The 110,018-nt window shown below is 43.5% G+C and overlaps 3 protein-coding genes and 2 pseudogenes across 9 annotated transcripts; 3 read left to right on the top strand and 2 right to left on the bottom strand.

The window, feature by feature from the left end:
* Window positions 1–2,679: 2,679 nt before the first annotated feature.
* On the top strand, window positions 2,680–29,983 carry LOC308260662 (ester hydrolase C11orf54; the record flags this gene model as incomplete). Of its 4 annotated transcripts, XM_080692112.1 has the most annotated exons (8): window positions 2,680–2,734; window positions 8,530–8,628; window positions 15,286–15,359; window positions 15,523–15,624; window positions 21,613–21,789; window positions 23,590–23,739; window positions 27,057–27,173; window positions 29,810–29,983. In XM_080692112.1, the coding sequence occupies 8 exons, from the start codon at window positions 2,680–2,682 to the stop codon at window positions 29,981–29,983; spliced, it is 948 nt and encodes a 315-aa protein (XP_080548238.1). The 4 variants fall into 4 exon arrangements, with proteins under 4 accessions (XP_080548238.1, XP_080548239.1, XP_080548241.1 ...); XM_080692113.1 differs by lacking the exon at window positions 8,530–8,628; XM_080692115.1 differs by lacking the exon at window positions 21,613–21,789.
* Window positions 25,802–26,136, top strand: LOC308263137 (succinate dehydrogenase [ubiquinone] cytochrome b small subunit, mitochondrial-like; annotated as a pseudogene). The gene has a single exon. The product of its transcript is annotated as a succinate dehydrogenase [ubiquinone] cytochrome b small subunit, mitochondrial-like (transcript).
* A 7,434-nt stretch (window positions 29,984–37,417) lies between the features above and the next one.
* Window positions 37,418–65,934, top strand: MED17 (mediator complex subunit 17; the record flags this gene model as incomplete). 2 transcript variants are annotated; one of them, XM_080712294.1, is made up of 12 exons in its annotated part: window positions 37,418–37,667; window positions 41,321–41,487; window positions 43,117–43,336; window positions 45,859–45,995; window positions 46,554–46,638; window positions 46,981–47,133; window positions 49,277–49,407; window positions 50,339–50,523; window positions 55,082–55,219; window positions 60,861–60,978; window positions 62,718–62,877; window positions 65,723–65,934. In XM_080712294.1, the coding sequence occupies 12 exons, from the start codon at window positions 37,418–37,420 to the stop codon at window positions 65,932–65,934; spliced, it is 1,956 nt and encodes a 651-aa protein (XP_080568420.1). The 2 variants fall into 2 exon arrangements, with proteins under 2 accessions (XP_080568420.1, XP_080568421.1); XM_080712295.1 differs by lacking the exon at window positions 55,082–55,219.
* Window positions 65,935–71,729: 5,795 nt separating this feature from the next.
* Window positions 71,730–92,182, bottom strand: VSTM5 (V-set and transmembrane domain containing 5; the record flags this gene model as incomplete). The annotated part of the gene is made up of 4 exons (XM_080693306.1): window positions 71,730–71,770; window positions 71,901–72,041; window positions 72,126–72,452; window positions 92,089–92,182. The coding sequence occupies 4 exons, from the start codon at window positions 92,180–92,182 to the stop codon at window positions 71,730–71,732; spliced, it is 603 nt and encodes a 200-aa protein (XP_080549432.1).
* A 5,350-nt stretch (window positions 92,183–97,532) lies between these two features.
* On the bottom strand, window positions 97,533–103,844 carry LOC308258456 (protein BANP-like; annotated as a pseudogene). Its single transcript has 2 exons — window positions 102,445–103,844; window positions 97,533–97,616 (listed from the first exon to the last, which is right to left on the bottom strand). The product of its transcript is annotated as a protein BANP-like (transcript).
* Between the last annotated feature and the right edge of the window lie 6,174 nt (window positions 103,845–110,018).

Below are 110,018 nucleotides of genomic sequence, written 5' to 3'. Positions count from 1 at the left end.
AGAGTCGCACTAAGTTGCTGAGATCCTCACTAAGTATCTGAGGCTGGCTTCGAACCTGTGCGATCCTCCTGTCTCAACCTCCCAAGCTCGGGGATTAAAAGCATGCGCCACCACGCCTGGCTTTATTTTTTATTTTGAAACAGGATCTCATTAAGTTGCTGAGGAACTTACTATATTGCTGAGGCTGCCTCCCCAGTACTAGAATTACAGGTATGCTCCACCACACCCAGCTTTTAGCAATTTTTTTTTTTTTTTATGATTCTGGGAATTTGAAGCAGGGGCATTCTACCACTGAACTACATCCTCAGCACTTTCTTTTTATTTTTTTATATTGTCTCAATAAAAAAAAATCAGGGTCTCACTAAGTTGCCCAGGCAGGTCTTAAACTTGCAATCCAACTGCTTCAGCCTCCCAAGAAGGTGGGATTATAGGTGTGTGCCACAGCACCTGGCTCTATTAACAATTTTAATAAAAATTGAAACAGAATGGGGCCAATTTGTAGTAACAGGAGCAAAGGAGGAGACAAACAGCATTAGCGAGAGAATGTATTCCGTTCTTAATTTTAGAGTCTTGTAAACATGCCTTACGTTTGTCCTGTCACTGTCCATAAAGAGCATTCTAGAAAGAAAAAAGAAAGAACTCCGGAGTGCTCTTAGAAACAGAAATACACCTTCAGAGTTTTTTTTCTGCATGCCCTGTGGTGATTGGCCTGGATTGGGATTCCCCACCCTCTTTTTTTTTTTTTTTCTCCTACCTTCATTTAATTTCTTTTCCTCTGCTTACACACCTCATTACTTGGAACATTAGAGGTAAGCTACTAATATCTGTATACATATGTCTTTATTATAAATTCTACTTAGCATATATTTTGCAAATGTAAAATTATAATTGGTTAGATTTCAGAATAATTGAACATGAAAGCTGCTTACCAGCCGGGCATGATGACACACACCTGTAATCCCAGTATTTGAGAGGCTGAGACAAAAGGATCACAGGTCCGCAGCCAGCCTCAGCAATTTAGCAACTTAGGTAGACCCTATTTCAAAAAAAAATGTTTTTTAAATGGAGCTAGGGGTGTAGCTCAGAGGTAGAATACTCCTAGGTTTAATCCCCAACACCACCAAAATATTTATTAAAAAAAAGAATAAAATAAGGCTGCAGGGTGTTGCTTGGAGGTTAAATACCCTGGTATTAAATCCTCAGTAGCACACCACACAAAAAGAAAAATAAGGTAAAATTTTTAATTTAATGTATCTATTTATTTTGGTACTGGGGATTGGAACTCAGAGGCTTTCTACCTCTGAGCCACACCTCCAGCCTTAGTTTTTATTTTGAAACAGGGTCTCACCAAGTTGCTGGGGTGGGGGGGGGTCTTGCTAAATTGCAAAGACTGTGATCTCAAACCTATGATACTCCTGTCTCAGCCTCTGAAGTATAGGGATTACAGGTGTGCACAAACAAAAATTCAAACAAAAGTTTGAATTTTAGACACTAATTTCATAGGTTTCCACTTATTTTAGTACTTAGAATTTTTCTTTTGTAAAAATGATAATCAAAAAAACTTAATTTTTAGCTTAAATGTCAAATATAAAATAGAAAATGTCAATTGTTGTTAAAATGCTTGTATGCTTGTATAGTATCCTATGCTACCCACATATCATATACATGTTTTATGTATATTATACAGATTTTTATACTGATACCTACAGTCATTTAGACACTTATTCATAATCCTTAATAAGTACCTTTTGTTTCCAGATCTATATTCTATAGAGCAACCATTAGAAAACTTTCAAACCAAATTAGGGGACCAAGAAAATTAATCATACATGTTCTCTTGGTTTGGTATTCCCCCTATTAGTCTATTTTTATTAACTTTTTTTTTTTTTTTTTTGGTGGTACTGGGGGTGGAACCCAGGGGCTTTCTACCTCCGGGCTATACTCCTAGACCTATTTTACATTTTATTTTGACACAGGGTCTCACTAAGTTGCTGAGAGCCTCACTAAGTAGCTGAGGCTGGCTTTGAACCTGTGTGATCCTCCTGTCTCAGCCTCCCAAGCACAGGGATTACAAGCGTGTGCCACCACACCGGGCTTTTTATTAACATTTTTATTTTTATTTTATTTGGGAGGATACCGGGAATTGAACCCAGGGGTGTTCTACCTCTGAGCTACACCCCAGCCCTAATTTTTTTTTTTTTTTTTGAAACAAGGTCTCATTAAGTTGCTGGACCTGGCCTCAACCTACGGTCCTCCTGTTTCAGCCTCCCAAGTACTGGTATTACAGGCGTGTGCCACCATGTCCAGCTTGTTAAGTCTATTTTAAATGTCACCTACTTAAAATAAGAATATCGGTCTGGAGGTATATATATCCTCAGCTAGAATGCTTGCCTCCTATGCAGTTCAATCCCCAGCACGACAAAATAAATAAAATTACAGTATTAAAAGAGGTCACTTGCTATTACTCAATCTGCATACCAGTTGCTAAAAGTTGTAGTTACCTTTTTGTGAGGATAGACAAATCTAAGTGTCCTTTGTCCTTTTTATATAACAACTCTTTTGTTCATTTACAGAACAGCAGCTGCTCACGCTTGGTGTACTGTGAACTCTTGTGATTATTAGCCAGCAGTGGCTTTATTTGTGCAGCCTAACACCTAACACTGCAGAGAAGAAGAAGAAATGGCTCCTGCTGAGTTTTCTTTTCATGTGCCAAGTCTAGAGGAGCTTGCTAGAGGTAAAAACAATATTCACCTTAGATTCTTTTTTTTTTGGGGGGTGGGGGAGGTAGTACAGGGAGTGGAACCCAGGGGATTTCTACCTCTGGACTATACTCTCCCAGACTTATTTTATACTTTTATTTGGAAACAGGGTCTCACTAAGTTGCTGAAAGCCTCACTAAGTAGCTGAGGCTGGCTTCGAACCTGTGCGATCCTCCTGTCTCAGCCTCCCAAGCACGGGGATTACAAGTGTGCGCCACCATGCCCGGCTCACTTTAGATTCTTAAAAAGTATTCCCAAGTGGAAAAAGACTGTAAAAATATATGTACCAGCCGGACGTGTTGGCACACGCTTGTAACCCCAGTCCTTGTGAGGCTGAGACAGGAGGATCCGGGTTCGCAGATAGCCTCAGCTACTTAATGAGGCCCTTTGCAACTCAGTGAGACCCTGTTTCAAAATAAAGAATAAAAAGAAAGTTGGGCTGGGGGTATAGCTCAGAGGTAGAATGCCCCTGGGTTCCATCCCCAGTACCACAAAAAACAAACAAAACAAAACAAAAAACATAGGGCTGGGTGTGTAGCTCGAAGGTAGAATAAAAAATAGAGCTGGGAGTGTAGCTCAGAGGTAGAACGCCCCTGGGTTCCATCCCTGGTACCGCAAAAAAAAAAAAAAAAAAAAAGTACTACTTATTTATGTCAATATCTTACTTATTGAAATAGTACTTTTGAGCCAGGAATGGCGGGTCATGCTTGTAATCCCAGTACTTGGGAGGCTAAGACAGAAGGATTGCAGGTTTGTGGATAGCCTCAGCTACTTAGTGAGGCCCTCCACAATTTAGTGAGACCCTGTTTCAAAATAAAGAATAAAAAATAGAGCCTGGCATGGTGATGCACGCTTGTAAACCCTATACTTGGAAGGCTGAGACAGAAGGATTACAGGTTTGTGGACAGCCTCAGGTATTTAATGAGGCCCTCTGCAACTTAATGAAACCCTGTTTCAAAAAAATAGGATTGGGAATGTAGCTTGGAGGTAGAATGCCTCTGGGTTCAATTCCCAATTCTGAAAAAGAGAAAAAAGAAATAGTACTCTTGATATAGAATTTGCCATCTTAATATCTATTCTGTACTGTTTTTTACAAGCAAGTCCCAAATTCTTTACCTCCAAGAAAACTAAACTATTTGTAGATTCTTGATGATACCAGCTATATACAGTGGAAATGACTATAGTTATTTTGTGATACTCAAAGAATACACAGCTTTGCTTTATTAACTTTTTACCAGTTACAATATTCTTTAAAAATATAATCTACTATTGTATATTAATTATGTTCCTAAATATGCTACTTTTTCCTGCCTTCTGATTTGACAAACTGCCAATAAATTTGTTTAGATTTCTGGGTGTGTGTTTTAATGTATATCACCTTGTTCAAATAAAAGCATGAGGCAGCTTCTTAAGATAGATTAGGAGGAAAGATAGAAAAGGAAAGGGGGGGGACAGGAAGTGAAGCCGGGAGCAGTCCTAAATCTAAACTGTAAAGTGTCAAATGCTACCTTTGACAGCCTTTAGGCTCTATTCTGGTGGTGATCACTATATAGGAGCTTTCCTATTTCTCAGTGTTGTGTTTTCCTGGCAGTTTACTTCTGACATAATTAAAGTCAAGAACCAGGCATGGTGGCGCATGCTTGTAATCCCAGCATTTGAGAGGCTGAGACAGGAGGATCTGGGTTCACAAACAGCCTCAGCTACTTAGTGAGGCCCTTTGCAACTCAGTGAGACCCTGTTTCAAAATAAAGAATAAAAAATAGGGATGGAGTGTAGCTTGGAGGTAGAATGCCCCTGGGTTCCATCCCCAGTACTGCAAAAATAAATAAATAAATAAATAAATAAATAAATAAATAAATAAATAAATAAAGTCAAGAAGTATATGCATTTTTAGCTTTGTTTTGGCTTTCCTCTTGTAACCTTCCTGGGTTTTTTTTTTTCCTAAGATAGTAAACAATCTGTACTGCTTGTATTCTTTGGGCTGTATTTCTTTTCTGTTAGTCTTTTTGTTTTCCCATTTGACAGTATAGCTAGAAATCTTTGAGTTCCTTTCTAGGTCAGTATTCTTTTGTGTTTTTTTTTTTCTGTTTGTTTGTTTGTTTTGTTTTGTTTTGTTTTGGTGGTCCGGGGGTTCCTGGAAGCCCTTCTCCTCCGGTCTATACTCCCAGACCTATTTTTATACTTTTTAAATTTGGAAACAGGGTCTCTTAAGCCAGTGCACGCGGCTGGCTTTGAACCAGCGTGATCCTTCCGTCTCCGCCTCCCAAACACGGGGATTACAAGCATGTGCCACCACGCCAAGCATGCGCCACCACGCCCAGCTTTTGTGTTTTTATGTTTCTGTTTTCCTAATATATGTACATGGTATACATAGTACAAAATAGGAATGTAATTTAAGTTTTTTGGCTTAAAACTCAGAAAATAGCAAAAACTTGGTGCATTTTTTATTGGTAAAAAGTAGACTTTGCTGTATTTTCAAATACTGGATTTTAGCAGGGCATGGTGGCGCATGCTTGTAATCCTAGCATTTGGGAGGCTTAGACAGGAGAATTCGGGTTTGCATACAGCCTCAGCTACATAGTGAGGCCCTTTGCAATTCAGTGAGACCCTGTTTCAAAATAAAGAATAAAAGCTGGGTGTGGTGGCGCATGCTTGTAATCCTAGCACTTGGGAGGCTGAGACAGGAGGATTGTGTAGGTTCAAAGCCAGCCTCAGCTACTTAGTGAGGCTTTCAGCAACTTAGCTAATGAGACCCTGTTTCCAAATAAAATATAAAATAGGTTCAAAAATGTTGCTCGGAGGTACAAGGTCCCTGGGTTTCATCCCCAGTACCACAAAATGAAAGACAGACAGACAGACAGAAAGAAAGAAAGAAAAAATAGGGCTGGGGGTGTAGCTCAGAGGTAGAATGCCATGAGTAGGGCATAATGGCACATGACTGTAATCTTAATATGTGGGAAGCTAAAACAGGAGGATCACAGGTTTGAGGACAGCATTAGCAAGTAATAAATTAGCAAGTAGTAAGACTCTCATAAACCTAGTGAGACCCTGTTTCTAAATAAAAGTAAAATAGGGCTGGCGTTATAGCTCAGAGGTAAAATGCCCCTGGGGTCAATCACCAGTAAAGCACACACACACACACACACACACACACACACACACACACACACACATATATTTTGGTGTGGAACATCTATATGGCATTTAGGATGATTCCATGTTTTCAGAATCTGATTATAAAAGACGAAACTAATGGCTAACACTAACCAGAGTCCTAGACCAGAGACCTGTCTGGGGCATCAGGCTTGTGCCACCATGCCCAGCCCAGTGAATCAAATCTAGCCACTTGCTCTAGAAACCAAATGGAAAAAGTAATGGTGAAAAGGAGGAGAGGAATTCATTCAATATACCTATATCAGCAAAACAAGGGAGACCCAGCATCCTCAGCCCTGTCTATGGGTACTGACATGAGCTTCAGGTTTAAAGAGAGGAAGAAGCCGGGCGTGGTGGCGCATGCTTGTAATCCCTGCGCTTGGGAGGCTGAGACAGGAGGATCGCGCTTGTTCGAAGCCAGCTTCAGCTGGTTTAAGAGACCCTGTTTGCAAATAAAATATAAAATAGGTCTGGGAGTGTAGCCCGGAGGTAGAAGGTCCCTGGGTTCCATTCCCAGTACCACAAAAATAAATAAATAAATAAATAAATAAATAAATAAATAAATAAAAATAAAGAGAGGAAGAAGTGAGGCAAGAGGTGTGCGTAATTAAGCAGTCTTGGTTAAACAGTCTTGGTTTACCATCATCTCAGTTCTGGTCCTGCAGGGCTCTTGGGGAAGTCTTATTCCTTGAGGGGACTGCTCGATTCCAATGATTGATCCTGCTTAGAGGGGCAGCCTTACCATGGGGTGATATTTCTGCAAGGCTCTGATGTTCATGCAGGTTGGAAAAAGACTAGAGACCTCTAGGTGTGCTGTTCCACAGATCTGAAACAGGAAGTTGTGAAAACTGACAGGTGCCAACCTGTTGGTTATGATGTCCCTGCAAATCGTGAAAATACCTTACTTTATCTTATCTTGGTATCTTCAGCCTTGAAGGAGTAGGGATACCAGCTGTAGATGAACATTTTTTTTTTTCTTGGTACTAGGGATTGAACCTAGTAGCATGTTCTACCTTCAAGCTATACCCTCAGCCTTTAAAAAATAAATAAATAAAAACAAAGTCTCACTAAATTGCTGTGGCTAATCTAAAACCTATGACTCAGCCTCCCAAATACTGGGATTACAGCCATGTGCCACTGTGCTGGGTGGGATGGATACTCTCTAATGATTAACATGCCTACTTGCAGAGTTGAGCAAGAGTTTGCCCCAGTTTAATAAAGGAGACATATTAAATGAAGACATAGATACCAAGCTTTTCACTTACCTCTATTTATTTGTTTACTTTTAATTTTATTCTTTTGCTTTTTCTGTATTAGGTTTTCTGGCTTTTCCCATGCTTTTTATACTGCTTTTAGTTTTCCATTAGACATCTGGGGCTTCAAGTAAAGATAGAGTGCCTTCATAAGTATTATAATACTTCTGTCAGAAACTATGCTGAAACTTTTTGTTTGTTTGTTTGTTTTTGTTTTTGTTTGCAGGTCTGGGGGGGTGGAACCCAGGGGCATTTTATCTCCGAGCTACACCCCCTATCCTATTTTTTATTCTTTATTTTGAAACAGGGTCTCACTGAGTTGCAGAGGGCCTCACTAAGTAGCTGAGGCTGTCCTCGAACCGTTATCTTCCTTTCTCAGCCTCCTGAATGCTGGGATTACAGGCATGAGCCACCATGCCTGTTTTACATTGTTCTTTAGATTTGTAACTATAAGACACTTTGCTTTTTTACATTTGTATTATAGTGTAACACATCTATAATAAAGTATACTAATCTAAAATGTATAACTTGCTGAGTGTTAACATATGTTTATAACCATGTAACTATCATTCAGATCAAATTCTAAATTTTTTTCATTATCCAAGAAGGCTCCTTCATGGACCTTACCAGTTTGTGTCTCTATCCTAAGGGGTAACCACTGTTCCAATTTTCATTACCTTAAATCAGTTACCTTGAAATACATGAATTGAGCCAGGCATGGTGGTGCATGCTTGTAATCCCAGCATTTGGGAGGCCAAGTCAGGATGAGGGAGGCCCTTTGCAACTCAGTGAGACCCTGTTTCAAAAATAAGGGATAAAAATAGGGCTGGGAGTGTGATTTTGAGGTAGAATGCCCCAGGGTTCCATCCCCAGTACTGAAAAAAAAAAAAAAGGCAATCACATGCAATAGCTTCAGTGAAGATTACGCCTGGCGATGACCTACTTTTTAAACAGTTTAAATATTTTTTTTAGTAGTGTTTTAAATACCCTTCAAAGTAAAGCAGTTCTCACATGAGTGCAGTGTTTTTTCTCTTCAGTGGTTTGCAGTCACTGTGGATTAGGTGTTTAGTGTCTTAAGTCTATAGTGTAACTTCTGATTATGTCAAAATCTAATTATATTCACTAATAAGACCATTTCTTAGCTAGAGGTTTAGTTCAGTAGTAAAGTCTATGCTTAGTATGCCTAAGGCTCTGGATTCAATCCCCAGCACCAAAATAAATATATAAATAAAAATTAAAATAATTTCTCCCTTCTTTTTTTCACAAGTTTGTTCTGAGAGTGTGACACAGAAATTGAGGGAAAATTTTATATGTTGTGGCTAAATTTTTACCTAACATTAAATATTTTTCCTTGTCTTTATTAGTTATGCAGAAGGGGCTGAAAGATAACTTTGCTGATGTCCAGGTCTCTGTAGTTGATTGCCCTGATTTGACCAAGGAACCATTTTCCTTTCCTGTAAAAGGTAAGCAGTTTTTTCAATATGCTTTTGGTTTTTGCATTCTAGGGTTTTTTTTTTTCCTGAAACTAGAATTATTTTTATCTACAAATAAAGGACATTGTCACAACTTTCATGCTAACTTATGTTTAATTTTTTTGTTCTTGTTAGCCAAATTTTATTTTGCAACCTTGTGGAAAAAGATTGTGTTTTATACTCTTTTGCAACCTTCACCAGCTATATAATGGATACTCAGCAGGTTAGAATCTTAATATAAAATGAGAATTTTTTTTTTTTTTTTTTTTTTTGCAGGTCTGGGGATGGAGCCCAGGGACATTCAACCTCTGAGCTACACCCCTACCCTTTTTTATTCTTTTTAATTTGAAACAGGGTCTCACTAAGTTGTGGAGGGCCTCACTAAGTAGCTAAGGCTGATCCTCCAGTCTCAGCCTCCTGAATTCTGGAATTACAAGCGTGTGCTACCACGCCTGGCAGAGAATTTTGTTCTTAGTTGCTCAATTAATTGTTATGGAAACTAATTTGTTTCATTTGTTAATTCAAGATCAGAAAGGATCTTGAAAGGCATGTATTTGACTTATCTATTAAATACTTTGAACTCTTTAACAAATTTGCCAAGTGATCATCTACTATTTGAAGTAATAAGAGAAGGAAATTAATATTGGTTGACTAAAATAACTTGTCAGAAGCCAGGCGTGGTGGCGCACACTTGTAATCCCAGCATTTGGGAGGCTGACAGGAGGATTGTGGTTTGGGGACAGCCTCAGCTACTATTTTGGGGGGTACTGGGGATGGAACCCAGGGGCATTCTACCTCTGTGCCACACCCCCAGCCCTATTTTTTATTCTTTATTTTGAAATGGTCTCACTGAGTTGCAAGGAGCCTCAGTAAGTAGTCACTGAGGCTGTCCATGAACTGTGATCCTCCTGTCTCAACCTCCCAAATGCTGGGATTACAAGCGTGCGCCACCACGCCCAGCTGGAGATCTTAATTTTTATAACAGAGCCAGCCATGATGGTGCACACCTGTAATCCCAGTATATTTGGGAGGCTGAGACAGGAGGACTGTAGGTTCTAGGTTCTAGGATAGCCTCAGCAATGTAGTGAGACTCAGCAACCTAATGAGACCCTGGTTCAAAATAAAAAATACAAAGGGCCTGAGGTGTAGCTCAGAGGTAAAATGCCCCTGGGTTTAATCCCCAGTGCCAAAAAGACTTTTTTTTTTTTTTTTTTTACAGTAACTCGCAAGGTAAGTACTAGCTCCAGATTGTGGATGAGTAAACAAGCTGAGCACCGCTAAGTAAACTCATTGTAGAACATAATCACTATTTGAGTGCAGATCTGTGTGTTTTAGAGTCTCACTGTATCCCATTATGCCCTCCTGTGATAAGGAATTGGAGGTAAATGCAGTGTTCTTTTATTATATAGTTGACAACTTTGTTAAAAAGTAGTTTGCCAGCCAGGTATGGTGGCAGATGCCTGTAATCCCAGTACTTGGGAGGCTGAAGAATGGAAGATTGAAGGTTTGAGGCCAGCACATGGTAACAGTGAGACTCTGTCTCAAAATGAAAATAACATAGGGCTGGGGGGTTAGCTCGGTGGTAGAATGCCCCTGGACTTAGCCCCTGTAAAATACACACACACACACACACACACACACACACACACACACACACTTTACCAGAGAATTTCTGGACTCTTGTTCTATCTCTGCTGACACATACAAATTTTACGACTCTGAGTAAGCTACTTAATATAGTTCAGCCTCAGACATATTAAAATAAAAGGATTTTAATTGAATTTACTTTTGGGGTCTATCTTAAGCAGTCTTTGATTATATGTACACCTATAGATTATAGAAGAGTTGTATACCAGATAGTATTTCTCTCTTAGCATTATGAAATCATTTACAACAATATGTTTGTTTCTTAATGTTCAATATGTTCTTAATGTTTGTTTCAAATATGAGAATAATATGTTCTTCTTGGTGATTAAAAGCAGAATCAGAAAATATAGGAGTACAAGGAAGAAGAAAAATGGTTTATCTTAATTCTGTCATCCAGAAGGTTATACTTTAGCTGAATAGAGTGGCACACGCTTGTAATCCCAGTACTTAGGAGGCTGAGACAGAAGGATCAAGGTTCGTAGACAGCCTCAGCTATTTAATGAGGCCTTCTACAACTTAGTGAGACCTTGTTTCAAAATAAAGAATAAAAAATAAGAGCCAGGCATGTTGGCGCACTTGGGAGGCTGAGACAGGAGGATCACACGGGTTTGAAGCCAGCCTCAGCTACTTAGTGAGGTTCTCAGCAACTTAGTGAGACCCTGTTTCCAAATAAAGTATAAAATAGGTCTGGGAGTATAGCCTGGAGGTAGAAAGCCTCTGGGTTCCACCCCAGTACCACAAAAAAAATACATAAATAAAAATAAAAAATAAAAAATAAGGATGGAGGTATAGCTCAGAGGTAGAATGCCCCTGAGTTTCATCCCCAGGACTGCAAATAAGATAAATAAAATAAAATAAAATAAAATAAAATAAAATAAAAGGTAATGCTGTGTGTGTGTGTGTGTGTGTGTGTGTGTGTGTGTGTGTGGTACTGGAAATGGAACCCAAAGGCATTCTACCTCTGAGATACACCCACAGCCCTTTTTTTATTTTATTTTTCAAATAGAGTCTCACTAAGTTGATGAGGGCCTCACTAACTTGCTGAGGCTGGCTCCTCTCAAGTACTAGAATTACAAGTGTGTGCCACCACACCTGGCTCAAAATTTTCTGGTTAATAATTTGTGGGTCTGGAAATTATAGTACTAGAAGCTAGATACATATGTTTCTGTATAATCTTTCATAAACAGTCACTTTCTACATGAACTGACCTTGTTAGCAAAGTCACTAATGATCTTGGTGTGTTTACTAGTGTTTGTTCATCCCTCTGCATGTTTCCCACTCTCGGCCATTGCTGCCTGACATTTCCCCCTGGTGCTCTCTCTTTTATCTTTGCTTCTTTTGCATCTTTTTCTTTGGTTCCTATTTCCTCTCTTTCTTTTTCTTTTTTCTTTTTTTCTTGCAGCACTGGGAATTGAGCCCAGGGACATTCTACCTCTGAGCTACACCCCCAGCTCTATTTTTTATTCTTTATTTTGAAACAAGGTCTCACTAAGTGCCCCCACTAAGTGTCTGAGGCTGGCCCTGCAATCCTCCTGTCTCAGCCTCCCAAGTGCTGGGATTACAAGCGTGGCCACCATGTGCGGCCCTATTTCCTTCCTTTCTCATTTTTCCTGGCTCTGTTTTCTTTCCTGGCGTGACATTAAATATTGATATTTCCCAGAATTCTTTCCTCAGCTTCTTCTTGTTTGTATAACTTCTCTGGGTTTTTGTCTACTCTTGTGATTTCCATTACTACCTGAATTCAATGACTTTGAAATCTGTCTCATCTAGATAGACTTTTAGGTATTTCCTTCAATGTTTCCTTCAGTCTGTAGGACATCTCCACCTGTATGTGCTAAGGACAACTTGAAGTCAACATATGTAAAACTTAACCCATTATTTCAATATTTCCTTTCTGTTCTTTTTAATTTTCAACTACTTTATCTCTACAGTCACCATTATTAGGTATTATTGTTTTTTCCCTAACTACTAAAATACTAAAAGTCTTCTAATTCTTTTTCTAGATGTTAGCATCACTATCACTTATTAGAAGAGTCTTGTCTATGAGTAAATTCTGCTTATTCATGGAACATTACCCAAATCCCCAATCACAAAAGGGACCTATAAAATTTTTTACATCTACTTTCTGTATAGCTAAAGAAATAGAGCAATTTTATTTTATTTTTGTGGTACTGGGGTTCCTGAAAGCCCTTCTACCTCCAGGCTACACTCCCAGACCTATTTTTTATACTTTTTTATTTGGAAACAGGGTTTCTTAAGCCAGCGCGGCTGGCTTCGAACCAGCGCGATCCTCCTGTCTCCGCCTCCCAAGCGCAGGGATTACAAGTGTGCGCCACCACGCCCGGCATGAAATAGAGCAATTATATCTTCTGTGTAATATGGTAGCATGAAATTGGCAAACTATGTGTGTGTGTGGGTACTGGGGATTGAAACCAGAAGCATTCTACCTCTGAGCTATACCTCCAGCCTTATTTTATTCTTTATTTTGAAGTAGGGTCTCACTCGGTTGTGGAATACCTCACTAAGTACTTGAATCTGGCCATGAACCTGCAACCCTCCTGTCCCAGCCCCCCAAGTCTGGAATTACAAACATGCGCCACCATGCCCGGCTTCAAAACTACTTTTTCTCAAACAAAAGATAATGGATTTTCTACACTAATATTAAAAAAAAAGGCCTTCTCAGCCAGGCATGGTGGCACATAACTGTAATTCCAGTGATTAGGAGGCTAAGACAGTAGGATCGCAGGTTCTCAGTGAGCCTCAGCAACTTAGCGAGACCCTGTTTCCAAATAAAAAATAAAGTAGGGCTGGGGTATAGCCTGGAGGTAGAATGCTCATGGGTTCTTCTTCAAGTCACACACACACACACACACACACACACACACACACACACACACACATGCTTCCCAGATTGTGTCTATCTGTGCTCTGATAATAGTTAAAAATATAAGCCAGGTGGGCTGGGCATGGTGGTGCACGCTTGTAATCCCCGCGCTTGGAAGGCAGAGACAGGAGGATCGCGCAGGTTCGAAGCCAGCTGCGCTGGCTTAGGAGACACTGTTTCCAAAAATAAAATAGGTCTCGGAGTGTAGCCCGGAGATAGACGGCTTCCAAGAACCCCAGTACCACAAAATATATATATATATATTTATATATATATATTATATATATTTATATATATATATTATATATATTTATTTATATATATATTTTATATATATATTTATATATATATATAAATATATATATATATAAAAGCTGGGTGTGATGGCTCACACTTGTAATCTCATTACTTGAGAGGCTGAGACAGGAAGATCATGCAGGTTCAAAGCCAGCCTTAGCTACTTAGTAAGGCTCTCAGCAACTTAATATGACTTTTTTTCCAAATAAAATTTAAATAAGTCTGGGAGTGTAGCCCAGAGGTAGAAAGCCCCTGAGTTCCATCCCCAGTAACACACACACACACACACACACACACACACACACACACACACACACAATATATATATGTAGAGAAATGAGGTATAGTACAGTAGGCTTGAGGCCCTGGGTTCAATTCCCAGCACCAAAAAAAAAAGGCCAAAAAAATGTAAGTAGGAACTTTCTTGTAACATCTAAAGTTATCTTTAGCCGGATGTGGTGGTGCATGCTTGTAATCCCTGGGCTTGGAAGGTGGAGACAGAAGGATCGCGCAGGTTTGAACCTAGCCTCACTGGTTTAAGAGACCCTGTTTCCAAATAAAAATATAAAAATATGTCTGGGAGTGTAGCCTGGAGGTAGAAGGGTTTCCAGGAACCCCAATACCACCAAAAATAAATAAATAAATAAAATAAAAATAAAGTTATCTTTAAGTACTTGTTATTTTGTATAAACAATCTTGGGAATAAACAACTTACAAGAGGACTTTGTAATAAGTGTCTGAAGAACATATATTCTACCAGAGCAAAATATTTTAAGTTAAGGAAACAATTTTAGTGTGAGAAAGAGAAAAAGCAAGAAAGAAAAGCAAGTAAGCATGTAGGCATGCAGAGTATACTAGAACATACATGTAATACGAGCAACTTAGGAGGATCAAAAGTTTGATGCCAGCCAAGGCAACTTAGTGAGACTCAGTTGCAAAATAAAAACTGTTTTAAAAGGAGCTGGGCATGGTGGCAAACACTTGTAATCCCAGTACTTGGGAGGCTGAGACAGGAGGATCATGCAGGTTGAAACCAGCTTCAGCAATTTAGTGAGACCCTGTTTCAAAAAATATATAAAATAGAGCCAGGTGTGGTGGCACACGCTTGTAATCCCTGTGCTTGGGAGGCTGAGACAGGAGGATTGCACAGGTTCAAAGCCAGCCTCAGCTACTTAGTGAGGCTCTCAGCAACTTAGTGAGACCCTGTTTCCAAATGAAGTATAAAGTAGGTCTGGGGGAATAGCCCGGAAGTAAAAAGCCTGTGGGTTCCACCCCCAGTATCACCAAAAAAAGAAAAAAGATTGTGTGTGTGTGTGTGTGTGTGTGTGTGTGTGTGTGTGTGTGTATATATATATATATATATATATATATATATATATATATATATATCTGGGAGAATAGCCTGGAGGTAGAAGGCCCTGGGTTACATCCTAGTACCATAAAAAATTAAAAATAAAAATAATAAAAGAGCCTGTGATATAGCTCAGTGGTAAAGCACACCTGGGTTTGATAGCTCTAGTACTGCCAACACCCACACAAACACACCCCTTAGCCAAGCCAAACCTACGTCCCAATTCTAGCCCTTGCCCTGTCATCAGTTTTCAATTGCCTTTAAGCTGCCAAGTATTTCAAACCTGATACTGGAGATATGCATAGTTAAAATAGGACAGGAGTGCTACCTGCTTAAATCTTCTCACCCCCGCATTTCATAGAACCGTGTGATCATGGAAAAGTTATATACCCGTGATAAATTAATGTCTTCTGGCATTTTATATATACATCATATATTTGCCTATTTTAAGATGGCTTGTGTTTTTTAGGCATCTGTGGGAAAACTAGAATTGCAGAAGTAGGAGGTGTGCCTTACTTAATGCCTGTTGTAAACAAAAAAAAAGTAAGTGTACTTTTATTCTTCACATTCACATGAGGATTGTAGAAGTTGGAATGATTCCTGTCTATGATTAGAAGATCCATTGATCAAGAAAATGGACTCAGTAATACCAAGTAAGTCAGGAAATTTGCCTAAGTTATGATTTAAATATTTTTCTTCTTTGCAGATATATGATGTGAATAAGATTGCAAAAGAAATCAAGCTGCCTGGAGCTTTTATTCTTGGAGCCGGAGCAGGCCCATTTCAGACTCTTGGGTTCAATAGTGAGGTCAGTATGAATATATTTTACTGACTTAACATTTGGTTTGTTCCCCTCCCCCCCGTGTATGTGTGTGTATGTGGGGGGGTGTACATGAACCCAGGGCATTCTACTTCTGAGTTACACCCCCAGCCCTATTTTATTCTTTATTTGAAAACAGGGTCTTACTAAGTTGTGGAAGGCCTCACTAAGTAGCTTAGACTGGCCAAGAACCTCCCAAGCACTGGGATTACAAGCATGTGCCACCACGCCTGGTTTTCTTTTTCTTTTTTTTTTTTCTTTTTTTTTCTTTTTTTTATCCAGTCAAAAATCCTACTTTCTGAGTGAATTGGTAAGTGGTTGATTTCATCTCTCTCTACAGATTTGCTACTGTTTGACTTAGATTTGGACTATATAGCACAAGCTCCACTTGGACCAACTTTAATTTCAGATTGTTTTAGGTAATACGTTCAAACTTAAATAAATCCAAGACCTTAGGATATTCTGCTAAAGGCCTTCGAGTATAAAATATTTTTATTCATTGGGCATGGTGGTGCACATTTGTAATCCCAGGCTTCAGGAGGCTGAGACAGGAGGATCGCAGTTCGCAGCCAGCCTCAGCTACTCAGTGAGGCCCTCCACAACTTAGTGCAACCCTGTTTCAAAATAAAGAACAAAAAATAGGGCAGGGGGTATATCTCGGAGGTTGAATGCTCCTGGGTTCCATCCCCAGACCCCCCCCACATATACATATATTCATATATATTCATATATATATATATATATATATATATATATATATTAGGATTTCTTGCTACTCTGTATATCCATGTTTTTGATATGAAGACAGCTTTGGGCTAGAAGATGAACATTTAATAAGATAGCCAACTCCTGGCTGGGTGTGGTGGCACACGCTTGTAATCCCTCCGCTTGGGAGGTGGAGACAGGAGGATCATGTTGGTTCGAAGCCAGCCTTGCTGGCCTAAGAGACTCTGTTTCTAAATAAAAATATAAAATAGATCTGGGAGTGTAGCCCGGAGGTAGAAGGGTTTCCAGGAACCCCAGTACCCCCCCACACATATATACAAATATATGTGTGTGTGTGTGTGTGTGTGTGTGTGTATTCAACTCCTTTCTAAACAAAGAGGAAACTTGTATGATAGTTATTTATAAAAGTTAATAGCTGCTGAGTGTGTTGGCACACCCTTGTAATCCCAGTACTAAGGAGGCTGAGACAAGACGATCACAGGTTGGAGGATAGCCTCAGCTACTTAGTGAGGCCCTCCACAACTTAGTAAGACCCTGTTTAAAAATAAAGAATAAAAAATTGGAGCTGGGCAAGGTGGCCCATGCTTATAATCCCAGCATTTTGGAGGCTGAGACAGGAGGATTGCAGTTCACAGACAGCCTCAACTGCTTAGTGAGGCCCTTTGCAATTCAGTGAGACCCTGTTTCAAAATAAAGAATTAAAAATAGGGCTGGGGGTATAGCTTAGAGGTAGAATGCCCCTGAGTTTCACCCCCAGTACTGCAAAAGCAAAAAAATTAAAAAAAAAAAAGATTGTGCTGGGGGTTTAGCTCTGAGGTAGAATGCCCCTGGGTTCAATCCCCAGTATCACAAAAAAAGTTCATAGCTATTATCAGTATGTCATGTATGATAAATATCATTGATTATTATTACTAGTAATATCATTAATTCTATAATCTACTAGTATACTGCATAGAAATACTAAGGTTGGAGCTGAATATAGTGGTGCATGCTTATAATCCCAGTACTTGGAAGGCTAAGAAAGGAGGATCGCAGGTTTGCAGGCAGCCTCAGCTACTTAGTGAGGCCCTCCATAACTTAGTGAGATCTTGTTTCAAAATAAAGAATAAAAAATAGGGCTCGGGGTATAACTTGGAGGTAGAATGCCCCTGGGTTCAATCTTTGGTACCACGAAAGAAAGTGATAAGTAAAATAAAAAATTAAATGCGAGTAAAATAAAAATAATGTGCATACGGCGGAGTGTGAAAAACACGAGAGAGGTCCGGTACACATGGCATGTAAAGTTTTAATGGCACGGCTCTCCCGGGGATCAGAGCGAGGCACTGTGGGGCCCGCGCGCCTGTCCGAAGCTAGAGGACGCGGGCTCTCCTTTTAAAGGCATGCATCTCGCGAGATGGGGGTTTTACTCGTGGGAACGCCCAATTCTCGCGGGGGGTTTCAGCCCCTCCCTTGCCCTGCAGAGGTCATGTGACACAAAGTCACATGAGTGCAGGACCCAACTTAACATTCCGGCCTTTTGATGGTAGGGATAATGGATGACGATTGGACCCTCTAGCTTCTTCCTGCTGTCAAGGGGCGTCGTCAGGGGCCCCAGGCCGGGAGGAGTCGGGAGTTCAGTCCCCCAGAAGGGGGTGCAGGTGGGTGCATAGCTGCAGTGCGAATTGGAGGTTACCCTGGACAGCTTAGTGATGTGCGCTTGAGGAGGCTTGAACAGGCAAGGGCTATTAAAGAAAAAAACAAATCATGAGATTGAGCAGGCGACCAAAAAGGAGACTGGTTTACTCAGTACCTGGAGAGCTACCCTGAGCTGGCAAAGAGGATGGAGGTTGAGGGATCCAGGAGCCGTCAGTCTTCAGCCAGGCTGAGTAGGGCCAGCGGCGGGGCCTGGTCTGGAAAGGTGCTCCCCCTGTGTTGAGGCACCTGGGGCTCACCCTTTTCCAAGGGCACTGTTCCAGTGGCCCTCCTGGCCACACGCCGAGCAGTCTGATTGGTAGGCGTGGCTTTGCCCCACTTGAGGCAGGCTCCTGGAGGTAGTTGTTGTTGCAGTCCTCCACACCTAGGTGGCGCTCCAGGGGGCTGAGCCGCCACCGCCAGCCAAAGGGCAGCTACCAGGGATCTGCTTTTTGGCAAAGTCAAGAGTGTACGCTCCATCTCCGCCTGTTTCTCTCTGGAATTAAAACTTAGATGCTATGTTAAGGTTCTGTCAGCTGTGACGGACCTATACTCACAAAGAGCGCGTCCCGGGGCTGGTGTCCGGCAAGAATGGCAACGCAGACTCCCCACGGGCAGAGGGTGTCGCCCCAGCCCCGGCGTTTCCCACAGCACCTAGGGCGCACCCACGCGGGCCGCCCAGCAAAATTGCAGTCTGGCGCGGGCCAAGATGGCGACTGTGACATCACCAGGCAGTGACTACGCGCCATCACAAAATGGCAGCTGGCGGGAAAATAAATGGAAGCTGATGGGGGAGAGCATTTGGAAGGATACCAGACCGCTTATAAAAGTTCCTAACTATTCCTGGGCCACCGCAACCTATTTCCCAACTCGTATCAAGGCAGACAGGCTCTCAGGGCATCTGCTAGTATAAAGGTTCGACTCCCCATAATTGGTTCGCGGGCGGAAACGAAGAGCAGGAAATGGGCGTCCCCGATTTCCCTGCTCAATCGTTCGGAAACAGAGGTTAAGAGATAGGGAAGAACGTCTTCATTCCTTCTCAAAACCGGAGGATGACCTGGTCATCCACAGCGTGGTCCCAGTGGACCGGGGGACAATGGGTCACCAAGCGCTTGGATTTTTAGGTCCCAGTGGACCGGAAGACCCAAGTCCGGAACCCGCTAACCAAGGGAAGGAGGCAGTTTACCGGAGTATAGTGTTGTCGGCCAGCGCTGGCTGTGACAGAAGCGCTGAGAAGCTGCTGGGGGCGCGGTGGAGCCAGGGCGCGCGGATGCCGGTGGCTGGTGTGGACGGCACTGGCGGCTGGTGGGATCAGTGGGGGCGCGCAGGCGGCGTGGCTTGCCGGGCCCGCGGCGTGGAGACAAAATGGCTTCCAGGCACGCGCCAGACGCTGAGGCTGGGCCCCAAGGAGCACCGCCAGTGAGCCTGGCTCGGGGCGGGTGGGGCAAACCGGCCAGAGGTCCCGGCGGTGACCGGAGAACCAAGCTGGAACGGTGCTTTAGGAGGTCCAAGCGGCAGGCAGAGGTCCTGGCCCGCGCAGGCAGTTGGCAGGCAGAGCAAGTGCCAAGCTGCCTGGCTCGGGCCGGAAAGATGGCCGCCAACTCCTAGGATTGCTTAGGAGTGGAAAGTGGGAGGGATTAAAGATTGTGAGGCCTCCAGTGAGGCCATGAGGTGGGAGGGGTTAAAGATGGCGAGGCCTCCAGTGAAGCCATGAGGTGGGAGGGGTTAAGGATGGCGAGGCCTCCAGTGAGGCCATGAGGTGGGAGGGGTTAAGGATGGCGAGGCCTCCAGTGAGGCCATGAGGTGGGAGGGGTTAAGGATGGTGAGGCCTCCAGTGAGGCCATGAGGTGGGAGGGGTTAAGGATGGCGAGGCCTCCAGTGAGGCCATGAGGTGGGAGGGGTTAAGGATGGGGGCCTCCAGTGAGGCCATGAGGTGGGAGGGGTTAAGGATGGCGAGGCCTCCAGTGAGGCCATGAGGTGGGAGGGGTTAACGATGGTGGGGCCAAGATGGCGGCCCCCCAGTGATTCCACGTGTCCAAGATGGCGGGCCAAAGCTGGCGACACCCCCCCTCCAGTAATTCCATGTGGCTGCTTACCGGAATGGCCAGGCCCAGGCAGCAGGGGTGGGCAGGCACAGGGTGAAGGGCGCCAGGGCACGAGTCCGAGTGGAGGAACCAGCTGGAGCGCGGGCTGGACTTGGCGGGCTGGGGGCTGTTTAGCAGAGTGGCGGCCGCCTAGATGGAGGAGGCAGGCGGCCTCGGCAGGCGGGTCTAAGCAACGCCAGGTGCGGAGAAGACATAGGCGCGCAGTGTGGCGCAGTCCGCGGGCGGCATGGTCCCATTCCAGCGGCGGGCGGCGTGGGCAGGCGGGAACGGCGGTTTTAGGAGGTCCAAGCAGCAGGCAGAGGTCCTGGCCCGTGCAGGAGGTCAGCAAGTAGAACAGGTGCCAGCATCACCCAAGGAGCCTGGCTCCGGGCGGGTGGAACTAGCAGCCTGGCGGCCGGTGGAGCCTGCACGCCCCGGCGGTGGTGGCCGCGGAAGATGGCTGCCGGCGCTCCGGAAGAGAGCACATGGGCGGGAAAAGATGGCCACCGGCTCTCAGCAGAGCGCGGGGCTGAAAAGATGGCTGCGGGCTCTCAGCAGAGCTCAGGGCTGGAAAGATGGCCACCGGCTCTCAGCAGAGCTTGGGGCCGAAAAGATGGCCGTGAGCTCTCAGCAGAGCTCGTGGCTGGAAAGATGGCCGCGAGCTCTCAGCAGAGCCCGGGGCGGGAAGAAGGCCGCCGGCTCTCCCGGAGAGCGCGGGGCCGGAAAGACGGCCTTGAGCTCTCAGCAGAGCGCGGGGCCGAAAAAATGGCCGTGAGCTCTCAGCAGAGCTCGGGGCTGGAAGAAGGCCGCCGGCTCTCCCGGAGAGCGCGGGGCTGAAAAGATGGCTTACGGTCCGGGCAGGCACGGGGCAGCAGCGGCGGCAGTGGTGGGAGCAACGCCTGCAAGCGGAGCGCTGGTGTGGGACCTCACAGTCGAGCTGCTGGCGGGTCGGAGAGTCCAGGGCTCAAAAAGAGAGTAAAAATAAAAAGAGAAAACAGAAAAAAAAAAAAAAAAAAAGGAAAAAAAAATGCGGAGGGACCCAAGAGTTCTCCCGGTTTGGCACCAAATGATAAGTAAAATAAAAAATTAAATGCGAGTAAAATAAAAATAATGTGCATACGGCGGAGTGTGAAAAACACGAGAGAGGTCCGGTACACATGGCATGTAAAGTTTTAATGGCACGGCTCTCCCGGGGATCAGGGCGAGGCACTGTGGGGCCCGCGCGCCTGTCCGAAGCTAGAGGACGCGGGCTCTCCTTTTAAAGGCATGCATCTCGCGAGATGGGGGTTTTACTCGTGGGAACGCCCAATTCTCGCGGGGGGTTTCAGCCCCTCCCTTGCCCTGCAGAGGTCATGTGACACAAAGTCACATGAGTGCAGGACCCAACTTAACAGAAAGAAAGAAAGAAAGAAAGAAAGAAAGAAAGAAAGAAAGAAAGAAAGAAAGAAAGAAAGAAAACTATTAAGGTTGACTAATTATCTTATTTTCTTTTCAGTTTATGCCAATTATTCAAACAGAAAGTGAACACAACCCTCCTGTGAATGGAAGTTACTTTTCCCATATTAACCCTGCAGATGGAGGATGCCTACTGGAAAAATACAGTCAGAAACATCGGGATTTTGGATGTGCATTACTGGCTAATCTTTTTGCCAGTGAGGGCCAACCTGGCAAGGTGAATTTGCCCATAAAAGCAGAATATTCTTTAAATGTTCTCAGAGAGCTAAAAATTGGAATTTCTACTTCCCCAATTGTAGTTTTTCTAAGAAAACCAGTTACCAGCCGGGCGTGGTGGCACACACTTGTAATCCCAGCATTTGGGAGGCTGAGACAGGAGGATTGTGCATGTTCGAAGTCAGCCTCAGCTATTTATTGTGGCCCTTTGCAACTCAGTGAGACCCTGTTTCAAAATAAAGAATTAAAAAATAGGGCTGGAGGTGTTGCTCAGAGGTGGAATGCCCCTAGGTTCCATCCCCAGTACCGCAAAGATGAAAGAAAGAAAGAAAGAGAGAAAGAAAGAAAAGAAAGAAAACCAGTTACCATTCGAGAGTCTAAGCTCTTTATATAATCTAGTTATGGAAGCTTCAGAATAATATAGGCAGAATAAAAGTCTGTCTAAAACTGAAGTTAAGCAGGGCATGATGGCGCATGCTTGTAATCCTAGTACTTGGGAGGCTGAGACAGGGGATCACAGGTTCAAGGACAGACTCAGCAATTTAGTGAGGCCTTCAGCAACCTAGTGAGAACCTGTTTCCAAATAAATTAGTCTGGGAGTTTAGCTTGGAGGTAAAATGTCTCTGGGTTCAATTCTCAGTACCACAAAAAAAAAAATGAAGTTAAACATAATACTTAATAAGCAGTACCTTTTCCTGAGTAAGTAAAAGGTAACAGGATATTAAATTGGGGAATGAGTTAGTCACTTACATGAATCATAAGGCTAAAATAAGTAGATAGTGTCGACTTATAGGTAGTAAATAGGTAATTTGCTTATTCCTGATTGATCATACATTATGCTAGAGAAATGGTGGTAACAAAAACTTGTAAAAGAAAAATAAATAAATAAATAAATAAAGCCTTACTTCATATTTTCTTCCTGTAGTACACAAAGGATGATTTCAGTGTTAGCATATGTAAAGACTCTCAGAATTTGTAAGTAAATATAGTCACCTCAGCTACTTCCAGAAATGAGGTAGAAAAGTGAAATACCTAACAAAGATAACATAATCCAGAATTTTATAGAAAGTAAGAAAAGGTAACCATTTTTCCCTCACCCACCTCATTTACCAGAGGTTGATCCCTTTAAGCCAGGGAATTCTCAACTTTTACAAAAACACTTTTACATATATGTTAAGAGTTGCTAGAGTTTGCTGCAGGACTCAGTTCAACAAAACATGAATAAGGTTTATTAAAGTTTTTTTTGAAGATTTAAAGAAGTTTATTAGAAAGATAGAAATACAGAAAATAGAAATACAGCCTCATGCCAAAATGGCATGAGGGAGTGACTCGAAATGAATACACTTAAAGTTATTTTTTATTTATTTATTTTTTTGTGGTACAGGGATGGAACCCAGAGACTTTCTACCTCCAGGCTATACCCCCAGACCTATTTTATACTTTATTTGGAAACAGGGTCCCACTAAGTTGCTGAGAGCCTCACTAAGTAGCTGAGGCTAGCTTCGAACCTGCGAACCTCCTGCCTCAGCCTCCCAAGCAATGGGATTACAAACATGGGCCGCCATGCCTGCCTTTAAAGTTAAATAACTGGTGTGTGTGTGTGTGTGTGGGGGTGGGTGTGTGTGTGTGGGGGTGGGTGTGTGATTGATCAAGATTTAAACAGAATTGAAACATCACAGCTCCCTTCTGGGTGCACTAAGCAAATAAGAGAATATTTGCTGTGACATTAAGTCATATAATGTTATAAAATTATATTAAATTTTTCAGCTTTACCAATAGTGTGCATATTTGTCCTCCATAGGTCATTGAGGTGAAAGCCAAAAGAAGAACTGGACAACTTAACTTTGTGACTTGTATCAGACAAACGCTGGAAAAACAATATGGAGAGAAGCCTGTAGGGATGGGAGGAACTTTCATAGTTCAGAAGGGAAAAGTAAAGGCTCATATTATGGTAAGGGCCCATTTTGTATGTTTGCATGTATGGGTATGTATAATACACACTTCCTTAAGATCTTAGGGTTTCTATTTTTATTTTTTGGTACTGGGGATTGAACCCAGAGGCATTCTACCTCCAAGCTATACCCCCAGCCCAAACTTATATTCTATTTGAATATAGGTCTCAGTAGGTTGCTGAAAACCTTGCTAAATTTCTGGGGCTAGCCTTGATCCTGCAATCCACCTCCCAAACACTGGGATTACAAGCATGTGCCACCACACCCAGCTAGAATTTGTAAATATTTTGGGGATTCTACCTTACAACATACCCTGAATAGATCCTTTTTCTATGAGTGTATTATTTTCTTTTTCAAGATAAATTTAAGTAAAGCTGGGCGTGGTGACACACTCTTGTAATCCCAACATTTGGGAGGCTGAGACAGGAGGATCATGGTTCGTGGACAGCCTTAGCTACTTAGGCCCTTGGCAACTCAGTGAGAACCTGTTTCAAAATAAAGAATAAAAAATAGAGCTGGGGATGTAGCTCAGAGGTAGAAAGCCCCTGGGTTCCATCCCCAGTACCGCAAAAAAAAAAAAAAAAGATAAATTCAAGTATAAACTTTAAATATTTCTTAGTATTTGTCCTCTTGGGGCTGGATTATTTCACATAATATAGTATCATCAAAGTTTGTCCACATTATAGCATGTATTAGAATTTCCTAGCCTGGCATGGTGGTGCACACTTGCAATTCTAGCATTCGGGATACTAAGATAGGAGGATCGTGATTCATGGACAGCCTCAGCTACTTAGTGAGGCCCTTCCTTCACAACTCACTGAGACCCTGTTTCAAAAAAAAAAAAAAAAACTAGCCAGGTTTGGTGGCACATGCTTGTAATCCCAGCATTTTGGGGGGGGGGCACTGAAAAACAGGAGGATCACGGTTTGCAGAGAGCCTCATCTACCTACCTAGTGAAGCCCTTTGCAACTCAGTGAGACTCTGTTTCAAAATAAAGAACAAAAAAACTAGGGCTGGAGGTATAGCTGGGAGGTAGAATGCCCCTGGATCCCATACCCAGCACCACAATAAATTAATGAATAAATAAATAAATAAATAAATAAATAAATAAATAATATTTTTCTACCTTTTTAACCCAGGGGCATTTTACCTCCAAGCTACATCCTCACCCCTTTTTATTTTTTAATTTTGAAACAGGGTCTCACTAGCTTGCAGAAAGTCTGCTACATTTCTGAGGCTGTCCTAAAACCTGCACTGTCTCAGCCTCCCAAGTACTGGGATTAGAGACATGCACCACCATGCCTGGCTAGAAACCCCTACCTTTTTAAGGCTGAGTAATATTCTGTTGTATGTATATACCACATTGTTTATCCATATATACTCATCAATGGACCTGAGAGTTTCTTCAGCCTTTCAGCTACTGTGAATAATGCTGTTAGAAACATAGGTGTACAAGCCAGGTGTGGTGGCGCACACTTGTAATCCCCACGCTTGGGAGGCTGAGACAGGAGGATCATGCAGGTTCGAAGCCAGCCTCAGATACTTAGTGAGGCTCTCAGCAACTTAGTGAGACCCTGTTTCCAAGTAAAATAAAAAATAGGTCTGGGAGTATAGCCCAGAGGTAGAAAGCCTCTGGGTTCCACCCCTAGTACCACCAAAAAAAAAAAAAAAAAGAAAGAAACATAGGTGTACAAATATGTCTTTGAGGACTGAGGATACAGCACAGTGGTAGGGCACTTGCCTAACACACCTGAAGCCCTGGTTTTGATTCCCAGCATGGCAAGAAAAAGAAAAAGATGGGGCTATATATACAGGAAAACTGAGAGACTATGAAAAATAAAAACTGGGGGCTGAAGGTATACCTCAGTGGAGGAACACTTGCTTTGCATGTAAAAGACCCAGGGTTTGACCCCTGACCCTGGGGGGGGGCAGTAGTTACCTCAGTTCTTTATTTGCGCATTCCTAAGTTTTAGTTTGTGCAATCTGGTTATCCTTTTGAAAACCATTATTTAATTGATTCCAAAAATAGTGGGTGGATGACCTTGAGCTCTCAAAAGCGAGATGGCGGTTCTGTTGAGGCTGAGTGTCCTCTGCGGCGCCCAAGGAGGCCGAGCTCTGCTCTTCCGACCCCCACTGGTCAGACCTGCCTGCGTCTCAGCATTTCTCCAGGACCGCCCTACCCCAGGATGGTGTGGAACACAGCACATTCACCTGTCACCGAGCCGCCACGGGGCCTTGGACAAATTGTTACTGACTATGTTCACGGGGACATGTTGGAGAAAGCTGCCAAGGCAGGCCTTTTGGCACTCTCAGCTTTAACCTTTGCTGGGCTTTGCTATTTCAACTATCACGATGTGGGCATCTGCAGAGCTGTTGCCATGCTGTGGAAGCTCTGACCTTTTTGACTTAATACCTTAAGAATGGATTGTATGCCTCTGCCTCTGCTCTGTCATGCCATTCAGCTTACAAGGAGGAGGAAACAGCAGATAAGTCCACGAGTGGACAAACCTTTTCTTAACCACTTGGTTATCTTAAGAATTTAATTGTTGAGGAAAAGGTTAGAGAAGAAATTTATCCAAGCAGTTATGAAACTGAATTTTGTATTCTGATGAGTTAATGGGGTTGTCTCCCAGCTCACAGTATAGCCAAACTTTACATATGAGCTTTTGCCTTCTAATTTATCAATCTCTTAAAGAGAATTCAGCTTTATTATTATTGATACATGGTCATACGTCTGTATTCTTCTTGGGAATAATAAAAAAAGGGAAAGACTGTTAATTCATGAGTAAAGACCTTGCAGAATTAGTGTTTAGTTTTTGGAAATGTCTCTCTGTTCATTTGATACCAGTGACGTAATAGTTCCATGTCCTAGGGAAACTTTAAAATTAGGGGATGCTGAATTCTCACATTACAGATTTCTAAATCCCTGGAAGGAAAATTTAGAGAACTCCTGAATTTAGAGAAACTTTAGGGAATTTTCCTTGTAGATGAAGATTCGCTTGTAGAAGTATCAGTATATTATAGGTTATAAACAGATGTAATCCTCAAATGTGTTTTACTCATCCTAAAATGATCTGTTCATAAATATAAAACTATGAGTAGTAAATGATTTTCTCATTGTGGGAATTGGTAATGAGAAAATTTATTCCATGAAAAGAAGAAAATTTTTAAATAAAATTTGTATGATAAAAAAAAACAAAAATAGTAAAATGCATAAGAAGGCTTAAAAATTTTAACCTAGTTAAGTCACATATTTAAAAATTTTTAATTCTCAATAATATTCAGTATTATTTTTGTTTAATGACTTTTCTTGTAGCCTCCAGAATTTTCTTCTTGCCCTTTGAACTCTGATGAAGAGGTTAATAAATGGCTGCATTTTTTTGAAATGAAGGCACCTTTGGTCTGCCTTCCAGTTTTTGTCTCCAGAGACCCAGTAAGTCTTTATCTTTTATACTGTACTATTATGTTAATACTCGATTTTTAAAATATTTGTTTAGATGTAGGTACTTTTGTGTTGTTGTTAGTTAAGAACCAAGAGTATACAGAATGATGTTTTTTTTTTTTAAATTTAAGAACCAGAATGATTTTTGTTTTGTTTTGTTTTGGGTGCTAGGGATCGAACCCAGGGGCATTCAACCTCCAAGCTACACCCCAAGCCCAGGTTTTGCTAAGCTGATGAGCATCTCACTACTGGCTGAGTCTGTCCTCAAACCGGCAATCTTCCTGTTTCAGCCTCCAAAGTACTAGGATAGGTGCAGACATGCACCACCAGGCCTAGCTAGAACTTTGTCTTTAAATATGTACATAACTATGTTGAATGATTAGTTGAAAAATTATTAATAACATTACTCTAATAGAAAAATTGGTGGTAGAGCACGTTTGTAATCCTAGTACTTGGGAGGCTGAGACAGGAGGATTGTGCAGGTTTGAAGCCAGCCTCAGCTACTGAGTGAGGCTCTCAGCAACTTAGTGAGACCCTGTTTCCAAATAAAACACAAAATAGGTCTGGGAGTATAGCCCAAAGGTAGAAAGCCCCAGGGTTCCACTCCCAGTACCACAGAAAAGAAAGAAAGATGAAAGAAAGAAAGAAAGAAAGAAAGAAAGAAAGAAAGAAAGAAAGAAAGAAAGATCATTTGAGAAGTAATATAGAATGAAATATATAGGTATAAAAGAATGAGGAAAATCTTTTATGATCTGATAGACAAAGATTTCAAAACTATATTTTAAGTTAAAAAAAGTAATTTGCATCTAGACACAGTAGTACATGTCTATTGATCTTATTGTCTCAGGAGGCTGAGGCAGGGGTTGCAAGTTCAAGCCAGCCTAGGCAACTTAGCAATACCCTGTCTCAAAATAAAAATAAAAAGGGCTGGAGATGTAGCTCAGTAGTATAGAGTCCTGGGTTCATTTCATAGTCCTACCCCCACGCCCAAAAAAAGCAGCCTGCAGAATAATGTGCGCAGAATGCTACAGTTTGAATTTACATAAAAATAAAAGTAAAGCTGGGTGTGAAAGCACATGCTTGCAATCCCAGCATTTGGGAAGCTGAGACAGGAGGGTTCGAGGCCAGCCTCAAATACTTAGTGAGGCCATTTGCAACTCAGTTAGACCCCGTTTCAAAATAAAAAAATAAATAAAAAATAGAGCTGGGGGTGTCACTTCGAAATAGAATGCCCATGGGTTCCAGCCCCAATGCTGCGAAAAATAAAAATAAAAATAAAGTTGGACAAGGTGACACACACTTGTAATCCCAAAACTTGGTATGCTGAAACAGGAGGATCACAGGCTTGAGGCCAGCCTTAGCAACTTAGTGAGACCCTGTTTCAAAATAAAAAATAAAATCAGGCTGGAGGTGTAGCTCAAAGGTAGAATGACACTGTGTTCAATATCTAGTACCACACATAAACATAAAAAAGTAAAAATAAAGTTTTCTGGAAGGATATAAGAAACTGCTTATATTTGTTGACTGTAAGGAAATGAATGAGTGATGAGAACAAGAGAAAGGGAGATACACATACTGAATATATTTGTGCACTTTAATTTTGTAATCTTGTGAATATATTGCCTATTTAAAAATTGAAAAGTAGGGCTGGGATGTAGCTCAGTGGCAAAGTGCTTGCCTGGCAAGTGCACCACCCTGGGTTCAATCCCCAGTCCAAAAAGACAAAAAATAATAAATAAATAAATAAATAAATAAACAAATAAATAAATAAATAAATAAATAAATATTGAAAAGTAGCTGAGCATGGATTGGTGATTGCTTGTTATCCCCATGCTTGGTTGGCAGAGACAGGAGGATTGCGCAGGTTCAAAGCCAGCCGCACTGGCTTAAGAGACCCTGTTTCCAAATAAAAAGTATAAAATAGGTCTGGGAAGGTAGCCCTGAGGTAGAAGGGTTTCCAGGAACCCCAGTACCACCAAAATAAATAAATAAATAAATAATAAATAAATAAATATAAAAATGGAAAATTGGGTTGGGCATGGTGGTGCACGCTTGTAATCCCAGTACTTGGGAGGCTGAGACAGAAGGATTGTGGTTCGAGGACAGCCTCAGCTACTTAGTAAGGCTCGCTACAACTTAGTGAGACCCTGTTTCAAAATAAAGAATAAAAAAATAAGGCTGGGTATGTAGCTTGGAGGTAGAATGTCCCTGGGTTCCATCCCCAGTACCACACATACACACACACAAAAAAAAAAAAATTGAAAAAGTTAAAAAAATTTAATTAAAAATTAAAGAAATTGAATATTGGGCTGTGTATGATGTCACATGCCTATAATCCCAGCACTAAGAAAGCTGAGGAAGGAGGATTAAGACTGCAAGGCCAGTCTTGCAACATAGTGAGATCCCATTCCAATAAAAGAAAAGAAAAAAAAAAAAACTAGGCTGGGGCAGAGCTCAGTGGTAGGGTACTTGCCTAGCATGTGAGAGGCCCTCAGTTAGATCTCCAGTACCCCCCACACATACAGCTTTTTAACACAAACAAACATAAAACTTCCTCTACCCTTAAAATAAGTTGTAATCAAAATAATTTGAGTATGTACCAATGGATTTCTTTCCTGTTGTCCTAGGGATTTGATTTGCGACTGGAGCACACTCATTTTTTTAGTCATCATGGAGAAGGTGGACACTACCATTATGATACAACTCCAGATATAGTGGAATATCTTGGATACTTCTCACCGGCAGAATTTCTCTATCGCATCGATCAACCAGAAGAGACACATGCATTTGGGCGAGATTAAATCAGCTGATGATTGTTCAGCAAAAGAAGTAACTAAGTTTCATTAATTGAAACTAAGACAAAATCTAATGGAAATTATCTCACCAATCTAATGGAAATTATCTCACCGCTTAGCTCCAATTTTTTTGATCTTTGAAATGAAGTACTACGGCCGGGTGTGGTGGCGCACGCTTGTAATCCTCACACTTGGGAGACTGAGACAGGAGGATCGCTCAGGTTCGAAGCCAGCCTCAGCTACTTAGTGAGACTCTCAGCAACTTAGTGAGACCCGTTTCCAAATAAAATATGAAATGGGTCTGGGAGTATAGCACAGAGATAGAAAGCCTCTGGGTTCCACCTTCAGTACCACCAAAAAAAAAAAAAAAAAAAAGAAATGAAGCACTATGTTGACATTTTATTTCTATACTATTTCATAGATCTGAGATTATTGGAGATGACACATAAATTGAGATGATCACATACAATTATTGAGCCAACCTCATTTTTTAAAATCCTGTAAGAGAGGCAAAGTCTATCTTATGTTTACACCTGAAATATAAACATGATCAGGAATCATGTGGTTAATCCTCCTACTGCTAATATATCATATTTGTATATTATTATCATATTTTTTAAATCAGTCTTACAAACCTGTGGTCCTCCTGTCTCAGCCTTCCAAGTATGTGCCACCACACCCAGCTTCTCCCCTTGTTTTGGTTGCCAATTGAAAGCATTTTTTTGCTTATTTTCAGTAAGAGAAAAGAAATAGCCTAACAGCATCAAAATATAACACTCATGGATGTGTACTTAAGTGAGGCTGTTAAGGAACATTACCACTATCCTTCATGAAATATAAAATTGCATTCCTTTAGCCGGGCGTGGTGGCACACGCTTGTAATCCCTCCCACGCTTGGGAGGCGGAGACAGGAGGATCGTGCAGGTTCGAGGCCAGCCGCACTGGCTTACGAGACCCTGTTTCCAGAAATAAAAAATAGTTCTGGGAGTGTATCCCGGAGGTAGAAGGGCTTCCAGGAACCCCAGTACTACCAAAACTACCAAAATTAAATAAATAAATAAATAAATAAATAAATTGCATTCCTTTACTGGTTGTAATGGATGAAATATCCCTCATTGTTATTCTATAATAATCACTAGCCAGAAATCAACTCTGTAGTCTTGCTAATGCCAACAAGATACCAATTAAGTTTTTTGATTGTTTTCTTTGGTTGTTTGTTATAACATGTTTTAGATTTATCATAAATTTCTAAGTATTTTTAAATAAGCACTATTTTGAAGCAAAAAGAAATTAATAAAATTTTTATATTCATATTGTTTCTTTTTTTAATTTATTTTATTGGTGCACTGTATTCATACATCATAATGGGATAAAAATAATACTTTTGTAGACATACATGCACACATCGCCCAGTTAGCCCCTACCTGATCCCTACCCCGTTCCCTCCCTATCCCTCCTTCCCATGCTTGGCTTTGTGGTTGACAAATTATAGCAATTTATATATAGCAATTTAAATATAGCAATATTATAGCAATTTATCCAATATTAACGTTGATATTCTAACATAGCAGTTTCATTTGTCTGATACCAAGCTTTTGATGACTTAAGGATAACATTTCAATATTTCTTTTTGCTTTCTTTCTTACCAGAGAATATTTCTTTCTTTTTCTTTTTTAAGGTGAAACTATCATATATTTATTTATTTATTTTTCACAAAAAATCTATCCTAATATGGAATATGGACTCTAGATACCCAAAATGATCTCGAAAAAGAACAAAGCTAGATGTATATTTTCTGATTGCAAACCATATAAAGCTACAATAATTGAAACAGTGTAGTACTGTTCTAAAGGCAGATATATAAACCATTGGAGTTAAATAAAAGCCTAGAGATAAATTCTTCCCTATATTGTCAAGTTATTTTTGACAAGGTTTCCACGAACATTTGGTGGAGGAAATAATTATCTTTTAACTAAATATTGTTGAAAAGTAATAATTACATGGAAAAGAATAAAATTGGACCCTTACCTAACACCATATACAAATATTAACTCAAAATATATAAAAGACCTAAGTATAAATCTTAAGACTATAAACTTTTAGAAGAAAATCTGGGTCATAAAACCACACAACATTGAAATTGGCAGTGATTTCTTGGATATGATTTCAATGGCACAAGGCAACAAAAGGGTAAACAAACTCCCTAAAAAATAAAAAAAATATTGTATATCCAAAGACAATGTAAACCGAGTTAAAAATTACTGATAGAATCAGATAAAATATTTCCAAATGCTATATCTGAAGCTATATTAGTATTCCAACTAGAAATCCTAAAAATTAGCAACAATAAAAGCAAACAATACAATTTAGACATAGGTAAAAGACTAACATAAATAATGAATCTCCACAGATAACCAATCTTAGTTGTCTGTTGGATGGAAAATCTTGTTTCTCTGGTTCTGGTGTGAGTTGCCTATTTCTTCTTTGTAGTTAATCTCTTTGAGTATTTTCTCTAGCGCTGGTTTTGAAGACATAAATTCCTTCAGTTTCTGTTTGTCATGGAAGTTTATTTCCCCATCTAATTTGATAGAAAGTTTTGCTGGGTAGGAAATTTTTGGCTAGAAGTTGTTTTCTTTCAGAGTTTGGAATATGTTACTCCAAGCCCTTCTGGCTTTCATGACTTGGTTTGGGAAGTCTGGAGTGATTCTAATTGGTTTGCCTCTGAATGTCACTTGGCCCTTTGCTTTTGTTGCCTTTAAGATTCTCTGCTTGGCTTCCACATTGGTCATTTTGACAATTATGTGGTGTGGGGAATCTTTTTTCTGATCCTGTCTCAAGGGAGTTCTATAAGTTTCCTGGACCTGTGTATTGACCTCTTGCTCTATGTTTGGAAAATTTTCTGCTATTATTTCTTTGAAGATATTACTTATCCCTTTGGTTTCACCTTCTTTTCCCTCTTCTATTCCAATTATTCTTAGGTTAGCTCTCTTAAAATGGGCCCATATTTCTTCAATGTCAGATTCCTGCTGTCGGATTCTTTTTTCTAAATTAGAAACTATGTGTTCATTTTTTGAATGATCTTCTTCTAAGATCAAGATTCTATTCTCCATGTGGTCTAGTCGGTTGTTTGTACTTTGAATTGAGGCCTTTACTTCATTAATTGCATCCTTTATCTCTTTTTGACTCTCTCTGAATTCTTTTCGAAACACCTCTATTATTTCTACAGCTATTTTCCTGATTTGATCTTCTAGAAATCTCTGAATTTCTGTTTTATCAGGTTCTGATGTTGTGGGGTTGTGGGCATTCATTGCTCCATTGTTATTCCTCTTTCCCATGATTTCGGAAGTTTGTGCCTTCTCTGGGTTCTTCCCTTGGGTCACTACGACTTCACTTAAGGTGCTCTGGATCTCGAGTCTGTGGTATCTTGGTCCCCACTACTCCTTTACTGGGTTGTATCGCAGAGTCTCAGACCCAGGGAGTCAATCGAGGCTGTTTTAGACCATGGGGGGGTGCCAGGTTGGGCGTTCTCCTATGGTGTGATATCTCTGTCACCGCCACTCCCCCACTGGGTCAAGTCCCTGGGAGTCAGTACTGGGATTTCTCCTCCAGGGCCCGCAATTTGACTCACTGTTTTTGAGTGCGCAGATGTAACTGTAGTGGACTCGGTGAATTCGCTGCTGCTGCCGTCGGTGGCAATATGGTGCTGCTGCCACGCTCTCGGCCGTGAGGCTGGCGTATTTCTTCTCTGGTTTTGAGCTCCGCTCTGAGTCCCTGCAAGGTGTGCTGAGCACAGCCCCTGGGAGCTTTAGATGCTCCCTGCGCTGAGAAATCTGCCGAATCCTGCCCGGCTGATCCACAGCAGCTCATCTCGGCTCGCCGTCCACCGCTCCTCTCTGGAGCCTGGTGGGCTGTTGAGTGCGTTGTTCTAGAGCTGTCCGGTGAGCTCGCCACTGCCACCAGCAGTAAGGCGCTGCTGCCGCGTCCTTGGGCGTGAGGCAGCGTATCTCCTCTGTGGCTCTCTGTTTCTTTTAGTATATTACCTTTGTACAAAAATAGTACTTTTAGCTTCCAAATATATATTTTTATTTTATCTTTTTGCATTTCCATCCAAACAAATAAGCCATTTAGTTTTTATATTGCACATGCATATAACGTAATTGGATCAATTTCATTCCCTAATACCTTCCCTTTCTCCTTCTCTCTTCCCTAGCCATACTCATCTCTCTTCTATTGGTTTCTGCCGGGGTCCAACCTCAGCCAGTCCAGGGGTCAGCGAAACTGAAGAATGAGAAATGCCGTTCTTAGTACCAGGGGAAGGTATTTCTGCCTGTGCCCTAGAATATACTTTATTTATACATGAGTTTGACAGATTACAGCAAGCCACATCATACATATTTTGTTTTTCATTTAATTGTTTAAAACCACATTATACACTTCATATACTTTCTTTTTTACCTAAATTCCACATCACAAGCACACTTCGAAGCCACCTGTTTTTCCTGTTTTTTTTTTTAATTTGTTATGAGGTGACCTACAAAACTTACTACTACTCTACGTCACACATGTTAAACTTTAACTGAACTTATCCTATCCTCTATCTTAACTACTAAGTGCTAGACTTACTGTCTCAATTTCTAAAACCAACTGCTAATTTTTTTGTGTGTGTGGGGTAAAGGGGGTGGAACTCCGAGGCTTTCTACCTCTGGGTTATACTCCCAGACCTATTTTATATTTTATTGGAAACAAGGTTGCCGAGAGCCTCACTAAGTAGCTGAGGCTGGCTTTGAACCTGTGTGATCCTCCTGTCTCAGCTTCCCAAGTGCAGAGATTACAAGGGTGTGCCACCACACCCGGCTCAACTGCTAATTTTATCTGCTATTTTGCCACTAGGTATTCTAATAACTTATTCTGACCTAACCACCAAACCCACACTAAACTTATTCTATTTCTCATACATGCAATGTCTATACCTAATTTTCTCTATCACCTATTGTTTACTAAAAGAATTCTTTTGTGCTTTAGTGAGCAGGCACCAAGAAGGTCCTTGCCTAACCAGCCTCTCCATTAAAGTCTGTTTTCGTGCAAAAACCCATTTTCCCTTAACCCTTACTATCCTTTCTCCATCCTGTTATTCCTGTAAAGGGTGGTGGGGGGCTGTGTATTGATTAGCTCTGGCTTCCTGAAGTGACAACCATGGACCCTCTTAATCATATAAGCTGGTCATCCTTTTATCATGACTGTCAGTACCGCAGTTCCCGACAGGGGTTTCCCAGTTAATTTTGCAGGCATCACGTCAGGCTTTCCCCAAAAGACTCAGCATCCATAAACAACTGTATTTGGGACTTTATGAATTTCTGAACCATTCCCAGGTTTCTTAATACCCTTCTCCTTGTAACATCCTCATATGCAAAAAACAGAACTTGAGAGCATTATGTTAAGCAAAAAAAAATCAAAAAACAAAAAAAAAAACTAGACTTTTCTATTCCCAGTACCCTCACACTCTATCTATCTATCTATCATCTATCTATCATATATAGTCTGTAATGAGATGGCTCCTCGGAATCATCTAATTCACCATTACTAGAGTAAAAATCCTTAACATTGGCCATTAATGTTTCCTCTTCTGCCCAAAGAATATGAATGCCAGTTCATACTTTTTTACCTACTTTTTCTGAGTTTGTCTTTTATGATTTGTAGATGTTCAGCCTAATGTGTTCAAATACTAATTCATCAGTCGGATTACAAGCATGAGCCACCATGCCCAGCTTACAGACAATTTAAAAAGCTAAAAGAAAGGCTGGTGAGGTGGCACATGCCAAGACACAATAAATAATTCCTTAGTTTTGTAATATAAAATAATCTCTTTTCCTGTAGGATACTAATAAGTAAATACTGGAGAACCTAACTGATGTTACATCACTACTGCTGCTCTTTTTTTTGGGGGGGGTGTGTGCTGGGGATTGAACCCAGAGGTATTTTAGCTCCAAGCTACACCCTCAGTCCTTTTTATTTTTTGTTTTGAAACAGGATCTCCTTCAGTTGCTGACAGTCTCGCTAATTTGCTGAGGTGGGTCTTGAAACTGAGATCCTCTTGTCTCAACCTCCCAAGTACTGGGATTACAGGTGTGTGCCTCCACAGCCAGCTCTATCACTGTGTGTGTGTGTGGGGGGAGGGGGTCCTGGGGTTCCTGGAAGCCCTTCTACCTCTGGGCTATGCTCCAAGACCTATTTTATATTTTTTATTTGGAAACAGGGTCTCTTAAACCAGCGCGGGTGGCTTCAAACCTGCGCCATCCTCCTGTCTCCGCCTCCCAAGGGCGGGGATTACAAGCGTGCGCCACCATGCCCGGCTAGCACTGTTTTTAATATTTAAAATATTATTGTTATTCCGCTATGAAATAAATACTAAGCACACGTTAAAACCTAGTCTTGTTGAAAAAAATCGCTGTCACTGGGTCTATGACTAACAGAAAAACCAGATAAATTATATAGTTTTAAGTAGTAAAAAGCACGATTGTTTTGCTCAAAGTGAGCCTTTTATTTTTTATATTTTGTGGAACTGGGGATAGAACCCAGGGGCCTCCTTCCTCCAGGCTACACTCCCAGACCTATTTTACATTTTATTTGGAACCAGGGTCTCACTAAGTTGCTGAGGCTGGCTTTGAACCTGCGCGATCGTCCTGTCTCAGCCTCCCAATGCTGGGATTACAAGGTGAGCAACCACGCTCGGCTCAGGGGACTTTAATTGTCGAGACCCAGGGATCCATTCATTTCATCTTCATTGCCTCCATTCGGCTCTCCGCTTCCTTTCCCTCTCTCTCTCTCTTTCTTTCTTTCTTTCTTTCTTTCTTTCTTTCTTTCTTTCTTTCCTTCTCACTCTCTTTCTTTCTTTTTGTGATACTGGGGGTGGAATCCAAGGGCTTTTCTACCTCTGGGCTATACTCCCAGATCTATTTTACACTTTATTTGGAAACAGGGTCTCACTAAATTGCTGAGAGCCTAAGTAGCTGAGTCTGGCTTCGAACCTGTGCTATCTCCCAAACGCGGGGATTACAAGTGTGCGCCACCACGCCCGGGTTCCCCATCACTTTCAAACAACTAACATTGTTAAAAAAGACCCAGAGCTTTGACCAGCCTCTCCACCACCCGCAACCGGAAGCCGCCGTCCTCCAGTTGCTGGCCACGCCTCCGACAGAACCGGAACCTTTTCCGATTGGTCGATTGGCAGGGGACACGCCGGAAACGCTTTCCCGCACAGCGTGTATCTTGGGGGCGGTAACCTCGCAGTGCACTCTGGGAGCTTGCGCCGAATCCGGGCTTCGTTTCTGCCCCGAGAGCTTGGCTTCCGGCGGGTTCCGGGCTGCCGGCTGAGGCGCGCCGCCTCTTCACCTTCGTCTTCGGCTCGCGCGGGAGTCCTCCCCGCCCACCGACGCCGCCAGCATGTCTGGGGTGCGCGCCGTGCGGATCAGCATCGAGTCGGCCTGCGAGAAGCAGGTCCAGGAGGTGGGCCTGGATGGCACTGAGACGTACCTGCAGCCCCTGTCCATGTCGCAGAATCTGGCGCGCCTGGCCCAGCGGATCGACTTCAGCCAGGGTTCGGGCTCCGAGGAGGAGGAGGCGGCGGGCGCCGAGGGCGATGCGCAGGACTGGGCGGGCGCCGGGTCCAGCGGGGACCAGGACGACGAGGAAGGTAGGCAGTGCCCGCTGCCGAGCGCGTCGAGCCGGGGTCCCGAGGACCCGCGGGGCGTCATTCTGCGAATGCTTTTGACAGTGTCACCCTCGCGCAGTAGTTATGCGTCTTTTTATTACAGCTGGACAATTTAGGACACTGCTTGAATCTTGGTATTCCCTATCATACGGATCTGAGACAAAGTCACTGAAGTGTTTAAATATTACATTTTCTCTACAGAGAGCCAGTAATGTAGCTCACTTAGTGGCTAGGAGAACAGTAGCTCCTATAGTGGCGGTGCCATTTATTAGCTGTGTGACCTTAGGCGAGTTACTTTGCTTCCCAGTGCCAAGTAGATGATGATAGTAGCACCTACCCAAAAGAGGTTTGTGTTGACTGGAATCTGAGGTGAAATCTAAAAGGTGAGCAGGGAAATCTTGTAGAGCCTAGGAGCTTTGTAGTGAATGAATTATAGGAAAACAATACTGGAAGGGAGGAGGCTACTTGGGAAGGAACTGAAGAAGCAACATGAATACTTTTTGGATTCTCCCTATTGTCAAATTCTTGGGGCTGAGGATAAAGCTCGGTGGTAGAATGCTTTCCTAGCATTCATGAGGCCCTGGGTTCAATCCCCTTCACTGCCCCCTTAAAAAAAAATTATCACAGTTCTTGGCTTAGTTATGCTATAGACCTGGTTTAAATGAAAATTTAAAGATAGTATTTCAAGCCAGTGATGTTAGGACAATTAGGGGGAAAACATACTATTTCATGTCAGGTTTGGGGAGGGCAATCATACAGGCACTGAGACAGACTGAGGGTCTGAGCAGGGGAGTGTTTTTGTTTTTGTTTTGCGGGTCTGGGGATGGAACCCAGGAGCATTTGACTTCTGAGCTACACTCCGTGCCCTATTTTTTATTCTTTATTTTGAAACAGGGTCTCACTAAATTGAGGAGGGCCTCACTAAGTAGCTGAGGCTGTCCGTGAACCACGATCCTCCTGTCTCAGCCTCCCAAATGCTGGGATTACAAGGGTGTGCCACCACACCCGGAAGCTGGGGAGTTTATTAAGTAACCCAGGGGTAGGGGTGGGGGTGGGATCTGGAGAGAACAGCCCACAGTGATACCCTTTGTAGGAAAATACCAGGACAAGGGCAACTAATAGTTACATAGGGATGAGGGGAAGTAGATTCTGTTATTGGAACATTAGAAGGTCAGGGAACAAGAAACAAGGAACATTATACAGGGTGGTCCCTTCAAGGCTGTGACTGGGAGTAGTTTCTTCTGGGTTAGGTCAAGCATGAGAGGGTGGGAAAGGGAGTTTGCATTACAATTCCTTACACTTCATACCTCACGTACATAATTTCCATAAGAATTGAAGTGCCACATGAAGAAAGTAAAACAAAATCTTCGAAGAAATAATAAAAGCATAATTGTATAACCTTGGAAGTAGGAGAGACCTGCTTAAGATTGCTTAAGGTAGAAAACGTGTGTGTGTGTGGGGGGGGGGAGACTGGGGATTAAACCCAGAGGCATTCTACCTCCAAATGATATCTCACCAAGAGTCTCATTAAGTTCTGGAGGACCTCACTAAGTTGCTGAGGCTGGCAATGGACCTGCAATCCTCTTGTCTCAGCCTACCAAGTACTGGGACTAAAAGTGTGTGCCCCCACACCTGGTTTAGGACACAGATTTTATAAAGAAAAAAAAAGTTGTATTAATAAAAACTTTAAAGAAAATAAAGAGAAAAGATGCCATAAAGTAAAACAATTAAGAGTGGTCCAAGGACAGCCTCAGCAACTTAGTGAGGCCCTTTGCAACTCAGTGAGACCCTGTTTGAAAATAAAGAATAGAAAATAGGGCTGGGGGTGTAGCTGGAAGGTAGAATGTCCCCGGGTTCCATCCCCAATACTGAAAAAAAAAATTAGAGGCCGCCTGGAATAATATTTGTAACACATATGATACAGTTGGCTGGGTTTTTTTTTTTTTTTTTTTTTTTTGCGGGTCTCGGGATGGAATTCAGGGGCATTTGACCTCTGGCCTATACCCCCTGCCCTATATTTTATTCTCTATTTTGAAACAGGGTCTCACTGAGTTGCAGAGGGCTTCACTAAGTAGCTGAGGTTGTCCGCAAACCGCGATTCTCCTGTCTCAGACTCCCAAATGCTGGGATTACAGGTGTGTGCCACCATGCCCAGCTGTTGATATTCAAAGAATACCTTCAAATTGAAAAAAGATGCCCTTTTGCAAAAATAGATATATAAACTGACATTTCATACAGGAGAGGCTTCAGATGCTAATAAACATATTGCAGGGGTGGAGAAGACACCATGTGCAGTTTAAATGTATACCATTATCAATATGATCCACATAAAAATAAAGTAAATCAAAAAAACATATTGCAGACTCGATCTCATTAGTTGGCAAAGTAGTTAAGATGAGCTTTTCTTGAATAAAGTTGGCAGGTATTTTAAAAGATTATTAATCTGGGCGTGGTGGCGCACGCTTGAAATCCCCGAGCTTGGGAGGTGGAGACAGGAGGATCATGCAGGTTTGAAGCCAGCCGCGCTGGCTTAAGAGACCCTGTTTCCAAATAAAAATATAAAAAAATAGGTCTGGGAGTGTAGCCCGGACATAAAAGGGCTTCCAGAAATCCCGGTACCACCACCAAAAAAAAAAAAAAAAAAAAAAAAAGATTATTAATATTCAATGTCGGGAATGTATATTGGTAGAGTCTTCTCTGGAAGATGGCTTGGCAACTTAATATGCCATAATTTTAAATGTGTATTGCTTCGATCCACTAATACTAATATTATTCATAAGTATTTAACCTACCAAAAAAGGAGTATACCAGCAAGGGCTCTGTATGTGTACTGATACTAGCATTGTTGGTTGCAATCTACATGTCTATTAAAGAGAAATAGTTACAGCCAGGCGTGGTGGTGCACGCTTGTAATCCCAGAGCTTGGGAGGCTAAGACAGGAGGATTGCGCAGGTTTGAAGCCAGCTTCAGCTACTTAGTGAGGCTCTCAGCAACTTAGTGAGACCCTGTTTCCAAATAAATTATAAAATAGGTCTGGGAGTATAGCCCAGAGGTAGAAAAGCCCCTGGGTTCTACCCTCAGTACCATAAAAACAAAACAGAAATAAAAATAAAAAAGAGAAATAGTTAAATGTGTTGCATCTTTGTTCAAAATATACAAAGTGGAGCATTGGTGGCCCACGCTTGTAATCCCAGCTTTTGGGAGGCTGAGACCTGCGGGAGGATTGTGATTTGGGGATAGCCTCAGCTACTTAGGCCTTCTGCAACTTAGTGAGACCCTGTTTCAATACAAAGAACAAAAAATAGGGCTGGGGGTGTGGCTTAGAGCTAGAATGTCCTTGGGTTCCATACCCAGTACTGCAAAAATAAAATAAAGAATAAAAAAATAGGGCAGGGGGTATAGCTCCGAGGTCAATTGGGTTCCCGCAAAAAAAAAAAAAGAAGAAGAATCTATGTGTGTGAATGCAAAGAAAACTTGAAACACTGTACCCCAACTATTAATAGTGGTTCTCTCTTAAAGGAGAGAACAGAGAGTGATAGTGAAAGGAAACTTGCTTTTTACTCTTGTTACTGTTTGTATTTTTCCATTCAACATAATAAATACTTCTGAATTTCCTATTTTCTTTCTTTTTTTAGGGTTGGTAAAATTTCAACCTTCCCTTTGGCCTTGGGATTCAGTGAGGAACAATTTGAGAAGTGCCCTCACAGAGATGTGTGTTCTCTATGATGTTCTCAGTATCGTTAGAGATAAAAAATTTATGACTCTTGATCCTGTTTCTCAGGATGCACTTCCTCCAAAACAGGTATTTGTGGGCTTTAATTTAATAATAGTTTTTATTAAGGCCTGCAGCCATTTTTTTGGTTTATGCCTATTGTTTCTTTTCCTTTCTTGCAAAATTAAGTTCAGATGAAGATTTGAAGACTAACTGATCCAAAAGCAAGACATAAAACTGCATCTCCAGACAGGCATGGTGGCGCACGCTTGTAATCCCAGTACTTGTGAAGCTGAGACAGGAGGATTCAGGTTTGCTGACAGCCTCAGCTACTTAATGAGGCTCTTTGCGAGTCAGTGAGACCCTGTTTCAAAATAAAATAGGGCTGGGGATGTAGGTCAGAGGTAGAATTCCCCTGGGTTCCATCCCCAGTGCTGCAAAAACAAACAAACCAAAAACTGTATCTCCTTTACCTATTATTTTATGATATACCTATGACCTTTGGAAGAGTTAAATTTCATTAATAATATAGTACAAGTCTCCACTTATTGCAAGTTCTTGCATCCTGGGACCTTGATCTGTCATATATTACACACAAATACGATAAAATGGCTTTGAAGACCCGGGCGTGGTGGCGCACACTTGTAATTCCCGAGCTTGAAGGCTGAGACAGGAGGATCACACAGGTTTGAAGCCAGCCTCAGGTACTTAGTGAGGCTCTCAGCAACTTAGTGAGACCCTGTTTCCAAATAAAGTATAAAAATAGGTCTGGGAGTATAGCCTGGAGGTAGAAAGCCTCTGGGTTCCACCCCAGTACCACCAAAAAAAAAAAAAAAAATGGCTTTGGAGTAACATAGAGGTCCTTAGGAAAACATTTGTCAAGATTATAGTCAAAGATATCATGAAGATGAAGTAATGTTTATTAGAATGAAAATAATTGAATACAATTATTCACATTATATAGTTTTCGCTGGGCATGGTGGCACACACTTGTAATCCCAGTACTTGGGAGGCTGAGACCAGAGGATCGCAGGTTCGTGGCTGGCCTCAGCTCCTTAGTGAGGCCCTCTGCAACTCAGTGAGACCCTGTTTAAAAATAGAGAATAAAAATAATGGGGCTGGGGCTGTAGCTCGGTGATAGAATGCCCCTAGGTTCAATCCCCAGTACCAAACACACACACACACACACACACACACACACACTGTATAGTTTGGAATCTAGAAACTTTGTGCCACAAGACTTCATAGAGTTCATTAAGTCCGCCTCCTTCATTTGCAAAGAGAAAATGAAGTTCCAGAGAGATTTGTCATCTATTCAGTCATATTTGATATGCTCAAAGGCTTCAGTCAAGCCAGTAGTTAGCTGAGAAGTACTGGGGTTTGAACCCCAGGGGTTACTTACCTATGAGAAGATCTCTAAGCATATCTATAGCCTTTTTTATTTTTAATTTTGAGACAGGCCCTCAATAAGTTGCTGAGGCTGACTTCAAATTTGCAATGCCCTTCAGCCTTCAGAGTACTGGAATTGCAGGCATGTACCACCTCTCCTGTACCTAAGGTTGTTATTTTTAAAGCTTTATTACTTATGCATCATCCCTCTCTCATTTGTTTTCCTTTCTTTTCTAAATTTTCCCTTGAGTAGGTATTTTGTTATTGATTAAATGTATAATAAAGTCACCTGCAAATAATAAAAACTAGTTTGGGATTGTGTTTTGATAGAATCCTCAGACCTTGCAGCTGATATCTAAAAAGAAGTCACTTGCTGGAGCAGCACAAATCCTATTGAAAGGAGCAGAAAGACTGACTAAATCTGTTACTGAAAACCAAGAAAACAAGCTACAAAGAGACTTCAACTCTGAGCTCTTGAGATTAAGACAACACTGGAAACTTAGAAAAGTTGGAGATAAAATTCTAGGTGATCTGAGTTACAGAAGTGCAGGTATAGATAATCTTAAAAACTATGCTTTTTGTATAAGTATAGAGAAAGTTGGTTATAACATTACACAGCCTTCTAAAGTACATAGTTCTCTGCTACAAGTTACTTTTCTGTGTATGTGTGTGTGTTTGTGTTTCTGGGATTAAACTCAGGGACATTCTACTTCTGAGCCACACCCCCAGCCCTATTTTAATTTTATTTTTAAACAGGATTTCACTAGGTTGAGGAGAGTCTCACTACTTGTTGAGGTTGTCCTCTAACAGCAGGCTATCCACGTGTCTCAGCCTCTTAAATACTGGGATTACAGGCATGCGCCGCCAAGCCTGGCTTACAGGTTACATTTTGAAAATTTAATATCTGTACACATAAGCCAAAACTATTCATAGCATAGCCTTGTAATAAATAACTTGGCTTCAATTTGAAAACCTCTTAGGTATGTTTAACAGGAAAGTTCAAAGATATGTTTATAAGGGTCACAGCTCAATGGAATAAAAACTTTGTTTTTTGGTTTGTTTTTGTTTTGGGTGGTATTGGGATGTAACACAGAGGCCTTCTACCTCCGGGCTACACTCCCAGGCCTATTTTATAATTTATTTGGAAACAAGGTCTCACTAAGTTGCTGAGAGCCTCACTAAGTACCTGAGGCTGGCTTTGAACCTGCATGATCTCCTGTCTCAGTCTCTCAAGCGCTGGGATTACAAGCGTGTACCACCACACCTGGCAATGGAATAAAAACTTTGAATGCCATGACATGAGGCAAGAACTCCTGGCTAGGATAGTTGGGATAATAATAGTGGATTCATTTGCCAGAGCAAACTATCATTATTCTAAAATGAAAGGAAATTAAGGTGGCTACACTACGTATTGAGGACCTAAGTGCTTTAGCATTGATGTAAATTGGAGAATTTTTAATCCTGAAACTAACATCCTATTACAAAGATTAATTCAGGATGATAAATCTGCCAGGCATGGTGGCTCATCCTTATAATACCAGGATTTGGGAGGCTGAGACAGATGGATCTCAGTTCGCAGACAGCCTCAGCTACTTAGTGATACCCTCTGCAACTCAGTGAGACCCTGTTTCAAAAATAAAAAGAATAAAAAGTAGGACAGGGGTTGTGGCTCAGAGGCAGAATGCCCCTGGGTTCTATCCCTAATACTGCAAAACAAACAAAAACAGAAGATAAATCCATTTTTTACATTTTAATAGGTGGCCTATAGTAGAAAGCAGTGCTTCCAACCCGAACATGGTGGTACACACCTGTAATCCCAGTACTTGGGAGGCTGAGACAGAAGATCACAGGTATCACAGCCAGTCTTAGCAACTTACAGAGACTCTATTTCAAAATACAAAATAAGAAGGGCTGGAGGTGTAGCTCAGAGATAGAATGCCCCTGAGTTCAGTCTCTAGTTGAGGCATTGCACACACACCAGTGCTTTCTGGGCTTAAATATTGTAAGTTTTTTTTTCCCACAAATATTATGTGCAAGTATTTTGCCTAATTTTCTTTGGGATGATCACCCATGTTTATGACAAAATTCAGATGCCTTACTTTTTTTTTTTTTTTTTTTTTGGCGGGTCTGGGGATGGGATGGAACCCAGGGCATTCGACCTCCAAGCTACACCCCCTGCCCTATATTTTATTCTTTATTTTGAAACCGGGTCTCACTGAGTTGCAGAGGACCTCACTAAGTAGCTGAGGCTGTCTGCGAACCATGATCCTCCAGTCTCAGTCTTCCGAATGCTGGGATTTCAAGCATGCGCTACCACACCTAGCTTGATGCCTTACTTTTTTGTAAGAAGATATTGAATATCTTCCTTTTATCTAAAACAGTAGTTATACTTAGCCATCTACACCCCACATAATTTAATAAATTTAACCAAACTTCTAAATGGCATAGAAATACATTGCATAACAATCTAGGAAATGGAGCCAGATGTGGTGGTGCATGCTTATAATCCCCTACTTGGGGGGCTGAGAAAGGAGGATCGTGCAGGTTCGAAGCCAGCCTAAGCTACCTAGTGAGGCTTTCAGCAACTTAGACCCTGTTTCCAAATAAAATAGAAAATAGATCTAGAAAATAGAAAAAAAAACTTAGTTTTTTTTTTGGGGGGGAGTCTGGGGTTGGATCTTAGAGGCATTTGACCTCTGAGCTACACCCCCTACCCTGTTTTTCATTCTTTATTTTGCAACAGGGTCTCACTGAGTTGCAGAGGGCCTCACTAAGTAGCTGAGGCTGTCTGCAAACCGTGATCCTCCTGTCTCAGTCTCCTGAATGCTGGGATTACAAGCATGTGCCACTATGCCTGGCTTAACTAAGGTGTTTTTTTAAAGATAAATATCCTTTTTTTTCCTGCTTCTTTTCTTTCCTTTGTTCACATTTCTCTCCCCATCTTCCTCCAAAACACCTAACATGTTTAGTGGGAACTTAATATATGATGTAATATGAATGTGAAGAATATACTTGCTTTATGATAAATTAATGTTAACTAATTTTATTTTTCTGCCTTTAATACCCCATTAGGTTCTCTCTTTCCACATCATGGTACATTTGAAGTAATAAAGAATACAGATATTGATTTGGATAAGAAGATACCTGAAGATTACTGTCCTCTTGATGTCCAAATTCCTAGTGATTTAGAGGGATCTGCATACATCAAGGTATCATCAAAATATTTTTCAAGCCAGGTGTGGTGGTGCAGGCCTGTAATCCCAGTACTTAGGAGGCTGAAACAGGAGGATCACAGGTTTGAAGCCAGCCTTGGCAACTTTGCAAGACTCTTAGCAACTTAGTGAGACTCTGTTTCAAATAAAGTAAAAGAGGGCTGAAAGCCTTGCATGGTGGTGCTCGCTTGTAATCCCAGCACTTGGGAGGCTGAGACAGGAGGATCACACAAGTTTGAAGCCAGCCTCAGCTACTTAGTGAGGCTCTCAGCAACTTAGTGAGACCCTGTTTCCAAATAAAATAGAAAATAGGTCTGGGAGTGTAGCCTGAAGGTAAAAAAAAAAAAAAAAAAAAGCCTCTGGGTTACATCCCCAGCACCACAAAAAAAATAAATAAATAAAAATAAAGGTATAGCTCAGAGATAGAATGCCCCTGGGTTCCATCTCTAGTACCATAAAAAGAAAAAAAAAAGCATTTTTTAAGTAAGAGCTTATTAATTACTCTGATTAATCTGCTAACCTTTTTTTTTTCCCCATATTTTTGTTGTCATACAGGTTTCCATTCAAAAACAAGCTCCAGACATAGGGGATCTTGGTACAGTTAACCTCTTCAAACGGCCCTTGCCCAAATCCAAACCAGGTGTAGTTAAGTTCTGTTCTCTAAATTCTGCCTTAACTTTTATTTGCACATAAACCAAATACAGATATAAATAGGAAAAATAGGTACTATGAAATAAGAGCAATTGGAAATATACTTTTTATAACTTGTAAATAAATCATTAGTGAATAGCTATGCAGTTTGTTTTTTAGATTGAACTTATTTACTCTCTGTCCGTGTAAAAGAAGTGAGATTTTTATATTTTGGAAAGAATTTGCTGTAATACAGTGTTTTCCAAACTTATGTATTCAGGTCATCATTTAAGCTAGGTAATGCATAACATGGCAAGGTAATTAACATGTACATATACCTTTTTTCTTTCAGGCTCACCACATTGGCAGACCAAATTAGAAGCAGCACAAAACGTTCTCTTATGTAAAGAAATTTTTGCACAGCTCTCTCGGGAAGCTGTTCAAATTAAGTCACAGATCCCTCACATTGTGGTGAAAAACCAGATTATCTCTCAGCCCTTTCCAAGTAAGAGCAGCTAATACTTTTGAGACTAAGCAGAGAGCTATTTGGGTGTGTTGAAAGAAGATCAAAGAAACAGTGTGCTATTCATAATGGCAGCCAGTAAGGCATGGAATACAAGCTGTGAGGCACTTCTATTCTGTGTACTAAATAGTGTAACTTAGATTTTAAAACTGTATATATTTAAAAGATTTGTATCAGCATGGTAACAGTTGCTTTGAACTGAGATTTTTCTACTGGTCCTGCCTTATCTAAATGATATGTCAATTGAAAAATGTTTACTCATAATATTCCTAAATTTGTAGACATGTAAAATCGAGTAAGCCAGGCGTGGTGGTGCATGCTTATAATCCCAACATTTGGGAAATTGAGACAGGAGAGTCATGGTTCATGGCCAACCTGAGGCCCTTTGCAACTCAGTGAGACCCTGTTTCAAAATAACAAATAGGCTGGGTGGTGTTGCATGCTTATAATCCCAGTGCTTGGGAGGTTAAGACAAGAGGATCACACAGGTTCGAAGCCAGCCTCCGCTACTGAGGCTCTCAGCAACTTAGTGAGACCCTGTTTCCAAATAAACTATAAAATAGGTCTGGGAGTATAGCCCAGAGGTAGAAAAGCCCCTGGGTTCAACCAAGAAAGAAAAAAGAAAACAACAAATAAAAAATAGAGCTGGAAGCTGGGAGTGGTGGCGCACACTTGTAATCCCAGCATTTAGGAGGCTGAGACCAGAGGATTGCGGTTCGTGGACAGCCTCAGCTACTTAGTGAGGCCCTTTGCAACTCAGTGAGACCAGGTTTCAAAATAAAGAATAAAAAATAGGGCACAGGGTGTAGCTCGGAGGTCGAATGCCCCTGGCTTCCATTCCCAGGCGCGCAAAAAAAAAAAAAAAAAAAAGAGCTGGGAGTGTAGCTTGAAATAGAATGCCCCTGGATTCCATTCCTAGTACTGTAAACAAATAAATAAATAAAATCAAGAAGATATACTCTATAAATCAGTTTATAGTTAGTTGTGCACTTGATTTTTTACATAAATTCTTAGGAATGTTTGCCTAGGTCTTATCATGGTAATAGGTTTTAGAAATGAAAAATTCCATCCTTGTTCTCAAGAGAGCAGGAAAGAATATCTGCCTTCTACTTATAAGAACAGATACTAACTCTGTATTAAAAAGTATAGCACACACACAAAAAAGCAATAGCACAGCCGGTGTGGTGGCGCACACTTGTAATCCCAGCATTTAGGAGGCTGAGACAGGAGGATCACAGTTTGTGGACAATCTCAGCTACTTAGCGAGGCTCTTTGCAACTCAGTGAGACCCTGTTTCAAAATAAAGATTAAAAAATAACGCTGGGTGTGTAGCTTGGAGGTAGAATGCCCCTGGGTTCCATCCCTAGTACCGAAAAAAAAAAAAAAAAAAAAAAAAAAAAGCAATAGCAAGCCAGGCATGGTGGTGCACTCTTGTAATCCCAGAATTTGGGAGGCTGAGACAGGAGGATCACAGTTTGCAGAGAGCCTCAGCTACTTAGTGAGGCCCTTTGCAACTCAGTGAGACCCTGTTTAAAAATAAAGAATAATAAAAAAAAAAAATAGGGCTGGGCTATAACTCAGAGATAGAATGCTCTTGGGTTCCACCTACGTACTGGGGATGGAACCCTTCTACCTCCGGGCTATACTCCCAGACCTTTTTTAAATTTGGAAACAGGGTCTCTTAAGCCAACAAGGCTGGCTTTGAAACTGTGCGATCCTCCTGTCTCAGCCTCCCAAGCGTGGGGATTACAAGCGTGCGCCACCACGCCCAGCCCCAGCCCTATTTTTTAGTCTTTATTTTGAAATAGGGTCTCACTGAGTTGCAAAGGGTCTCACTAAGTAGCTGAGGCTGCCTGCAAACTGCGATCTTCCTGTCTCAGCCTACCAAATGCTGGGATTACAAGTGTACACCACCATGCCCGGCTTTTTGTTTTGTATTTAAGGGCAGAAAGAAAAAGTAACATATATTCATGTTTACCAGTCTCTAGTCACAGTGTTAGGTCAGCAGTCATAAGTCAACAGAATTTGAATTGTTTATCTCTCGAATGGCTGTGATTATACTTTATGAAGACAGTTGTACCTATCCATGGCTTATTTTATCTGTTTTGCTTCTTTTTATAAATAGACTTGCAGTTATCTATTTCTTTGTGCCATTCCTCAAATGATAAGAAATCCCAAAAATTTGCTACTGAGAAGCAAAGTCAAGAGGACCACTTGTATGTGCTGGAACATAATTTACATCTGCTGATTAGAGAGGTAATGAAACGCTTTTCTTTGTATTGTGGTGAGCGCGTCCAAAGCAGTGAAGGTTCACAAACCTCCCCTCTGCTGAGTGTCAGTTGTTCACATAGCATCCGCATTCTCTGCTGATGTAAAAGGTCCCTGTGGTGTGCAGGGAGATACCATCACTGTTCCAAAGCACCCCCTCTACCTATATTGGTAGAAATACACAACAGGTCTTATAGTAGAGCCATAAGAAACTTGCTACAGGGTACCAAAGGACAGATGACTCTGTTTGCAGGGGAAGGGGGGATATATATTTATTCATGTCTTGCCATGGACTCTACGTGATAATTTGAGTTCAGGGTACATTCTACTTAATAGGTCATCTATAGCTGTGTTTTCAGAATGCTGGTTCATAGTTTAGGCTAATTTCAGAAGAATGTTAGAAATTTTATGCAATTACATATTCCAGCCTCTCTGCTTCACTTCAAAACCTGCTTATGTTGATTGTGATGGTATAAAAGCCAGTGTTTTTAAAGCTCTTCAGGGGCTGGAAGTGTAGCTCAGTGAGCCCTGACTTTGATCCCCAGTTTTAGGAAAAAATAAAAATAGTGATAAAAAGTTGCTGAGGGAATTCTGACAGGCAGCCAGGTTTGGGAACCTTTATTCTAAGGTATAGTAGAATAAGTCTACTGAATGCATATGTTTGATGAAACACAATGAAAAGTAATTGCTTTATTTTATAAACTTTTAAAATAAAAGTTACAGTTTGAAGGGACTCTTGTGTTTACAAACTTGTATTATATGTGCCCTGGAATACTAACATTTATCTCTTCCAAAACACTTTTATATTTAGTTCAAATCTATTTCAATGTTTCCAAAATATGAGCTATTTTTTATTAAATATTGTGTGGTATTCACTGCATGGAATGTATTGGTCATTTAAAATGGCTGCTTTTGTTAGTTTCATAAACAGACCTTGAGTTCCATCATGACACCTCACCCAGCAAGTGCGCCTTTTGGCCACAAGAGAATGAGACTTTCCGGTCCTCAAGCATTTGATAAAAATGAAATTAACTCATTACAGTCCAGTGAGGGGCTCCTGGAGAAAATAATTAAACAAGCAAAGCATATTTTTCTGAGGAGCAGGTAAGGATGAACAAAGTTATTGTTTTTCTTTGAAGTTTCAGGTGTTTTTCCTAAATTGTTTCATGTATGTTATTTATTTATTTATTTATTTATTTATTTGTGGTACTGAGGATGAAACTCAGGGGTTTTCTACCTCCAGGATATACTCCCAGACCTATTTTATATTTTATTTGGAAACGGGTCTCACTAAGTTGCTGAGAGCCTCACTAAGTAGCTGAGGCTGGCTTCGAACCAGCGCGATCCTCCTGTCTCAGCCTCCCAAACGCGGAGATTACAAGTATGTGCCACGACACTTGGCTTATTTTATTTTATTATTTATTTACTTGTTTGTTTGTTTGTTTATTAGTGGTACTGGGGTTCCTGGAAGCCCTTCTACCTCCAGGCTACACTCCCAGACCTATTTTATATTTTATTTGGAAATAGGGTCTCTTAAGCCAGCGCGGCTGGCTTCGGACCTGTGTGATCCTCCTGTCTCCGCCTCCCAGGTGCAGGGATTACAAGCCTGCACCACCATGTCCGCCCCTTTGTTTTTTTATGCTTTAACCTTTTTGGTTTTTTTCAGGCAGAGGAAGTTGGTTATATAGTGTAATAATTTATGAAGGTAGACAGGGACCTGTCAAGTATGGAGAAGACTTAGATCTCTGGCCAAGCTAAACTATTTTTGTGTGTGTGGTACTGAGGATGGAACCCAGGGGTATTCTACCTACAAGCTACACCACCAACCCTATTATTTATTCTTTTTTTTATTTTTATTTTTTATTTTTTATTTTTTCGGGTCTGGGGATGGAACCCAGGGGCATTCTACCTCTGAGCTATAGCCCCTGCCCTATTTTTTATCCTTTATTTTGAAACAAGTTCTCACTAATTGCAGAGGGTTTCACTAAGTAGCTGATGCTGTCCTCCAACCTGTGATCCTCTTAGCTTCCCAAGTATTGGGATTACAAACATGGGCCACCACGCCTGGCTCTATTTTTTATTCTTTATTTATTTACTTTTTTGTGTGTGTGGTACTGGGGGATGGAACCTAGGGGTTTTTCTGCCTCTGGGCTATACTCCCAGACCTATTTTATACTTTATGTGGAAACAGAGTCTCACTAAGTTGCTGAGAGCCTCACTAAGTAGCTGAGGCTGGCTTTGAACCTGTATGATCCTCCTGTCTCGGCCTCCCAAATACTGGGATTACAAGGGTGAGCCACCACACCTGGCTATTCTTATATTTGAAACAGTGTCTCCCTAAGTTGCAGAGGGCCTCACTAAGTAGCTGAGGCTGGCCACAAACCTGTGATTCTCTTGTTTTAGCCTCCCAAGTACTGGGATTACAAGTATGAATCACCACTCCTGGCTCAAAAGTACTATTTTTTTTTTTTTTTTGGTGGTGGTACTGGGGTTCCTGGAAGCCTTCTATCTTTGGGCTACACTCCCAGACCTATTTTATTTTTTGGAAATAGGGTCTCCTAAGCCAGCACGGCTGGCTTTGAACCTGCACGATCTTCCTGTCTCCGCCTCCCAAGCGCGGGGATTACAAGCCTGCGCCACCACACCCGGCTCAAAAGTACTATTTTAATAAGTAAAGTATAGACATAGATAAGTAGTAAGGTACATATATATCAATCTAAACTTTTTTTTTTTTGCGATATTAGGGATGGAACCCAGGGGCATTCTACCTCCAAACTATACTCCCAGTCCTATTTTTTAGTCCTTTTATTTTTTGAAACAGGTCTCACTGAGTTTCAAAGGGCCTAGCTAAGTAGCTGAGGCTGTCCGCAAACCCTGATCCTCTGGTCTCTACCTCCCGATTGCTGGGATTACAAGCATAGGCCACCATGCCCAGCTTGATTTAATTTTTAATGTGCATTCTTTTTGTTTGTTTATTTATTTTGCAGTCTTGGGATTGAACACAGGAGTGTTTTACCCCTGAGCTGCATCCCTAGCACTTTTTTGAGATAGGATCTTGTTAAATTGCTCAAGTTGGCCTCTTACCTCAGCCTTCTGACTAGCTAGGATTATAAGCTTGCATACTGTGCCCAGCAGGACTCCTCCCTCACTCCCTCCTTTTCTCCTCTCCCTATCTTTCTTCCTCTCTTCCTTGGATTGAATCTAGAAGTTTTCTACCTCTGAGCTACAACCCCAGCCCTATTTTAACCCCAGCCCTATTTTATTTTTTAGTTTTGAAACAGGATCTTGCTAAATTACTAAAGCTGTTCTTGAACCTGCGATCCTCTGTCTCAGCCTCCCAAATACTAGATTACAGGGATACACTACCATGCTGGGCTCTTAATCCACTCTTTTTAAAATGAAAAAAAAGTAGTAGATAAATATAAGATCAAATATAGGAGATTAGGGGTACACATTCAAAATTTTAAGGGAAAGAAGGTAGAAGCTGGGTGTGGTGCCTCACGCTTGTAATCCCAGTATTTGAGAGGCTGAGATAAGAAGATCATAGGTTCACGGCCAGCCTCAGTGAGACCCTGTCTCAAAATAAAGAATAAAAATAAGGCTGGGGTATAGCTTGGAAGTAGAATGCCACTGGGTTCAATCCTCAGCATCACATGCACAAAATAAATAAGTAATAAATAAATGATTAAAAAATAGGGCTGGGGTGTAGATCAGAGGTAGAAACCCCTGGGTTCAATCTCTAGTTCTGTCAAAAAAAAAAAAAAAAAAAAAGAGAGAGAGGGGGGGGGGGGGAGAAAGAAAGAGAAAGAGAGTGCATGCGCCCCCCGCTTTGGTGACAAATGCTTGTACTCCCAGCATTCAGGAGGCTGAGATCAAAGGATCACGGTTGGCTGACAGCCTTAGCTACTTAGTGAGGCCCTCTGTAACTTAGTGAGACCCTGTTTCAAAATAAAGAATAAAAAGTAGGGCATAGCTCGGAGGTCTAATGCCTCTAGGTTCCATCCCCAGACCTGCAAAAAAAAAAAAAAAAAAAAAGCAGAGTAAAATTAAATCATAGTTTTCTTCATACCTAAAGAAGTAATGAAATATTTGGGGCAATTTGGGGGCAGGGTGGGAAAATGGGTTTGAATATAAATGAATCAAGTTTGGGTGGGTTTTTAAAATCTTATTAGCAAAATTAAATAATATAATTTATGAAAGCACTCATTACAATATTTGGTACAAAAATATTTGAATCTTATTTTCTCACTTGTATTTATCATATTTTCTTTTTTGGTATATAAGGGCTTTTAGTTAGTTAGTTTGTTTTGGGTTTCATTTTTTGTGTGTGTGGTACTAGGGACTAAACCCAGGGGCATTCTATCTCCAAGCTATCCCCCAGCCTGATTTTATTTCTTTGGTTGATGAGAGTCTCACTACTTGCTGAGGCTTTCCTCGAACCTGTGATCTTCCTGTCTCAGCCTCCTAAGTACTGGAATCATAGGCATGCACCCATGCCTGGCTTGAGTATAAGGTTTTGTTTTGTTTTGTTTTTGGTACTGGGGATGGAACCCAGGGTGTCCTAGCGACACCCCCAGCCCTATTTTTTTCTTTATTTTTTTGAAACAGAGTCTCACTGAGTTGCAAAGGGCCTCACTAAGTAGCTGAGGCTGGCTTTGAACCTGCGCAGTCCTCCTGTCTCAGCCTTCCAAATGCTGGGATTACAAGCATGCGCCACCACGCCCAGCTTGAGTATAAGGTTTTTTTTTTTTTTTGCGGGTCTGGGGATGGAACTCATGGGCATTCTACCTCCGAGCTATACCCCCTGCCCTATTTTTTATTGTTTATTTTGAAACCGGGTCTCACTGAGTTGCAGAGGGCCTCACTACGTAGCTGAGGCTGTCTGCGAACCGCGATCCTCCGGTCTCAGCCTCCCGAATGCTGGGATTACAAGCGTGCGCCACCACGCCCGGCTGAGTATAAGGTTTTGAATGTACTTAAAATCTCTGACTTCTCAGCCAGGCGTTTTGGCGCACGCTTGTAATCCCCGCCCTTGGGAGGCTGAGACAGGAGGATCGCACAGGTTCGAAGCCAGCCTCAGCTACTTAGTGAGGCTCTCAGCAACTTAGTGAGACCCTGTTTCCAAATAAAATATAAAAAAGGTCTGGGAGTATAGCCTGGAGGTAGAAAGCCCCTGGATTCCATCACAGTACCACCAAAAAAAAAAAAAAAAAAAAAAAACAACTCTGACTTCTCTTGGATATGGTAATGCTGTTGCAATAATAGGTCTAATTGTGGTAGTGTCCCAAATCCTTTATTATCAAGGACCAAATACTGACATTTACTAATGTTTATATTAGATTAGTACATGAGAAACATCTTTCTCAGCTGTGGTTCAGTATGTTTTTTCCAGTTGACAAAACTAATGGAGTTGAAAGGGAATACGCCCACTGTGAATCGGATCAACAGGAATGTAATGGAACATGAGGCTGACAACCAGCACACCAGTGCAGTGTGCAGGAGGCTTCGGAACTGTCATTCTTTAACATCTTTGCTTTGCACATGGTGACAGTTTTTAAAAAGTACTCATCTGATTTCCAGATTTTCATAAACTTGATAAGTGTGTTAAATCCTTTCATTTATATGATGACTTTAAAAATTTTTATCTTCCTTTCTTTAAAAGAACTGCTGCAACTATTGACAGCTTAGCAAGCCGCATTGAGGATCCTCAGATACAGGCTCATTGGTCAAATATCAATGATGTTTATGAATCCAGTGTGAAAGTTTTAATTACATCACAAGGTTATGAACAAATATGCAAGTAAGTGTCAAAAATGAGTTCAGTATCTAATGTTAAATTGAGTGATTATATTAAGCTTTGGGTTTTTATTTGGTAGGGTGGCATAACATCCCAGTAAATTATGTCAACTATAAAGGGCTTATAAAAATGAGAAGAATGTCTAAAGTTTTCTGTTAGGTGTATGTCACACATTTGAGCTAAAGTAAAAAAAAATGAACCTCAGCATTGAACAGAAAGCTGTCTCATCTCCTTCAATGGCAGATCTGCTTCAGTTGCTTTTCTTCTTTCTCCTTTTCTTTCTTTCATTTATTTTTTAATTTTTTTTAATTTTTGTGGTACTGAGGGTGGGACCCACGGGCTTTTCTACTTCTGGGCTATACTCCCAGACCTATTTTATATTTTATTTGAAAACAGGGTCTCAGTTCCTGAGCACCTCACTAAGTAGCTGAGGCTGGCTTCGAACCCATGTGATCCTCCGGTCTCAGCCTCCCAAGCGCTGGGATTATAAGTGTGCGCCAACACCCCCGGCTATGCTTCAATTTCTTGCTTAGAGGCTATGAGAAGTCCAGCATGTTTGAAGTGATGAGATTTTTTTTTTCAATACTAGTGATGAAATCCAGGGGCATTCTATCTCCGAGCTATACCCCCAGCCCAGCCTTTTTTTTTTTTTTTTTTTTTGTGGGTCTGGGGATGGAACCCAGAAGTATTTGACCTCCGAGCTACACCCCCTGCCCAATTTTTTTTTCTATATTTTGAAGCGGTCTCACTGAGTTGTGGAGCTACTCACCAAGTAGCTGAGGCTGTCCGCGAACCACGATCCTCCAGTCTCAGCCTCCCAAATGCTGGGATTACAAGCATACGCCACCATGCCCAGCTTTTTTTTTTTTTTAATTCTTTATTTTGAAACAGGGTCTCACTGAGTTGCAAAGAGCCTCACTAAGTAGCTGAGGCTGTCCACAAACCCTGATCCTCTTGTCTCAACCGCCCAAATGCTGGGATTACAAGTGTGCACCACTACATCCCGCTATGATGAGATCTTTTATACAGAGCCTATACTCTGTGTAATGCCTAAAACAGTCTTTAAATTTTGCGGCCCTGTCCTGACCTGATGTTGATCGTGGATCTATTCCAGATCATAATTGTTCCCTTAAAACTAGATATCTTACACTAAGTGCTCTTTTTTTTTTTTTTTTTTTTTTGGTACTGGGATGGAACTCAGAGGCTTCCTACCTCCCTATTTTCTATTTTATTTGGTAACAGGGTCTCACTAAGTTGCTGAGAGCCTCACTAAGCAGCTGAGGCTGTTTTCGAACCTGTGCGATCCTCCTGTCTCAGCCTCCCAAGCGTGGGGATTACAAGCGTGCACCACCATGCCCGGCCACTAAGTGCTCTTAAAGCTAGCTGTGCCTTCATGAAAGGGGCAAAAATGACTTTTGTCCCAGCACACAGTGTATTTGATTTACGTTTATACATCATAAGTTAATACAGTTGCCTAGAACCATGAAAAGGTGTTTAGGGCCTTATCTGAACCTCCTCAGAATTTAACAGCTGACAAGATACAGCTGAGTTCCTTTCCTAAACTACTTTGGGAGGACTACCAACAAACATTTGTCAAAGGCTTTCATTACTGTTTTTACTATTATTATTAAAGGGCTAGCTGCTTCATTTCAGATAGACCTAAGTGGCTACAGTGAGCAAAACTCCATAGAACAAAAATCGCTAGCTGGACATGGTGGTACACACTTGTAATCCCAGTACTCGGGAGGCTGAGACAGGAGGATCACAGGTTTTTGCCTAGCCTCAGCTACTTAGTAAAGCTAAGTGAGACCCTCCACAACTTAGACCCTGTTTTAAAATACAGAATAAAAAAGTAGGGCTGAGGTGTGTAGCTCGAAGGTAGAATGCACCTGGGTTCAATAACCAGTACCAAAAAAAAAAAAAAGAAAATTACAGAATAGTAGTAGAAAATACATTGGATTATTATTATTATTTTTTTTTTTTGGTGGTACTGGGGTTCCTGGAAACCCTTCTACCTCCGGGCTAGACTCCCAATCCTATTGCATATTTTATTTGAAAACAGGGTCTCTTAAGCCAGCGCGGCTGGCTTCGAACCTTTGCGATCCTCCTGTCTCCACCTCCCAAGCACGGGGATTACAAGCGTACGCCACCACGCCCGGCTTATAATATTAATTTTTTTTTTTTTTTTTTTTTGGTGGTACTGGGGTTCCTGGAAGCCCTTCTACCTCCGGGCTACACTCCCAGACCTACTTTTGCATTTTTATTTGGAAACAGGGTCTCCTAAGCCAGCGCGCGGGGCTGGCTTCGAACCTGCGCGATCCTCCTGTCTCTGCCTCCCAAGCGCGGGGATTACAAGCGTGCGCCACCACGCCCGGCTATAATATTAATTTTTACTGTGATGGTTTTAATTAACTTTTTTGTTTTGTGCTGCTAAGGATGGAACCCAGGAACATTCAACCTCTGAGCTATATCCCGTCCCTATTTTATTCTTTTATTTTGAAACAGGGTCTCACTACGTTTCTGAGGCTGTCCGCAAACTGCATTCCTTCTCTCTCAGCCTCCCATGTCCTGGGATTATAGGCATGCACCACCACACCCAGTTTAATTTACTATTTTTAAAATGCAAAATAGTAGACAAACAAGCTCAACTAGAGGAGAGTAAGAATATACAATGAAAAGGAAATTAGTTTTGAAACTTTCAAGGAAAGAAGGTGGATGAAATTTGATCATAGTTTTCTTCTCCTATACCTAAAGAAATAGTAAGGTGATTGGGCCAGGCATGGTGGCGTATGCTTGTAATCCCAGGCATTTGGGAGGCGGAGACAGGAGGATCCAGGTTCGTGGACAGCCTCAGCTACTTAGTGAGGCTCTTTGCAACTCATTTCTAAGCTTTTTATTTTACTCCACTAATTTATATATCTGCCTTTATAGCAGTACTATGCTGTTTCAATTATTGTAGCTTTATATGGTTTGAAATCAGAAAATATACATCTTCTAGCTTTGTTCTTTTTCGAGATCGTTTTGGGTATCTAGAGTCCATATTCCATATTAGGATAGATTTTTTGTGAAAAATAAATAAATATATATATGATAGTTTCACCTTAAAAAAGAAAAAGAAAGAAATATTCTCTGGTAAGAAGGAAAGCTAAAAGAAATATTGAAATGTTATCTTTTAAGTCATCAAAAGCTTGGTATCAGACAAATGAAACTGTTATATGAGATTATCAACGTTAATATTGGATAAATTGCTATAATACTAGATGTCAACCACTAAGCCAAGCATGGGAAGGAGGGATGGGGAGGGAACGGGGTGGGGATCGGGTAGGGGCTAACTGGGCGATGTGTGCATGTATGTCTACAAAAGTATTTTCTTTATACCATTATGATGTATGAATACAGTGCACCAATAAAAAACTTAAAAAAAAAAAAGCCTGGTGTGTAGGCCAGGCGCAGTGGCGCACGCTTGTAATTCCCGCGCTTGGGAGGTGGAGACAGGAGGATCGCGCAGGTTCAAAGCCAGCCTCAGCTACTTAGTGAGGCTCTCAGCAACTTAGTGAGACCCTGTTTCCAAATAAAGTATAAAAAATATAAAAAATAGATCTGGGAGTATAGCATGGAGGTAGAAAAGCCTTGGGTTCCACCCCCAGTATTACAAAAAAAAAAAAAAAAAAAAGAAGAAGAAGAATAAAAAATAGGCCTGGGGGTGTAGTTTGGAGGTAGAATGTCTCTGGGCTCCATCCCCAGTATTACAAAAAATAAAATAAAAAATAGGCTTGGGGGTGTAGCTTGGAGGTAGAATGTCTCTGGGTTCCATCTCCAGTACCACACACACACACACACACACACACACATACAATAATAATAATGAAGTGATTAGTGCAATTTGGGGAGTGGGGTGGGGAAATGGGTGTTCATATAGATGAAACAAGTTTGGAATGTGTTTTTAATTGTTAAGACTGGGCAATAACCTCAAGGCCTTCATTATATTGTAATCTTTTTTTGTGTGTGTGTGGTACTGGGGATAGAACCCCAGGGGTTCTATCTACCTCTGAGCTACATGCCCAATTTTTTTTTTTTTTTTTGGTACTGGGGTTCCTGGAAGCCCTCTACCTCCGGGCTACACTCCCAGACCTATTTTTACATTTTTATTTGGAAATGGTCTCCTAAGCCAGCGCGCGCGGCTGGCTTCGAACCTGTGCGATCCTCCTGTCTCTGCCTCCCAAGCGCGGGGATTACAAACGTGCGCCACCACGCCCGGCAACATGCCCAGCCCTATTTTTTATTCGTTATTTTGAAACAGGGTCTCACTGAGTTGCAAAGGGCCTCACTAAGTAGCCGAGGCTGTTTGTGAACCATAATCCTTCTGTCTTAACCTCCTAAACGCTGGGATTACAAGCGTGCGCTACCACACCTGGTTTATTATAATCTACTTCTGTGTTTAGAATTTTCCAAAATAAAAATGTTGAGAGTAGGTGAAAGAAAAGAAAAAATGATCAGTTTGTGTCTAGACCCAAGACCAAAAGATCTATAGTATTCTGGTTACAGGACTCAGGGTAAATTTGTTTTGTTCATATGTTTTTGTTTCCTTTTGTGGATTGATCCCAGGAATGCCTCACCTATCTCTAAGCTACATTTTCAACTCTTTTCTTTCTTTCTTTCTTTTTTTTTATTTTTGCAGGTCTGGGGATGGAACTCCAAGGCATTTGACCTCTGAGCTACACCCCCTGCCCTATTTTTTATTCTTTATTTTTAAACAGGGTCTCACTGAGTTGCAGAGGGCCTCACTTAGTAGCTGAGGCTGTCCGCAAACTGCGATACTCCACTCTCAGCCTCCCAAATGCTGGGATTACTAGCGTGTGCCACCACGCCTGGCTTCCAGCTCTTTTCATTTTTTATTTTGAAACAGTCTCACTAAGTTACTGCACACTAGCCTTTATCCTGTGATCCTCCTGTCTCAGCCTCCCAGGTAGTGGGATTGCAGACATGTGCCACCACCCCTGGCTGGAGTGACTTGAAACTGAGCATGTCTATGTGGGATCATAGAAATTGTGTCTGTAGAGTTGTTACACCTGTTCATGGCTCTCGTGGAGAATGAGGTTTTTGGTTTGTTTGTTTGTTTTCTTTTTCCTGTGGTATTAGGGATTGAACCCAGAGGTATTTTGCTGCCAACCTACACCCCAGCCCTATTTTATTTATATTTGGAAACAAGGTCTCCCTAGGTTCTCACTACTTGCTGAGGCTGTCTTTGAACCTGCCAGCTCCTCTCTCAGCCTCCCAAGTACTTGGGATTACAGGTGTTTGCCACCACCAAGCCTGGCTGAGAATAAGGTTCCTAAGTCATGGAAAGTCCCACTTGTATTCTGTATAGGTCTTATCACAAGAAAGGAGTATTTGCTGCTGTGTAGACAGCTGCATGTCCTGCTCTGAGGGCTGCCATAGAAAAAGAGCATCTGGTGTTGGCTTGCTGAGTAGGCTGGTGTTCATTGTGATCTGGGGTGAGAAACTAAGAAGACCTCCTCTCTCCCCTGTAAATGTTGGTACAGGCTATTAAAAGTGTTAGCTTTTTCCATGCTGTTAGGATTGTTTATGACATTATATAAGATATGTTTGAACATTCTGATTTTTAGTGTATTTGTCTATAAAGGTCCATTCAGTTGCAGTTGAATATTGGAGTTGAGCAGATCCGAGTTGTGCACAGAGATGGAAGGGTTATCACACTGTCTCATCAGGAACAGGAGCTACAAGATTTTCTTCTGTCTCAGGTAATTGTTGCAGACTGAGTCTGAAGCCCGTTTCTCTCGCAACTGCTTATAGAACAAATTGAATAAGAAGTAGTTAAAACGTAGGAAATTTTATGAGGAGAGACCAGTTTTTCCTACCATTTCACTAATTTCTAATGTACATTTTGCCACCCACTGGTTAGTTGAAAGTGTTGGTAAACTAGCCTAGATATTTCTATTTACTTTGTGTTTTAGATGAAGGACCAGTTGTGCATCTAGCAAGTTTTTTTTTTTATGCTTGCAAGGCTTACCTCTCCAGAACTAGGTACAGGGAAGTATTAACTCAAGAAAACTAGAAAAAGGGAGATCATATACAACAATATAATTATCATTATCAATAATAGTGGAATATTTTAATCTTCAACCCTAAGAAAGAGTTCCTCATATTAAGAGCAGTATAGACTCCACTATACCACAAAGTAACTTTATGACACAAGAAAGATTTCTGCTTGTTTTCCCAATCTGTAAAATAAAAACAGTCGATTTCCTATCTGATAATCTAGTGAAATGCTGAATTATGAAAGGGTAGGTTTTTAAAATATTAATATATAATCCTGTCCTTCACATAAAATTAAAGAAAAAAATACTGCTACTCTTCATCACAGAAGCAATAATTTCACATACTGATTTGCATCTTTGGTGCCAAGAAAATAAAATGCATTTATGAGGGATGGCAGTGCTTAGCTGAATACATTCAGAATGACGTTGATCAGCGCGCACACACACACACACACACACACACACACACACACACAAACACACACACACACACACACACACACACACACACACACACACACTGGAATGTTTCTAGGTGGCTCCCAGAATCGATGGGAAATCTGGAGGTCACAGTTTGCAAATGGATGGGGAGGGGAGCAAAGGAAGCTAGGTGAATAGCAGCAGTATTACCAGCCTGCACTACAACCTTCACCCCTGGTGGCAGAATGCATGTCAGGGTCTGAACGAGAAACAGGTGGCATATTCAGGAGGTCTATTTATTAAGAATCTATTTACAAAGTTGTGGGATGTAGGAGAGCCAACAGGGATGGTTATTTGCTATTAATAGTAACCAGGTCCAAGGTCCTTAGCACTCACCACTCTTAAGCCAGTGTTGAAGGGAGAAGCAAGTTATAGAAACCCTAAAAGGAAGAGTCATGAAGAACAAGCCATCTGAGAAGACCAGCATTCGTTTGTCACGAAGCGTCACGGGAAGTGAGGGGAATAAGTAACCTGTCCTCGCTCTTCCTTGCCAGCTTGCTGGCTCACCTTAGATAACCCCCATTACTTGGGTGACTGCCATTACCTGAACCCAACCTGAAGCCAGAGGACATAGAAGCTAGTATGTAGCCATCAGTTCAGTCTCCCAGAGGAGAGAGTACAGAGGACACTAGATTTGATTGAGGGAATGGGAGATACTCAGCACACCTGCTACTTCAGTGTTGCTTCCCATTCAAGAATTCAGGTGGGGGGACTCCATTGACCAAGTTCAAGTCATGTGCTTCTGCTCAAGCTCCTGGGGAACGGGACAATTTTAGCTTCTTCAGTGGGAGATGCGGTCCTGCTCTCTCTCCCTGCTAGTCATAAAGGAGGATTCCTCAAACAAGACAGGGTTGCCATGCTAGACATTGAAAACCCAATAAAAGTTTGAGATCATGATGTCAAATCACTGCAAAGTAAATATGTGTGCTGATTGTCAATGAAATGCCCTTTTTCATTTTCAGATGTCTCAGCATCAGGTGCATGCAGTCCAGCAGCTAGCCAAGGTTATGGGCTGGCAGGTGCTGAGCTTCAGCAATCATATGGGACTTGGGCCCATCGAGAGCATTGGCAATGCCTCCGCCATTACAGTGGCCTCCCCAAGTGGTGACTATGCTATTTCAGGTACTTTTTCCTGCTTTGATGAGAAGGGACCAGTGGGAGTTTGACTTTTAACGTTTAGCTTTCATAATTTAATAAATGTAAAATAGCAATAGTGAGCTACCATTATATTTATACTGATATTTAGCTGTGCATACCAGTTATTCAGAACAAGAGTATTTTCTTTCTAATGGTTTTAAAAATGTTTATCCTAGCAGCACAAATATAGCTGTATATATGGAAAAAATATCTGATCATAAAAACTAAAAAGATGGAACAGAGGAGAGGTATTTTATTAAGTGCTTACTATGAATGGGAACTTTAATAGGCATTCCCATATCTATTACCTAGCTTAAATTTACATTTAGAATACTTACATTATTAGGCTGGGCATGGTGGTGCATGCTTGTAATCCCAGTACTTGGGAGGCTGAGGCAGGAGGATCCAGGTTCGCAGCCAGCCTCAGCTACTTAGTGAGGCCCTCCACAACTTAGTGAGACTCTGTTTCAAAATAAAGAATAAAAAATTGGGCTGGGGGTGTAACTCAGAGGTGGAATGCCCCTGGGTTCAATCTCCACCAACACAAAGTGATAATGATGATAATAATAATAATAATAATAATAATAATACTTAAAAGTTTAGTGTTAATAATACTTTACAAGTTTTCTATCTGCTCTAAATACTTTAAAATTGAAAGATTGGAGCCTAGCATGCGTGTAATCCTAGTATTTGGGAGACTGAGACAGGAGGATTGCAGGTTCAAGGACAGCCTGAGCAAGTAGTGAGACTCATTAACTTAGTGAGATCTGTTTAAAAATAAAATAGGAGCAGGGCATGGTGGTGCACACTTGTAATCCCAGCATTTGGGAAGCTGAGACATGAGGATCCAGGTTCATGGACAGCCTCAACTACTTACTTGAGGCTCTTTGCAACTCAGTGAGACCCTGTTTCAAAAAAAAAGAGTAAAAGCCAGGTGTGGTGGTACACACTTGTAATCCCAGTGCTTGGGAGGCTGAGACAGGAGGATCGCACAGGTTTGAAGCCAACATCAGCTACTTAGTGAGGCTCTCAGTAACTTAGTGAGACCCTGTTACCAAATAGAGTATAAATTAGGTCTGGGAATATAGCTTGGAGGTAGAAAAGCCCCCGAGTTTCCTCCCAGTACCACACAAAAAAATAAAAATAAAAATAAATGAATGAATGAATAAATAAATAAATAAATAAATAGGACTGGAGGAGGTATGATTCAGAGGTAGAATGCTCTTGGGTTTAATCATAAGTACCACAAAAAATAAAAATAAAATCAAAAGATTGAGTATTTAGAAATATTTCTCCACAAGATCCCAGCTTGTGACTCAAAGATTGGTTAAAAAATCTCATTAAGGCTGGGCGTGGTGGCGCATGCTTGTAATCCCCGGGCTTGGGAGGTGGAGACAGGAGGATCACGCAGGTTCGAAGCCAGCCACGCTGGCTTAAGAGACCCTGTTTCCAAAAATAAAAATAGGTCTGGGAGTGTAGCCCGGACATAGAAGGGCTTCCAGGAACCACAGTACCACACACACACACACACACACACACACAAATCATTAAAACCATGACTCTTTTTATTTTTTATTTTTTTATTTTTTATTTTTTTATTTTTTATGTGGTACTGGGGATGGAACCCAGGGGCATTCTATATCCATTCTACACCCCCAGGCCTATTTTTAATTTTTATTTATTTATTTATTCATTTATTCATTCCTACCTTTATTTTTGTGTTACTGGGGGTGGAACCCAGGGACTTTCTGCCTCTGGGCTATACACCCAGGACTATTTTTTTTTGTAATATTTTATTGGGAAACAGGATCTCACTAAGTAGCTGAGATCCTCACTAAATAGCTGAGGCTAGCTTCGAGCCTTCGCGGTCCTCCTGTTTCAGCCTCCCAAGTACTGGGATTACAAGTGTGTGCCAGCACACCTAGCCTTATTCTTTATTTTAAAACAGGGTCCCACTGAGTTGCACGGGGCCTCACTAAGTAGCTGAGGCTGTCTGTGAACTGCCATCTTACTGTCTCAGCCTCCCAAATGCTGGGACTACAAAAAACCATTACTTTTAACTAAGAATAAACTCTCCTTTATCCCCTCCAGTCCTGATTTTATAGGCTTATTTTTATTACATGTTAATCTCCTCTTTAAACAACTGAATTAAAAGGATTTTTTTCTTTTGGTACTGGGGATGGAACCCCAGGGGCATTCTACCTTTGAGCTACACCCCCAGCCCTATTTTTTATTTTTTATTTTGAAACAGATTCACTGAGTTGCACAGGGCCTCACTAAGTAGCTGAGGCTGGCTTTGAACCTGTGCGATCCTTCTGTCTCATCCTCCCAAATGCTGGCATTACAAGTGTGTGCCACCACACCCGATTTTGAAAGCACTTTGTTTGTTTGTTTGTTTGTTGGTTGGTTGGTTGGTTGGTACTGGGGATGGAACCCAAGGGCTTTCTACCTCTGGGCCATACTCCCAGACCTATTTTATATTTTAAGTTGGTAAACAGATGAGGGTATTTTGTTTTTGTTTTTTGTGGCATTTGGGATGGAACCCAGGGGACATCCTACCTCTGGTCTACACTCTCAGACCTATTTTATATTTTTTTTGGAAACAGAGTCTCACTAAGCAGTTGAAAGCCTCACTAAGTAGCTGAGGCTGGCTTCGAGCCTGCATGATCCTCCTGTCTCAGCCTCCCAAGTACTAGGAATACAAGTTATGCGCCACCACTCCTGGCCAACAAATGAGGCTTTTTATATCCACAGTGGAATAAAGTGGGATTTATCCTTGTTATTTTCTAGTTTGCAAAATGAGTGTGCTATTACTTTTTTTTCTCCATAGTTCGCAATGGACCTGAAAGTGGCAGCAAGATTATGGTTCAGTTTCCCCGTAACCAGTGTAAGGACCTTCCAAAAAGTGATGTACTACAAGATGGCAAATGGAGTCATCTTCGTGGACCATTCAAAGAAGTTCAGTGGAATAAAATGGAAGGCCGAAACTTTGTTTATAAAATGGAGCTGCTTATGTCTGCACTTAGCCCTTGTCTACTATGATTCTTTTCCAGAATAGTTTCCAGAGAAGTTTGCAGGAACTTTGACTTGAGTTGTTTGCAGATCAACTGTAAGCACAAGGAAGAGAAATCTTCCAAAGGATTATGTTTAAGAAAAAGAAAATCAGCAAGTGGCTTTGCTAGCATTTTGAAATCTTTCACTTTATAAGTGACAAGGACTTTGAAATACAGAAGCTTATGTACAGTTGTAGGTTTACAGTATGAGGAAATATATAATAATACACTTTTTTAACGCAGTTAACCTGAAAATGTTACTAACCTAATGGTTTGAATTTGCTTTTTAAAATATCCCTTCTTTGATTTAAACATCAAATAAAGGTATAGTTAAAAATTTTTAAGGACTTTTTAAACTGTGTGTGTGTGTGTGTGTGTGTGTGTGTGTGTGTGTGTGTGTGCGCGCGCGCACACGCACGCGCATGTGGTATTGGGGATGGAACCCAAGGGCGTTCTACCTCCGAGCTATACCCTCTGCCCTATTTTTTTTTTTTTTTTTAACAAGGTCTCACTGAGTTGCAAAGGGCCTAAGTAGTTGAGGCTGTCCACAAACCGCAATCTTCTTGTCTCAGTCTCCTGAATGCTGGGATTACAAGCGTGTGCCACCATGCCTGGCTCTTTTTGATAACAACCCAAATGAACTATGACTTTAATCAACTATTTGTTTCATTATTTCTTTAAACAATCACATAAGAACATCGACACATCTTTAAGACCCAGTGTTCATTACAGAAATCCATTTATAGTGAACAGGTCAGGCCCCTTCCCTGAAGTAGTAAGAATGTGTCAGCAAGCCAGGCATGGTGGTACACTTGTAATCTCAGTACTTGGGAGGCTGAGACAAGAGGATCACAGGTTCACAGCCAGCTTCTGCTACTTAGTGAGGCCCTTTGTAACTTAGTGAGCCCTGTTTCAAAATAAAGAGTAAAAAAATAGGGCTGGGTGTATAGCTTGGAGGTAGACTGCCCCTGTGATCCATCTCCAGCCAGGGGAAAAAATAATAATAATAACCACATGGATTTGATTTGCTTGCTTTTTTTTTTTTTTTTTTTTTTTGGTGTGGTACTAGGTTACAGGAGCATTCTACCTCTCAGCTATACCCCCAGCCCTATTTTTTTGCTCTTTATTTTGAAACAGGGTCTCACTAAGTTGCAGAGGGCCTCACTAAGTACTCCAGCACTTCCAACCCTTATAAGGAGGACATTCTTGCCAAGGTAACAACTTCCATTGCCTTTTAAAAATTGCGTGGGTGAGCCGGGCATGGTAGGGCACCCTTGTAATCCCAGTACTTGGGAGGCTGAGATGGGAAGATCACAGGTTCTTGGCCAGCCTCAGCTACTTAGTGAAGCCCTCTGCAATTTAGTGAGATCCTCTTTCAAAAATAAAGAATAAAAAATAGGGCTGGAAACCGGTCGTGGTGGTTATCCATGTGGTCTTTTTTTTTTTTTTTTCTTTGCGGTACTGGGGATGGAAACTAGAGGCATCCTACCCCTGAGCGACACCCCCAGCCCTATTTTTATGTTCTGCCTACCACAGGCACTGTGTTCTGCCGCCTCTCCTTACCCATTGTTACACTATCCAGCCCTTCTGAGTGTTATCCTTCGGGCATGGGTAAGATGTCCTGGGCATCGTTCTTACCTCTCACTGCCTTTGCGCCTCACCTTTGTGTGGTATTACTCCAAATCAGAGTAAACCTGACCTGCTCTCAGGTATTTACCTTCCATGGGCTTCAGAGGACACAGGATGTTTCAGCATACCCAGAGCAGCATGAGGTGAGAAAGCACAATATAGACACTTTGGGGTATAGAGTGAATATAATATCTGTGTATATACTGAGAGGACAGTGTTGACAAAGCATGAATGCCCTGTAAGGTAAATTATGCACCATTGAACTAGGTGGTATAATGATTACAGCCTGGATTCAGCTCTTCAGAAATAGAAAGGACTATAGAATTTCAATTAACATTTTTTTTTTTTTTTTTTTTTTGGTACTGGGGTTCCTGGAAACCCTTCTATCTCTGGGCTACACTCCCAGACCTGTTTTTTTATACTTTTTTTTTTTGGAAACAGGGTCTCTTAAGCCAGCGTAGCTGGTTTTAAACCTGCGCGATCCTCCTGTCTCCGCCTCCCAAGCGCGGGGATTACAAGCATGCGCCACCACACCCGGCTAGAATTTCAATTAATATTCTTGAAGCACAACTTTCAAGTTGATCTCTTGCCTACAACATAGGAAGAACAGTGGTGCTAATAAAATAGTGTTTGTCTGAATTGCTAAAATATTGTTTATAGTTTGAAGCAATGTCATTAGTTTCATTGTTTTATTTATTTATTTTTGTGGAACTGGGGGTTGAACCCAGAGGCATTCTACCTCTGAGCTACACTACACCTCCAGCCCTATATTTTATTCTTTATTTATTTTGTGGTACTGGGAGTGGAAAACAGGGGCTTTCTAACTCTGAGCTATTCTCCCAGACCTAATTATTTTTAAAATATATACTTTATTTGGAAACAGGGTCTCCCTAAGTTGCGGAGAGCCTCACTCAGTAGCTGAAGCTGGCTTCAAACCTATGCAATTCTCTTGTCTCAGTCTTCCAAGTGCTGGGATTACAAGCGTGCACCACCACACCTGGCTCTTATTCTTTATTTTGAAACAGGGTCTTACTAAGTTCTGGAGGGCTCCACTAAGTAGCTGAGGCTGGCTGCAAACCTGCGATCCTTTGTCTCGGCCTCACAAGTACTAGATTACAAGCATGTGCCACCATGTCCATCTCATTGTTATTTATTGTGTGTGTGCACGCACGTACGCTCATGTGCTACTGAGTGAGGACTGAACCCAGGGACATTATGCCTCTGAGCTACAACTCCAGCCCTATTTTATTTTTTATTTTGAAACAGTGTCTCATTATGTTGATTAGAGTCTCAGTACTTTCTGAGGCTAACCTCGAACCTGTGATCCTCCTGTCTCAGGATTATAGGTGTATGCCATCAGCCCCAGCCCATTGTTATTTTAAATATGTGCAGGACCCATGGCTATGGTTGAAGGTTTTATGTACGCTGGACTCTGGCTGGAAACATCACCCACAGCCTTTGAGTTCTTGGCAGGAATCGGCTCACACAAAGGACCAAGGCTTTATTTCAGATTTTATTTAAATTTTTTAACAAATTTCTCGGTTTGAAATAAAATTTATACTGGACAATGCCTATGATTTAATGTTTTCTTTTTTAAATAACAGACAAAAATCTCAGGCTTTGGAATTTAAAAACCAGGGAGCAGCTGGGCATGGTAGTGCAGGTCTGTAATCCCAGTACTTGGGAGGCTGAAATAGGAGAATTGCACTTTTGAGGCCAGCCTCAGCAACTTAGCAAGGCTCTGTTAGCAAGTTTCAGCCTCAGCAACTTAGCAAGACCTTGTTTCTAAATAAAAAATAAAATAGGGTTGGAACATAGCTTGGAGGTAGAATGCTGTTAGGTTCAATCCCCAGTGCCAAAAAAATAAAAATAAAAATAATAAAAAAAATAAACAGGAGAGCTTTAAAAGTGCACAAATAAATAAATCTCCTTTCAAAGAAATGGAAAGCTGAGGAAACCTTTTATGAGATTCTTTGGAGGCGATTTAATTGACATCTACGTTTGCCCATGGAGACCTCTACCGGGTATTCTTTTGCATTTCTCTTCCCACTAGACATTTTCCACCCCTGCCTCTTGACCAGCATGGAGTTCTGATGAGCAGGTATAAGAAGGAGGCACAGGCGCCAGCAGCCATCCAGCTCCAAACCCATTTCCTGCTGCCGTGAGAAAAAGGAGAAAGACATAGTTGAGTTATACTTGATTCTTTTTTTTCTCCAGTACTTCTTGCCCTGTTGTTCATGGCACATGTAAACCTGTCCTGGCACAGGCCTGGTTCCTGACTGCTGTTTGGGAAGGACACAGGTATCATGTTAGTCTCTGCATGTACAGAAAGTGGTCCAAGGGTGAGTATCTTCTCTGTCCTGGGTGTGAGAGCTGCGTGTCTGCCAGTAGTGTGGACCAACTGCTCTCTTGTCCTTTGAATCAGGTAAGGTAGTGGCTTCAGAGCCCTTCACTAGAACCCTACCAGTTTTGGTCAAAATGCTCCAAAAGGTCTCTTCCTGTATCTCTGTGTTTATTATAATAATTATGATGATGATGATGATGATGATAGTAATAATCATTATTATTTTGTAGTACTGGGGCTGGAACCCAGAGGCTTTCTACCTCCAGGCTACACTCCCAGACCTATTTATATTTTATTTGGAAACAGGGTCTCACTAAGTTGCCGAGAGCCTCACTCTGTAGCTGAGGCTGGCTTCGAACCTGCACGAGCCTCCTGCCTCAGCCTCCCAAGCGCTGGGATTACAAGTGTGCGCCACCACGCCCGGTTCTGTGTTCATTATATAAGGAAAGGCCTCTGATGGACTTCTTCAGGCAACTCTTTACCCATTGCACGGGAAGCAGAAAAGACGTGGACAATGGGAATCTAAAAGGAAGGAGAAAAGGAATGTTCTAGCATTTGAGTACCTCTGCATGCGTGAATTTGCAGCTGAGGCCTGGGAACGCAGCTGATGACCTCGGCCTCCATCATAACCAGGGAGCTAACTTTATATCTCTGAATACTGGAGAAAGAAAAGAGAATGGAAAATAAACTTCCTGGTGTAAGTTGGAAATGGAGAAACTGTCAGGTAAACACTGGCCAACACTGGGGAGAATAAGGAGCCAAGCCGGCCGTGGTTTGTTCCCCAGCTCAGCTGGAGCTCCAACCCCAGGGCATTTTAACTCCAGCACTCAGTACAGCATTTTCCACCATAGCTTTCCAGGTCCTTGAAGAATCTGCTTTTCTCCTGTTTCTCTGAGTGCTGTGGGGATGCTGTGGGCTTCTCTTGATACCCCGACGGTGAGGTAGGTGAGGGCCAAGTGCTCCTCGGCCCACGCAGGAGAGGAAGAGCTTGACTGGCCACGTGGAGTGTTGGTGACCGAGAGGGCCAGACCTGAAGCCCAGGTTGCCCATCCCCCAGTTGTGCCATCCGTCCTTCAGGCTCGGCTGTCACACAGATGGCATTACCTGGCTTGCCAGCAGGCCAGGCACTGCCCACAGTGGAGATGAACTTCATTTTCCTCACACCGACCTCATTTTGCACCATGAGAGAGAATCTGTCTATTCCCTGGACAGAGTGCACCAAGCTCCTTGCCCTGAAGCTCTAAGCCACAGGCCTCACCTCTCAGCAGCTCGCTCCAGCATTCAGGCTCTTTCTACCTCTGCTTTGAGGCAACACATTGTCTACGAGCCTCAGGCACAGTGGCTCCCACGACAGTGCTCCTGAGGAGGTTGGAGGGTTTAGTAGTTTCCAGGGCATAAAGAAGCACAATGGGCATGTTCCAGTGCCCGCTGCACACCAGCCAGCCCAGAGATGCTCTGCCCGGGCCACGGGAACTCCTCCGCCACGGAGACTCCTCCTGCCTGGGGCCAGAGGCGGTGTCATGAGCAGCAGCCAGTGCTCAGCATGGCCCTGGAGCTGACCCAGCAAAGCTCCTGACTTAGAGCCTCAGTCACTCCTCTTCTTGAATTTAGTGCAAGTCCCAGAGCTGATTTGTCCAAGCCAAAGTCTTTAACCCCATGCGGTCAGTGCCATTCTCCCCACCTGTCCTGTTAGGAAGAGGTTGTGTGGCAGGACCACAGGAGCTGGAGAGTGAGTGGATTGGCTGCGTTTGTTCCTTTGGTGGAGAACCATCTGCCTTTTGAGGTAGGAATGTAACTGGGTGAAGCCTTGACTAACATTCAACGTCTTGCAGCTCGATCTCCGTTGTGCTTTCTGCAAAGCAAAAGACAGGTTGATGAGTCGAAAATCAGCCACACAGGGGTTTCTTGGCATAAACAAGATAATACATGCCACCTCTGGCCTCGGGACCGTGAGTGGATTATCACCATGCCCGGGACGTTACCTTCGAGTTTGTGTCTTCTCTTCCTCTGGAATTTATATGAACACTTGTTGCACACCCACATGAGGCTGATTAACACTGCGGCCACAGCAGTGAGTAGAGCGAGGAAGACAGCGACGAAGTGGAGGTCTTCATAGAGGATCTCTGGGGGAGGGGAGAGGTGTCTCTTAATATCATGAAGGTGGCGGCCACACCACAGTGCAGAGGGGGCCCCTGGGATCATCTTACCAGACACATGCAAGACAATGGTACCAAACTGGCTGCTCCCCAGCCGCTCAGTCACGGTGATGCTGTAGTAGCCAGAATCCCTCACACCCACGCTGAAGAGCTGGATGGAGCCATTGTCGAATGTGCAGACTCTGTCCTTGTGGCTTTGGGAGACATTGGCCTGAGTCCCTGGCTTCCACTCCACGATCTTCTGCACGCCCCAGTTGGACGTGTACTTCCATTCGATGGTGGGCACCCCGTGGCAGGAGTAGTCAACAGAGAGCAGGATGTCTTCTTCCACCGTGGCATTGATGGCGGGCTGGGGGATGTACAGTGAGACGCCCTGACCTGCAGATTGGAGCACTAGAGGTTAGGCATACTTACATGAACTTGAAGTCAACTTCTCGAATTCATTAGTTATAAAAGGGGCTGGGAATGTAGCTCAGAGGTAGAATACCCCAAATCTGAGCCAGGCGTGGTGGTGCACACTCATAATCCCAATATTTGGGAGGCCGAGGCAGGAGGATCACAGGTTTGCAGCCAGCCCTCTGAAACTTAGTGAGACCCTTTCAAAATAAAGAATTAAAAATAGGGGGTAAAGCTCAGAGGTAGAATGCCCCTGGGTTCAACCCCTAGGACCAAAAAATAAAATAAAATAAAAAAAGAATACCCCTGATCTACAAAATAAGTAAACAAACAGGGATAATACAATGACAATTGGAGGTAATAAAACATTAGATGATCAAGGAAAACCTCACTGAGTAAATTATTTGAACTGAGACCTAAAAGACCAGGAAGAGGAGGAGGAAGCAGCCCCGTGAAGGCGCAGGGATCAGCACTTTGTGCAGAGGGAACAAATGTGCAGGGAGAATGAGCACGAGTCAGGGAGGCAGCCAGAGTGCTGGAATGCAATGAGGGTTTAGCAGATGAGGCCAGAGGGCTGGCCAGGAGCCAGGTCAGGTGGCAGCTCCTCAAGAATGATAGGACGCTACAGAAGGGCTTGGGCAGGAGGCTGATGATGTTCCCCACTGGCTAAGAGTGTCTGCTATGGAGAACATATTGGAAGTTGTGAGGCAAGAGTGGAAGCCAGAGGAGCAACGGTCAGTTGGCTATTCAAAGAGGCAAGCAACAGGGATGGCAACTGGGTTTGGTGGTTCACTCCTGTGATCCTAGGGCTTGGGAGGGAGGCTCAAACAGAGGGTTGCAGGTTTGAGGACAACCTCAGCAATTTAGCAAGATCCTTAGCAATTTAGTAAGATTGTTTCAGAACAAAAAATAAAAAGGGCCTGGGTATCGTGGTGCACGCTTGTAATCCCAGTACTTGGGAGGCTGAGACAGGAGTCATGGGTTTGTGGCCAGCCTCAGCTACTTAATGAGGCCCTCTGCAATTCAGTGAGACCCTGTTTCAAAATACAGAATAAAAAATAGGGCTGGGGGTATAGCTCAGAGGTAGAATGCCCCTGGGTTCAATTCCCACACAAAAAATAAATAAAAAGGGGCTGGGGGTGTAGCTTAGAAATAGAATGGCCCTGGGTTCAGTCTCTAATACTAAATAACTAACTAAATACAAAGAAGGGCAAAGAATATAGCTTGGAGGTAGAATGCCTCTGGGTTCAATCTTTAGTGAGAGAGAGAAAGAGAGCGAGAGAGCGAGAGAGAGCGAGAGAGAGCGAGAGAGAGCGAGAGAGCGAGAGAGAGAGAGAGCGAGAGAGTGAGAGAGCGAGAGAGAGAGAGAGGGCACGCGGGTGCACTGTGGAGCTTAGTAAAGCGATATGGTTTAAGACATGTTTAAAATAAAGGATAGAACACACATAACACACCGACGAACTGAATGTGGACATGGGAGTGGGTGAGACAAAGGCATCGAAGCAGAGATTTATATTGCTAGTTGAATGAACAATAGTGTCATTGGCTGAAGTAAGTATGTGTGTGAGTGTGCGTGTGTGTGTACATGCACTAAATAAGTACCAGGCACCAGGCCCTGTGCCGACTGCTTCACATTCATCATGTCATTAAACCTTCATTGACCCACTGTGAAAACATCAAGGATTTCCCTTGGACTCAACAGGACTGAAAAGCTTGTCCAAGTTCCATCCACAGGGCTGAGATTCCTATCTGGGCTGCTGATTCCAAAGCTCACACATTTAACCTCTCCGCTCAAATCAAAGGTCAGTGGTTGGCATTGGAGGGAACAAAATGTGACAAGCACCTTTCAGCACTGAGGAGTGGTCAGGGCCAGCTAGAGACTAGATGGTGATGTAGGCTTGCAGAACTCTGTTTAGAATTTGTGGCCAGGCATGGTGGTGAAGGCTTGTAATCCCAGTCCTTGGTTTCTTTTAAGGTATTGAGGCAATCCTCAATACCGCAAAAGGAAACCAAGGGGCATTCTACCTCTGAGCTACACCATGCCTGGCTTTATTTCTCTTTTGATTTCCTCTTTAACCCATTGGTTTTTCAGGACTGTTACTTGGTTTCCACCTATTTGACTATCCTCCTATTATTACTTTCTAGATTTAATCCATTATGATCAGAAGAGATACTTGATAGAATTGTTTCTGAATTTGTTAAGAGTTGAGAAAAGGCTGGGCATGGTGGCGTATGCTTGTAATCCCTGTGCTTGGGAGGATGAGACAGGAGGATTGCACGGGTTCGAAGCCAGCCTCAGCTACTTAGTGAGGCTCTCAGCAACTTAGTGAGACCCTGTTTCCAAATAACATATAAAAAAGGTCTGGAAGTATAGCCCGGAGGTAGAAAGCCTCTGGGTTCCACCCCCAGTACCACCAAAAAAAAAAAAAAAGAGTTGAGAAAAAACTCCGCTAACCAGATAGACTAGTCAGACATCAAACTAGATTTTAGGTACAAACAGTTCCTCCTTTTGTCAATCTTTCACATATATTAGGAATAAATGTCTACAACAAGGATAAAAATGAACAGTTCCAAAGGTTTTAACATAGCTTGCTTGTCAGATGTTTAAAAGATTGAATTAATGAGTGTTCTCTTCTGCTCCTCATGCTAAAATCATTCCAAAACACTTTCAGAGAGGCTGAGACAGGAGGATCACAGATTCAAAGCTAGTCTCAGCAATTTATCAAGCCCCTGTTTCTTTCTTTTCTTTTTTTTTTTTTTTGGTGGTACTGGGAGTGGAACCCAGAGGCTTTACTACCTCCGGGCTATACTCCCAGACCTTTTTTTTATATTTTATTTGGAAACAGGGTCTCACTAAGTTGCTGAAAGCCTCACTAAGTAGCCGAGGCTGGCTTCGAACCCGTGCGATCCTCCTGTCTCATCCTCCCAAGCACAGGGATTACAAGCATAGGCTACCACGCCCAGCTCAGATAAAGACAAATTTAAAGTTTAAAAGTTAAACTGGGAGGGGTGGCCCACACCTATAATCCTAGTACTTGAAAAGCTGAGACAGGTGGATCACAGGTTCAAGGCCAACCTCAGCCATAAGTGAGACCAGTTTCAAAATAAAACATAAGCAGGGCGTGGTGGCACACGCTTGTAATCCCCCAATTTGGGAGGCTGAGACAGGAGGAACCTGCAGGTTTGAAGCCAGCCTCAGCTGGCTTAAGAGACCCTGTTTCCAAATAAAATATAAAATAGGTCTGGGAGTGTAGCCCGGAGGTAGAAGCCCCCTGGGTTCCATCCCCAGTATCACAAAAAAATCCCCCCAAAGCCCCACAAAAAACAAAAATAAAAAACCAAAAACAAACAAAACAAATAAACAAAAACCATAAAATAGGGCTGGGAGCCAGGCGTGGTGGTGCACACTTGTAATCCCAGCATTTGGGAGGCTGAGATAGAAGTATCCAGGTTTGCAGACAGCCCCAGCTATTTAGTGAGGCCCTTTGCAGCTCAGTGAGACCCCTGTTTCAAAATAAAGAATAAAAAAAATAAATAAGCCAGGCGTGGTGGCGCATGCTTGTAATCCCCACACTTGGGAGGCTGAGACAGGAGGATTGCGTAGGTTTGAAGCCAGCCTCAGCTACTTAGTGAGGTTCTCAGCAACTTAGTGAGACCCTGTTTCCAAATAAAATATAAATGGGTCTGGGAGTATAGCCCAGAGGTAGAAAGCCTCTGGGTTCTACCCCCAGTACCACCAAAAAAAAAAAAAAAAAAAAAAAAGAAAGAAAGAAAGAAAAAGAATTAAAAGAATAGGGCTGGGGCTATAGCTGGAGGTAGAATGCCCCTGGGTTCCATCCCCAGTATCCCCAAAATAAAATAAAATAGGGCTGGGGGTATAGCTCAAAGGTAGAATGCCCCTGGGTTGAATCCCCAGGTATCACACAGATAAAAAAAAATAAGTTTAAAATGTTTACCTCATCTTCACTTGAATTCTATGTGAAAAGCAAGATGCAGCTAAATTTCTAGACATTAGCCGGGCGTGGTGGCTCATGCTTATAATCCCAGCATTTGGGAGGCTGAGACTGGAGGATCGCGGTTCGCGGACAGCCTCAGCTACTTAGTGAGGCCCTGTGCAACTCAGTGAGACCCGGTTTCAAAATAAAGAATAAAAAATTGGGCAGGGGGTGTAGCTCGGAGGTCAAATGCCTCTGGGTTCTATCCCCAGACCTGCAAATAAATAAATAAATAAATAAATAATTGCTAGACATCTCCCAGGTAGACAGGGACACCTGTTTAAAGAACAAGTCATAGAATTGAGGATTTCAGTCAGATAGAAGTTACTAGAACCTAGCCGGGCACCCTGGTGCACACTTGTAATCCCAGTACGTGGGAGGCTGAGACCAGAGGATCGCTGGTTCACAGCCAGCCTCAGCTACTTAGTGAGGCCCTCTGCAATTTATTGAGACCCTGTTTCAAATTAAAGAATAAAAAATAGAGCTGGGAGTATAGCTCAGAAGTAGGATGCCCCTGGGTTCAATCCCCAGTACTGAAACAAACAAACAAAAACAAAAACAAACCCCTGAAGTTACTGAAACCTGAAACAAAGGGATTCTTAGAAGTCTGAGTTCCTGGAGCTGGTCAGAGCATCTGAGAACCAAAAGCTATGGAGAAAAAAAGTAGGAAGGTGAAACCATCTACAGAGCAGTGGGTGGAAGAGAACACTCAGAATGGCTCCTTTTCTTAAAATGAGTCACAGAGGATGTGGTTTTCAGTCTTAAAACACTGATTGTAAAGTCGGGTGTGGTGGCACATGCTTGTTTTCCCAGCATTTGGGAGGTTGAGACAGGAGGATTGCAGTTCACAGACAGCCTCAGCTACTTAGTGAGTGAGGCCCTTTGCAGCTCAGTGAGACCCCCTGTTTTAAAATAAATAATATGCTGGGCGTGGTGGCACACACTTGTAATCACCGCGCTTGGGAGGTGGAAACAGGACATTTGCGCAGGTTCAAAGCCAGCCTTGCTGGCTTAAGAGACCCTGTTTCCAAATTTTTAAAAATATATAAAATAGGTCTGGGATTGTAGCCTGGAGGTAGAAGAGTTCCATCTCCAGTACTACCAAAGAATAAGAATAAGAATAAGAATAAGAATAAGAATAGTAATAATAATAAAATAAAGAGCCGGGCGTGGTGGCGCACGCTTGTAATCCCAGCATTTGGGAGGCTGAGACCTGGAGGGTCGCGGTTCGCGGACAGCCTCAGCTACTTAGTGAGGCCCTGTGCAACTCAGTAAGACCCGGTTTCAAAATAAAGAATAAAAAATAGGGCAGGGGATGTAGCTCAGAGGTTGAATGCCCCTGGGTTCTATCCCTAGACCCACAAATAAGAAAGAAAAAAGAAAGAAAGAAAGAAAGAAAGAAAGAAAGAAAGAAAGAGAGAAAGAAAGAAAAACAGGAAGGAAGGAAGGAAGGAAGGAAGGAAGAAAGAAAGAATAAAGAATAAAAACTAGGTGATAGGTCGGGTCCCCCTCCCCTTTCCCATGTGACCCCTCAGTGGGGACAGGAGGCAGACCCTGGAAGCCAGAAGCAGAGATATCACAGACTCCAGATGTTTATGAGACTCCAAACATCGCAAGACGGACTGCAGAGGTCGCAAGACTACCGATATCGTGAGAGAATCAGCAAACCTATAAAACATTGGTGCACCCTCGACTCTCCAAACATGAGGCTCATTGCTCCCTTCCCCCACAGCCTGCTGACTCCCCAGGGGTGCCAGGTCCGAATAAAGCAGCAGCTTTTGATAACCTGGGTGGTATTTTACCTCTTTTGCGACTCCCTAGCTCCATTTTCAATGTTTTGCTAGGGCTAGGGGTATAGCTCTGAGGTAGAATGCCCCCGGGTTCCATCTCCAGTACTGCAAAACACACACACACACACACACACACACACACACACACACACACACATTGATTGTATAAGAAGGAAGGTATATTTTCTGAACTAACAACAAAAGTGAATACTATTGAAGATAACAATTAGAGTGAACAAGAATATCAACCAATAATGAGACATATATTACCAACATGGCCTCTGAATTTAAGGAGTGTCATGGAGATATGCTATTCATCAGCTTCCTTTTACTGTAACAAATACCAGAGATAAGTCAACTTAAAAAGGGGAAGGTTTAACCAGGCTTGGTGGCAAACACCCATAATCCTAGTACTTGGGAGACCAAGACAGGAATTTTGCAGGTTTGCTGCCAGCCGCAGCAATTTAGCAAAACCCTTAGCAACTTGTTAAGACACTGTTTCAAAATAAAAAACAAAATAGGGCTGGGGTGTAGCTCAGAGGTAGAATGTCCCTGAGTTCTCAATCCCAGTACCACCACCAAAAAAAAAAAAAAAAAAGAGCTGGGCGTGGTGGCGCATTCTTGTAATCCCTGCGCTTGGGAGCCTGAGACAGGAGGATCACAGGTTTGAGGCCAGTCTCAGCAACTTAGTAAGACCATTTCAAAATAAAAAATTTAGAGGCTGGGTGTATAGGTCCAAAGTAGAACGTCTCTGGACTCTGGGTTCAATCTCTAGTACAGAGAGAGAGAGAGAGAGAGAGAGAGAGAGAGAGAGAGAGAGAGAGAAAGAGAGAGTGTTATTGGGTACAGTGGTGCACACCTATAAACCCTGGGAGGCTGAGCCAGGAGGACTGCAGGTTTGAGGTCAGTCTAGCAATTTAGCAAAACCCTGTCCCAAAATTAAAGTGTTTTTTTTTTAAATTATTTTTGCGGTACTGGGGATGGAACCTAGGGACATTCTATCTCTGAGTTACAACTCTCCCAGCCCTATTTTTTATTCTTTATTTTGAAACAGGGTCTCACTGAATTGGAAAGGGCTTCACTAAGCAGTAGCTGAAGCTGTGTGCAAATCGCACTCTTCCTGTCTCAGCCTCCCAAATGCTGGAATTACAAGCATGTGCCACCATGCCTGGCTTTAGGGATTGTTTGTTTGTTTGTTTGTTTTGGTGGTACTGGTGTTCCTGGAAACCCTTCTACTTCCAGGCTACACTCCCAGACCTATTTTATATTTTTATTTGGAAACAGGGTCTCTGGCTTCGAACCTGCACGATCCTCCTGTTTCTGCCTCCCAAGCACAGGGATTACAAGCATGTGCCACCATGCCCAGCTTTAGTTTTTATTCTTTATTTTGAAACAAGATCTCATTAAGTTGTAGAGGGCTTCACTAAGTAGCTGAGGCTAGCCTTTTCTGTCTCAGCCTTGCATGTACTGGGATTACAAGCTTGTACCACCATGCCAGCTAAAATAAAAAGTGTGTGTGTGTGTGTGTGTGTGTGTGTGTGTGTGTGTGTGTGTGTTTGGTGGTACTGGGGATAGAACCCAGGGTCTTCCTACCTCTGGGCTACAGTCCCAGAACTATTTTATATTTTATTTTGAAACAGGGTCTCACTAAGTTGCTGAGAGCCTCACTAAGTAGCTGAGGCTGGCTTTGAACCTGTTCGATCCTCCTGTCTCGGCCTCCCAAGCTCTGGGATTAAAGGCCTGGGGGGTGTAGCTCAGAGGTAGAGTACCAGAGGGTTCTATTCCCTGTATGACTAAAAAAAAAAAAAAAAAAAAAAAAAAAAGAAGAAGGAAGGTTTAAGGTTTGTTTTGTTTTGGCTTGTGGTCGAGAGGTTTGGGTCCATGTCCAGTTGGCCGTGGCTTTGGGCCCAGCTGAGGCAGGCCATCATGGCGGAGAGCCTATGGTGGCACCAGCTGCTTGCAGTGTGGCAGCCAGGAAGCTATGACAGAAAGAGACAGGGACCTGCAGTCCCATCAAGGGCACACCCAACAAAACCAAAAGGCCTCCCACGAGGCTCCACCTCTTAAAGGTCCAACCATCCCCCAGTCGTGTCACAGGCTGCTGACCAAGCCTTTAACACACCGGCCTCGGGGAGACACTTATCCAAAACACTGCAGACACCTACATGAGGATAACTCATTTTTACCTCACTCTTCTGGAAAAAAAAAAAAAAAAAAAAAACCAAAAAACAAAAACAAAAAAACCCCAAAAACACTTATCCAGCAAATGTGATCCAGCTGAGAACCAGGAAATAATGGATACTGTCAATGTTACCCTTATTAGGCCTTTAAAAGCAGAAAAAAGATGTTACAAAGCACGAGTTCAGGGGTCCTAATTCAGAAAACCGTAGGAGTAGAGTGGGTATGAAGAATCCCACTTCGAGAGGGTTGCGTGCAGTGAGGGGCAGTGGAGACCTGGTGTGGCCTGGAGACAGAGGTTACACACTGGGACCTCCTCACCCAGAAACCCGGACGGGGTGCCTCAACATGTGACAGCCTCAGAGAGAAGCCAGGAGACAGTGAGATGGCTCATCAGGAGCGGGCCAGGCGCTGAGCAGGCCCTCCACACCTGGTGCTCGGTCACCCCGGAGCTGCGGTGCCGATGCTCAGCAGCCTCTGGCTCAGGTGGTCAGATGTCTGTTTGCCCAGGACTTCCCAGGATGCTATAGTGTTAGTGCTGGAATCAAGATGGTCCTGGACAAACCGGGATAGCTGGTAACCTGAATCCATTATGGAGATGTTGAAGTACAGAGAGGACACTCCAAGATACGAGACTTCTGGCTTTTGAGGCAGCCCGAGGAGCTCAGCAGGCAAGGTACAGAGTCAGAGGCTCTGGGTAAGCTGAGGAAGGGGAGGCACCCCTAACCCACCTCCCAGGGTTCGGCGTCCTACAGACCCCCATTTGAGTGAGATATCCGCTAGTCCTGAGTCCAACACCGTCCTCAGGTTCCCTCAATAGAAGGGCTCCAGCTCATCAGGTGCTAGCCTGGTGGAATATGTTATTCCTTCCTTCCTTCCTTCCAGGTACAGGGGATGGATCCCAGGGAAATTCTACCTTTGAGCTACATCCCCAGCCCCATTTTTTTTTCTTTATTTTGAAACACAGTCTCACTGAGTTGTGAAGGGCCTCACTAAGTAGCTGAGGCTGTCCATGAACTGCGATCCTCTGGTCTCCACCTCCCAAATTCTGGGATTAAAAGTGTACCCTACCACGCCCAACTAATTTTTTTTTTTTGAAGCAGGATCTTGTTAGGTTGCTGAGGCTAGCCTCAAACCTGCCATTCTCCTGTCTCAGCCTCTCAAGTACTGAGATTACAGGCATGTATCACCACACCCGGCTCACACCTTCACACCAAGCAGGGAGAATTTATATTCTATGCATCCAGGAACTCCCAGCACCCAGCACATGGCCAGGTACTTTGTAGGTGCTTAAATATACTCCCGTCAATGAATGAATGCTGGCATGCATGCCCTGCTTGCCAAACTATTGCCAATTTGAAGAGACCAAGAAGAGGGCGATGTGTTGAGCTAAGGGGCCCTGCCTCTGGCTGAGAGAGGTGGTGGCAGGACCCCTTCCCCAACCCCAAAATGGCTGAGCGTCAAACAGGCAGGAGTAGAAACCACACTGTATTGAGCAGCAGTTAAAACACCCGCATCCCCGGCCAGTTAGTGCCCTTCTTGAACCCGGCAAGTCTGGGATTTGAAAATCACAGCTTTGTGTAGGAGTCCAGCATATGAGCACCACATAATGGTTTTCCCCTTTAGCTTCCAGGAATAGTGTCGATGACTGACACATGCACACAGTTTATCGGATACCTAGCCTTCCTGCTGGTTCAGCTGGTGGATTTCCTCTTGCGCTGCCTGGTTACTCGGAAGCCAAAGTTCAGCCCATTTGAGGGGGATCTCTAGGATCTTGCTGTGCAATGGCCTTGGAAATTCACCCAGCTGTCAGCCAAACCCCAACACCCATAGACAGAGGTAGGGTGAGGTGGAGGAAACCAGGCTGTGCTCCCTCATGGGGTTTCAGCATTTGTACTCCAACTAGAGAAATCCCTCCAAAATAGCAACAGCCACTATTTCCTATCAGTAACACCTGTTACGCACCAGACCCGTATCACAGGTCATTGAAATCAAGGGTGGGAGAGTTGAATGACTTGGCCAGTATCAGACTGTCAAAGAGAAAGAAGTCTGTGCAGACATTTTACTGAAACATTACTTGGGTGATCTTTATACTCAAACATTACTCTAGTGATCATAAATGGGTGTAACCTGAACAGCCAAGTAATCTATAAAAATATGTAACTAGCATTTACTTTGTGTGTGTGTGTGTGTGTGTGTGTGTGTGTGTGTGTGTGTGTAGTACTGGGATGATGAAACCCAGGGGCATTCTACCTTTAAGCTACACCCCCAAACCTATTTTTTATTTTTTTAGGTACTTGGGATGGAACCCAGGGGCATTCTGCCTCTGAGCTACACCCCCTGCCCTATTTATTATTCTTTATTTTGAAACAGGGTCTCACTGAGTTGCAAGGGGCCTCACTAAGTAGCTAAGGTGACAGCAATCTTCCTGTCTTAACCTCCCAAATGCTGGGATTACAAGTGTGCACTACCACTCCTGGCTTATTTTGACCCAGAAATTCCTCTTTTAGGAATTCATCCTTTGGGCACATTAATGCAAAAATATACATGTAAGTGTTGTCAGGAGCCCAGGTGAGTAACATCCCCAGCATAGAGCCACTGGGAGCTTAGCTGGTATTCCACTCAAAGACCACTGGCACTGGCCCCCAGAGCTTGTGTCCTCAAGACCCTAGACTCCCTGCACCTGGGCTTTCCTTGGAAAGTGGGATTGGGGTAGGAAAGTATAGTCATTGTTCTTTAAGATGAGAACTGTGTTGCTTAGCTAGCCAAAATGGGAGAGGAAGGGGAGGGGGTTGGCAGGTTCAAGGTTAGAAAATAACTTTCTCCCATAACTGATTTGCTGGGCTGGGAAAGTAGCAGTTGGCCCTGTGGGCAAAGGGAAAATGGTACACAGTGGACCATGAAGTCCAGTTTAATGAAAGAATGCTCATTCCTCCTCCTCCTCCTCCTCCTCCTCCTCCTCCTCTTCCTCCTCCCCCTCCTCCTCCTCCTCCTCTTCCTCCTCCCCCTCCTCCTCCTCCTCCTTTGCCTTGGAGTCTTCCCCTTCAAGAAGCCCCATCCACACTCAAAACTCAGTTCTCTGCCTTTCTCAGTACCCCAGGGTATGTGATGTTAAATCTTCTGTGTGGGATCTAACTTCCCCTCAGGCTTCGTAAGTCCTCTGTGTGGGTAGCCTCTGCACCTACCATCTGGTCCCACACACAGTAGCACAAGAACTACTGAGCCCAACAAAACTTCAAAGCAAAACCAGGCTTGGTGTGTGCCTGTAATCCCAGTACTTGGGAGGCTAAAACAAGAGGACTGCAAGTTCAAGGACAGACTCAACAACTTAGAGAGGCTCTTTATCAACTTAGAACATGTCTCTCAAAATAACAAATAAAAAGGGCTAGGGGTAGTAGCTCAGAGGAAGAATACCCCTGAGCTCCATCCCCAGTACCAAAAATCAAAACAAAATAAAACAAAAGCCGGGCATGGTGGCACACGCTTGTAATCCCTGCGCTTAGGAGGCAGAGACAGAAGGGTCCCACAGGTTCAAAGCCAGACTCGCTGGCTTAAAAGACCCTGTTTCCAAATAAAATATAAAATAGGTCTGGGAGTGTAGCCCAGAGGTAGAAGGCCCCTGGATTCCACCCCCAGTACCACCACCAAAATAAATAAATAAATAAATACAACAATAAACAACTTAAAAGCAGCCTTGTTTCTTGCCCTAAGGCTGGTGGTAAAGCCACAGTAAGGTGTAAGTGAGACTCTGCTGCATGATGATGGGTATTTTGAGAACAAGTGGGAGACATGTGTGTACTCCTTGACAACCTGTTCCCCAGCACCAGACTCATGGAAGGGACCCAGAAATGGTCTAGACCAGCAATGCAGTGCCTGGCTACACATTAGAATCACCTGAAGAGCTTGCAAGCAAAACAATACAGTGTCTGAGGCCAGCCCTTAGCTGACTTTACTGGCCTGGGCTAGGGTGTGGGCATCCTCAGTCTGAGGAGCCCCCAGGCAGTTCTACTGTGCAGCCTGGGCTGAAAATTGCCGAGTTCCCTCAACCCCCTTGCCCTGTGTACTCAGAAAAGGAGGAGGGTGACATCACACACAGTGTAAGCAGTGTTTGGAATGGCAACTGGTTCCCCAGGCCCTTCCCTCTGCAGAGTTTCTTTGGGGTCAGCATTGCACAGGCTTGAGCTGTCCTCCCCAGGGTGCCCCTGAGCAAGGGAAAGGACAACACAGTTCCCTAAATGCTGGACACGTGGACAAGTAATGTCCTGTGCTCTCTTTACAAGCTGATTTCCTTTTCAGCCCTTTATACTCAGGACTGACCAGTGCCTACCAGCCTAGCAAATTAGTTACAAGTGACTGAACCTGCCAGTCCTCCCTCCCTCCCTCCCTCCCTCCCTCTCTCCTCTCCTCTCCCTCATTTGGCCATTTGGACTAGCTAAGGAAATACAGTCATGAACCATATAACTATGGCCCATATATGTGATGATGGTATCATATGATCATATCGGCTAGCAGCATCATACTGGCTTGATTTGTGTAAACACACTCTATGACATTCACATGATAATGAAATCAGCCAATGATGTGTTCCTCAGACTGTATCCTCATCTTTTTTTTTTTATTTTTGGTGGTACTGGGAGTGGAACCCAGGGGCTTTCTACCTCTGGACTATACTCCTAGACCTACTTTCTTTTTCTTTTCTTTTTTTTTTTTTTGTGATACTAGAGGTAGAACCCAGAGGCTTTCTACCTCCGGGCTATACTCCCAGACCTTTTTTATATTTTATTTGGAAACAGGGTCTCGCTAAGTTGCTGAGAGCCTCGCTAAGTAGCTGAGGCTGGCTTTGAACCCGTGCGATCCTCCTGTCTCAGCCTCCCAAGCGTGGGGATTACAAGCGTGCGCCACCACGCCCAGCCTGTATCCTCATCTTAAGCAATGCATGACTTTGCTTTTCTACTCCAAATCCATTTTTGAGGGAAAACCCAGGCGCAGGAAGACTAGGGTCCTCAGTGCCCAGGCTCTGGAGGCTGGTGACCACGCAGCTAAGCGCCAGCCGAGGTCCCAGTGGGCATGTGAGGGCAACACCCACTCCCACTGCTCTTGCTTAGCATGACCAGACCCTGCCAGGCCCCCAGAGGAATAGTGCACCTACATGTTGATCACCTGCTATATGCCTGCAATTCTCCTCTACCCTGCTCTACTGTATACACTTCCTCATCCTCAAGGCCCAGCCTCGCCTTCTCTATGGAGCCTTTCCTTGGGGACTCACTGCCTCCTGTGACTGGCAGAGGCAACACTTAGTCTCTGGAGGGATTCAGCTCTGATCCATGCCAGCTGTAATTTTAGTGAAGCTACTGACTGCTAATACGCATGCCGACTTTAGATAGTAGATGAAGGGGATGGGAGGGGCAGAAAGGACAAATGAAATTTACGGGGAAATGAAACTGAGGAAATTATGTATGTGTATGTACAGATATGTAACGTTGACTCTCACTATCATGTATAATACGCACATGCATCAGTAAAAATTGACTATAAAAAGCCAGGTGCGGTGGTGCACGCTTGTAATCCCAGCGTTTGGGAGGATGAGAAAAGAGGATCGCACCGGTTCGAAGCCAGCCACAGCTACTTAGTGAGGCTCTCAGCAATTGTGAGACTCTGTTTCCAAATAAAGTATAAAATATAGGTCTGAGAGTATAGCCTGGCGGTAGAAAAGCCCCTGGGTTCCACCCCCAGTACCACACACACACACACACACACACACACACACACACACACCTGGGTGTGGTGGTGCATGCTTGTAATCCTAGCATTTGGGAGGCTGAGACAGGAGGATCAGGGTTTGTGGCAGCCTCAGCTACTTAGTGGGGCCCTCTGTAAATTAGTGAGACTTTTTTAAAAAAAGATTAAAATAAAAAAATCAGGATGGGGCGTAGCTCGGAAACAGAATGCTTCTGGGTTTAATCCCCAGTACTGAAAAAAAAAGTCTTAAGTTGTAGCTCAGAGGCAAAAGTAGTACAGTTATACATACACAGATAGTAATAGAAAGGAATATACAAGATCTCTAATCACATAGATAGAGCTAAAAAAAATAGTGTAAAATGAAGTTGCCAAATAACAAATATGGCATGATTGCATTTTAAAAAGTATACTGAAAAATCACTTTTCTCCTAATAGATTTATATTATGAAAAACTACTTTCTATAAATCTGAAAAAAAAAACAAAACCCAATGCAGAGCAAGATCACAGCTCGGTTGTCTCTGCTCATTAGGGCCCGATGCAGATGTGTGTAGTGTGGGTGGCAGCACTGGGTAACTCGTAAGGTCTGTCCTGGAGTGATAGATTGAGAGTCTCCAAGGCGTCTCAGGGGATTCCTCCTACCTGGGCTCTCCCTTCTCTTTACCCCTATCCTCAGCTAAGTCCGGAACCCACAGCTCCATTCGGTTGTGGCAGCTCTGGGCCTGTCTACTTCTTCCCTAGACCCTGGCTCAGCCCAAACTATTCCTAGGAATTAAGATTTACATGACTCAGTGGAGCCACCTCCTCCAGCCCCCACCCTCCTATAGGATATTAGTGCATGCGCGCGTGCTTGTGTGTGTTGTGTGTGTGTGTTGGGCTTCTTTTTAGAAAGTAGAGTTGAGGCTGAGACAGGAAGATCAAAGGTTTGAGGACAGCCTTAGCAAGTAGTGAGACTCTCAGCAACCTAGTGAGACCTTGTTTCCAAACAAAAAATAAAACAGGGCTGGGGTATAGCCTGGAGGTGCAATACATCTGGGTTCCATCCTCAGTAACACACATACACACAAAAAAAGAAAAAAAGAAAAAAGAAAGAAAGAAAATAAAAAGAGAGTCGAGTTGAAACAGGAAGAAAGCTGGCCTGGCTCCAGGCCCTTAACTATCCTCTGCTTCCAAATGACAGGGAACACAGGGAACTCATAGGCCTGGTGGATAATTCACTGTTATGGGCTGGGAAGAAAATAAACAAGGGTTTCAGAAAGGAACTCCATGATGTCCCCCTGGAGTTGTGCCAGCTTTCTGAAGGGACAAGGCGTTAAGTCCCTGAATCAGTCAGGCTGCTATAACAGCACACCACAGCCTGGGTGATTTACACAGTGGACATTTATTTCTCATAGTTTTTTTTTTTTTTTTTGGTGGTACTGGGGGTGGAACCCAGGGCCTTTCTACCTCCAGGCTACACTCCCAGACCTATTTTACACTTTATTTGGAAACAGGGTCTCACTAAGTTGCTGAGAGCCTCACTAAGTAGCTGAGGCTGGCTTCGAACCTATGTGATCCTCCTGTCTCAGCTTCCCAAGCACGAGGATTACAGGTGTGCGCCACCACGCCCAGCTTTATTTCTCATAGTTCTAAGGGCCAGAAAGTCCAAGATCTAGGTGCCGGAGATTTGGTTTGTGGTGAGGGGGGCTCTCTTCCTGGCTTGTAGACTATCATTTCTTGCTGTGTTTTCCCATGGTAGACAAAAGGTGAGTTCTGGTCTCTCATTATGAGGACACAAATCCATAAAGGAAGTACCACTTCATGACCACATCTAAGCTTAATTCTCTCCCCAAAGCCCCACCTCCATATAACTTCATATTGGAGTTAGGGCTTCAACATATGAATTTAGTGGGGATGCAAACATTGAGCCCACAATATTCACCCCTGTCTCCCCAATGCATATCCTTCCTGCATGCAAAATATATTACATCCCATTAGTCCTCAAAGTCTCAACTCCTTTCAGCATTAACTCTAAACTCTAAAGCCTCATCTAAATATCACCTAAACCAGATAGAGGTGAGGTGCCAGGTACAATTCATTCTGGGGCAAATTCCTTCCCAGCTGTGAATCTATGAAACAACAGAAGTCATGTGTTTCCAAAATACAATGGAGAGCTGGGCATGGTGGCACACGCCTATCAGCCTATCATTCTAGTACTGGAGAAGCTGATACAGGAGGATCACAGGTTCAAGGACAGCCTCAACAACCTAGAGAGACTCTCAACAACCTAGCAAGACCCTGTTTCCAAACAACAAAATAATAAAGGTCTGCAGTGTAGCTCAGAGGTAGAATGCCCTTGGGTTCAACTCCCAGTACCACACAAACAACAACAAAATCATCAATAACAACAATGAAGGAATAGATACAGGACAGAGACTCTCATTCCAAAAGAAAGGGAAAAATTGGAAGGAGAGGGTTGATAGGTTCCAGAAGGTCTGAACACCATTAGATCTTTGGTTGGATGTTCTGCTTTCAGGAACCACTGGGGTGGTGTCACAACCTCAGCAGCTCAGCTAGTAGCCTTGTATCCTACGAGGCTCTGGGAACCATTGCCTGGCCAGTTGGAACTAAAGCAATGTCCCTCCTCATCCTTTTGAAAGGAGGAGCAGTCCTGCTGATTTCTTAATAGCTTTTGATTATTCCTGTCCTGCCTGGAAGAACATGCTTATAGCTGAAGCTGATGACTGTGGGGTCTAAGAAGTCTCTGTCCAGCCGGGCATGGTGGCGCACACTTGTAATCTCAGGATTTGGGAGGCTGAGATAGGGAGATTGTGAGTTTGCAGCCAGCCTCAGCAACTTGGGAGACCCTCCTCAACTTAGTGAGACCCTGTTTTAAAATAAAGAGTAGCTGGGCGTGGTACTGTAGGCTTGTAATCCCCACACTTGGGAGGCGGAGATAGGAGGATCACGCAGGTTCGAAGCCAGCTGTGCTGGCTTAAGAGACCCTGTTTCCAAATAAAAAAGTATGAAAATAGGTCTGGGAGTATAGCCCTGAGGTAGAAGGGTTTCCAGGAACCCCAGTACCACCAAAATAAATAAATAAACAAACAACAAACAAATAAATAAAATAAAGAGTAAAGCCAGGTGTGGTGGTGCACACTTGGAATTCCAGCATTTGGGAGGCCAAGACAGGAGGATCAGGGTTTGAGGACAGCCCCAGCTACTTAATGAGGCCCTTTGCAAGTCAATGAGACTCTGTTTCGAAATAAAGAATAAAAAATATGCAGAGCGGGAGTGGTGGCGCATGCTTGTAATCCCCATGCTTGAGAGGCTGAGACAGGAGGATCACACAGGTTTGAAGCCAGCCTCAGCTACTTAGTGAGGCTCTCAGGGACTTGGTAGACCCTGTTTCCAAATAAAATATAAAAAAAGATAGGTCTGGGAGTATAGCCCAGAGGTGGAAAGCCTCTGGGGTTCCACCCCCAGTACCACCACCAAAAAATAAAAAATAAAAATAAATAATATGCCTGGGGGTGTAGCTTGGAGGTAAAATGCCCCTGGGTTCATTCCTCAGTATCACAAAAATAAATAAATAAATAAATAAATAAATAAATAAATAAAAAATAAATAAAAATAAAGAGTAAAAATTAGGCTGTGGTGTAGCTTAGTTTGCCCCTGGGTTCGACATCAGGTTACACACACATACACACACACACACACACACACACACACACACACACACACACACACATACTCCCTCTATTCCTTCATTTTGTCCTGTCTGTCTACTTCAGTTCAAACTTGCAGTGTTCCTGCTGAGTGGCTGACTAGTGCCTAGTTCACACCCAGGCAATCTATCAAAGGGCTGTTCACCACACCCTTACTACTCTTTTCTGACCCTTCTTTTTTACTTTAAGATCCAGGTATCTGATTTTTTTCCTCCTAATAACTGTCCATTTTTTGACATATTTTAAGTACTCAGGAAGAAAAGAGCCTCTCCTTCAACACTTTGCTTAGAAATCTCAGCTAAATACTTAGTTTCATCACTTGCAAGTTATACTATCCACAAAAATATTCAAACCTGAACAAAATTCAGTCTGTTTTTTTTTTTTTTTTTTTTTTTTGCTTGTGGTATTGAGGATAGAACCCACGGGCTTTCTACCTCCGGGCTTTACCCCCAGATCTATTTTATTTTGGAAACAGGGTCTCACTAAGTTGCTGAGAGCCTCGCTAAGTAGCTGAGGCTGGCTTCAAACCTGTGCGATCCTCCTGTCTCAGCCTCCCAAGGGCGGGGATTACAAGCGTGGCCACCGCACCAGGCTCTTCTTGGGAGCTTTTCCTTAGGCCTAGGTTCTGAGCCCTGGTGCCTTCTGCCTCTCAAGGCTGGCCCTCTGGTTTGTCTTTCTCCCCTAAAAGAGCCTAAGTTTCCTGAGGACAAAGCTGTGAGCCGTGGCATGACTGGTACCCAGCACAGCCTGCTTTGTGAGTGAGCGCACAGCTGGCTCCTGAACATCACACGCACCCACACAGATGTGTAAGAATAGCGATTAGAAACACGTGCTGGGGGTATACAGGGTGGGGGCGGGCACTCATCTGCTGGACTAACAACCAGCCACTTCTTTCTCCGCGGTGGCCAGAGGAACATGCTCTATCCCAGTCCTACTAGGTTTTTGAGGTTAGGCCCTGCAAGCTGGGCCAGAGAAGCATAAAGACCAAGAGTGCTAAACGGCTAGGTTAGATCCTGGCTTCGCCTGACTAGCTGGTCACCTCCTGCAAGTAACAGAGCCTCCCTGTGCCTCACCAGCTTTCTCACCTGTGAAACACGGATAAGAGTAGCACCCATTTTATAAGGTTGGTCTGAAGATTAAATGATAATAGCCTTGAAAGGTAGGGAGGCTGAGAAGGCAGACGTGCTTAGTAAGCACTGGCCCTTCCTATAGGTCGGCTCACCTCCAGGGGCCCTACCCTGGACCTCTCTCCCTCTTTTTTTGGTGGTAGGGAAACCCCCTACCACCAAAGGCTGGCATCGAACCTACAAGATCCTCCTGTCTAGGCCTCCCAAGCGCAGGGATTAGAAGCCTGCGCCACCACCACGCCCGGCTTAACCTGGATCTCTTTAAAGCTCAGTGACTTATCCTGTAAAATGGGAATGCTAGCCCGGAGTGGTGATGCATGCTTGTAATCCCTGTGCTTGGGAGGCTGAGACAGGAGGATCGCACCAGTTCGAAGCCAGCCTCAGCTACTTAGTGAGACCCTGTTTCCAAATAAAGTACAAAATAGGTCTGGGAGTATAGCCAGGAGGTAGAAAAGCCCCTGGGTTCCACCCCCTGTAACACACACACACACACACACACACACACAGAGCGAATGCTAATGATAAGAAAGGAGAAAGTGCAATCGCCTTACAATCTGTCCCCAGGAGTGCGTGGGACAACACCCTGCATTCCTGCTCATCAGGTGGGGCCTCTGGGGCTAGCCCACCCAGAGCAATGGCTCCTTGCTGCAGTGCTGAGCAGCTTGCGGGGTCTCAGGCCCCAGTGCCCAGCCAGACCTCTAAGGACTCTTCTTCCTCAGAACCAGGGTGTTGCTGGTTCCCCTGAAAGGCAGGGAAGCCCACGGAAGGGCGGAGGGGCCCCTGCAGTAGGGGGCGTGGTAGTGCGCCCTAGAGGGCTGTAGTCTACTTATTCCGGAAAAGAGAAATTAAAAAAAAAAAAAAAAAAAAAAAAAAACCTTGCCGAGCAGGCAGCAGCAGTGCGGAGCCGTGTCTCCCAGCCGGCTTCCGGCTTCGATAAGCGCGGCGGGCGCCGCGGAGGCCGGGGCGCAGGACCGGGCGCAGGACCGGGCGCGGGACCCGCTCGCCCGCCGCCCGCCCGGCCTCCTGCGGATCGCGCCGCCCGCCCCGCCCCGGAGCCCCGCGCCCGCCCCGCCGCCGCGCTTACTCTGCAGACTGCGGGCTGCGGCCAGGCACAGGGCGAGGAGCCCCAGGGAGACGCTGCTTCGGGTCTTCCTCCCCCCGCACGGCAGCGGCCTCATGGGCGAGCCCCCCGCAGCACCGACCCACCACCGGCTGGGTGCTCGCCGCGCCCGTGCTCCTGCAGACTCCGAGCTCCTCCAGGGCCGATGCAGAGGAGCTGGGTGTACTGTGGTTGAACCAGTTCCCAAGGAGGAGGGAGGGGTGGAGACAGGGAGGAGAGGGAGGAGAGAGAGGAGAGAGAAAGAGAAGAGAGAGAGAACGAGCGAAGAGAGGAGAGAGGAGAGTAAGAGGGAGAGGGAGGAGAGAGAGAGAGAGAGAGAGAGAGAGAGAGAGAGAGAGAGAGAGAGAGAGAGAGGAATGAGATTGAGGAGGTATACTCTCAGAGGTAAATAATGACAAATAACGAGCCGTCTTTTGCCGTTCACAACCACTTTACTGGTATTAGAGATTCAGCTGGATGCTGTGTGGCAGGAGGGAAGGCAAGTACTAGCTGTTGCCTGTGGCCCTAAAGAGACCATTTGATGGTTCTATCAACCAAAGGAAAGTGAACTTGCGGCCTGGGGCGAGAGTGATGAGAGGGAGACCGGGAGGTCAGGCTGCTCTGGGTGGAGCCATTGTGCAGTGACGATATCCATCCATCCACCCACCCACCCACCCACCCATCCATTCATCCATGAATGAAATGTTCTTTGAGCACTTACTTACTTGCACATGGTCATTCTACACATTCAGGGAACACTGTGGAACGAAGCTGGGCATTGTGCTAAGTGCTAGAGATACAACAGGACAGATGCAGGCACTTCTTTTGAAATCCTAGTAAGGAGTCCGAGCTGGACAAAATGAGCAAATGCTGTAAAGTGAGCCCGGTGTGGTGGCCCACGCTTATAATCCAGCATTTGGGAGGCTGAGACAGGGGATCTCAGTTCTCAGACAGCCTCAGCTACTTAGTGAGGCCCTTTGCGGCTCAGTGAGACCCTGTTTCAGAATAAAGAATAAAAAATAGGGCTGGAGATGTTGCTCGGAGGTAGAATCCCTCTGGGTTCAATATCCAGTACCGCAACAAACAAACAAACAAACATGCCGTAAAGTGTTGCAATGATGAAGAAAACCCAGGATTATAGGGACTTAGCAGGCTAAACTATCCTGTAGGAAGTGAGAGCGGAAGAGCGTGGTCCAAGCTAGTTGGGAAACTATTCCAAAGACAATGCAGGATCCAATCCTGAGAGGTTGGCATTGTAAGTAACTCACAAACCACCGCAGGGGACCAGTATCTAGCAAATGAATTTGTATGGGGCTGGCACCAACCCTTAAGGATTGGGTCAGCTGTTTTTTATTTGGGCCATAAAAGCACTCTGCTAAAAATAATTGATTATAGGTATTCTTAGAGTTACAGACTGCGACCTCTGTAGTTCGCTGTTTGAGTGGTCAGTCAGAAAGACACCTCAGGGTGATGTGTGCGTATATACCTCTACCATCTTGTACCCCATTAAGATGTAGGACTACAGATGGGCATGCTTATCATCCCTGAGCTTGGGAGGCTGAGACAGGAGGATCGCACAGGTTTGAAGCCAGCCTCAGCTACATAGTGAGGCTCTCAGTAACTTAGTGAGACCCTGTTTCCAAATAAAAATATAAAGTAGGTCTGGGAGTATAGTTTTTTTTTTCTTTTTTGGTGGTACTGAGGGTGGAACCCAGAGGCCTTCTACCTCCAGGCTATACTCCCAGACCGTTTTTTAATATTTTATTTGGAAACAGGGCCTCACTAAGTTGCTGAGAGCCTCACTAAGTAGCTGATGCTGGTTTCGAACCTGTGCGATCCTCCTGTCTCAGCCTCCCAAGCGCAGGGATTACAAGCATGCGCCACCACGTCTGGCTGAGTATAGTCTGGAGGTAGAAAACCCCTGGGTTCCACCCCCAGTGCCACCAAAAAAAAAAACCCCAAAACCAACAGCAAATGTGGGACTACAATATACCAATAAAAATTTAAAGAAAGAAAGAAGAGACCCTAGATCCAAGGGGAGGCTGGATAAGGAAAGACTGGCTGACATTGCTCACTGCGAAATAGCTCTGCCGGGCTGCTAACATGGTAGAGGTCAGTGTTTTCTTCCATGAGACCCAGCGAAGGGGAAAATAGCAAAGAAGTCCCAGCTTTGGGCCTCCAGCAGCATGCAGCCTCTCTAGGGAGGCCCAGCGGCTAAGGAGGCCAGAGCCCTGTCATGAGACAATGTGTGAGGAAGCCTTAGGCACAGCACAGAACCAGGCACCCCAGGCAGAGGGGGAGAGGAGTGGAGGTGACAGGCCACCAGAGGTAATTTCTTGGAGTAGGAAAGTCTTGACTTGACTAATCCATCCCAGGCCCGACATCAGACAGCCTTGTAAGTTAGCTCCGATGTGACATCTTGAAATTCTTATGTTTGGACAAGGGCTCCCACAATTTCATTTTGTCCTGGGGCTCACAAATTTCTCCCAGTCATTCCAGCAAGTTGCAGGTATTATTTTTCTTCCCCAGTAAGCCTTTTCTCTTTTGTTTCCCAGCTCTACTAAACATGCAAGCTTCCTCTCTGTTCTCTAGACTTCAGACCTCAAGGGGGCTGCCACTGAACCTTCTCCTAGACCTCCCTGCACAAAGGACTTCCAGAGCTGAGGATTATCTCTTTATTTTTTAAAAGATATTTTGTGGCAGCCAGGTGTGGTGTCGCACACGTGTAATCCCAGCATTTGGGAGGCTGAGATAGGAAGATCGTGGTTCGAGAACAGCCTCAGCTATTTAGTGAGGCCCTTTATAACTCAGTGAAATCCTGTTTCAAAATAAAGACTAAAAAATAGGGCTGGGGGTGTAGCTTGGAGGTAGAATGCCCCTGGGTTCCATCCCCAGTACTGCAAAAAAAAAAAAAAAAAAAAAGTGTTTTTTTTTTCGTTTTTTTTTCCCCCCCTGGCACTGGGGAAGGAATCCAGGGGCATTCTACCTCGGAGCTATATCTCCAGCCCTATTTTATTTGTATTTGAAAACGCTCTCACTAGGTTGATTAGAGTCTCATTATTTGCAGAGGTTGTCCTCAAACCTGCCCCAACATCCCAAATACTGGGATTGTATAAAGTGTGTGCCACCAAGCCTGCATGCTTTAAAATTTGTTAAAAAGTTGGCTAGTGGTTTTAGGCTTTAGAGATATATTAGAATTGTCTAAAGAGTGTGTGTGTGTGTGTGTGTGTGTGTGTGTGTGTGTGTGTGCTTATGTGTATGTGTGTGTGTGGTACTGGGGATGGAATACAGGGGCATTCTACCTCTGAGCTATATCCCCAGACCTATTTTCTTTTTTTTTTCTCTCTCTGCCTCTCTCTCGTTCTTTATTTCTTTCTCTTCCTTCCTTCCTTTCTCCTTTCTTTCTTTCTTTCTTTCTTTCTTTCTTTCCTATTCTTTCATGTCCCTCTCTCTATATCTCTTTCTTTATTTTGTGATACTGGGATGGAACTCAGAGGCATTCGACCTCCAAGCTACACCCTCAGCCCTATTTTTTATTCTTTATTTTGAAACAGAGTCTCACTGAGTTGCAAAGGGCCTCACTAAGTAGCTGAGGCTGTCCGTGAACCGCGATCCTCCTGTCTCAGCCTCCTGAATACTGGGATTACAAGCGTGCGCCACCATGCCAGCTTATTCTTTATTTTGAAACAAGGTCTCACTAAGTTGCAGAAGGCCTCACTAAGTAGTTGTGGCTGTCCCTAAACTACGATCCTCCTATCTCAGCCTCCCAAATGCTGGGATTAAACAACAGGGCTCCTAGAGGTAGAAGGGTTTCCAGGAACCCCAGTACCACAAAAAAATTAAAAATTAAAAATAAATAAATTTGAAAAAGGATCTTACTAAGTTGCACAGGGTCTCCCTAAAAAGCACTAAGTTGTGGAGGGCCACACTAAGTAGCTGAGGCTGTCTATGAACCCAAGCTCCTCCGGTCTCAGTTTCCCAAGTACTGGGATTATAAACCAATTATCTTTTTTTTTTTTTTTTTTGGTGGTCCTGGGGATGGAGCCCTTCTACCTCCGGGCTACACTCCCAGACCTACATTTTTATATTTTATTTGGAAACAGGGTCTCTTAAGCCAGCACGGTTGGCTTCGAACTTGCATGATCCTCCTGTCTCTGCCTCACATTACAAGCATACATCACCATGCCCGGCTATAAACCAATTATAAACTGGGATTATAAACTTCCTTCTTTTTTGTGGGGGGGTCTGGGGATGGAACCTAGAAGCATTTGACCTCTGAGCTACACCCCCTGCCCTATTTTTTATTCTTAATTTTGAAACAGGGTCTCACCTAGTTGCAGAGGGCCTCACTAAGTATCTAAGGCTGTCCGCGAACCATGATCCTCCAGTCTCAGCCTCTCGAATGTTGGGATTACAAGTGTGCGCTACCACGCCTGGCTTTTTTTCTTTTGTTTTTCTTTTCTTTTCTTTCTTTTCCTTCCTTCCTTCCTTCCTTCCTTCCTTCCTTCCTTCCTTCCTTCCTTTCTTTCTTTCATGCTAGAAGTTGAACCCAGAGGCATTGTACCTCTGAGATACACCCCTCCAGTCCTTTTTTATTTTTATTTATTTATTTTTTGTGGTACTGGGGATGAAACCCAGGGGCTTTTCTATGTAGCCTCAGGCTATACTCCCAGACCTATTTCATGCTTTATTTGGAAACAGGGTCTCACTAAGTTGCTGAGAGCTTCATTAAGTAGTTGAGGCTGGCTTTGAACCTGTGTGATCTTCCTCTCTCAGCCTCCCAAGTGCTGGGATTACAGTTGAGCATCACCATGTCTGGCTAGTCACGGTCTTTTATAACCTATTTGTAGAAGTCGCATCTCATTGCTTTTGCCATATTCTGTTTATTAGATGCAAACCAAGGCTGGCATTGTGGCGCATGTTTGTAATCCCAAATACTTGGGAGGCTGAGGCAGGAGAATCGCAGGTTTGTGGCCAACCTGGGCTACTTGATGAGGCCCTCAGCAATTTAGTGAGGCCCTATTTCAAAATAAAAATAAAATAGGCCAAGCATAGTGGCACACACTTGTAATTCCAACATTTGGGAGGCTGAGACCAGAGGATAGCAGTTCCCAGACAGCCTTAGCTACTTAGCCAGGCCTTTCGTTACTTTTTGAGACCCTGTTTCAAAAATAAAACCAGGTGTGGTGGTGCACGCATCATCCCTTTCCCTTCCCTAAACTCTGCCAACCTGAATACAGATTTTGGAGCAGTCTAATAACTTTTTCCATTCTTCCCAGTGCTCTAATCTATTTATACCATGCATTGTTCTAAGCTCGGTTTTATGTCCTTTCTCAAATGGAATCACACAGAACAGTCAATACGTCTGGGGGGTTTCCTAAGTGCCAGGCATTGTACTAAGTGCATTATGTTTATTATTCTACTCAGCGTCACTCAGTGCCTGTGAGGTAAGTGCTATTAAGATCTCCATTTCCAGTGAGGAAGTGGAAGCGGCGAGTGGATAAATGGCTCGCCTGGAACACACAGCAGCCAGTGGTGGAACTGGGGCAGACCTGGCTCTGGAACCACTAAGAAATGCAAAGCCTTCAGTTTCTATTCACCTATTGATATTTGTAGTGACATTACTGCATATAATAGCAAAAAACTGGATACAATGGCACTGTCCAACAGCAGGGAAATGGCCTAGGAAGTTATGATATACCTTATAATGACCTCTAATGCACTTTCTTCTTTCCTTTCCTTTCCTTTCTTTTCCTTCCTTCCTTCCTTCCTTCCTTCCTTCACTCTTTCTTTCTTTCTTTCTTTCTTCCTTCCTTTCTTTCTTTCTTTCTTTTCTTTCTTTCTTTTTGGTGGGTCTGGGGATGGAACCCAGGGACATTTGACCTCCAAGCTACACCCCCTGCCCTGTTTTTTATTCTTTATTTTGAAACAGGGTCTCACTGAGTTGCGGAGGGCCTCACTAAATAGCTGAGGCTGTCCATGAACCGCAATCCTCTGGTCTCAGCCTCTTAAATGCTGGGATTACAAGTGCGCGCTACCACGCCCGGCTTGTAATGTACTTTAAAAGAGGTGTTTTTTCAAAGAATTTTAAAGATGGGGAGAGGAAAAGCTGGGCATTGTGGTTTAGCATTTGGGAGGCTGAGACAGAAAGATCGCAGGTTCAAGGACAGCTTCAGCAAGTAGTGAGAGTTTCATCAACCTAGGGAGATCTTGTTTCAAAATAAAAATAAAATAGGCCAGGTGTGGTGGTGCACGCTTGTAATTCCCGTGCTTGGGAGGTGGAGACAGGAGTATCGCGCAGGTTCGAAGCCAGCCGCAGCTACTTAGTGAGACCCTGTTTCCAAATAAAATATAAAAAAGAGGTCTAGGAGTGTAGCCCGGAGGTAGAAAGCCCCTGGGTTCCACCTCCAGTACCACACCAAAAAAAAAAAAAAAAATCAAAAAACAAAATGATGCTAAGGAAAACAAAATGAAATCAGACAAAAAGGGGAAAATAGTACAGGAAAGGAAATGGGCACAAGATAAGAGAGGAAAGGGATGGTGAGAAAGCATGAAAAGGAGGAAGAGATAAAGAAAGTCAGAGGAAGCTGGATGTGGTGGCACATGCTTGTAATCCCAGTACTTGGGAAGCTGAGACAGGAGGGTTGCAGGTGTGAGGCCAGCCCAAGCAATGTGTGTGTATATTACTGGGGATAGAACCCAGGGACGTTCTACCTCCGAGCTGCACCCCCAGCCCTATTTTTTATCCTTTATTTTGAAACAGGGTCTCACTGAGTTGCATAGGGCCTCACTAAGTAGCTGACGCTGTCTACAAACTATGACCTCCTATCTCAGCCTCCCAAATGCTGGGATTACAAGCCTGCGCCTATCTCAGCCTCCCAAATGCTGGGATTACAAGCCTGCACCACCACGCCAGCACTAGACCCAGCAATTTAGTGGTACTCTCAGCAAACTAGAGAGATCCTGTTTCAAAACAAAAAATACAAAGGGCTGGGGTGTGGCTCAGGGGTACAATGCCTTGGGGTTCAACATTTAGTGCCAAAACTAAAAAAGTAAATATAGAGGAGCTGGGTGTGATGGTGGCTCACTATTTTAATCCCAGTGTTTGGGAGACTGAGACAGGAGAATTGCAGTTTGAGGATATCCTCACCTACTTAGTGAGGCCCTTTGCAACGCAGTGAGATCCTGTTTTAAAATAAAGAATAAAGCATATGCCACTGGGTGTGGTGGCACACACCTGTAATCCCAGCATTTGGGAGGATAAAACAGGAGTATCTGGGTTTGTGGCCAGCCTCAGGTACTTAGTGAGGCTTTTTGCAATTCACTGAGAACCTGTTTCAAAATAAAGAATAAAAAAAATAGGGCTGGGGGTGTAGCTCAGAGGTCGAATGCCCCTGGGTTCCATCCCCAGTACTGCAAAAAACAAAAAAAGAATAAAAAATAGGGCTGGTGGTGTAGCTCAGAGGTTGAATGCCCCTGGGTTCCACCCCCAGTACTGTTAAAAACCCTAACATAAAATAAAATAAAATAAGCCGGGAGTGGTGGCTCATGCTTTAGCTTGTAATCCCAGCATTCGGGAGGCTGAGACCAGAGGATCGTGGTTCGCAGACAGCCTCAGCTACTTAGTGAGGCCCTCTGCAACTCAGTGAGACCTGGTTTCAAAATAAAGAATAAAAAATAGGGCAGGGGGTGTAGCTCGGAGGTCGAATGCCCCTGGGATCTATCCCTAGACCTGCAAAATAAATCAATAAATCAATAAAATAGGGCTGAGAATGTAACTCAGAGGTAGAATGTCTCTGGGTTGAATTCCCAGTACCAAACACACACGTGCGCACACACACACACACGCATGCATGCATGCACGTATGCACACCCACACTTGGAGGTATATGTGGGAGCACAAAATTCAATAGTGATACAGATGGGAAATGATCAAAGGGGAGAGGAAAGAGGAGAGAAGCCAGGCCCTTCTCCTGCCGCCCATCTATTAGGCAGCCTCTGTGGCCCAGGCCAGTGGATCTGTCTGTGCTCGTGGCGGGCTGGCATCCAGGAAGCAGCGCTGTGTTGTGCTGAGTGCATCTTCATATCTGCGGCCCCAGCCAGCCCTAATGGCCCCTGCACCTGTGGGCTGCAGGGACTAGGGAGCTAGCATGTTGGCTGGGCAGGCTCCAGGCAATGCTCACACATACACTTCCCAATGTGAGCCTGGGTCTGATGCCTGGTCTGGGTCTGGAGGCTTCTGGGTAAAACTAGCTTTTTTTTGAGTAATCAAACCTGGTTAGTCCAGTCACCCTGCACAGCCTTACCACAGTGACAAGCAGCCCCGATGAGTATAAGTCATGGTGGAAGGAAAGCAATTCACAAATTTGTGGCAGCTATGTTTTTTTGTCTATTTTATTTTTAAAATTTTTATTGGTGCATACATCTTAATGTAGTACAAGATGGTAGAGGCATACATGCACACATCACTTAATTAGCCCTTACCCAATCCCTCATTCCCTCCCACCTCCTCCTTCTCATGTTTGGCTTACTGACTGACTTTATTTTTGTGTGTGTGTGGGTCTGGGGCTGGAACCCAGGGGCATTTGGCCTTCGAGCTATGCCCCCTGCCCTATTTTTATTCTTTATTTTGAAACAGGGTCTCACTGAGTTGCAGAGGGCCTCACTAAGTAGCTGAGGCTGTCCGCGAACCTCCATCCTCCAGGTCTCAGCCTCCCAAATGCTGGGATTACAAGCGTGCGCCACCACGCCTGGCTAACTGACTGACTTTGATATGTCTGTGAATGTACATCATGTATATTAGGGAATTTCCTTCTTCCTCCTTTCCACCCCCCTCAGGTCACCTTATTTGCTCATCTATGGTTTCTCCTTCTTTGTCTGGAGTTCCTCCTATCACCCATTTTCTCCCTAGCTTCCGCATATTAGAGAGAGCATCCGATTTCTTATTTTTTTGTGACTGACTCGTCTCACTTAGCATAATGTTCTCCAGTTCCATCCATTTCCCTGTAAATGACGTAGTTGTGTTCTTCGTTATGGCTGAGTAAAATTCCATGGTGTACATATCACATCGTTTTGTAATCCTTTCATCTGTTTTGTTTTGTTTTGTTTTGCAGTACTGGGGGTGTAACCTGGGGGCATTCTACTTCCAAGCTACACTCCAAGTCCTATTTTTTATTCTTCAATCTGAAACAGGGTCTCACTGAGTTGGCAAGGGCCTCCCTGAGTAGCTGATGCTGTCCACGAACCTTGATTGTCCTGTCTCAGCTTCCCAAAGGCTGGGATTACAAGCGCCACCACGCCCGGCTACTTCATCTGTTGATGGACATCTTAGCTGGTTCCATAGTTTGGCAATTGTGAATTGTGCAGCTATGAACATAGATATGCATGCATTAGTTAGGTAGTTTGGTTTCCATTCTTCTGAGTACCCAGAAGTGGTATTGCTGTGTTGAGAAGTCATTAGTCCTTTGAGTTCATTTGGTCAGTAACAGATACTGAACTTTGTCTGGAACCCACCTGTCTTCAAAAGTCTCAAAATGGCTAGGAATGGTGGCGTTGGTCTATAATCTCAGTACTTGGGAGTTTGAGATAGGAGGTTCGCTGGTTTGAGGAGAGCCTCAACAACTTAGTGAGACCTTGTTTAATAAACAAAAACCAAGCTGGGTGTGGTGGTGTACCCTTGTAATCCCAGTACTTGGGAGGCTGAGACAGGAGTTGAGTATGGCAGTATCGAGCATTCACAGCAAGCCTAAGCTACTTAGTAAGGCCTTCTGCAACTTAGTGAGACTGTTTCAAAATAAAGAATGGAAAATATGGCTGGGGTGTAGCTTGCAGGTAGAATGCCCCAGTACCACACAAAAAAGCAAAGCAAAGCAAGCAAGCAAACAAACAAACAAAAAAGGATGAGGGTATAGCTTGGAGGTAGAATGCCCTTGGGTTCAATCCCCAGTACAAAAAAAAAAAAAAAAAAAAAAAAAGCTCACAATGTAGTCAGTGGGAGGTGACAGTCAAGTAATTACCATAAGATTAAAATATATCCTTGAGATAAATTCTGTAGCTACTTTCAACTGCCAGGAATACAATAAAGATTTTTTTAAATAAATGAATGAATGAATGGATGATTCAACTCATGTATTTAATAGTAGTGAAAGAAGGGCTACTTATGAACTAATTCTCTGTTTAGGATTGGACACATCAAAGACATTCAATACAGTTTTATTAAATAAATGGCTAATTATATTTCTCTGTGTGTGTGTGTGTGTGTGTGTGTGTGTGTGTGTGTGTGTGTGTGATATTGGGGGGAGGTTGAACCCAGGGGCATTCTATCTCCGCCGGCTGTGCCACAGCCAAGTGTTTGTTCATGGGCGCCAGCTGGACGTACTGCACCTGGATGTCATTGCCCTGTAGAGGTGACCCGTCCACGCCTGCTGCAGCAGGGTCCAAGGAGGCCATGGCGATCAGCTGAGCGCCCTGCAGCACCTGCCCCCGTGGCTCACGTGATGGATCTGCAGATTGCCCTTGCTGTCCTGCGTGATCTGCACTGGCTCCCCTTGGGGCACCTGGGCGATGTGGACGTGGCCCTGTGGGATCACTTGCACCTGGCCGTCCTCAGATCTGGTGGATCTGCACCTGCTGCGCAGGGCGAGGTGTGGGCCTGAGGCTGCAGCTGCCGAGCTCACTGCGGGTGGTGGGGCGCCCATCACTGTCTCTGGGGCACTGTGGGAGGACAAGGACTGCATCCTCTGGGAGAAACTCTTCACCGCCAGACTCTGGCCTTACTGCTTCCGTCGCCATGCTGTCTGGCACTCGGAGTTGATGCTCTGTTTGATTTGGTACTAGTCAGATCCTGCGATTCTGAATTTATAGGAAAGGCAACCTGAGAGCCCGCAGATGGTGAGTGGATCAAGCTGCTCCTTGCTGTGCTTGCCCTGGCCCGACAGGTTGGCCACGCCTGCACCTCGCGGTGGAAGCGGTAGCAGCTGAGCGCTCGGCTCCTCTGCGATCTGTTGGTGCTGATGCGCAGGACGTCCAAGGGGATGATGGCATAGCGCACCCGCATCTCGGGGCTGTTCTTGTTGTCCAGCCAGGTGCCTTTGGGGTATCCTCTTTTGAGTGAGATAAGGGTGATGATCGTGACTTGGCTGCCCATGTCTTGGCCCCCAGGCTGGCCGCAGGTGGACATGGAGTTGCTGGCCTCCAACCCGCTCTTCCCTCCTCGATGTGGCTGTCGTCTTGACCAGGCACTTTCACCACGATGGTGTTCTGCCCACGCCCAGGAACTGCGTTGATAAATTTGGTGCCCTGTTGCTCCAGGGTTCTTCGATCTTGGCTACAATGGCATTCTGCCGATCGTTGTTGGGTATTACTATAGTCTGGGGGAGGAAGCATCACACTTGGTTCCAGTCAGGGTGGCACTGAGGGGAGCCCACCACCATGGGGATCTGCCTGGGACTGTGCTGCTTGTTGGTGACCAGGTGCAGCTTCTCTTACAAGGATTTCCAAGTGGCCTCCAGAGCTGGCAGCTTGGCCTCAATGCGATCCAGCTGCAGGCATATAGTCTGATTAATGGAGTACAGGAGAGACTTTATAGAGGGTTCTTGGCAACTGATTTCTAGTTGCTGGCATTTCAAGGCGGACTCACCCTCATCTGTCACTACATGATTCTGCAAGACAACTGGGTGGTCAGGACCCAAATCTTCCACTGCGATCTGCACCACATCCACGGGGTCCTGTTCTGACATCATTCAGAACCGCAGGAGAGGGGCCGGCCAGCGAGTTGGAATCCAACTTACAGGGGCTTGGGGTTCACCACTGTGTGGGCTGCAAAATTCTCATGATGTTTGTCTGGGAGCTGTGATAATGGCGTCCTTCCTCACTAGAGAAGCCACCACTTTCTTATTGTTTCTTTTGAAACAAAGTTGCTGAGGATGGCCTAGAACCTGAGAATTTTCTGTCTCAGCCTCCCAAGTACCACCATGCCCAGCCTGATTATATTTCACTGTAGAGAAAAATGCATATACTCTGTAGGAGAGTTGCCCTCTAGGCTGCCCTCCCTGGTTGAACTTAGTCATGTTGTCTATTTGCTAACACAGGGCACACTAGCTCTCTTAAATCTCCTAACCCATTTTGGGAGGTGAGCATCTGCATTTGCAATGAAGACATTAGGAGCCAGAAGGGCTGGGGTTGTGCCCAGTTCTAGTATTAAGGCCACATCTGGAATGCAAGCTCTGGGCAGCAAGTCCAGGTCTTACCCGTTCCCACGGTGGTTGTGGTAAGTGAGGGGGACTCTGAGACAGTTGTGGGGAAGGACTGGTGGCAGTGAAGGTGGCAATTATGTCTCAGCACTAATGTAGGAACTTTTTATTTTGTTGGGGGGGGATACCGGGGATTGAACCTAGGGGCAATCTACCTCTGAGCCACACCCCCAGCCCTTTTTATTTTTATTTTTTATTTTTTTATTTTTTAATTTGTTGGTACTGGGGTTCCTGGAAACCCTTCTACCTCCGGGCTACACTCCCAGACCTATTTTATATTTTTATTTGGAAACAGAGTCTCTTAAGCCAGTGCGGCTGGCTTCGAAACTGTGCGATCCTCCTGTCTCCACCTCCCAAGTGCGGGGATTACAAGCGTGCGCCACCACGCCCGGATATACATTATTTCTTTAATCACAACCGCCTATGACATGAGAATTGGCATCCCCACTCTATAGTCAAGGAAACACAGGCTCAGTAAAATCAAGTAAACTTGGACAAGGTCAGAGCTTGGATTTGAACTAGGTCTGTTGGACTCACAGCTACGCACTTTCCATCGCATCACGGGTATCTAAGGTTACTCTAGAGAGAGACTAAAGAGGTGTGGAAGTCTGGAGACTCTTCCAGACAGCCACGGTTGCTCTGGGGTGGCTGGGAGTGGAAGGCTGCAGATTGTTTTTCTCCAGGCCTGCTCTGGCCCTGCTGCCTGCCATGTCTGTGGGAATGACCCAGCCTCAGTTCACCCTTCTCCACCACTGCCTCCACTGCAGCCCCAAGCTCATGGCCCACTGTGACTTTCTGCTACCAGGAACAACTTTGCTTCTGACATAGGTTTCCTAGTAATCTCATTTTGATGCTCTTTAAAAATTTAGGGAAGCCTCCAGGGCTTGGATCAGGCCTTATCTCTGCTATTTATTTTAGAAGCAAATGATAGAAGACCTTTTTTTTTTTTTTTTTTTTTTTAATACTGGGGATGAAACCCAGGACATTCTACCTTCTAATTATACCCCCAGCCCTAATTTCTTCTTATTTTCTTTTTTCTTTTTTTTCTTTTTTGCGGGTCTGGGGGTGGAACCCAGGGGCATTTGACCTCTGAGCTACACCTCCTGCCCTATTTTTTATTCTTTATTTTGGAACTGGGTCTCACTGAGTTGCAGAGGGCCTCACTAAGTAGCTGAGGCTGCCCATGAACCGCGATCCTCCGGTCTCAGCCTCCTGAATGCTGGGATTACAAGTGTGTGCCACCACACCCGGCTGCCCTAATTTTTAAATTCTTTATTTTGAAACAGGGTCTCACTGAATTGCAAAGGGCCTAAGTAGCTGAGGTTGTCCTTGAACTGAGATCCTCCTGTCTCAGCCTCCCAAATGCTGGGATTACAAGTGTGCACCACCATGCCTGGCTTCCCATCCTCTCTCTCTCTTTATTTATTTATTTATTTATTTTTTGGTGGTACTGGGGGTGGAACCCAGAGGCTTTCTACTTCCGGGCTATACTCCCAGACCCATTTTATATTTTATTTGGAAACAGGGTCTCACTAAGTTGCTGAAAGCCTCACTAAGTAGCTGAGGCTGGCTTCAAACCTGCGCGATCCTCCTGTCTCAGCCTCCCAAGCGCGGGGATTACAAGTGTGCGCCACCATGCCGGCATGTCATCCTCTCATTTTTGACCTATGAATTCTCAGCCAGATGTCCCCGTTCCCCTGTGCTGTTCATGCAGCTGGGCCTTTGCATACGTTGCGGTTCCTGCCTGCATGCATGTCTTACTTTCTTCTCGTCATTTCAACGGGTAAAAGTTTTTTTCCTTCTCAAAGACTCAGCTCGAGTCTTTAATTGCCTGCCCATAATCTCAGTACTTGAGAGTCTGAGACAAGAGGATTGCACGTGTGAGGCCAGCCTCAGCAATACCAATATTTTTAGCAACTCTGCAGGACCCTGTTTCAAAATAATAAAAAAAAGGGGGGCTAGGGATTTTGCTCAGAGGTAAAATGTCTCTGGATTCAATAGATTTTCAGTACCCAAAACAGAGAGACAGCCAGCCAGCCAGCCAGACAGACAGACAGACAGACAGACAGACAGACAGACTGAGCTCAAGTCCATTTCCTTCAGGAAGCCCAGCCTTTGTGCAGAACATGCACCAAGACCCCCCCCCCCTCGCAGCGCTCTGGTGATGGTGATGGCTGCCTCACAGCACACTCTCTGTCCTATTCATGTATCTATTTTCCCTACCAGTGGTCAGTTCCAGCTATTCAAGGACCATGATTTGTTCATCTGTGTGTCCCTGGGATGGGCGCACTGAAGGGAATTGAAGTGATTCACTAAGCTTTCCCAGCCACCTCTCTCTGGAGGAGACCATTCCCTCCATCTTTCTCTCAGGTCCCTGAGAACTGCAGCCCTCACTCCAGAGAGGAAAATACTTTTCACTCCCCTGGTGCTATCTATGATATTGTAGAAGCTGCCGAGCGATGTCCCACAGAGGGATCAGGAAGCCAGCATCAACCCCTAGGTCCATGTTCTTTGTTTCATCTTTCAGGGAACAGTCTCAGCATGGACACCGCTTGGCATGCAGATTCATCTCCCCTAATTAGAGGGAATCTATTAGGAGTCATAGTTTTTGAAGATGCTACCTGGTTCTTGATGTAAAATTGATCCGGGGTCAACAGTTGCCCAAACATGCTCAGCTCAGTCTGAATCCTCAAGTGGATGTGGCTCAGCTTTACAAAGCAAGGGGCTGACTCTGTCCCGCAGGGAGTTGGTTGGAGTATGCTTTCTGGATGTTCTCAAGAGATCTGCTTCCCTCTGGGGTCCTCGATTGATAAGCACTAGGCCTCACCAAGTGGTCCAAGGAGGGTCTCTGACCTGACAGCATGTTCTTAGAGCAGACCTGGACCACTGGGTTGTGTAAGTGGAGAGAGAGAGAGAGGGAGGGAGGGAGGGAGGGAGGGAGAGAGAGGGAGAGAGAGAGAGAGAGAGAGAGAGAGAGAGAGAGAGAGAGAGAGAGAGAGAGAGAGAGACTGACTTTTTGTGGATCTTCAAGCTGTGGGATGATGGCTGGCGGTCTTTTGTGCTCAGAGGGGAAAGAGCCCATTACACACACAAGAGTTTGCATTATTTAGCAACCCACATCTCTGTTAAAGCTCTGTTGAATGGTTTAGAAAAAAAAGAAATGGATTTCCAAGAACAGCCCCATGCTGTTATTAGGAGGGTAAGAAAGGGCAGTACTCTAGGGCCTGAGTCAGGCAGGCTTTGGCTTAAGCCCTGGACTTCCCCAAGACTTGGGGAAGGGAAGGTGGGGAGTAGCTCCAGAGATTAGTGTGGCAGGGAGGACTGAGTAGGACACGAGCTATCAGGAGACCCGGGATGCATACCAGCCCCCATAGTGATGTGTGAGGAGGTCTAGGCCTCTCAAATGCTGGGATTACAAGTGTGTGCCACCATGCCTGGCTTATTTTTTATTTCAAAACAGAGACTTGCTAAGTTGCTGTATATATAACATCACTTTATATTTCATAAATATATACAATTATAAGTCGGACATGGTGGCACATGCTTATAATCTCAGTACTTGAGAGGCTGAAACAGGAGGATCACAGGTTCTTGGCCAGCTTTAGCCACTTAGTGAGGCCCTCTGAAACTTTGTGAGACCTTGTTTCAAAATAAAGAATAAAAAAATAAGGCTGGGGGTATAGCTTAAAGGTAGAATACCCCTGGTTTCCATTCCCAGTGCTGCAAATTATATATATATATATATATATATATATATATATATATATATATATATATATATATAATTTATAATATATAATTTATATATAATATATAATATATATAATTTATAATATATATATTATTGTTTGTCAATTTAACAATTAAGAAGACTTGCTCACAAGCCAGGCCTGGTGGTACACTCTTATAACCCCAGCATTTGGGAGGCTGAGATAGGAGAATCGCAGTTCACAGACAGCCTCAGCTACTTGATGAGGTCCTTTGCAACACAGTGAGACCCTGTTTCAAAATAAAGAATAAAAACTAGGACTGGTGGTGTAGCTCAGAGCTAGAATGCCCCTGAGTTCCATCCCTAGTAACTCTCTCTCTCTCTCTCTCCCTCTCCCTCTCCCTCCCCCCCCCCCAGAGGCTTATTTGACCCAAGGTCAGGACTGTTAGCTTCAGTCTGTCTTGTCGGCACCTCAACTGCCCCCTCTGCTGGCACCTCTGGAGATGTGGGTTTTTGTGTATCTTGTACAGTGTTTTGTGGCCATTTGGTCAGACTAAAATTGGGGGAGCAAGAGAAGATGAGAATAGGTCTATACAAAAACAGCTTAGCCGGGCGTGGTGGCGCACGCTTGTAATCCCCGCGCTTGGGAGGCTGAGACAGGAGGATCGCGCTGGTTCGGAGCCAGCCTCGCTGGCTTAAGAGACTCTGTTTCCACATAAAGTTAAAAAATAGAAAAATAGGTCTGGGAGTGTAGCCCGTGGGAGTGTAGCCCGGAGGTAGAAGGGCTTCCAGGAACCCCAGTACCACCAAAAAAAAAAAAAAAAAAAAAAAAAAAAAAGCTTTTAAGCTTATATGGAGAGGACTTGTCTTACCAAATACTATGTTCTCATCTTCTCCATGAGGAACTGGAATTCAGTTAAGAGATCTTCAATTCCCAGTAAATTTACTCCCAATACAAGCTTTCAATGAAGAAGTGAGTAACAATTCTAATGAATAATTTCTTTTTTTCTTATTAGATTCGAAGAAGCTTGAGAGCCTATATTTGTAGCCACGGTGCCTATCACAATGTTTTTAGCCGCAAATACTTGAAGAATGAATGCATTTTTCTCCTGTGCTCATGTAAGTAATGTGATACCTTGAAGACACACCAGATAGCGCTCTAACACCACCCAGTGCAGGTTACACTTGTGGCTAGGAATTCGCTATGCACAGAACCGATGAGCTGAAATAGGTGATTTTTGGTTTAAAAGAAGGAGCTGGATATGGTGGCACATGCCTGCAATCCCAATACTTGGGAGGCTGAGACAGGAGAATTTCAGGTGTTAGGCCAGCCTCAGCAACTTAGTGAGACTCTGTTTCTAAGTAAATGAATGAATGAATGAATAGGGCTGGGACTGTAGCTCAGATGTAGAATGACCCTGGGTTCAATCCCCAGTACAAAAATAAAATAAAGAGCAAGGGTTTCTTTTTCCTCACATTGTCACCAGCATTTATTATTGCGTGTATTTTGATAACTGGCATTCTAACTGGAGTGAGATAAAATCCTAGTGTATTTCTGATCATCATTTCCCTGATTGCTAAGGATGTTGAACAAAAGTTTTTTCATGTATTTCTTCTTCTGAGGAAATGTCTTAGTTAAATTGCCCACTTACTGATGGGAGTTTTCACTTGTACACTGTTGGTGGGATTGCAAATTAGTACAATCATTATGGAGATCAGCATAAGTTTCTCAAGAGACTGGTAATGAAACCACCATATGATCCAGCCTTACTACGTCTTCATATCTTTCCAGAAGAATTAAAGTTAGCATACTATGGTGATATAGGCATACCCATGTTATAGCAGCACAGTTCACAATAGACAAATTATGGAACCAACTTTGGTATCTATCAACAGATAAATTGATAAAGAAAATGAGGATATATACACAATGAAGTTTTACCCAACCATAAATG

Source organism: Muscardinus avellanarius (assembly GCF_963383645.1).
Source record: "Muscardinus avellanarius genome assembly, chromosome: 1".
NCBI classification, from domain to species: Eukaryota; Metazoa; Chordata; class Mammalia; order Rodentia; family Gliridae; genus Muscardinus; species Muscardinus avellanarius.
The sequence above is the reverse complement of the archived record's forward strand: the minus strand, read 5'-3'. Positions and strand labels throughout refer to the sequence as shown.